At 38.4% G+C, this 144,179-nt stretch overlaps 2 protein-coding genes across 2 annotated transcripts; both read left to right on the forward strand.

The window, feature by feature from the left end:
- The first annotated feature begins 7,501 nt into the window (after nt 1-7,501).
- Nucleotides 7,502-98,358, forward strand: srrm4 (serine/arginine repetitive matrix 4). Its single transcript, XM_020919100.2, has 13 exons — nt 7,502-7,671; nt 71,937-72,062; nt 80,292-80,375; nt 81,119-81,199; nt 81,921-81,947; nt 82,158-82,208; nt 87,999-88,082; nt 89,665-89,791; nt 92,852-93,153; nt 94,396-94,567; nt 94,933-95,009; nt 95,094-95,240; nt 98,103-98,358. The coding sequence occupies exons 1-13, from the start codon at nt 7,502-7,504 to the stop codon at nt 98,356-98,358; spliced, it is 1,704 nt and encodes a 567-aa protein (XP_020774759.1).
- Nucleotides 98,359-104,661: 6,303 nt separating this feature from the next.
- hspb8 (heat shock protein b8) lies at nt 104,662-117,710 on the forward strand. Its single transcript, XM_020919089.2, has 3 exons — nt 104,662-105,376; nt 107,566-107,629; nt 116,681-117,710. Exons 1-3 carry the CDS (start codon nt 104,929-104,931, stop codon nt 116,853-116,855), a joined length of 687 nt encoding a protein of 228 aa, XP_020774748.1. The 5' UTR covers nt 104,662-104,928; the 3' UTR covers nt 116,856-117,710.
- Nucleotides 117,711-144,179: the final 26,469 nt, after the last annotated feature.

The raw sequence follows: 144,179 nt of genomic DNA on the forward strand, positions 1-144,179 counted from the left end.
CAGGCAGAGTAATCAAAACGCTATTTCCTCCAAATGCATGTAATTACACAAGACTGAAAGTGAAATGTTGTATCAGGTTTGCACAGTCTGAGCCAAAACACCTCTGAATTTGCCTTTGAACTGCTAATGACACTGCCTTGTTGTTTTTCATTTATTTATAGTGTGTTTTGTTTACAGTTTTTTCCAATCACTTTAACACTAAAGTCTTAATTTCTACACTAAAACTTCTCACTGAAGCATTAAATATTCCTGTCATGTTGGCAACCTGGTCTCCATTTTCAAGCATTGATTTTCAGATCAAAATTACAAAAGACTTTTTGCAGAACCTAAAAGACAAGTAACATTTTTGAACATGCTGAATCGTTTTGGGTCCCTGAAGTGTCAAAGTGACTGAAAAAACAAAAACAAAAAAATATATAAATTAGGAACAGTATCAGTAACCATACAACAACAATATAATTGCCAGGTTAACACCGAGGGCCATAGATAATTAGACATATCAAACTTGGACTCTAAAAGGCTTTTGCGAGATTGTGGTCAGTTTGAGAGAATTTGGATGAGAACATATTTTAAAAATGAGGTTGAATCATCAAAGGTAAAATTGACTCTACATTTTGAGTAAACGTGAGATTGCTATTGTTGTTTCTCTTTTGTGGTGCCGAATTTATCTGCAGTGTCACAATATAAAGCAATCATACACTGCACTGGAGAAAGAAAACTTTGGGTCTTAAACTTTTGTTGGTAAAAAAAACAAAAAAAAAACAACTTTTGGCCATATTGTGCTTTTCTTTTGATACTGAATAGGTTTGTCAATTGAAAAGCCAATAGAGATGAATCCATCTGCTCTAACAACTGCAATTACTGTCAGCTTGAAATCTTCTAGTGCCTTTGTATACTCCCCTGCTTTCAAAATGTGCTAATTTGTGTTTTACTATGATTAGAGGTGCCTCATTTGAGGGCACATTGCTTTAGCACAGAAGATTGCAGAGATGAGAAGCTTAAAGTTGTTGACAATCTACTTGTGCGTTATGGAGTAGTTTAGTGTGCAAACTATTATGGTAAGTGTTTCATGAATAACATTTCTGATGTTATTAACGTTAGGTTTTTATGCTTATTGCATCAAGCTGAGTATTACGGGACAATGTCAATGTACAATGTACTGTATTAGGGTTAGTAGTCCTGGCCAAGTTATCTCAAGATCTGAAGATGAGTCCCTACATTGCAGTGGTTACCCACATTTACAGACAGGTTTCCTGAATGGCATTGAAGGACAGGGCAAACGCCGTCGATGATGTCCATGAGACACAAAAACATACCTGAACCTTAATAAGTGGACTTTCACGTGGCTTTCTGCAGGGATTTCTGCTCCTTGCCTTGAGGAGTAATATCCAAAATGTCTAGACCTTGAGACAAAAAATGTAAAAATGGATTTGCTTGTGAAGTTGCAAATAATGGCCATAGTTAGCTTGTATTTTAATAAAACTTGTTGCAGTTAAGGCTTGTGTCTATGAAACCCGCGGAGGAACCATGGGGTGATTGTCTCCGTTTGATGACTTCACTCAAACAGCTCGGTGTCCTTCAAAGAAACTTTCCATACAAAAGCTTTGCTCTTGATAAAACCACTCAGCGGGAGGAAATGTACCCTGCAGCCCTCCAATCTCACCTCCGCCTTCATCTGAAGCCACAAGCACCTCTTTGATATTCTGCGCCTCAAATCTAATGTATTGGTGTTTTCTGGACCAGCTTCTCTGTCCTCAGTGCCGTCTTCATCCACAGCTCAAAGATGCAGCAGACACTTATCACAAAGCAATAATATTATTATGCATCAATCTGAGTTATTGCAGGGCTGCAAAAATTAAATGGAATAAAGGTGACTATAGCCAACATGTAAAATAATCAGATTTTAATAATTGCAACTGTTAACTGGTGATTCAATTATAATAGTTGAAATGAATTTCTACTTCTCATGTTATAGCATAATAATTCATCAAACTGCCAAAACTTTACCTGCAATAACTACATCTAAAATCCTTATCTCAAACCTGGTATTTAGTATTACACAAACATGACTCTTGTGAACTTCAAGCCATAGATTTGTTACCTCGAGTTGTGTTCTGTTTCATTCACATGACTAACCCTTTTTTATTATCTGTCTGTATCTACGAAGCTCAAAATGTTGTTTCACCTTGATGTCATGAAGTCATTGTAGTTTTCAAGTTAATAGCTACAGTTTACCTTTACTTTAGTAAAGACTGACAAGTCCAGGCTGAAATCATTCAAATGATTCTAGTGAAGCACAAGATGAAACAGAGAGCTTTTCAGTTTGAGAGTTTAACTCAGCCTAAATATGCAGGGTTTGTGTGTTAAACATGTGTGAGTGAAACAAAACACAACTCCAGGTACATTTTTGATGAGGAAACATTATAAAACAGATCTGAAAACAGCATAATATGGACCCTTTAAGATCCACTTAGCTCCTGATGTTTCAAGCTTCAATTCTTCCTGGGGACTAAAGGTTCATTAGGCGTAATGTTTCCAGGCTGCAAGCACACTGTGACATAACCCATATGTGACGCAGTTCACCATATCACAACAAAATATGATAAAAACCCAGTTAAATGTCACAATTTGAAGTAGATAATCTGTATCAGATATTCAGTCCACTGTGGGTATTGTGTGTCCTTGTGTCATGTTGGCCCACACCAGTGATACCTCCAGAACATGAAAGTCCAGGACACAGCCTCAGCACACACAACATTAAAGACAGAGGAAGAAGACAGAGAGGGAGGGAAGAAAGGAAGGAAGGAAGGAAGGAAGGAGAGAGAGAGAGACATAGAGAGACAAAGAGAGAGAGACAGAGAGAAAGAGAGGCAGAGAGACATAGAGAAAGAGAGAAAAAGAGACACACACACAGACAGAAAGAAAGAGAGAGAGAGACATAGAGAAAGAGAACGAGAGAGAACGAGAGAGAAAGAGAGAGAAAGAGAGACAAAGAGACACTCCAAACACAGAGAGAAAGAGAGAGAGGGAGAGAGAGAGACACACACACAGAGAAAGAGAGAGAGAGAGAAAGAGAGAGAAAGGCAGAGGGAGAGAGACAGAGACACAGAGACACACACAGAAAGAGAGAGAGAGAGAGAGAGTGAGAAAGAAAGACAAGGAGACACGCACATAGAGACAGAGAGAGAGAGAAGAGAGTGCAGAGGAGTGGAAGTGTGGAAGTGTGTGTGTGTGTGTGTGGTGGTGTGTGTGTGTGCGTGTGGAGAGAGAAAGAGAGAATTAGAGATAGAAAGAGAAGAAATTAGATAATGAGAGGAGAGATGCATTGAGAGAAAGAGAGAGAGAAAGAGAAAAAGAGAGAAAAGGAGAGTGGGAAGTAGAGAGAAAGACAAACAGAGAGAGAGAAAAATCAAGACAGAGAAGAAGGAGGGGGTAAGTTCCAGCCTGGGGGAGGCCTGTGTCGCCCACATACTCTGGCTGCTGCTCAGCGTTGGTGCTTTTGTTGTGCTGATGTGCCCAGTCTTTTGTCTGAAAGGCTCAAACTGGAGCGGAGTGTGTGAGAAACAAACTAAGGAGGCGTCAGTGAATCAGGAAACAACTTCCCTAACCTTAAACGACATACAGACACAGTGATTTCAGGTTAATGAAACATGAGTCTTACTAGATCTGTTTATATGCAATCTAAACTTTGAAAATATATTTAAACATCACATGATCGATGGAACATAATGAAGTACAAGTAAAAGTAGTAAAGTACTGTACTTAAGTAACTAACTAACTTAACTTAAGTCCCTTTTAAAGTGGATACATTTTACTTTAGACCAGGTATCTGTACTTTCTACTCCACTACATTATTTAACTGGATTGAAAATTTTATTTATTTTTTATTATTATTTTCTGAGACCTGCCAAAAAGTGGTTTACTTCTAACATGTTCATAGTTTCAGCAAACTAAAATAAACAAATAAAACAGTCAGGAAAAAAACTATTCGTTTATTAAACAAAATTCAGCACAAATCTTTATAAACATCTTTACATTTGAAAATCTGCATGAAATAAAAAAAAACATAAAAAAGAACATTTTAAACTTGAATAGTTTTACTTAAGTTGCTTTTTTTCATGTGATACTTTAATGTTTACTTGAGTTTTTTTTTTTTTTTTTGCTCCAGTATCTGTACTTTAATCAAGTATCAAAATCAAGTACTTCTTCCACCACTGCACAACATAGGTACATGCAGTATTTTTTTTTATTCTGTATTCTCCACCACTTCAGTAATAAGCAGCTATGACTTGAGAATATTTCTACATACAAAATGAAAATGTGCAATCAACAACATAAAAATATGCATGTTTTTTTTTTTTTTTTTTTTGCCAAAGCCTCTGAGCATCTAAAATACAGCATCCACTATAGGACTTTTCTTTCTGTTCTTCTCTTAGTTTCTCACACCTCAGCGAGATAATTACACTTCATATTTTATTATATACCACTAATCTTTGCTATTATCCAATTGAGTTAATTTTTCGTGGAGCCTAATGTTACAAGTGCTGTCACCTGCAGGGCTTTCTGTTGATTAAATTGTTGTTTCAACCAACAGAATGTTAGAAAATCAAACAATGAAATTATAAGGGGAGGCGGCAGTAGCTCAGTTGGTAGAGCATTCGCCCACTAATCTGAAGGTTGGTGGTTCGAATCCAGCTCTCGACATAAACAGATCCAGAGTCAGATCCACTGACTCACAGGTTGGCTGGTGTGATTCCAGCTCCCACAGATGAATGCTGCCGTTGTGTCCTTGGGCAAGACACAGTGTCTGCGTACACTGGTGTGTGTATGGGTGAGTGGTTCCTTGTTGTAAGTGCTTTGAGTGCCTTGAAGGTGGAAAAGTGCTATAGAAAAATGTGACCATTTTTCAATAAAAACAAGCAGATCATGCCACATTCATGGGGAGAATGAACAAACCAAATGAGTGTGCCTGTGTCTTTCTTTAATGCAATATTTGGTAACACTTAATTTAGCCTACAACATTTACTGTCTTAATAAAGCATGAAGAGAATCTTAATTCTGCAGTTTTCTGATCTAGTATGTTATAATGACTCCTCATCAAACATACATGGAGTTGTGTTTTGTTTTATTCATGTATTATTAACACAGTAACGGTGCATATTTAGTGATGTCGTGGAAATACAGGAAATGCTCCACTGTGTTTTTAAACCCCATAGACCTTCACTAGAATCATTTGGATAAGTTCAGCCCTGAAATTTCCAGTCTCTACTAAAGTAAACGTAAAAGATAGCTGCTAACTTGGATTACTCTAACATGTGCAAATGAAAACATAACTTTGGGTATGTTTTTGATGAGGAAACAACACTCCAACATGGCTTAATACTCACAAGAGTCAATTTTGCATAGTATAGTACCTTTAAGTTAAACTTGAATCTTCTTAATAATCTGTCTGTTCATTTTGTCTTTCTTCAGGCTTTCTTCAGTCTAGTTAAGTTGTATTATCTTGTTATAATGTATGGTGCACTGTGTAACTTGTGTAAGGTGGAGGGTCTGCTACTCGCTTGTCTCTGCTTGTCTTTTTCTGGTATTTTTCGCAATATGGTGTTAAATATATGTCTCACACATTTGTTAAACTTCAGGTGTTTTACAGCTCAACAATTGCAGGCCTGCTCAACCACATTCAAACTGCTTTGTTCAATATACAAGATGACCCTTAAGGTTCTTGACAAAAAGCCCAGACACTGGCACCACTGTGAAATTTTAAACATAACCTATTTAACTTTGAACATTTTTACCAGTTTTAATAATCTTCAGTTATGTTAAGTGTCTTGACTCTTGACTTGACTGATGTACCTCTGAATTCAGAATTTGCCAGGACCATAACATGTGCACACAGAGCAAATACAAGAGATGCTGCTAGTGGTAATCATGTTGTCCCACTGTCCCCAGTCCTCCTTCTCTGACAAAGGGAAATAAATTAAATTAATAAATTAAAATTGGAAACTAATAGTAACAAATTTAAACATAAATTAAAATTATTGTATATTTCCACCAAAATGCACTCACCAATCTACTGTATATATCTTATCTTTATGTAAATTATGTGTCTTGACTGTTTTTATGCATGCATTTTTTATATGGACAGGTGTTAAAAACTTAGCTTGATTCATCAGCCGGTTTCACTTCATGGAAACTGTCTGACCTCGCAGCATAAGGATTCGTTCGCTCGATAGTAGACGTACTTTTTTTTATTTAACCAGTCGCTGCTATTTGGTCGTGATGTGTGTAATGCGCCACTAACGGGGATAACATGTATATTAAGCTTTTCCCAAATCCCGTAGGAAGACAGACAATAATGCCTTTCCCCTTAATAAAACATTCTCTTTGTTCTGGCTTTAAATCCTTGATCTCTGGAATTGTTGCTAACACAGAATGTATGACTTCATCTACATCCATCTCAACCGCTTTGTTTACTGTTGTGCTGTACCACAAAAGGGATCCAGACAGGCGTTTGAGTTTGACGTCATGGCTTCACAGCTCTTCGCTGATTGGCTGTTGCACAGTCTAAACTTCCGACGTTCTTGCAAACCGTCTAGTGTATTCTGATTCCTGACCTAGTTGCTGGAGAGAAATGAAACTGAGTGGAGGCACTAGGTGAAAACTAGCTGGTTTGTATAATGATGCGATTGTGATGTCCTTAATAAACTGAAAAAAACAAACAAAAAAACATTCTAAATACTAATAACCTACTCCACTGTGATTACCAAATTGATTTTCATATTGTGGAATAATTTGAATAATCAAGGCAAAACAGTAATATCTCCATGGAAACAACCGGGTGGCGGACCCTCCACAAGAAAAGTTACACAGTGCACCTTTAAATGTCACTGCCCACATCCTTCCATGGGCGCTGCATGCCTTTACACTGTGTCAGCATCTCTTACACTTGTGGCGCATCACAGAGGACCAGGCGCGCACTGCTGATGACAGAAGTGTCCCTCTCGCGTGCGCCCAGCCCCTCCTCTCTTTACGTCACTAACGCAGACACAAAACAAGCGTCCCTCAGCGCGGCTCCTCACTCCGCTCGCTGCCACCCTCTCTCCCTCTCTCCGTACACGCGCGCTCTGCATCACGCATCTCCACGCCACGCCGATCCAATTCTCACAACTACAACATCCACTATCGATTTCACTTGCGCACATTTTCAACCAGATTTCAACTCGGTGAACCCTCTAAAAAGTAGCAGATGTCACCGAACAAAACATGCCGATGCCCCCCTCTTTTTCACCCCACGGGACAATGCTGAGACCCCATTGGAGAGGAAAGGGGGGTCGGCTTTTGTGCGTGGACTAACCGCTCTGACAACCTGCTGCTGCTGCCAATCGGAACAAGACTCTCTGCACTCTCTGAATTCAGTACTTGGATAGCTCCTGCCTCTCCAATGCGAGAGTGAGTGGACTGTAGACAGAAGAAAGCAGGTACAATAGCAGCTTTGGCACAGATGGAGCCCGCGTGTTCGCTTACGGTGCCTTCGCTTTTCGGATCGTCGGGTCTGGTGCGGGAGAAGCAGCTCTTTGAAAAGTTTTGGAAAGGGACGTTCAAGGCTGTGGCCACCCCGCGACTGGAGAGCGTGATCGTAGCCAGCATCACTGCGCGCACCAGGGTCGCCGAGTGAGTACTGTCCTTGTGTACTATGCGTGTCAGTAAGTGCCACGTTTATTTTTAAAGGTCCTATATTACACAAAATTGACTCCCGTGGGCTTTAAACCATGTGATAATGTTGTTACCTCATCAAAAAGATACCTGGATTTGTGTTTTGTTCCATTGCCACAGGTTTGACTAATCCTGTTTACCTCTCCAAATCTCAAAATGCTCTGTTCCACCTTGTGATGTCATGAAGCAGTAGTTTTCAAGTTAACAGCTTCCTTTTACCTTTAGTTTGAGAGAGATCAGCAATTCCAGGTCTGAAATGATCCAAATCATTCTAGTGAAGGTGTATGGAGTTTAAAAACACAGTGGAGCACTTCCTGGAGCAGAGTTTTTTTTCCAACTGAGAGAAAAACACAGCCTACATATGTGGATGTGTGTGTTAAACATGGTGAATGAAGCAAAACACAACTTCAGGTTTGTTTTTCGTGAGGAAACAACATTAAAACAGAAAACAGAGTAATATAGGCCCTTTAAATATACTCTACCTGTCAATATGATTGCTTTGGAAAATATTGTTAAGAGCTGTTTATCTTGATTTTGATTACATTCCTATTCTCTTGCTGTTCATGAACTTGCGTTGCAACCCTGAAATTTCCCAATTGTGGGACAAATGAACCTTCTCTTATTTTAACTGTGTGACCTTGCTTTGCTATGAGCCAGTCTCCATTCTGAACTATTTTTCATGATTTAATTGTATTACATTGTTGGTGATGGTGTAATGTTAAGCTTGTTTGTGTTAACTGTTTGCTGTAACACTGTTGAACACTAATAATAATAATAATAATAATAATAATAATAATAATAATAATAATAATAATAATAATAACACATCTCCATGACAACCAGGTGGTGGACCAGAAATGCACATATAAGATGAACTCATATGTAGCCTACATTTAACACAACTAATATGGGATGATATTGAGTCAAGAGTCAAAATGATTGTGCCAGTTCTAAGCCCAGAAAAACAGTTGTGTCAAATGGATAATTGAATTGTCAGAACACTGGAGATAAGCTGTGACAACTCTAGAAAGTCCAGTAGTTAACTATTATAATTCTTTTGCTTTTGGTACAGTATGTGTCAAAACTTGAAGCTATTTATGTAAAAAAAAAAAAACATCTGGATCTTAACATGTAATGAAATGATTGACACTTCTTAAAACAGCACACACCCATTGCTAAACATCCCTGGAGTAACTGTGTGTTGCAGCAGTTATACGTGAGGTTTACACCAACAAAAAGAAGATTGTAGTGTTCAGTTAATTGTCTCCTTTAAAGGTCATGACTGCTGCGATGTCCTTGTTATAACATCACACCAGTGCCTTCTTTCTTTGATGACAACATTTTTGTATTGAGGCGTCTCTTGTTGCTTCTTTAAATCGCCCATGTTATGCTATTTTCTAATCTATTATAATGTTGTTTTCTCATCAAAACCTACCTGGAGTTGTGTTTGTTTCATTCACACACATTTAACACACAAACCCTGCATATTTAGGCTGAGTTTTTCTCTCAAACTGAAAAAAAATTCTATGCTATGTGGTAAAACAGGAAGTGCTCCACTGTGTTTTTTAACTCCATACAGCTTCACTAAAACCTTTTGGATAATTCCAGCTCTGAAATTGCCATTCTCTACTGAAAAACAATGTTAAACCAGTACATGACATCGCAAGTTTGAACAGAGCATTTTGACCTTTGGAGATATAGACAGACTAGTGATAAAGAGTTACTCAAACATGTGTGAATGAAACAAAACACAACTCCAGGCATGTTTTTGATGAGATAACAACATTATAACACAGCCAAAAGCTCACAAGAGTCAACTTTGCATAATAGGATCTTTCAACAAAAAGACTGCAATGTATTATATGTCAAAAGTGTAGTAATTATTTTGTGATGAGTAAAAACAAAATATGCAATTTGCTTTATGCAGGTATTGTAATTAGCTTGATCAGATTCATTTTTGAGGGTAAATTGTGATTTGATTCTTGCTTTTTTACACATGAAAAAAACTGTTTACTAGTTCTTGTGTAGTTGTTAATGTGTCTACTATATGCAATTATGGGTCAGCTCATAGAGTTTGGAGAAATAATGTCTTTAGTCGACCAATAATTCCTTTAGCTAATACAGCCCTGTTCACAAACAAGCAATGACATTTCTTCATTGTAATTCAGCAGTTAATTAACACATTGCGCACTTGTGTGACCAGCATCCCAAGCACTTGTGGACTGAAGTAGGTGTAACAAAGAGATGCAGATTTGAGAGCATGTTTTGGTCAAATTGTTGTAATGGCATTTGCATACTGAAATAATGTTTTACTTCAGCTACTTGAATTACCTTTAAATGTACCGATGCAAACCATGGAGATGATGGATATGCTATTTTCTGATCTATGTGATAATTGTTTCCTCATCACAAACATACCTGGAACTGTGTTTTGTTTCATTCTCACATGTTTAACACACAAACCTTGCATTTTTAGGCATATCGAGTTCTTCTCTCAAACAGAAAACACTAATAATAGTGATAAATAATCTCTCCTGAACTAAACGTAAAAGGCAGTTGTTAATTTGAAAACTACCGCAGAGCAGAACAGAGCAGAGCATTTTAAGCTTTGAAGTTGTGGAGAGACTAGTCATAAATTATTACTCAAACACGTCTCAATAAAACAAAATACAACTCTGAGTATGTTTTTCAGGAGGTAACTACATTATAACATGGCTTAAAGCTCACAATAATCAATTTTGTGTGATATAAGACCTTTAACTTGCCCATGTAAACGCAAAAATACAGCCTCTTCTCTTGTAAAGTCTCTGTATATAATGGCGGCTCTTGGATGACTGAACCTTGACTGCTTCTGACATCCCTTATCAACTTTGTCTCGTGTGAAATTAGCTATGTTAATGAGGATCAGAATGGCCCATTTCACCATGCACGGCACCAGCAGCAGACGCACACTCAACCGGATAATGTGTCTATAATGACTCCTATTACAGCACAACTATAATGCTACACACACTTTTTTTTTTAGATCGTGGCATCTTTGGAAAAGGAACAGTTTTATTATCAGCATGTAGCGTATCCACTTATCTTAACCATCTGAAGGAAAAAAGTTTCATCTCAATTTCACTCTTAAACAGCTGTATCTTACAGTAGAGCGTGGACCTGAGTACCACACTGCAAAAATGAAATAATTACTTTACAATGATTTTACTTTGAGCAGTTTCACTAGTTTATATTATTTACCAACTAGATGTAGTCTTATTGTTTGACTTGTTCCATTATACACTGGTAGATTCAGTGAGACTAAACTAGGACCAAACCAGGACTAAACTAGGACTAAACAAGGACTAAACCAGAACTAGACTAGAACTAAACCAAAACTAACCCAGGACTGAACCAGAACTAAACCAAGACTAAACCAGGACTTAAGCAGGACCAAACCAGGACTAAACCAGGAGTAGACCAGAACTAAACCAGGACTAAACCACGATTAGACCAGAACTAAACCAAAACTAAACCAGGACTAAACCAAGTCTAACAAAAACTAAACCAGGACTAAACCAAGTCTAAGCAAAACTAAACCAGGACTAGACCAAGACCAAACCAGAACTAGACCAGAACTCAACCAAAACTAAACCAGACCTAGACCAGCACCAAACCAAGACTAAAGCGGGACTAGACCACAACTAAACCAACACTAAACCAGGACTAGCCCAGGACTAAACCAACACTAAACCAGGACTTAACCAAGTCTAACCAAAACTAAACCAGGACTAGACCAAGACCAAACCAGTACTAAACCAGGACTAAACCAGAACTAGACCAGAACTCAACCAAAACTAAACCATACCTAGACCAGCACCAAACCAAGACTAAAGCAGGACTAGACCACAACTAAACCAACACTAAACCAGGACTAGACCAGGACCAAATCAAGACTAAAACAGGACTAGCCCAGGACCAAACCAACACTAAACCAGGACTAAACCAAAACTAAACCAGGACTAAACCAAGTCTAACCAAAACTAAACCAGGACTAGACCAAGACCAAATCAGTACTAAACCTGGACTAAACCAACACTAAACCCTGACTAAACCAGGACTGAACCAAGACTAAATGGCTCAAACCAAGACTAAACCAAGTCCTAAATTCCAATGTGGCATGAAAATTTCAGACCTATGATTTTTTTTTTTTTTTTTAAATTAACTTGAATTAAGCAGAAATGCCAAACAGTCTTAATCACATCTACACAATGAACTCCATTATAAACACTTAAATACAGATTATCATTCTTCATTTTTTTATGGTGAAGAAACTGAAATGTAACATGTCTTGCTGTTAAGAGCACATCCTTTGTAAATAGGCTGGGTCTGGTCCGGAGTGGGGGCGAGCTGTCTGTTTGTCTTTAGTGTGGAGGGATGGGCGGTTTCTGTCCCATGTGGGCTTTGTGCGGGTGACAGTGACGATGATGGCCGCATGGCAGGGGCACGCCACAACAAACCTCCCCACAGAGCTGCAGACAGAGCTGGGGTCACTCTCTCTGTGTTTGGACAAGACTGGAGTCGTATCGTCTGTGTCTACTGTCTTCTAGGGTTCAAATTATCAACACGGGAGCTATGAGTGGCTTTTTAGTTATTTTTCTATGTCAAAGATTAAGGATTATTACCATTTAAATTAGCTTTTTTTTAAAATTTATTACACAAAATTGACTCTTGTGAGCTCTAAGCCATGTTATAATGCTGTTAACTCCTCATTAACATTGAGTTGTGTTTTGTTTCATTCACACATGTTGAGTAACCTTTTATTATTAGTCTATCTACATCTCCAGTGCTCAAAACACTCTGTTCCACCTCGTGATGTCATGCAGCTGTAGCTTTCAAGTTAGCAGCTCCTTTTACGTTGCTTTTGTTCAGTAGAGATCGGCAATTCTAGGGCTGAAATGATTTTAGTGATTGGTGTATGGAGTTTAAAAACACAGTGGAGCACTTCCTGTATTTACGGCATGACATCACAAGGTGGATCAGAGTGTTTTCTGTTTAAGAGAAGAACTAAATGTGCAAGATTTGTGTGTGAATGTTTGAAACAAAACAGAGCTCCAGGCACTGTATGCTTATGAGGAACTAACAACATTATAACATGGCTTAAAGCTCACAAGAGTCAGTTTTGTGTAATAAATCATAAATTAAATAAAACACAATAACAGAGATCAGAAAAATGTGTAATATGGATGCTTTAGGATCCTGTTCTTCAAGTGTTTTTAGTGTGATTGCGTGAATAAAACAAACACAACTGTGGTTAACAGCATTATGACATGGCTTAAAGGGACAGTCAGGAATTTCAAACATAGGACCTCATTTCCTAGTGAGCCAGAGTGTTGGAGACGAGTGGAGACACTTTTAAAAATATTCCATACAGTCCTTGTATTTGCAGAGGTCGCTGGTGCTAGGCTAGCGCATGTCAATGGCCATAGTTAGCCTGCCACTAAAAACAGTCTTTCCCACTCCATGAAGCACCCGAAGCAAATCTGTTATTACGCCAGACTGTCAGTGTAAATGTCTGTGTTGCTAGAATAATGTCTGAAATAAAACTAACCTTGCATTGCATGAATTGTCACATGTTGAGGGACTATTTTCTCATATATCAGTCCGCCCCTGCTAAGCTTTTTATCAGGAAGTACAACTCTCTGCTGCTGCTCAGACATAAATCCTTCAAATGCAAGGTTGGTTATACTTCTAAGATTATTCTATCAACATAGATGTTTACATTGACAGTCTGGCATTATAATTGTTTTGCCTTGGGTGTTTTGTGGAGTGGGTAAGATTGCTTTTAGTGGCTGGCTAACTATGGCCACTGACATGCACTAACCTAGCACCGGCGACCTCTGCAAATGCAAGGACTGGATGAAATATTTTAAAAAGTGTCTTCACACGCCTCCAACACTCTAGCTAACCAGAAAATGAGGTCCTATGTCCAAAATTCCAGACTAAAGCTCACAAGAATCCATAATAGAGAACAGGGATGTAATGTTGTGATATTGTATCGTCAAAGTTCTCACAATAATATCGTGGACCATCACAATATACCGAATTGCAAGTCTCTTTGCTTAAATTAAGAGTTATGGTGCAGCAATAGCTATAAAAAGACAGAGAGAACTACATAGACCATAATTCTTTGCATCATTGTAGTGCAGACTACATGAACAAATAACAGTTTGAAGCACTTTTAAGTCTTAGTTCTTTGGATTAAGTCTTGCCAAGGCATTTTAGCCTTCACAAAATATCACAATAAATGTACTATGAGATGTATATCGTGAAAATATCATGCCGAGAGATTTGGATATTGTTACATCCCTAATTGTGAGCCTCCCCACCATATCTTGAGCTTCCCCATGATATTGCAATAAATATCGCACCGTGAGGTTCATTCCGTGACAATATCGTATCGTGAGATTTGGATATCGTTACACCCCTAATATAGCATCTGTAACTGTCCACTGTGAAGGTCTTATGGCTTACCTGTGTGGCCATAACATACACACACAGGCACAATAAAGCTGATGCATATTGTAGATAATGAGCTCCAAATAAACACAGAAATACACTGTTGTTTTTGCTTGAGTGGAGTGCAGCACGGGGAATGCTTAGACCATCAGAACACATGGCCCGGGGCGTTCTCCTATTCCCATTCTTTTCCTGAGTCGAGGAAACATCATTATTCACCGCAGATAACTGAAGGCTGACGCATAATGAAAGTGAGGGGGGCCTTCTGTACCAACACGCAGGGAGGGAGACAAGAGAGGAGTCACCGCATGCCACAGGGACGCCTTTCATGTCCAATCTCTCCTCTCTCCCCGCCGATGTTTTTTTCCTGTTTCGGTTCGTGTTGGGATGCGCTGGAGGGCCAGACAACCACACAAGGAGTAATTACAGTTTGTTGTTCTCCTGGCTGGCTTCTTCTCAGAGCCAAGTGGAAATGAGGGAAAGGGGAGTGGGCTATTCTGACCCTGCAAGCTGTTTGGGTCTCAAAGGGGGGTCTCTTCATTAAATATGCATTCAGGTTAAGTTATATGAGCCGGTGGGTGTGTTGGTCTGAAGATATTGACAAAGATTAGCAGACTAACTGTTGTCATCGCTGTGAGCAACAATTTGCCACAGAAATACAAGTTTTTATTGTTTATTTTTGTCCACTCAGAAAATCAGTGCTTTCTTTTAAAGGGCCTGTATTTGACATTTATGTATTCGAGTTCAGGAAAACCCATTTGGCATCATGCAGTGTATTGTAAAAACAGCTATTTGAGGGGCAATAGACTAAATGGAATTGCCTTCATATGGAAAAGCTATTTTGTTGTTTTGTCCACTTTTATACAATCAGAGGCATTGTGAGATGAAAATCATATGGAAGCAATTGCATGTAACCATCCCAGACACATGTTTCTCTTTCATGGTTCAACATGGTTCACAGCAACAGAAGGCTTCATTCTGATAGCCTGATTCATCAGCCGGTTTCACTTCCTGGAAACTGTCTGACCTCACAGCATTAGAATTTGTTTGCTCAACAGTAGGCAGGTACTTTATTATTTAACCAATCGCTGCTATTTGGTCCTGACATTTGTAATTCACAGCTAACGGGGCTAACTGGTATATTAAGCTTTTCCCAACTCCTGTAGGAAGAAGGGCAATAACATCTTTCCCCTTGATAAAATTCATCAAACATTCTCTTTCTTCCAGCTTTAAATCCTCAATCTCGACAGCTTTGTTTGCTGTTTTGCTGTACCACACAGCTCTTCTCTGATTTACCAGTGCATGGTCTACAACTTCCGGGGTTTTTGCGAACCATCTAGTGTATTCCGATTCCTGAACTAGTCGCTGGAGAGAAATTAAATTGAGTGGAGCCACTAGGTGGCACCAGCCTGGCTAGATCAACACAGTCCAAAGCGACAAAAGGCTTCATTCTGAAACATGTTCTTGACATTGGGAGATACTGAACCATTCTCGATTTTATTTATTAATTTCAAAGACAAAATTTTTATGATTTTAATTCAGTGTAAAAAAAAAATAAAATAAAAAATCCTTGCATCTTGCTCCAGACCTCATGATTTTACTGACAGAAGATTGACTGTAGATCTCATTAGATGTGATTCACAATGTCTCCATCTTTTGATTAATTGTCCAGCCATAATTCAGCGATAGAGTAAACATGCATGGATTTCATTAATTATGAATTTATTATGAAGAACTTGACACTCCCAGTGATATATTTATTATACCAAATGTACCACAAACTTTTTTTTTCCCTGGGGACCCATATTTTAAAAGTCACAAACCTTCGCGACCCAAGTCAATAGACATTATTTGTAAATCACAAAGTAAAGGTGGATTTGACCATTATTGAACATTAATGAGGATATTTTATTGTTGACTTAGGGATCATGTCTCTGAACAATTAATATTACTCAAGTTTTAAACAATGACAAACAGTAATTGAACCAGCAATAAAAGATTTCCATAAGTCGCCTATTTGTATATAGCATATTGCAGACCTACATTCAGATTGTGATAAGGCCACCCAAAAAAATCTCTTGTGACCCACCTGAGGATCACGCCTCAGTCTTTGTGAAACGGTGCTCTAATGTACACATAAACACACAAATACAATTCATTGTTTATATCAGAAAAATTGTGTCTCTTGCATAAAAATGTGCCGAACATTTGGATAGAATTCTCCCTAGTGTGGTGTTATCAGTATGTTTTAGAACTCTACTCCTGTAATTTTCAACATATTTAAACATATTTTTCACCTTTTCTTCACAAATTGCTTCTTGATTGGCAGAAAACTATAATGGATAATTATTTACAATAGCTATACTCCCACTAAATTAAGTCAAAATGACAGAATCATAAAAATGCATGTCATACAGACGTTAAAAATATATTTATTGCACAATTTTGAATAACATTATCTGTTGGCTGCTGAACTACATGCAATCATGTTAATCTGCTCCAGTGCACCCATTGAGAGTTTTATGGTTGGAGACATGTTTTGTAGTAAAAGTGGGGTCTTGTCCATTCCAGTGGCAGATGGTGGACTACAGACAGTCTGGGGGAACCAGGGGGGGCCACATGACGATAGGGTTGGGAGTCTCTTACCTCAGCATACGGCGTTTTAACGAGGAAGAGGGGCGGCGGTTTTGGAGAGGCTTGTAAACTGACAGAGCCTGTGGGAATGTACGGAAGTGTGGCCAAAATAATGAGAATCCAGCACAAACACTACTGCTACAGGTTCAAAATGGCTTCACAGTCTAATGAACTCGTCTTTTCACCAAGCTATTTCATACAAGAGGAGGTGCCGCCTATAACATTGACTCATAATGAAACAGCTCCATGAAATTAAGAAATAATTCACTATAAATAAATCTATAACATGATCTGTTCGCTTCCATGGGTAAAATATTCCAGATATATCCTCCACTGGTGTTTACTAAAACTAGTGCTATATAGACAGAAAGATAATGGTTGTCTAGTGGCTACTTTGCAATGAAGAGTTTAAAATTATGGAGGCAGTTCTATCTTTTAATGATGTTTACCTCCTGAAACTCTGCTAAAATATAACCCCAGAATTTTCAGTTGGGCAGAAGAGATGTTCAATGTTTTTAAACTAGGTGTAGGGTCAGAAACAGCATTGGTAAAAATCTTTAAAGTGGACATATTAAGCAACATTTACATTTATAGAGCTTTTGACCATGCAATAATGGTTTTCCCTTCTTATGTACCATCTCAAAGTTGTATTTAGTGTGATTATGTTTGGAGAATTTTTATAATGTATTCAAGACATCATTGCTCCGATCCAACCCCATTTCCAGTGCCACCTGCATACACCTACTGCTCTGTACGTCTGAAAATAGTTAGACTTTAGGTTATCATGTGACTTACCCAAATCAACCAGACATTTTGGGGACCATGGCCTTCTCTGAGCCCTTTATTGTCACAAGGGTAATTTTGGAAATGTGGAAATAGAGAATGATGAACAAAGAAACTTAGTTGTTTATTAATCTATCGTTTAACAGCTTGAGGTTACAACTTTGGGTTGATTTGTGTACACATGTACTGTAGGATTAACATGCATGGAGGATATTAACCTCGGTAAAGTCCTATATTACACATAAATGATTCTTGTGAGCTTTTAGCCATGTTAAAATTCTGTTAAATCATCAAAAACATATGTGGAGATGTGTTTTGTTTCATCCATGATTCATTAATTGGTTGTATTATTAGTCTGTCCACATCTCCAAAGCTCAAAATGCTCTGTTGTATAGTGGTAGTTTTCAAGTTACCAGGTTTCTTTCACCTTTTGTTCAGTAGAGAATGATTATTCTAGGGCACTTCCTGTATTACATTACATCACAATGTGGAACAGATTGTTTTGAGAAGAACTCAGCCTAAATATGCAGGGTTTGTGTGTTAAACATGTGTGAATGAAACAGAACACAACTCCAGGTGTGTTTGTGATAAGGAAACCACATTTGAACAGAAAATAGCATAATATGGGGCCTTTAAATTAGCACAAATGGCACATTTTCTTTCAAAGTGTTTCAGTCAACTGCACAACTTTCTAAACTAAAATAAAATCTAAAAGAAAGTTCTCCTGTAATGGGGCTATTTCAATTTTGCCTTGCCAGTAGGTGATTGTCTCATCTCTGGTTTGGACTGAATAATTCTGCAGCCATCACTGCTCGAGAGAGTGACAACTGTATTTTTACAATGACATTTTTGCCTGTCTACTGTACCTGTCCTTCCTCTCTCGTCATTGGCTGTTGTCAGGGGCAGTGCACATGGCTTGCCTCTTAATATGAGCAGGATCTGAGCCCACTCCCCAGGCACGAGGCCACCAAAATGGATTCCCGTTTTGTATCGATTCCTGTGTAACTAATCCATTTGAGTCCAAGCAGCGTCTGTGGCTTTGGTTGGGGCCTCTGTGTTACAGTCTGGATGAATTCTATAAGCAGCAAAGTATACAACATATCTGTGCAATTCAGAGACTGGTTTTTATATTTGATTTGGTAACAGTTGATGTGCTTTAAAGATGCACTGTGTCATTTGTCCACTATAGTTATTTGCTTTAAAGATTTAAATTATGCCAAATCAACTTTTCAGAGGTTTAAACCATGTTATAGTTGTTTTCCTCACCATTTATTCATTGTATTTGGAGTAATTTGTGCATGTTTGAGTAGGCATTAAAGTATATTGAGCAGGTATTATAGTATATTCTCAAGACACCGTTTTGCTTACTTACTTACTTTTCTTAATCTGATCCGCGTAGGATTTAGCAGAATCACATTGTCACTTTGCAATGTGAGCTATCAGCTATCCACTGGAGGTGCTGACTCTTTGTTGTGATGATGTTTATAGTGACACTGTTTTCTAAGTCAGTGGATTTGTTTCTAGTCGTTTTAGATAATATAAAATGTCCAAATTATAACATATTCACGGGTGTCATAGATTAGCAGACACAAGCACATTCATTTACATCAAATACAAATACTTGCTTGCAATATTCTTTTTTTTTTTTTTATTTCCATTGTGGCGTATGACTGAAATAACAGAAATATTCTCGACATATATTTACCTATTGCACTCAATGGGCTTCCAGCGTAGTTAAAAAGTATTCTGGTACTGAATACTATCACTCAGGTTGTACTTTATATCTGATTATTGCTGATTCCTGCTCCTGGGGATGAAGCCTTTGTGAAAAGTCAGTCTAGTATAATTCAGCGTAGCGGCCAGGCCCATGTGATTTATTTTACAGTTCTGTGCAGTGAATGGACAGACTCTCCTCGGGGCTTACACTGTACTTGTAAAGGGGACGTATAGAGAGGAGCGTAAAGGGAGATGAATAGAATATATAACCGGAGGCAAACTCTGCTCTGGTTCACATCCTCTTTTTACTGACAAAAGTGGAGAAATAAAGATGAAAATGTAATAAAATTTTAGTGCCAGATATATATAAAGACGATTGTGTTTGTATTTATTAATAACCATGACACTGTCACTAAAAGCAATAGGAAATTTAACATTTAGAATTTGATTTGTTATTACCAAGGTTTGTTGCCAGTGTCCCGATTCTTTTGTTTAGTTTGTTGAAAGTGAAATGACAAAATCCACAAATTTCAGATTTGGTAAAGACGCACACAAGGACATTGTATTTAATTAAGTTGTTTTGTTATGATTAATCACTAAATATGCTTTGGATTTCTTCCTTTGGGTGTCAAACGTTGTAACTTATTTTAGGTTTAACAAAATTTACAACAAGTTTAACTAGTAAACTAAATGAAATGAAAGAAAACAACAGTTGATTGAGCAACATTAGAGCCAGGGAGCTCAACAGTGACCGCCGGCTCCAGTTACAGAAATACATTTTCCATTCATTTTTCATATTAATCATATTTCAAACATGGAGGTTAAGCAGCTAATATCCATTAAAAAATACCCACACACAAAAAACACCCACACATTAAAAAAACAAGAAATTTAGCAAAATGCTTTAATAACGTAGCAGTTTATTAAGTTTCTGAAAGAGGTTTTAAATAAAATTATAGATCTTGCTCATTAGTTACCGCGTAGCTGATTAGCCTTGAGCAAGCTTATGAACTTTTAATATTATTTTTTTCTCAAAGTCTAAGAGAAAAAATGGATGTAATGTACCTCACATACTGTAGCTGTGCGGAGGACACGTGGACTGGGCACTGACGAATCTTTTCTCTACTTTTAGCTCTAATCACTGACGGTAACCTACTTCTTAAAGCTGATCGATAAACTCTTCAGTCAGAATTTCACTCACACGCCTCCACTGTAGAACTGTTATCTTTGCGGTGTTTATATGAGTACCTATAGCAGAGTTCAACATATTTATGACGACGGCTTCTGAATGAAATGCTGTCTATTCATTTTGAGACCTTGGTTTTATATAAGTATAATGCTGGTAAGTTATATCACCAGGTTTCAATTACCATCTAATAATAATAATACTAATAATAATGCATGAATTTTATATAGCACTTTCCTGGACACTCAAAAATGTATTATTCATTCACTCCACACTCAGTGTTGGCTGACATATGACCACATGTTAATTCAATGCTATTTGTAAGTGACTTTTTTATATTCCACATCTTTTTCTCAGTACTTATTTAAAGATTTATATTTCAAAACATGCTTTATTTATTTGAAATGGGTCCATAGACTCTATATAAATGGACACAGCTAACCCACTGGCCGCCACGTTCTAAATAGGAAGTGAGGATGGGGGCGGGTCCAGTTCCTTCACCACTGCTTCCGATTGACTTTACGTTGGAAAATTCAACGTAAAGTCAACTGGAAGCAGAGTTGAAGGAGTAGGAAGTGCACCATGTTCCCAACTGACTTTACGTTGGAAAATTGTCGTCCCTTTCTCTGTAGCTTCTGCAGTGAGCCTTGTCATTTTGGTCTTAAAATATCCATATTAATCCACTCTACATGATCATGGAGTTTTTAATTCAGTTTTGTCTGTAAATAAATTCCTCTTCCTATGTGGAACTCAGCTCCAAATTGGCACCTATCTGCCAGCCCCATGAGCTTCATTTGACTGGAGCCGAACGTTATAGGTGACATCACACTCCCTTAGTCCACTTCTTTATACACTCTGTGAATGTACCAGAGAGATAAAAAACAAAACAAAAACTAACACTGTGTAAGCATAACTTGACAAATTTCAGGTTCTTAAATGATCAAATTCAAACAAATCTAACTATATAAAGTAATAATGAATATTTTCCTATAATTAAAGGACAGTCTGGAATTTTTGGACATAGGACCTCATTTCCTAGTTTGCCAGAGTGTTGGAGATGTGTGGAGACACATAAAAAAAAAAAAATTCCATCCAGTCCTTGTATTTGCAGAGGTCTCTGGTGCTAGGCTAGTGCATGTCAATGGCCATAGTTAGCCTGCCACTAAAAACAGTCTTACCCACTCCACAAAGCACCCAAGGCAAAACAATTATAACGCCAGACTGTCAACGTGAATGTCTGTGTCGATAGAATAATTTTAGAAGTAAAACCAACCTTGCATTTGAAGGATTTATGTCTGAGCAGCAGCAGCGAGTTGTACTTCCTGACAGAAAGCTTGGCAGCAGCGGACTGATATCACCTAGCACCTATCTTACCAGCAATGTAAAATTCTGCTGCTGCTGAGAAAATAATCCCTCAATATGTGACAATTCATGCGATGCAGTTTAGTTTTATTTCAAACATGAATTAGTGTCAGGCTAACTATGGCCATTGACATGCGCTAGCCTAGCACCAGCAACCTCTGCAAATACAAGGACTGGATGGAATATTTAAAAAAGTGTCTCCACTTGTCTCCAACACTCTGGCTCACTAGGAAATGATGTCCTATGTCCAAAATTCCAGACTGTCCCTTTAAGCCATGTCATAATGCTGTTAACCAGAGTTGTGTTTGTTTCATTCACGCTCAAAATACTTTTAAGTTGTTTTTGTTCAATATTGTGGTTTACAATACAATACAGAGCTCAATTTTGGACATTTTGCTATAACAGCTGTTCAGAGAATTGAACCCACAACCTCTATTCCCAACACCCCAGCCATTTGAACAGAGCCAAGCATCAGGATACAGACGTCGAAGGAGCATCACTAAAACATAATTCCACTGTGTACTATGTTGTTGTATAAGGGACACATTTTCTGCTCCACCGGCGGAGATAGGGGGGCTGATTTTGTCGAGTTGGTGTTTTTACGCTTGGATTCTTTTAATTCTGTGATAATGAAACCAAAGGATACAAGACTTCTTGCGGAGTAACTGTCATGTCTGCAATTTAAACTAGTTTGTGTATCCATCTGCACCTGCTCACTGGGAAAATAAGGTGCAGTGACATTTACAGGTTCTTGGCATTTAAAACAATTAACGCTGAAAATAGTGTTTACAAGTTGTGAACTGCAAAAGTGGCTGTAGAAGTTTGTAGAGAAACATGTTAAATGACAAACTGAGCAAAATGGGGGGGGTGTAGTAGGGCTGCAAGATTAATCACAATCGAATCAATATCACAATTAAAATGGACACAATTGGCAAAACGCAAAGGCAGCACTGTTTTTAAAGGTCCTATATTATGCAAAATTGTGAGCTTTAAACCATATTGTTACCTCCTCAAAAACATACATAGAAACACATAGAATTGTGTTTTGTTTCATTCACATTTGTTTGAGTAATCCTTTGTTATTAGTCCATCTTCATCTCCAAAGCTCAAAATGCTCTGGTCCAAACTGTGCTTGAACTGGGTCTAAATATGATATGATCTATGTGGTTTTATACTTGATATGTTGCTCAAGATCATCTTAAAGCTATTCAGGAAAAGTTATTTTCTGTCCTGTGAATGTGACTTTTTTTTGTATCAATACCTGCTCAGATGAATATGTAGATTTAATACTAGTTTAAGTATCAATTAGCATCAGATTTTTGCTACTTTTGACAATCCTATTTTGAAGTAAATGGTAAATGGTCACATTTTTTTATAGTGCTTTTCCATCTTCAAGGCATTCAAAGCACTTTACATCAAAGAACCACTCACATTCCCATTCACACACACATTTATACATCAGTGTCTGAGTTGGGTTAAGTGTCTTGCCAAAGGACACAACAACAGCATTCATCTGTGGGAGCTGAAATCACACCAGCCAACCTGTGGGTCGGTGGATCTGACTGATCTACCAATGATGTTTAAGTGAAGAGTGGGATTTGAACTGCCAACCTGTGAAAAACTCTACCAACTGAGCCACTGTCGCCCTAACCATAATGTCTTCCACAAACAGCAAGTCTGCAATAAAACTACTAACCCTGTGTATGTTCTGAAATGTGAAATAGATTCTTATTTAATATTTCAGTCTTTCTTTTTTATTAATTCCCCTGAATCCATTTAAATGGTCAACTTGAACAGAATCCCATTATTAAAACAAATTGCAAATCTAACCACAATTGCAATGCTTACTAGAAAAATTGCATATTAGATTTTAAAAATATATTATTTAGGCATATTTATGTATAGTCAGTGACAGAAAATATGCTTGAAATGTACTAATGTTTTTCAAGTGTTACAGAGACACGATGCCAAGACCAGTGTGCAAAATTATAATGTGTGTACTGCTTGAAAAGTGCCTTGAGTTGCAGCTGATTCTCTTAACCTTGAAACAGACAGTATTATGAAACATGGTTTGCTCAAAGTAGCAGCTGAATCATGTAGACCGAGTCTGTGTGTTGAACACTGACAGGCTGCACAATTAATTAAAATAGAATCAAACTCGCAATTTGAGCTGACATAATAATAAATCACAAAGGCTACAGCTATTAAAGGTCCTATATTACACTAAATCAACTGCTGTAAGATTTAAACCATAGTACAATATTGGTACCTCACAAAAAACATACCTGGAGTTGAAGATTACTCAAACACATGTTTGAGTAATCTTCTATTATTAGTCTGTCTACATCCCCAAAGATCAAAATGCTTTGTTCCACCTTGTGATGTCACAACTCAGTAGTCTTGAAGTTAGCCATTTTTTTCATTTTGTTTTGTAGAAATTGGCAATTTGAGGGCTAAAACCATTCAAGTGATTCTAGTGTAGTGAATGTGTACAAAGTTTAAAAACACAGTAGAGCACTTCCTGTATTACCACATGACATCACAAGGTAGAGCAGAGTGTTTTCTGTTTTCGAGAACTGAGCCTAAACATGTGACACAACTCTAGGTATGTTTGTGATGAGAAAAAAAAAACAAAAACATTATAACAGAGATCAGAAAATAGTAATATGGGACTCTAATGACAAAGGAGCATTCTCTGCAAAGAACAAAGTTCTTGTTCTTCAGAGGAAATATCTTATTGTTCCTGTAGTGAAAAGCATGGAATTCTTGTGTCAGTTTATCAGATTCAGTTTTGTCTGAAATGTTAATGTTGTTTATATTAACTCTGTGCACTCTGAACAGCATCCTACTTTTTAATGGACCCAGGATCTATGCTATAATGTTGTTTCCTCATCAAAAACATACCTGGAGTTGTGTTTCATTTCACACGTCTAACACACAAATCCTGCATATCAACGAGTTCTTCTCTCAAACAGAAAACACTCCTTGTGATGTCGTGTGGTAATACAGGAAGTTCTCCACAGTGTTTTTAATCACCCTTACTACAGTCATTTGGATGAAGACAGATGACAGACTAATGATGCAGAATTACTCAAACATGTGTGAATGAAACAAAACACAAATCTGGGTATGTTTTTTAGGAGGTAACAACATTCTAAAATGACTTAAAATTTAAAAGGGTCAATTTTGTGCAAGCCTGATTCATCACCCGGTTTCACTTCTTGGAAATCGTCTAATCTAAGTTTTTCCCAAATCCTGTAGGAAGAAGAGCAATAACGTCTTTCCCCTTGATAAAATCCACTGAACATTCTCTTTGTTCTGGCTTTAAATCCTCGATCACTGGAATCGTTGCCAAACGAATGTCTGGCTTCGTCTACATTCATCTCGACCGCTTTGTTTACTGTTGTGCTGTACCACAAAAAGGGACCCAGTCATGGCTTCACAGCTCTTCACTGATTGGCCGGTGTGCGGTCCGCAACTTCTGTGGTTCTTGTAAACCGTCTAGTGTATTCCTATTCCTGACTTAGATGCTGGAAAGAAATGAAATTGAGCTAAGGCACTAGGTGGCACCAGCCTGGCTAATTCTGTGCCATATAGGACCTTTAATCTAAACATGACTGCAATTAAAAAAATAAATAAATAAATGTACATTGACTATAATGTTATAAATAGTGTATCCATAGAGGTTCAAGCTGTGGAGCTCATTTGATGGTTGCATGCATGACACTGCTAAATGGCACAGTCAGAGAAGAGAGTGAGCTGGGCTATGTCAGTGTATGACGTTGAAGCTTTGCGTGGAAACGAAAGGCCTTTCTCGCTCATGGTGTCGCACAACAATCACAATGACCTTGATGCAGTATATTTTCAGATATGAGATTGTCTGGGTAATAATTTTCCCAGTGAAAAATATGGCGAAAAGAAGAAAATAAGGTAGATGGAAGGACAGTGAGTGACATTTTTAGATTGTCCATTTGAGGACACAGGAGCTGCCAAGGTTATTACCTGTGAATGAGTGTGATATTGAAATCCTTTCTGCAGACAGGGCCAAGGGAATGAAATTATGTGTAGGTGCATAATGTACAGCATTGAATAAACTTCTATTAGAGGCTGAGCGAAGGTGAGCGGCTCTTTGTCCTCCGCCCCAACACCACAGTTGTAAATCTTAAAAGACACTGAGATGACCTATTCCTCACAGCCATTCATTTTAATAAGAGACCGCCAGCTCCCTCATTACAGCCTATTAGATCTTTACCAATAATCCACTCACATAAAAATCCACTCTTATGAAACTATTACATGAAATCAAGAAAATGAAGCCACGGTAACAGACAAAAAGCAGAGGAGTGGAAATCATATTTTTCTAGACTTAGACTTAGACAAACTTTGAAATGATTTGGACACAGTAGCTCACACATCACAATATTTTATAATAAAGAAGAGAAAAAATATAAATGATGATAATAAATTCATAATAAGTAGCAAAAAAACAAGAGACTGGGGTCAAATATGGCATAATTATATTATGTATATGTAAAAGTAAAAATTTTAAATATAGAAATATATTAATACAAAATCTCAATCTATTACTTAAAATTAAGCTATACCTGTCTCACCTTTGCTTATCTTACAATGATGCTTAACTTCATACATTAAGTTGTCCATTTGTTATTTCAGTGACCCCTTGTGGCTGCATGGAGGTAGTGTTTTGACCCTATCTGTCAATATAATGCATAAATATTCATTTAGTTTTATTCTCTGACCAGTCACTGACTGGAATCATAATGGATCCTTTCCATATCTTTTCCAAGTTAAAAGTTAAAGTTGGACTATGTAATCTTTCTGGTAGAGGGTCACATTGCCTGGAGTGCACCACAGTATTATCTATCTCCATGGAGACAAGCAAATAACACTCCCAGACCTAGTCACGGGTCAGATCTTTAGAGAGGTGACCCCATCTACAGAATGCATATTTTTCAATATATTTTTAAGCAACGGACTGCAATTAAAGGTGCACTGCACAACTTTTCTGGTGGAGAATTTTGCTGCCTGCTTCTTGTTTCTATGGAGAGGTTATTGCTTTGTCTAGAATGTTCCACAGTATAGATTAAACCTATCTATGATGAAGACAAGTAGGTTACAGCACTACGCTACATTACGGTTCAGATCTGTGGACAGTCACCCCTGTTTACAGAAGGAATTATTGTATTTTTGAGCGATAGAAACACACGTAATGAATAAATGCTAAATGGATATGTTTAATGTCATACCATGAAACATTCCAGGCAAAGCAATGGAGACAAGCACCACCAGAAAGCTGCTCAATGCACCTTTAAATGAATTCCAAAAACAAGTTTAGTACCGTTTTGTGGAACATTTCAACCAGAGATAAAACATCATAGAGTCAAGCAAGTGGCAAACCCTCCACCCAAATGTTGCACAGTGCATCTTTAAAACACATAAGAGCTGCAGCTGTCCGTATGATCAAAAGTAGAACTTTGAGAGCACTGTGTGATGAACTCTGCTTTTGTGCATAAATTATTGAGTGCGACAGGTTGTGATTATACAGCCTCAGTGAAACTCATAATCATAATAAGATCAAGGGCCTGTGGAGATGGGGATTGTCATATGTGTGTGGAAGGTGGCACCAGGCAGCACAATCACTCATACAGACAGCCCATTCCCTTTCTAAATATGCACGCAGAGCTCGGGAGGAGTGGAGCATCGGAAAATACTTTATAATGGGTCGGAGATTTTTCCTCTGGCAGAAAATCTAACTCCAAAAGTCTCTCAACAGCATCATTAATGTACAGAGAGGTAACACGGGCAGGTATACAGGCAATATTCCTACTATCTTGCATATTGTAAATCTGTTTTTTTGAATAATATTTTCACAGTATGCTGTAATATTAAAACACAATTGCATTTTTTTTTATTTTTTTTTTTTTATTAGTGTCAAGATAAGAACTTAAAAGTGCACTACATAATTTTGTTGCTGGGGAATATGCCACCTGTTTGTTTCCATGGAGATGTTATGTATTATTTATTCAATTACAGTTCTTGGCAAAACCTTGAATTCACTCTTACTCTTCACTCTTTTGCCTCTCCAAAGATCTGACCTGTTACACGAGAGCTTTAATTCTGAATAAAAATAATTTAATTCTGAATAAAAACTAATTACGCTTTTTAAAAGACCTTGTAAACACTTAATTCCTAATGAAAATTATTATTCTAAATTAACTTGATTCCGTAGTAAGTGGGTCGTTTTTTCAAATTTTAAAGCAATTTTATTTATTTTTTTTAAATATTCCCCAATCATGTAAACATTTATTCTTCTTAAAAAAAAAAAATTCCAGTTGTTCAGTGCATGCTTGTTGGGTCGCCCTCCTGATGCTATAGAATGATCCGGCTCCACCAGTCCTCGCTTCGGACTTTCATCCACTGCTCTTTGGATCTGCGAGTAGGATGCAGGAGTGGGCTGAGGTAGAGCAGCCGTTGACAGAGTTTACCTTCTTCCTTCTCCAGTACTCTTCCCTTCTCCTCCTCAGCTCACAGACGTAAACCGTGATGAGAGAAATCTTGAGCTGCTGCTTAATTGCCACTGGAACAACTACGAAAAAAGTTAGTATCATGTTTATGTCCGTGGCGTAAAGACAAACTGCGATGACAAAAAGCTGGTAGCAGTTGAAGTGTGTTTTTTCTTCCAGTAGACATAAATACGGTCGTGTCTTCTTCCCTTCTCGATCCCCATACATTGCGTGGAATTAAATAAAGTCGATTTAAAGTGTTTTCCATGTAAACCTCAATTTGGAATTACTATTTCCATGTAAACTCAAAGGAGATTATTTCACTTCCGAACTATTTGATTCAGAACATTTAATTCAGAATTAAAACCCATCATGTAAACGTGACCATTGCGACCAAGAAGATTGACAGGTTTAATGCCATACTGTGAATTACATTTGTGTGACCAATAAAATTATTGTAACAGGGGAAAAAATCTCCTATATTGAAATTCAGTATCTTGTGACTTGTGACATGAATAGCCGTGCAACCCTGACAGACACGTCTATTTTAGTAACTGATCATCTGCCATGTTGATTTGCTTCTTGAAACTTTATGTCCAAATATGGCTTGGTAACTGGACCCCTGAAGCGGTCATTTAGTATTCATTACCGGAATGAAAACTTATCAAAGTCAACTCCTCTTGACTTAAATTAAATCATTTCAAGGCTGACTGGCGCCCACATCTCCTTCATTTTTCATTTGCGCTCTCTGCCCATCCTCATTCCAGGAAGACGAGCTGCCATTCACGTCAAATTGCCACCATTTGCATAAGCGTCGCCGGGGTGGTTGTTGGCGGGGCGGTGCTTGCCGGGGAGGTGGGGGCTGGCGGAGATGGAGCTGAGTGCTTAATTGGGGCTGTTACTTCCTGCGTCCTCTTCACCTCCGAGTGGCTCTTTCAGTGTGAGATGTGGAATAATGATAAGAGCTATGATACACGGGCAAGGATCCAACCAGGTGAATGGAAGGAGCACCAAGAGAGACCGGAACATACTGCTTTTTGTCTTCATATAATGTCATGCATGCTTTTAAATGATAAAGGCTGTAATAGGCGCTGAGCACAACTACTTAATACTACTACTACTACTACTACTACTACTACTACTACTACTACTACATTACTTCCTGTCCATTTGTGTATCAGTGGCAGAGGTGGGACCATGTCTTTGTTTTGTAAGTCTCAAGTAAGTCTCAGGTTTTTGACCTCAAGTCCGAGTCAAGTCCCCAGTCAAATACAATCAAGTCCAAGTCGAGTCCCAGGTCACTGGCTCATAAGTCCAAATCAAGTCCAAGACATCTGCTTTGAGTTTCAAGTCATTTCAAGTCTTTAAACCAAAGTAGCAAATATAGGTTAGATATTTGCAATTTACATGACTTTTAAGATAAATTGTACTTTAAAAATCATTGTATATTTATACAGTATATAAGAGTTGTAGAAATTAATTTAGTTAATTTTTCATTTTTAAATCGACATGACATTGAGAAGATCTTAGTGTGAATCATCAATCAAGTCTTCTCAAATCACAGGCCTCAAGTCCGAGTCAAGTTCTAAGTCTCTGACCTTCAAGTCCAAGTCGAGTCCCAAGCCTTAGTCCATTTTATCAAGTCAAGTCTCAAATCCTAAAAATAGTGACTCAAGTCTGACTCGAGTCACGGGTTAGGGTTAGTCACGACTTGCAAGTCCCCACCTCTGATCAATGGAGTTGTTGCTTAGTCGTGCTAAAATGAATAAATATTTCGAAATAAGGCAGTGAACAGAGAGCTGAGGGTAAATGCCTCTGAAAACATGTAAAAAGTATACAAATACATTTAAATACATTACATATGGAGCGCAGGTTGTTTAGAAAGCAACATGTTTGTGTCTCAGTGCTAAAGTAAAAGTGAAAAAAATACATAGCACACTCATATGGCCAGTGTCCAAAAGCTTTTATTTTTATTTTTAAATAACGTTTCGTCAAAAAAGCCTTCGTCAGATCATTTTTCTTGCTTTGGACCACAGTATACAAAATGGTTGCCGGCCCAGGTCATCCAATGAGTTCAGCCCACTCTACAACAAGAAAAGCACAATTAAATATTTACATTATGTTTACTTTCTCATAAAATACACAAATAATTTTACCATATCACAAAAAGCATCTTAGGTCAAAGTCTACATTAAGTCCGTGAGGAGCAAGAGGCTTAAGTTGGTGAATCCAGAAGTGCACTCTTTTTGACAGGAGTATTTCCAGATTCTCACCTCTAGAGAGCAGTTTTACTGCTTCAATGCCAGTATATCTAAAGGTAGAGATAGGATGATTGAAATCTACAAAATGAGTGTGTCTCAAGGCTAACGTTAAGGTTAATGTTGAGGGATGATAAATATTACAACCACACCACAAACTCAAGTATTCCACGTATAAAAATAACCGTGTCATCTTTATTTGTATTAATTTCAATGTTAATAGGTTGTTTATTTTACGTTTTATGATTTTAATAAATGTGACTGTCTGACCAAGGGATGGGCATGATTAGTCGATTAATCGATAATTGATCATTAAGAATTTCATCAATTACGTTCATTTTAATCTACAAACAGAATGTAGGTTGCTGTGCGTAGCGTGACCAAACAGGGGTCCGTACATGTAGCTCTCTGCACTCAGAAGGAGAGAGCAGACGCAAACAGACGGTCAGTCTGCAACGTGCCGAAGCACAAATGTGTATTTAATGATGACTTGTACACCTCCCGTACCGTGTCCTGGTTTTGACAAACGCAAATATGGTCACACTAACCTGTATTCCACTGAGTCGTGTTGCATCAGCGCACAAGAGCTGTTTTTTTTCTTCCCTTAGTTTATGCAAATTAGCCATGTGGTTTTAAGTTTCATTTCTGTGAGAGTTGCATAAAGCTGCATTAAACACATTATAATGTCAAAAGGGCTGATATGGCTCTAGAGTGGTTTATATGTGGTTTATATGTTGAAAAGTTGAATTTATTTATGCAGATTAGTAGTGAATATAGTAATAATGATGATAAATTTTAATATAAAAACATTAATGATTAATCGATAATCGATTGTTAATTCTCCCGATGATCGATTAAGAAAATTTTATCGAATGCCCATCCCTAGTCTGACCTGTAAATTATCAAGTGGCAACCTGCCTGCTTTATCCATTGAGATGCAGTTTAATGCCACACAGTGAAACATTCCAGGAGGAGACAAGCAGGTGGCACTCCTTCCACCACAAAAATTACGAAGGGCATCATAAAAAAAAAAAAAAAAAAAAGAAGGTGGCATAACGTCCATCACAGAAAAGAAAGAGAAATGTGTTATTATGTGTTATTAAAAAATATAGCTGCAGTGTTTAATGTAGTGGCAAATTGAGCGCACTCACCTTTTACCAACTGCACTAGCGTTTGCTCATTACTCAATAACTTAAATATTCACTGATCAATAATGAATCCACTTAGCAGCTTTGTTCTGTACTTGTGAACAGAAATGATTCCCAGAGGACAGCTTCCCTTATTACTCCACTTCTTTAAAAAGCAATAACGCATTTTTATAGCCTTTTAGCAGTGAACGCCCTATTTTATCTGAGACTTGTCAGGGGCTCTGATCAATACTCACTTTTAACACACTCTCAGCACATTACAGTGTCATTACTGTGGTTATCTCCACTCAGGGGACAAGGCACAGCCACATGCACACACTTTAGTCTGCTTTGTACAAGAGTGTAACTTCAAAAGCTCAGACTTGTTAACAGAGGTGGGTGGAGTAGACAAAATATGCCATTACTACAAAATGATATTACTGAAGATAAAGTACAAAACAGTGATAAAAGAAATCACTCAAGTAAGAGGAAACTACTACTCGAGTAAAAGTAACTATCTGGACGCAACATCTGAAGTAATGTTATTGTATGAAAGATAATATGTTTCGCTAGATTTTGAATTTTAAACCTGTTGAATTTCTCACTTTGAATTTTTTAACTCTGAAAAAAACATGTTTTTGTTTTTTGTTTTAATTATTTTTATTCTTAACGGCAGTTGATAAACTTTTCAGTATATGTTTTCACAGTGTTTAGAATAAAAAAAAATAAAAAAAATCACCTTGTAAATATTCAGCACAAATATATTCAAGACTTCAAATTCAAAATTCTGATTTGCAGTGAAAATTTTTTGAAAAGACGCCAAGGCAGAAGCGATCAATCCACAGTGATCCAGTCTAATTTTGTAACAAGCAGGAAATGGGACAGTGAAGCGATTTGATTGGTCAGAATTAGCCTCATCAAAACCTCATCTCTTTTATTTCTTTAAGTGTAAACCCCGCCCACAGATGAGAACGGCCAATAGGAAACATGTGATCTATTGCTTCTGCCTTGACATCTTGGACCTTTGCTGTGAACATTTCACTGTGAATTTTACACTCAGAATTTAAACTTTTGAATTTAAGCGCTTGAAAATATATGTGGTGATAATTTAAAAAGTGAATTTTGCATTTTGAATTTGAAACATATTGAAAATGTATACTTACAATGTCAGCAACTAAAATTTAAAATCTAATGGAACAAATTATCTTCCATATTATTGGAAAAAAAATATAAAAAATCCATCCATCCATTCATTGTCTTCTGCTTATCCGGGGCCGGGTCGTGGGGGCAGCAGTCTAAGCAGGGACTCCCAGACTTCCTTCACCCCAGAGTCGAAAGGAGAAGCTCTCAATTTACCGGTCAGTCTTTGTTCCTACCCTCACCTATGGTCATGAGCTCTGAGTAATGACTGAAAGGACAAGATCACGGATACAAGCAGTTGAAATGAGTTTCCTCCGCAGGGTGGCTGGGCACTCCCTTAGAGATAGAGGAGCTCAGTTACACGGGAGGAGCTCGGAGTAGAGCCGCACATCGAGAGGAGCCAGATGAGGTAGCTTGGGCATCTGTTCCGGATGCCTCCTGGGCGCCTCCCTCGGGAGGTGTTCCGGGCATGTTCAACCGGGAGGAGGCCCCGGGGAAGACCCAGTACATGCTGGATGGACTATGTCTCTCGGCTGGCCAGGGAAAACCTTGGGGTCCCCCTGGAGGAGCTGGAGGACGTGTCTGGGGTGAAAAAAATAAAAAATAAAAAAATCATGAATTAGTAATTTTCCAAGGATAGACCACAAATTTTAGAAAAAATCTCCATAATGTGTGGGATATAGATAGATAGAGTATATAGTGTTTGTCCACTTATCCAATTCTCAACATAAACAGTGTTTAACCCACCTTGTGTGTGAATGGGTGAGTGGTTCCTTTAAAGTTCTTTGAGTGTCTTGAAGGTGGAAAAGCACTATATAAAAACGTGAACACTTACCATCCACTTGTAAGTCACAATACAGCCTTTACTCAAGAGCACTGTTATAGGCCTACTGCATAATATATGACTGAAGTAGGAGTCTGAAAACCTACCACCCAACTTTGCTCATTTAGCACAAGATGATTATAGATAGTTGCTATTCCGTTGCATGGGTGGAGGTTGTTTTATTTAATTACTTGGATCTGAAATGATTGCAATGGAAATGAGTCTTGACAGGCTGATGAGGAAAAATGTGGCTCTGGAGTCACCTTCACAGGTTCAAAGACAGAACAGGAGGAAGTGAGCCGTAATGCTGTGAGTTAACTTTCAAACTTTTCAAAACCTTTTGCTAAATCATGCTACTTAATTGTCTTGGTATTTCAGTGGCAGTGAATAGAAAGTAAAGTTTGCAGAAATGGTTAAAACAAGCTGGTTTAAAAGGAACCAGCAGTGAAGACTATTTAGCAAATTGACTCTAGCAACTTGACTTGATACTGCTGAACAATTTGGGGAAAATATCAAACTTTCTGACAAGTATTGCTATAAGATTTGCATTATTTATGTTTTAGGTTTCTGTTCAAAGCTCACATTCTAAAACACATCCAGAAGTGACAGGAAGACTTAAATGAACTGACTGACTAACACAAGAATCACATTTCAGATTGCGATTTCAGTTCAATTGCGATCAATCTTGCAGCCTTTTTATGTGGCTTGTCATAATTACAAATACTTACAGCAATCAGTAATTCCACTCAGGATGAAGTGTCTTAATTGACTAAGAAGGCATACGAAGGCTGGTGACAAGATTGTGTCATGAAGGATTTATTCACTGACTCCAGAAATCATGTTTAAAGAATTAGCTCTTTCTTGCACAAATTATGATGCCCATTACAATCAGTTAAAGGTTGAGCCATTTCAGTTGCAAGTGGCATATATGATGAGATGATAGTCATTCCTTCCCTTTCACTAGCGAACTGAGTCTAAGAAGGACTGTCGTGTTAGTCTGTAAGTTGCTTTTATTATAGGCATTAGACTCCGTGCGCAACAGCAACCAGCAACTGACTGTTAGCGTCACTACTTCCTGTCCAACTGTGTAACGTTTTTTTTTTTTACTCAGTCATGCTAAAATAAATACATATTTAAAGAGAAGGCACTGGACAGCGAGTTTTTTTTTTTTTTCTTCTGAATTAACTGTTTTAAATTAAATAGTTCAAAATTTTTAATATTCTCCTTTGAATTTACATAGATAGATAATAATTCCAAATTGAGGTTTCACGGAAAACACGTTAAATTGCCTTTATTTAATTCTGCTCAACGTCTAGGGGTCGGGAAGGGTTCTGATTGGACAGGGACATGAACATAGTTACGTATACCACAAGAAAACACACGCACTTCTCTGACTACCGGCTTCTGTGTCATCTTGGTTTGTCGTTACGCCATCGACACAAACATTCCGATGATAATAAAGCAGCAGCTCGAGAATTTTGTCATCACGCTCTACATCTGTGGGCTGAGAAGGAGAAGGGAAGAGTGTCGGAGAAGGGAGGAAGAAGACAAACTGAGTCAACGGCTGCTCTACCTCAGCCCACTCCCGCATCCCGCTCACAAATCCAAAGAGCAGTGGATGAAAGTCCGAAGCGAGGACTGTTAGAGCTCAATCGCTTCAGAAGGGAGACCCAACAAGCATGCGCATGCGGAATTATTTTTAAGAAGAATAAACATTTGCATGATCAAGGAATAAATTAATTAAGCTTTAAAATCGGAATAAACCACCCACTTACTTCAGAATTAAGTTTAATTCCAAATAATAATTTTTATTAGGAATTAAGCATTTGCATGGTCTTTTCCAAGCAGAATTAGTTTTTATTCAGAATGAAATTATTTTTATTCTGAATTAAAGCTCTCATGTAAATGTCGCAACTACTGTGTTTAGAAAAGCAGATGTTTGTGTCTCTCTAATTTTAAGGCATAATAAACATTAAAACACAAACTGAAATGTCCTAAATAAAAAAAAAAAAAAGTAAGATAGCATTTACTTTAATTAATTAAAATTTTAATAGGGTGTTTACTTTATTATTGTGTTATTTTATGATTTTAGTGATAAAAGTGTTAGCTTTGAGCATGCAGCTGTTTATAGAGTCTATTTAAGTATGTTTCTTTTTAGAATTACTTTTTTTTTGTTTTGTTTAGTTTATTTGTCACATACACAAATGCTTGTAATACAGTGTGTAGTGAAATTCTTGTGTATCATCCAGCAGCACGTGTGCATTTAAATTAGTATACAAACATGCAACTGTATTTCTTTCTTTCTTCAGTGTTGAATTACTGTAATGCCACGCCCAAGAAGTTATTACCATTAACATGTGATTGCGAGTTGCCTAAAATGCATTCATATCGGTAAAAAACATGATGTCAGTGATTTTGAGGCAAGGTTTTTTTACCCATCATAACTTGAGTGTGGTTGGCTTTGAAAGCAAATACAATGTCTGGCATATATATTAGATAACTTGTGTTGCAGAGGTGATCATGGTGCTCATAGGGATGTGAGCATTTTGCCAGAGATGCCATCAAGCCAAGTTACAGGTCAGATCTCGTGCATATTTTTCAAGATATTTTGGAGCAATAAAAACAATGCTTGACATACTGTATGTGGTACCATTTGGTGGAACATGCCTTCATCTCCAAGAAGACATGCCCATCACCAGAAAAGTTACACAGCACACCTTTAAGCTATGGTGTATATATCACAGTTTTCCAAGCTCCTTCTACTCTTTCTCAGAGGACAACTACAAGGTGAGCGGTGTCAGTGCAGAGTCCAAAAGCTGCTCCCCTCTTGTATCTCTTCTGTCTTTTCTCTAACGTGAGGGCTATTCCCAGTGACGCTCCAGTATCTGCCACACCCCTCTGTCCGTGTGACGGGGAGCAGAGCTGACAAGAGGAGTCAGGGGCCTGTGTACTGTCTCTGCAGATGAGGAGACACTTCCCATGATGCTTTGGGAAAACTCTGGATATCAGTTGTTATAACATGGTCAGTGAGAGTTCTAGATTAGATTAGATTAGTACTATTATCATCATTAAATACTGCTTTATGGCTAATGGCTGAACAAGGGTTTCATATTGATGGAAATTAGGACTGTTGCCATAGCAATTAACAATTTCAAAACTAATATCCTATTTCCTTTTGAAATGTGAAAAGGGCTCAAATTGTCGCTAATAACAAGAAGCTAAAACCCATGCATAGGCCTAATCATAAACATCAGTGACAAATGACCAGCGCCTCAGCCTATATTACCCTACATTGTATCAGTGGCATAGTGGTTTTCAGTATTATACTTTATTACACTATATTTCCTGTTGATTGATTGATTGATATTTCACTTCAGAATCTGTTATCTTGACAAGTCTAGTAACTCTTGTATTCCTTGGAGAGTGGTTGTTTTGAGTTGCTCTGGGCTAACGGCTCATCACGTTCTTTAATTAAGTGAAGCTACAGTCCAATGAACAGCTCCGAATCAGACACACAGTATGCTGAATATGCCCAGTGTTAAATATGCCCAGTGACTGTGATCAAGTACTGACAGATGCTTCCCAAACCACACATCACAGAGCCACTAGACTGAGTATGAGGGGGACTATTTACTGAGGGAAAGAGTGTGTGTTTATTTTACTATTTTAGAATGAACTGGATAAACACATACTCATATACATATACCTATACCTATATATAATGCCAGGCAGTGCTGATGTTAAGCTGTAAGCAATGAAGGAATGGCTTTCTCATAAGTGGTTTCTATAATTACTTGTAAATCATGACTAATAAAAATAACATGGTGATTTTTTCTTTGTGTGTGTATGTGTAACTTAGTGATATCAAATTATGCTTTAGGTGTAGGTAAAGAGATATAATTGATTATTTTAGGTTGTACAGGGATTAAAGAAAAATAAAGTTAATGTAATAATTAGACTTTTTAAGATGGTCTGTTTATTATGCGTACATTTTAAAATATTTAGATGGAATAAATGTAACTATATTTGCTAACTATATTATTTCAATCTTAAATGTTTGTGCATGTTTTTCTTTTTTCTTTTTTTACAACTTTATTTATCAACAGAACAAGCAACTCCAAAACAACAACAACAACAACAACAACAACAACAACAACACAGACAAGCTCACTATTGGTGCCAGATAATCATTAAAATGCACTGTAAGCATAAAATACAATAAAATAAAAAAAGAAAAATATATATATTTAAATTAAATTCACATTCTATATGATTTATATAACAGAAATGTAAATAAAATATCCAAATAATAACAACTAAAATAATAATAAAATAAAATATAACATTAAAGATAAAATAGATACAAAAAAATTAATAAAAATAAACAAAAAATAAAATAAAAATAAATAAATACATATATAAATGAATGAATAAATCAATAAATAAATAAATAAAACACACAAACACAGAATGGGGCACACACATACAACAAAGCAGAGTACAAATGTCCACAACTATATCCTATAACAACATTGCCACCTTCTTCTTCAGGGGTCCTCGGCACATTCAAATGCTCCAGAAATTGATGAATATTTTGCCGTCTCAATCACTGTTTAGACTTGGTGAATGTGGAATAATAATACTTGTAGAATCTGCATTCAAGACTTCAAACTATACCACATTATAGCAGGGGAAGCTGTGTCTGATTTTGATTTAATTCCTTTGATATCTAGTTTAACCATTTTATTCCAGTATTGAATTGTTATCTTTAAAGCTTGATAGTTTGGTCTTAAGAAATCCTTTTGTGACACTTAAAAGACATCCAACAGCTTCTGGTGAAATACAGACAGAGGAAAAATTGTGTTCACTAATTAAATGTATCAGGGTGGGATCAGGGCTATCTGGGGATATTGAATGTAATTATAAAATGTGTAATTAATGTCTTTGGCACAGTGACTTTTTTTTTCCATAATTTTGTGATAGAAATGGGTAGAACTTTTGCATCAATAGGAGAGTTGGTTATCACATTTGCGCTGATTCATTTGAAAACATGAAAGCCTCACTCAGATAGCCTTGTAATTAAATGGTTATTTTGGGGCGTTCAATTTAAACTCAGCAGTGCCCTTGTTGCCGAATGAGAGAATGAGAACTGCTTTGTCTCAGCGTTCTCTTTGACTCTGAAGACGGCTAAAGAAATAATGACGACATGTAGGGCGCAAAATCTGCTTTGATCCAGCAGTTACATTACCAACCTTTTGTCTACATCTATATTGTACTTCTACAGAAATATGAAAATCTTATAATGAAGTGGATTCTAGATGCGCATTGTACAAGTTCATTCAGTGTTTAATTGGGAAACGGAGATATTTTGCTAATGGAATTCATAACTAAATGATAATTCTGTGCATATTTCAGTGTAATGTATCTGTGAAATAGATTGTGTTCAAGTATATCCAAGGTACAACATTAAAGTTCACTATTCATTGTAAAGAAGTGGTGTAGTGGGGATTTTTTTAAGTGGAGGTATGTGATTCATGACTAAGCCAGGGGGATTAAACCAAGACCAAACCAGGACCAAACCAGAACTACACCAGGACCACACTAAGTCCAAACCAGGACCAAACCTAGAGAGAGAGAACCCAGAGCCCTTGAAGCAGGGTGTCCGCAAAGCGCGATCGGGGACGGCTGCTCCTTTCACCTGCAGTCACCCAGCGGTCTATTTGGGCGCACTCCTGGGCCCATCCCGACACTCAGTCCTGACGTAGTTCTGGTCCAGTCCTGGCCCAGACCCGGTCCAAACCTATCCCAGTGCTGTCCCAGTCCCGGTCCAGTCCCAGCCCAGTCCCGACCCAGTCTCGGGCTCCACATGTTGCAGGTCACTGTAGGACAGTACTGGAGATAACATGAGCCTATGCAGGTTTTTTCACCATTGCCAATAGTTCCGGTTTGCCTTTTTTTTATTTTTTTTTTTATATCTCACATACAGCGTACCCCCGTGTACCACGCCCACTACACCCCTGGAGAGCTCATCCTAACATTTTGAATTTCAAATATTCATAATGTGAACATGTTTTTATTGTGCAGTAGTTAAAATTTCCATATATTTTCCCAGTAATTCATGGATGATAATTAATGGTGAACTGTGTAGCTTTTCTGGTGAGTGGTTCATGTTCTGCTTGTCTCCATGGAGATATCATTGCTTTGCCTTAGATGTTCAAAAGTATGACATAAACTGTATCTAGCATTTATATGCATGTATTTAAAATCCCATGAAAAACCTGCATTGTGTGAGGGGAGTTGCCCCTCACTTTGCCTGGTGGATGGATTTTAATGATTTAAAATATTAAGCCTATCCTCCAAACAATATTACGCAGTGCAGCTTAGATACATAATTACTCATGACTATTTCATCCTTGATTTTATTTTAAATCTTCATATGAAAAAGTGACTTTTTAAACGTTATCGCTTATTAAATGTCACTGGAGCTGGAGGAGTTTTCCAAAATAGAAGGTTAGCTTTGTTTGTGATGAATTGCCCAAACAAATATGTTCTGACCGTGGCCATAATCCCCATTTTTATGGCTGGAGGGCATTTATTTCTTACTTTCAGATATCTGCCTCAGAGTCCAGACGAGAAATAGCTTTTGTGTTTTAATCCACTTATCGGTGCAGGGTTTTGTGCACACTTTCCTTGTTATTTATCCTGATGAAAAACACTTTTGAAATGCTGCTCTCTACAGCAGCATGTGTCGTGTGTGTGCATGTTGATAAGCTTTATGTAAACCTGCATAATGACTGTCCCTGGTTTTGGTTATTGCTGCAGTGGCAGGTTTGGAGCTCTGGGGCGTGTTGACTTTTCACTCTTAAGAAAAGCTTTGAGTGACATATTTACTCCTCCAGTCTCATCCAAAGTCTGCATCTGTCCTCAACATCTCATCCTGTTCAGAAGGAGCCAGAGAGGCAGGAGTTTAGCAGCTAATATGAGTTTGAAAAGGACGTCTGTAAATTTGACAGTGATACTTTGTAATGATGAGTCTTTTCTAATATCTACAGGCATGAAGGTGATGCAATTATGTATTTAGTTAACCTTCCATACATGTTTATATCCATATGTGTCCAGTGAGTGTCTTAAAGGTCCTATAGGAGTGTTTGCAAAAAAAAAAACAAATATATTCAGTCCACCTTGAAGATTGTTTTTATTGCTAAGAGAAGATGGTAACAAGTAATTTTTATAGCTCAAAAATACCTTGAAAAACATGTATTCTGTCTCTGTATGGGGGTCGCCTTTCTTCAGATTTTACTTAAAACTTGGCTACCTGGTGCCACCTGCTTGTAAAAAAAGATAAGTTTAATGCCATATTGTGGAAAATGCCATGAAAAGCAATACAATCTCCAAGGTATTGAAGAGTATTATCACTCAGGCTTAAGAACTGTATAGATATTAGCTCGGATAGTTATATTCGCCTTGGAGTGCCAGTCAGGACACAGGAGACAGGCTGCAGTTGGTAAATTTAAGTTTATTTAAATTTAAATTTAATGAAGCTCAGGCATCATCACAGAACATTATTGTTGTATGGTCTATAAAGAAAAAGAATAAACAAATTAAGTTACTGTACTACAATGATAAAGTAAAAGGTGTACTGCTAAGCATATAACAAACATAAATAGTAAACATGGACAGACTAAATAAGAAGCACAAAATAAAGGTGTCTGCACGCCCGAGCCTTGTGAACTAATTAAGACAGCGGTGCCGCGTGCTCTGAACTAAAGCATGCATTAACTCACAGCACCTCTAGTGGGCGCTCCTTACAAATCTACTGTCTTTCTAACACCAAGGAGACAAGCAGGGTAGGGAGACAAAAGTTACATAGTGCACCTTTAACATAGTCAGTCCATCATATTAACAACCCTGCACCCCCACCATATTTCTCTGCTCACTCCTCAGAACAACTAGCGGTATCAGTCAGGTGACATGCCCTGCACCTGTCAGAACTTGACAGGGTACGTGCCTCACTCGCGTCACTGGAGATTTCTTATAATAAATATCTTATTTTCTTATTTTCCAATATTTCGTCTGCATTCACTGAGATATGAAAAATGCCATTTCAATCACAATGTCTGTTTACCTGTCTTATGAGCAGGTACGCCCTTGATGGAGCTCTGGAGTACATCTGAAAACAATATGAGGATCAGAGAGGGCTTGATTGAATCTGTGTTCACCTTGAGATTTAATACATCAGATATACTGTACCATATATATGCTGTGGTCTCATTGGAGGAAGCAGAGATTAAATTTAAAATATATAGACAAAAAATAACCTTGAAGCAGGTGGGAAGTCTCTGTATTTCTACTTAAAGGTGCATTGTGTCCTGTACTCAAAAACTTCTGGTCTGAGATTTTTCATTTATACAGTACCATATACAAGAAAATGATACTGCCTGATGTTCTGACTGTGGTGCTTGGGTATTTGGATCAAACATCGACACACTCCCAAGCAATTCAGCAAACCATTATGTTTGGCATGATTATTGCAAAGAGGACTATTCTGAGGGAATGGAAGACCACAACACGTCCCTGTTTTCATAAATGGTTAAATGATATGATATGATCTTGTTTGTATCTTGAAGAGATTCGGTACAATCTGTCAGACTAGTGAGATAAATTTAAGAACATTTGGGGACCTTTTATAGATCATATTAAACTCGACTCTCCACTTGTCAAATTTCAAAGGACTGATTTCTCTTTTTAATTCTCTAGACATTACAGTCTTTTTTTTTTTTTTTTTTAATGTGTACTTTTTGTTTGTTTGTTTTCTTTTTTACTTCAATTGAAAAAAAATGGAAACTAAAGAAACATTATATTGAAAAAATAAATAAACACATTAAAAAAGAAAAAAAACTTTTTGGTGGAGGGCCCGTCAAAAGTTTTTCTCCATCGAGATGTTATTGCTTTGTTTGGAATGTTTCACAATATGGTTTTAAATCTTTCTATCTTTACGGAGACCGAACCAGACCAAGTTGCAGGTCAAATCTGTGGAGAGGCGAACCCACTCACAATCAGAATGCATGTTTTTCTAGGTATGTTTGAGCTTTAAAACCACCTGTAATTGAGTAAATGTAAGGTAGAGTGGTTTAATGTCATACTGTGGAACATTCCAGAGCAATGACATATTAATTGAAACAAGCGGGTGAAGGACCCTCCACCAGAAAAGTTACACAATCCACCTTTAAGTTCATCCAGTAATAATTTTAAAACAAATTGTGCCCTCAAAAACACTGAATCCCACAATGACTCTGACCGTAATGAGGATTATGAATTATTAAGTATTTCAAAACATTCTTTAACCAAGCTTGTCTTTGATATACGGCTTTTTGTTGCTTTTTAATTAACTGCTACTATTTCGTTGTTTCTGTTCATCATAGCAGGGATTCAGCGCTCAAGTATTTTTCAATTAAAGCACAAAATAAAAGAAGTGATGTTTTCTAAAATCCTTCAAACACAGAAATTGTAATAATGTCAGTTTAGCTCTTAAAAGATGACACTTATGATCCAAAGATAGTCAAGGTCTGTTAATTAAACATTTATGGAACAAATATGTGTCTTGTAATATACTTGATTAATATTAAACCAAAGACTAAGCAAAGCATGCTCCAAGACTAAATTAAAGGTGTGCTAAGTAACTTTTTCTCACATCACATGTCATTGCTTTACCTGAAATGTTCCATAGTACAACATTAAACTTATCTATCTAGTATTTATTGAAATACAGGTGTTTTTATATTATGGAAAAAGGAATGCCTTGAAGAGCATACAGTCTTTCTTGGTGCCTCCTGAAAACCTGAAGATAATGGGCTTTCCAATACTGAGAAGAGACTTGCATCTCCACAGATCTAACCTGTAACTTGGCATGGTGGTTGTCTCCATGGAGATAGATGCCATACTGTGGAAAATTCCTGGCAAAGCAATAACATATTGGAGAAAAACAGGTGCACCTTCATTCATTCAGTCTTCAATAACAAACAATAACAATAGCTACTTCTGTATTGATGTGATGCTAACTTTAGGCACTGCTCTGTCTAAAGATCTGTGGCTCAAGACTTTAATCTGAACTTTGTTTTAACCCAATCAACACAAGCTGAATCAAACACCTAAACAGAACCACGAACACTTGCATTCATCACAGGCTCCTGAAAATGTGTTTAAATCTACTTTTGTTTGCTTCTTCTTGAGTTTTCAGACAATCTTAAAACAGTGTTTGCCAATGTGTGCTTTGTGTTACCATGGCAACTGCTAAACATTCCAACAATAGAGATACATGTAGAATATCCGCAGTCGTGGTGAGTCTTGGCTATCATTCTGCCCCAACAACCTCTGCGATGACCAATCTTTCACAGTAACGGATTATCCCAGGAAATGTCTTGCCCAAAGACACAATATCAGTATGCAAATGCAGGAAACGGAGGATAGAACTGCCAACTGTCAGCGATATGTCAACTGAACGACTTTCATCCCAGTATAGTTTAGAGCACTTGGCGACCTGCCCCCCCGACACATCATTGTAATAAGTGAGTTGCCCTTGAGCCCCGGCCATATAACCATACACAACTTCTCACCGGCAAATTGAAGGAAGCTCCTCTCCATAAAGCGCTAATGGAGTCAGTGTGAGGGGCTCTAAATAACATGGGCGTGAGGGGAGGGCAAGGGGAGGACCACTGGAACTCATTTATTATGTGACTTTGTCGAAGGTGTGCACAAGAGGCTAAGGTCAGCGCCGCATTGATCTAAGGTGCAGCCCGCAGGGAGATGCTAATTATGTGGGGCTGGCTACATGCACTCTGGTCACACACAGGAGCAAAATAAAAGTTATACAAAAGATTGGCCGTGACTTTTTTCGAGTCAGGTCAAAGCTAAAGAATTTTTTAAGTTGCACTACGTAATACGTAGTACGGCTGCAGCCCCCGCGACCCGGCCCCGGATAAGCGGACGAAAATGGTTGCATGGATGGACTACGTAACATTTCTGGAAAGGCATCACCACCTAGTCTCTGTGGATATATTATTGGTTTGCCTGAACTGTTTAACAATATGGCATTAACCCTTCCAGACCAGTGGTATTGTATACGATACTGGCAGACATGTTTTACATAACTGCGCATAACTTTTCAACCATAAAAGATAGAAACATACGCTTTTTCTTTGAAAAGCTGACAGTTTATGAGGATATACATCACACATACGCTGCATGATGACTTTAGGAAAATGAGTGTCCAGTAGGAACGTTGCACTCCCTCCATTTTAATTGGCTCACACTTTGCCAAAGAGTGTAGTGAGTCAAAATGATTTGGGCCTCTGAACGTCTGTGTTCATTACAATTGAAAAATCTGGTCTAAGTGCAGTTATTTCTGAAATAAATGGCAAATTATGCATCATGGTTTGTGTAATTGCGCATCCCTTGCTATTTTTATTTGAAAGGTTTATTTCACTCAAAATGTACAAATACAAATGTAATAAACACCATGGAAATGCAGGAAGTGATGAGGCTCTGTGCCCTGGACCTGACACGAGCTGTTGCCATGACTGGCATCAGGAGAGTAATTGGGAGATTGCACTTTTTTTTGTTGTTGTTGTTTTTGAGGGCAATAAGGATATTTGTAGTTTACTTGCAGACTTGATATTTTGCACTGTTGTAGCTAAGACGCACAATTAAGCATTTTTTATGTCCAAAAAGTTGTTTATACATGTTTGCTGTGTGTTTTGTATGAAAGAGTGTGAATTTTATTTTCATGTATTTCTGGTTATATTTATATTACAGCCATATGACACAACTACAGCGTGCAGATTGTGAAATAACAATTATATATAACACTTCATTAGGAGGTAAAAGGGGAAGTTTTAATAGCAAAATTAAGAATAAAAATCCAGGCGAGGACAAATATACTAAAATTGTCTTTAGGTCTAGATGGGTTAAACTTATCACAGTCAGTAAAACAGTCTAGGTAAAGTGACCTTGAAGGAGAAGCATTTGATGGACCCTCCTGAAGAAAAGTAACATAGTGTATGTTTCCTGACCATGGACTCTCTCCATTTATCCAGGCTTGGGACACAAAGAGTAAATAATATGCTTTTATTGATCTAATATCAAATAAATTAATAGCTATACAGAAAATACCCCCCTGATGCTTTTAACAGACAACTGAAATGGTAAATACTGATTGAAAAAAAAAAAAAAAAAATCAAATGTGGTTGATTTTTATTAATATTTATATTTGAATGAACTGGTGTTTTTTTTATTTCAATGCGATAGACTATAGATTTCTTTTTGTAACATGATTGCTATCAAAGGCCTCTACTTTAGCTTCAATAGTTTAATAGTCTCACTCCTTTTTACCTAAGTGAGAATGATTCAAGTTTAAATATAGTAAGCTTGGTGCTAATGACTAATACTAACATGCGTTTTAGGGACTTGACTCCAATTACTAGCTAAGATAATTTATGGGCTGTGTCGCAAACGTCCCAATTAACAAAAACAACAAACAGGTTGTAAAAGTTCCATCTGGTATCTGCTTCTGTCTGCACTGATTTGGAAAATAAATTAACCAAGCAATACTCATTTAGATTACAATGCGTCTGAAGGAATGTAGTTAAGCAGCAATATGCACTAAACTCAGTTCATCTTATTTTACAACTCAACAGAAATATAAAAACAAGGAACTTAAATATATTTATATAAGTCCTTGTATAAATAGTTTGAGAAGTTGTGACTAGTATTTCAGAGAGAGAGTGAGTGAGACAGAGAGAGAGAGAGACAGGGAGAGAGAGAGAGAGACAGAGACAATAAACAGTGAGAGAGACAGAGAGATAGACAGTAAGAGAAAGAGACACACACACACACAGAGGGAGAAAGAGAGAGAGACAGATAGAGATAGATAGAGACAGACAGCGAGACACAGAGAGAGGATAGACAGTGAGAAAGACAGATAGAGAGAGAGAGAGAGACAGACTGAGAGAGACACACACAGAAAGAGAGAAAGACAGATAGACAGTGAGAGAGAGAGATAAAGAGGGAGGCCGAGAGATAGAGATAGAGACAGAGACAGAGAGAGAGAGAGAGAGACAGACAGACAGACAGACAGACAGAGAGAGAGAGATAGCTAGATAGAGAGAGAGAGATAAAGAGGGAGAAAGAGAGAGAGACAGAGAGAGAGAGAGAGAGACAGAGAGAGATAGAGAGAGAGACAGATAGATAGAGAGAGAGATAAACAGGGAGAAAGAGAGAGAGATAGAGAGAGACAGACAGACAGACAGAGAGAGAGAGAGAGATAAAGAAGGAGAAGAGAGAGAGAGAGAGAGAGATAAAGAAGGGAGAAAAGAGAGAGAGAGAGAGTGAGAGAGCGGTGTAAAAATGAGGTGGGGGTCTATGGGGGCTCTGATTGCTAGTTGTCACGTTCAGGCTCAGTTCTGTTTTAAGATGATAATTTTCTATACGACGTCTGTGTAAGTAGCTAATGTGTGTTATTTCTGAATGAGCGTTGTTCACTGTTTAAAGTCTGCAGGATGAAAAAATGCACTATTGTAGTAAGGTGTTACACACAAAATACAGAAATGCGTCTACAGCGCAGAGTCAACACAGACGTAAATGTGACTTCTAGTACAATATAACAAGAAAAAATTAAGACAAGATCCACCAGATCATAAAGTTGATTATAAAGTGGAAAACAGCGATAGCGACGGAATTTCGGAGAGTGAAACTTACAAAGGTGAGAATGCCGCTGATGCGTCTGTATGGAGTCCTGCAATATCTGAACAAACTATCAGGGACTTTATATTCAATTATGAACCAAACTTGCCCCGAAATCTGGATGTTGCTCAGGCGAGTCCTTTGAAATATTTCAGTCTTTTTTTCCAAGATGCGATGTTTGACAGAATTGCTACAGAAACAAACGCTTATGTCGAGCTCTGCACAAGAGAAAGTAACCAAGATGACAAATACTGAACACCTACTAACAGGGAAGAGTTTTATTATTATATTATTATTATTATATTATAATAAGCTAAATTAGTTCAATAAGCTAAATGAGTTGAATCACATTTAAACATCCATAAATGAAGAGTTCAGAGTCTAAGGCTTCCAGAGACACCAAATATGTCTGTGTTTCAATTAAGTTCATGAGTGTGAAAATCATTTATAATCAGTTGTGGAAGTCAGTTTTCTTTTATGCAGTTATGCTCTATGGGCAGCCCTAGTCATATATGTGTGGGTTGTTCCTAGTCGGCGTCCAAGGGGGAAAGAGTTAAAGGTTGTTACTGTACACAATGAAATAAAAATAATAGGCTTCAAGTGAGGATACGTTGCAGTGCATTTGACCCATCCACTCATTTATTTCATCGGGACAGCCTGTAGGAGAAGTGGGCTGTCACAGTGCAGCACCTCCAAATCCTGAGCCAGGCTAAATATCTCGGCTGGACTATGGGAATTCTGCATGCTTTTGGTAGATTGGGAAAACAAAAGACACGTTAAGAACACTCAAACAATCATCAGCAATACAGTTATATGAATAATAGATAAATTACAAATGCTTTCACAGTTTCATGTTTCAGAGAATGAATAGTACATTTCATATCAAGTACAGCACTGTGAAAGTACATTTAGCAGTTATGTTTGACTGTAAAAGTCTGTATATGTCTGTATATGACACCCTAGGCTTCAGTAACAGCCTGACACCAGCTGTAGGCGTATAGGTCCCGTAACTGCTGCACATCCTGTGTTATGCTTTCACAAATACACCCTGCTCCCCTTGACTTCCATGAGGAGAGATGGGAATAGACAGAGACAGAAGGTTAAGGCTGTGCTCAACAAGCCCCCAGGTCTGATAGAAGGAAATCGAGGGACTGGTTGGCTGGAGACGGGCGGAGATAGCATCTACAAAGCCACATTTAAGGCATCAGTGGGTTTACAGAGAGCTGAGAGGATGCTGAGACTCCATCTGTCTGGGCGCAGTACCTGGTGGGTGCTTAGAGCTCAGTGCCAAAAGCAGCAGTGAGAGGCCCAATGCATGCTGGGTAAACTAATGAGCACAGGTGAGGGAGCAGGGGCAGGTGTGACGCAAGAGAGAGGAGATGTGACCGAACGCTGCGCTCAGTTTACAGGGCTATTTTTAGATGTTGTTTAGTTACTTTTATCCATGTGCATTGTCTTTGAAATTGTGGTAATTTTTCACACTGAGTTAGAGCATTTTTCTCCCTTGCATTCCTGGTTTAAAAATATACACTGGCAAATCCTTGTTTATTGTTTATTGTGGATACCCATTAGCATTGTGCAGCTGTCACTGGTCTTCCTGGGGCCTATTAAACATTTGACTATGAATTTTGTCTGGTGGTTATATAAAATATTTCTATTTCAATTTATTTACTTTGGAAGCAAAAACACCAACAAAAGCCCTTCATTTCTTATGTTATATACAGTAGATCATCCATATTGACAAAAGGCACTAAAGCCTATCGCCCCCTGCTGGAGATGATGGAAAACAGATCATGCTAAAACTGCAAAATAGCAACACAGCAATTTGCACAAAGATCCTGACATAAAACTCTTTATAAGAACTTTAGGTTAGGTTTAGGTTAACTTATTTGCCATTTGTTGTTTCAATCTGCTCAAAGTGCACCATGAGACAGTAAAACCAACTGCATGAACAAACAAGAGACAGTGACTACAGATGACATATGACACTGTGAAATAAACAAAGATTACAGAGCTAAACATATTAAGGTGCTACATCAAAGTTCAAAGTGCATTGTTCAAGATAATAACAGGTTGTGGGAAGAAGCTGTTTGCATTGTGAGAAGCGATATCTTCGTTTTATATGTTTATAGTGACCAGTCACTTGGTTGTTTTTTTATGATGCATAATTAGATGGACAGAATCTCATTTTATTTACCAAATATCTGGATGTCCATGTTTGCCTTCTGAATGTGTCCCCCTTATGGCCCCTACACAGCCACTCTCCTTGTCTGTATGAAATAAAGAGAGGGGGAAACATTCTCCACTCTGGTGTTGACATTGATTATCTAATCAGGGAAGGGGTACTGTGAAATAGTGTCATCAGCAGGATGTTCTGAATTATTCATACTAGTGTTTAGCATACATCAGTGCCACACTTCACAATGAAGTTGTAGGAAAAGTACAACACACTGAGGGCTGTTAGTCCATAGTGTCATAGCAGCTAATTAGGAACATGTCCAAAATATGAAAGGCTTCCTTTTTGGATGAGTCATATGTCCAGTGTTTAGATCAAGACTCACCCATTTCTCTGTCTCTGGGCCCCAGACTCTGAAACAAACTGGCCCTTGATATGCAAACCATTGCAGAGTTTACAGACTCATCTTTTCAGACTCGGGAATGCAAAGGCACTTTGAAGAATTTGTTTTATTTCATTGTTTAATCTTTTGCATGGTTTTATATTGTGTGTTATAAAGGGCTCTATAAATAAAAGACAGTCTGATTGGTAAGTAATGAAATAATGGAGACATATTTCTGTCCACTCTTAGCTTACTTTGTGTGTAGGTGTTGACTCGATTTTGTAGATCAAAAATGTCTAGCCTTCAGAATTACTTTATAGGAGACCTTGTATGCAAAATCGACTTTTTAAAGCTTTTAACAGTTGTTTTCCCTTTTCATCTGATGTTGTATTTTGAGTGATTCATCCATGTTTGAGTAATATTTTTTCTCCTGCATTCAAGGCATCATTGCTCTGATCTACCCCTGCTCTCTTTGCTCTCAGTACCGTTGTTTTAGATCAATACTATGATTTAAAACTTCAAAAATATAATATAACGATCCATGTGTGTCATAGATAAAGGTGTCTTCTTTAATATTCTGTCAGTGAATTAAAAAGACAGTTGCATGTCTGCCTTTTTGCCTTATTTGCTCAAATCATGGGAATCTTTAACTCATATTATAATGCTGTTGCCTCCTCAAAAACATACCTGGAGTTGTGTTTTGCTTCATTCACACATGCTTTGTGATATCAAGTGATGGTAATTTCCAAGTTAACAGCCACCTTTTACCTTTAGACCAGTAGATTGACAATTCCAGTGCTGAAATCATCCAAATGATTATATTGAGGGTGTATTGAGTTTACAAACACTTAAAAACACTTTGCATTTGAGAGAAAAACTATATAACATATGCAGGATTTGTGTGTTAAACATGTGATTGAAGCAAAACATAACTCCAGATATGTTTGTGATGAGAAAACAATTATAATTATAACACAGATCAGCCCTATTATAACAAACTTAGAATTTATATCATGCAGTATTTTTCTCTCTTTACATGTACATTTCCTAAGTGGAGTTGTGTGAAAATATAAAAACATCTACAGACTTGGTTTGGTTGGTGTGTAGTATGAGCAGCTAATTACAGCACGTCAAAGGTACCAGGATCCTCCCCTGACACTCTCCTTCACTGAGGTGTCTATCGGCCCATTGGATCTGCTTGGACCTGTCACGACTACAGCTACAGCCCTGATATGTTTACTGACACAAATTAGTGCACAGGGATCCCCGCTCATTACAGGAAAGGGTCATATACTGAAACATCGTAAGAGCAGACTCCCCCATTCTGACAAGTGCGAGGAAAAACACAGGAGTTAGATGGAAGAGGCTACAAGCTAACACAATATTCGATAATTGGAGGCAGGAGTGGGGAAAGCCAACACAGATGGACTTTAATGTGGGAAGCTATGGCTGATGGACTGTCAAAGCACTCTTCAAATTAGCTGTGGAGTCATGAAAAGAAGAGTTGTTTGTTCAGTAAATAGATTTGTTTTAATTGGCTGTTTTGAAGTTTTCACAAATAATTCTGAAGGAGTCATTTGAATCCAGTTGGGAGAAAGTTGTGACTGTAAATTGTAAATAAAGACACAATACTAGTATAATGATGCGTGACTAATTTTATCAACAGTTGAAGTAGCGGCCTAAAGTGTGGAGACAGGTTTTCAGTGACAGCAATCAACTGTAATGGTGTCCGCAAGTTGCCTCATCTCAAAAATTTTTGAAAGGAGCAAAAATGCAAGAAAATCTGTTAGCTAGACACTTAAAAATAAAAGAAATTGCATGTTTTAAGGTAATTAGTGATAAAAATAGCTGATCTTCAATGAATGCTAGATAGAAAAGCTTGAGACAGACTGTAGAACATTCCAGGCAAAGCAATGAGATTTCCATTGTGGAGGTCCATCTAACTTGCAACTTTAAAGCTCCACCATGTAACTTTTAGCCAAAAAATACACAAAAATAAAAGCATGTGTTTTTCATTTTGGATGTTTTTATTGCACTGAAAAACATTGTCCTTACCATGAGCACCTGTTTCTTGGAAATGTTGTTCTTGTTATTATCTTCCACATGTGGCATAAAACTTCTGTCTCCACGGAGAATGTTCTGAAGTGTGGTTTTAACTTTCTATTTCCATACAGCAGGTGACATGCCACTTCCAGAATGTTATCCTCTGTTACTTTAACACTTAAAGGATGAATGAGAACTTTGCTCATCACTTTCTTGAAACGGGTGCATTGAAGGAGAGGGAGCAGCCCAAGAACATTTTTCTCATCCTGTAAGACAGTGTGTCTTACTTGCAAATTGTGAATTTTATTAGAACATCAACAACGTTTTGGCAGTAGGCCTTCATGTGCAGGATTTTATTCAGTTAATGCTTTTATTTTTTTAAGTGTGTCGCAATGTATATTTCTTGAACTTACACTGCAAAAAAATTATATCTGAGGTCCAGTTATTCATATTAAGAAAATTAAATTTGATTTGAGTAGATCTGCCAATGGAATAAGTTTTTTTTCTTAATTCAAACAACATATGCTTTAGTTTCTTATTTTAAATACAAATACTTATTGCTTTACTTACCTTCAGTGTAATTAGGTGTATTTCCCTATTTCAAGTACAAAAAGACATGTTTCATTGGTAGATCATTTTACTTGTATTGTGAAATTTACTCAAATCAATATATTATAGTCATTATAATTTTATTTTATTTTTTGTAGAGTAAATAAAGATACACAATGTGTCCCTTGCATTTGACCCATTTTTCAGTGCTTGGCAGCCAGAAATGCCCAACCATAGTGTCCAAGAAATATTCAGATATTGAGTCTTGAATCTTTTGAATAGGGACAGTTCTACAGCTGCTATAGACGGATTATATGTTAATCAACACAGTGGAGCGACCGCAGCCTGAGTGCAGAAAGTTATGATGCTAAATTAAAATTGGTGACTGTGGTATGTCTTAATTACCTGTATACATTAAATCAGGTAAGTGTGTAAATGACGAGAAGAAATGTCTCAAACTTCAGTAGCCGGACATCCACTCATACCTGATAGATATAACTAGTCCCACCCCAGGGAGAGCCTGAAATCTGCTGAAATCCTACAAGACACTGACATGATACAAGACAGGACAGCGGCTCTTTCTGCAGGAGACATGCGCCGTAGAGCACAAAGTAACTTAGTCTGATAATCTCTCTATATCCAGCTACTTACTTACAATAGAAAGTGAATGAACACGAGACCCATTTGCCTAATGTACCTTGTGTTTTGTATGTTCTTGGTTCTTGGTGTCACAGTAATGCTAATTAAAGCCAGCTATGCAGTCATTATTACTCAATCCTCTCCACATACATTTGCATCTGGCTCTTCAGTAAGCTCCTTCATACAGGAAGAAGTGTGCCTCACAAGCTACTAATTAGCCACTAACTAAGGCTGCTTCCCCTTTCTCCGCCTTCACACAAAGAACCCTCTAATCACTTCTAACTCAATTTGGAGCCGAGCGAGCTTTATGGCCCGTGAAAGAGGCAACACGTCACTGCCTCAAAAGTTAACAGCGGGCTTTGACGGGGCGATAAGTGGACCAAGGGATTCGATGGACATTATTCACTGTAATGTTTATTAAAGGGCATTATTGACTCCTTGGTCATACAGCATAGTGTCATACAACTGCAATGATGGGGTGTACTGAAAGGGGCTGATGGCTAGTGAGCATTTCTCTAACAGCTGGTTGGTACAGCTTAATGCACATTCTGCAGTAATGGAATGATATTCTATTAGTTTCAACCATTGATTTTTTGCTATTGATACTTGTATGAAGCTCAATAGAGACAAAGTCGTTTGTTACAAATGAAGAGGTCAATAGCAAAAACAGATATTGCCATTCTGAAAAATTGCCAAAAAAAGATGTTTCTTTCGGTGTCCATCTTCTGAAGTTATTATTAATGAAGGGTTGTAAGAACATTGTGATAGCAGTGAAATACTTTTGGCTGCAGGCCTCCCATGACTTTTTCAAATGGCAAATGGTTTTTGCAGATGAACTCTTCATTTGTAACATACTTCTTTGTCTTCTATTGGGCTTCAGACAAGTATCAATAGCAAAAAGTCAATGAGGGAAACTAATAGAATGTCATTCCAGTATTGCACAATGCAATATTTCACAACTGGTACACCCTCCTCCAGAGACCAGTGGGTGATGTTAATGTACAAAAGAAGACTAAAGGAACATATATGGATTAGTAAATTGAAGTTGTCAGTTTCATGGAGGTAGATGGTGTTATAGTTAATCCAATTAGAGATTGACTTGAGCTACTGTATATCATTTCAAGAGAGTTTGATTACATAAAGTTACAACTTTATCAGTTATTTCTATAATATAAAATATATGACCTTTTTCATATCTATTATATACCAAGAAGTTAAATACATATTGAATTAACATATTTTTCAACTGACCAAATCACAAGAAACATTTGTTCGTACATGTATGTAGTTAAAAATAAAAATGCAGTACAGTTTTTCTTGGGGCAGTCATTTCTTTTGTTGGAGCTGAACTGTCAATGACTGCCCTGGCCTTGAGTCCATGTTTCAAACTTCCTCCTCTTCCTCCTCCTCCTCTTCTTCACTGGGGCCACCCAGAGCTTTGCACTGTACAGGACTTCAATGTAAATCAGACTCTGGAATGTATCTTTCCACCACAGTTTGTCCATTCAGAATACTGTGCCCGGCCTCAGCTCTGCTCCCTCTCTGCACTCTGCTGCATTTGAAATAGTCAAGGTCAGTGTTTAAGGGTTAGAAATTTGTGTTATTATTATATGAAGATATATTTATTATCATGGATCAAAGGTGGGTAAAACAGCCAGAAATTTTACTCAACATTACTCCAAAATAATATTACTCAAGTAAGAGTACAAAGTTCTAAATTAGTTTTACCCTCCTCTGTCCTGGATGTCAACTAGCAAACAAATGCATAGTCTGCATTTAAAAGAAATGTCTGATTTAGTCTCAAAAGAGCTGATTTTATAATTTAATTTACTCTCAAGATAATAGTTAAGTACTGAAGCTTAAAGCATTCAGCTTGGCAAGATCTATACACTAGAGACACCTGATTGTAGTGTATAGCTTTTACAACTTTTACTATATTATATTTATATTTGAAACTATATAGAATTTCTTTTACTATATATGCTAGCTTTTATTCTCTTGAACACTCAAAACAAACAATTCTTTTCATATATTTTTTATAAACTTTGAGTGAAAGTCCAGGGTGAGTAGCCCAAGTGTCAGCATGTAATATGAAGACATTATGGAGATGTTAGCAGAGTTCTCCACATGTTCTTGTCTCTCTAGTGGCTCATCTAATGAAGCACAGCTAGACTCTCATGGATGGCGGTGCTTGTACTGTGCTCAGCCCTGATTTGATCTGAGCTGCGGAGAGAAGGCAAACAGATCTGACTGCCAGAGGAACCAAGAAGGTTTACCCAAGTCAAATGAAGACAAAGACGAGCGGTCATTGGCTCCAAATGGATTTATAAAGCAATAGGCCTTCATCCTTGAGTTGATGATACACTGCTCATTTACAATCCAGAGGTCTAACATCATCACAGTTTAAACTTACTATCATGCATATGTCTCAGTAATGCATTTTGATAAACATGTTTTATTTCTAAACTAGTTCTAAACTAGAACTAGAACTCTGTGTTCTAGTTCTAGTTTCTAGCCTGGAAAATTTAACTAAAACACATGCCAAATAAATTACAAATGTGAAACTTCTAAAATAATCTAATGTGATGATAATACAAGAGGAAAGTTGAAAGACTAGGCAAAGTTAAGGGTGTGACACACCTTGACGATTTAGCCACTGTATTCCGACGTATGAAAAATTTGGCAAATAGTTATAGGTAAGTTTTGTACAAATTATGACCACGCTGAAGCACGCTGGCATACGTCGACATACGCCAAGGTCGTTGAAAAATTTTCTGCATGCTGAAAATTTCGGCAACGGCGATTTGGCATGTATGATCAGCTGATGGTGGAACTCCGTAACGCGAGTGTTGGCGATACACTGCTGTGTGCTATGCATAAGATAGACTGTGGTTTGGCATAAGTTGTGGACGCTGGCAACACACTAAGCCTTGGTTGGTATATGTAAAAATTATAAAAATGTTCTATATAAGTTACTTATACGTTATTTATATGTCCAACTTGTCACGAATATGCTATGTGTAAGCCGAAAAAACAAAACAAAACAAAACAAAAAACATCGATAGTTCAGTGTATGCCAGCATCTTGGGGAAATTCTGGTACGTCAGCATATGCTGGCTAAATCGTCAAGGTGCGACAGGGCCATTATCGGGATAATGCTTTATTACTGAATACACATTATATAACTTTGTGTTAGCCCTTGTTTAGTACTAGCATATCAGTTTTGTAATTCCATTTTAGACCTGATTTAGACCTTGTTTACACCAAGAATGGTCCAGTTATAGACCTTAAAACCCGGTTTATAGACCCCTGGGTGGTACTTGGAAGGCCAAATATTTTTCGGTGGAAGTTGTTGTGAAAGTTTGACAATCACTGAGAGTAGAAAAAGAAGAAGAAGGATTAGTGCACCCCTATTTCAATTTGCACTATGTTGTGTTTGCAGTAGACAATTTCTTTCTTGCAATAGAACAAAATGGCTCTAGATCCACATCAAACACTAACAATCTTTCCTATATCCCCTATTATCCTTTGGGACAGTTCCCTTTCATGGAAACGCACATACATAGCTCAAAGTGTCAGATCTCACTTTGCTTTAAGAAACTCACACCAACTTTGATAAGTGGTACTTTTCACAGTCTATTTACCACTCATCTCAGCTCTCTCCCTTTACGATGAGTTCCTTTGGCCTTTTTACCCGCTCTTTTACTGTGCCTGGCATTTCTACTGTACATGATGACTTTGTGATCCCATTCGAACAGTTTTCCGAGGCTTCAGTGAGCAGTCTGTGATTTAATGATTGCTTAAGGGAGAGAGCGTGACCTTAGTGTAGTATTACTTCACTTTTACATCAAGTGCATGTTGAGGTTTTCCATCAAGATTTCATGCTTTGCCTGGTCACCTATAATCAACATTAGTAACCTTTACTTGTAGTTTGGGTTCTTTGAGGTTCTTGGGTAAATGTCTTTTGTAGCCTGAGGTCTGAATGGCAGAGAATTGACTCATTTGTTCAGTTTGGAAAGTGATTGCCAAGTTCGCACTACTTTAATTTGATTGATGTGCAGTTGGCCAAGCTCTGGGTTCGGCAGTAATTACTCTTTGTGCTTGCCGTGATAAGGAAATTAATCAAGCCATTATGTTGCTCCCATTTTATCATCAGGAGACAATAATTAAATAAAGCAACCTCACTTATCTCCAATGTCAGTGGAGCAGGCGACGTGAAGGCCAAGGAGGTAGAAAGGGGTGCGATTCCTCTGATTGTGGGGTGTGAATGCGCAGGCTTATTGCATATTCAAACACAACATTGTCACTCTGATTGCAATAATCAAGGCCAGTTGTTCTTCAAATGTAATCAAAGAGCCAGGTTATCAACAGGGGATGCAGTCAAACCTGCTTTGTGTGAGGTGTAATAGGTCTTATTTGTCCTGCAGAAATGAATATTGGTATATGATCACAAACGACACGGCTTAAAGCAAACCTATTATGCAAAATTGTCTTTTCAGAGCTTTTAACCATGTTATAGTTGTTTCCCTTCACCGTTTACTCACCCGAAATTATATTTGGAGTGATTTGTGCATGTTTGAGCAATCTTTAATCATGTACTTTCAAGACGCCATATTGCCGTCAGTCAGCAGACGTTATTAGATAGATAGATACTTTATTTATCATGAAGGAAATTCATTTTTCGGCAGCATCAATGATACATAATAACAATAATATAGCAGTAATTCAATTTATAGAGATGCGTTTTATAGCCGTATATGGCGTGTGGAACAAATGACTATGGCATTTAAGTCATTTTAGATGAATATTGCGATTTAAAATGTGCAAAATATAACGGGTGTCAGAGATTATGACTATATAGAAGACACACGCACAAAAGGTCTTCTTTAAAGTTGTACTATGCAACTTTTAGGGTGTGGTTCCTCTTGTATAATGGTTATTTTTTTCCTGGAATGTTTCACAGTATGGCATTTCGTTTACTAAAGCGTATTAAACTAATCAATCTTGCATTCATTCAGTTACATCTGTTTTACTGTGTGGTGGCGCCTTTCCACAGATGTAACCCATAACTTTGCCCGGTGGCTCCACTTATTTGTACACATGTAGATTGATAAGTGTAATGCCAGCTGTTTTTACCTTTAATCTAAACTGTAAACTAACCTAAACTAACCTCATGACATACTAAAAATGTCATCAAATGTTGTCTCACTATGCAATTTAGATCTAATTTGGTGTAAAATTCAATATTTGTCTTAATAATTAACCAGAATATTAAAAAAAAAAAAAAAAAAGAAACAGAGCTTCAATCATAATAAAAACTTTGGACATACTCACATCCAAGTGCGTTGTCAGCTCTCCATGATAAAAGTTGGCTCTTAGAATTTATACAAAAACAAACTTCAAATTGCCTTGAGCTACTGATATTTCCTAACTGGAGTTTAACCACCATTAAAAACTTTTGTAGCTATCACACAGTTCTCCACCATCGTGCATTGTAGCAGAAAAAAAAGGAGCGGCCAATTTAAGGCTTGTTCCAGCAACCAGGCGAGATTTGCATTTGTGCTCACAATTTATCTGGTCTGTTGGGATGTCAGTGTAGTCTATTCCCATCTGAACGCCACTGGGCTGTTCAGGATAAATGACCTCTGCATGAAGGCGATGCATAAGGGGGATTCACAAGCTTAAGAAAAAACAAGAACATGGAAAGTGTATTATTAACAGGCTGAACTCAGAAGTGGGAGTCAAACTGTCGGCTTGATTTATTACAACAGTACTGCCTTACTACTTATTCTATTGCACATGATGACCTGTCCTATCTATATTCAATATGTTTTACACCTATATTTTATTCACTATGCCATAGGAGTATCTTTAGACTTCAGATATTGCAATTTCAAATACTGAGCTTGTTGGGCAGTGTGTGCTTTCTGACTTCCAGCAAAATATTATGACTACCACAGATTTATATTGGCATGATCCCAGTTGCTAGTGGGTGAACCGTAGGCTATAATTAAACCCTTGTTATGCATAAAGGTTAATTTAGTCTTTCAGAGAGTTACTTTTCAAACAGGTTTACTGCAGAGCCATCCATTTGTTCTCACATTTATATATTAAAATGTTGAATTTAAACTTTTAATATGGGTTTGAGTTGTCTATTGAAGGTCAGATTAAACAACAAAGCAAAATTTCTGTGTTCAGTCTTGGTAGATATGTGGCGAGCTAGCAAGAGACGGTGAACTAGCCAGAGTTGCTGCGTGTTTGCAGATTAAAGGTGCACTATGTAACCTTTCTGGTGGGGAGTCTTCTACCTGTTTGTTACATGGAGATGCTATTGCTTTGCCTGGGATGCTCCAAATATGGTACCAAATGGGGTAACTCCTCAGCTCTCTATTCCCTCATTTTTGTTATTTCTAAGGTTTTTTTTCTCAAAATGAAACCCGAAGTCAAGTTATTTTTATTTTTATACCGGATTCCTTTTCATCATGACCTCTATATTATATTTGTTGTCAACTGCTGCTGGATGGTTGGGTGCAATTGATGGCCAAACTGGGGAAAAGGGGGATAAAGTCTGATGCAAACTGATGATAAAGGAAATGTGGGAACAAAAAATATATATGTAGGCACACTCCCATACTAAACAAAAACAAAAATACATTGCATTCCTACTGTGAGTGGGGTCACCTCTCCACAGATCAGTAACTTGACCTTGTAGCATCTTCATGGCGATAGGTACAGTATGTTCAAGTCCATACTGTGTACCATTCAAAGCAACATACCTTCTATATTGAAACTAGCAGTAAGAAAAGTGTGGGTTTACAAATGGGACTGAAACTGCGGTTACAAAGATGTACTTACAGTGTTATCCTTGATCATTATGTTAAATCATTCCCGAATGCACTACCAGCTTTTAAAGTCATCCGCAGCTTTTCTAGTCGCCTTGAGCCCAGAAAGATCAGTTTCACTCAAGATTCTGCTCCTGCCCTCTGCTGACCGGGAGGCTGCTGCTCTGCCAATGCACACCACCAACTGAGTATCACAGCAAGTGGCCACTCTCTGCCCTGGATCCAAACCAATAGTCCTTATTGACGCTTATTAACAGATGGCCGAGGGAGTACACTGCAAAGACTAAAAGCATCATTACCCAGAATCTATGGTGTAAACAAGATTGGAACGCACACTAAAGATCTTTTTTTTTTTTTTTTTTCCTGATCTTTTAACCCCAGTAGAGTTGTTAAGAGATGATTTCACAGCTAGCTTTGTTTTTATTGTTTACTTTGCCGTAATTCTGCCTATCTTGGACCCAGAAGTGACATCACACTAACTCTATAGTAATGCCCCTATACTCAGATCCTCTTCGTGACATTTTTATCCCTCAGCTAGTATCTCTATCCCACAATAGTTTATAAAATATAGACAGGGCTATTTCAGATCCCTGTAATTTCAAAACGCCAACTGTCATTTTGTTAACCAATTCCAACCAAAGTGAAAAGAAATGAAGACACAGATTTGCTGATTTAGGGTAACAAGAAAACTGCTTACACTTCAATGTTTTGTTGTCCTCTATTGTATTTGATTTTTTTGGGGATCTACTGTATATTTTTGACTGGACTGTGATAATGATAAGTGTGTTCAATGCAATAGTGTATACAATAGCATTCTTCTCCCCATACTTTTGACAGCTTTTCTGCTAAGTAGACTTGTCATTGGCTTGTGCAACATAATTGATTAGCAGCACTTAATTGTATGTCAGTGTTACTATGGGACTGTGGCTGACTGATCGCTCCAGAGGCTCTTAACATTTAATCAATTGCTCTTTAACCCAGAATATCCACTTTGTATTAGAAGTTTCTGGAAGCACACGATTTTGTTATTTTAGAGACTGTCATTCTAATTTGCAGTACTGAGGTCATTGTTTTTACAACTATATTTACACTAGTCTTGTGTTTATAAATAGAGCACTAAATAGTTTAAGTTGGTATTTGAATACGCATTTTATAAGTGTTCAAAATAATATTGCCACCCTATAGCACCTCCTTATGGCCCCACAAAATACTGCATAATACATTTTATATGAGACTGGACCCCAGTTTATTTTGCGTTGAAAAGGTCTGGGCCTTGCAGTGTGCTCTGGTGTGAAAAGGTTGAGACCCTGAAGCTGTCTGATCAATTTATGTTATTAGGTTCTTTTTTCAGACCAAGAGTTTGTTTTTATACCTGACAGACAAAATAGAACCGGAGCATAAATGTAATGTCATGTACGAAATACCCTGCATGTCCTGCAATAAAACATACATTGGGGAAAAAGTTCTTTACGTGAAAAAAAGGAATATAGAACAGAATGTGAAAAGGAAACAGCGAAGGCGAAACATGAGTAACAAAACAAAAAGCAGAATAGGAAAAACTCAAATCGACCATTTGTGATCACTGTAAAAAAAGAGAACCACATTATGGACTGGGACAGAGCAAACATCACTGGGACAGAGGAAAACAAACACCGTCGCTGGAGTAAAGAGGCAATCAAAATACGGAAACATGCCCATGGGACTATAAACCGGAACAAGGGGGCTTTTTTACTTTCACACACCTGGGATACTGTCCTGAAGAAGTCGGACTGCCTCCACCGGTAAGAAGACAGCCCTAAAACCTGTATAAATCATCTGACCCAACACGTCACAGCAACATCACGTGACCACTCTGACGAAGACCGCTAGTGAGCAGTCGAAACTGTCAGGTATAAAAACAAACTCCTGGTCTGAAAAAAGAACCTAATAACATAAATTATCGGAAGACCAAATGCCAAATGAACCTCACTGGGCTGTCTCATCAAATCTTCAAATCTGGTTAGAATATATACTTTTGAAATTACGTTATTAGATGTTCGGTGCTTGCAAATCAACTTTTCAAAATGAAAAAACAAAACAAAAAACCCCCCAAAAAACAGACATATACCAGACAATTACAGTATTTCTTTCAACAAATAGGCTTTTTATTTTGATAGTCATTGGTGAAGCAGTGACATCTCCACGTCTCTGAACTGAACAGATTTGGTCGTGACTCCCAGAAGCACCAGGTCATGTGGGTTCTTCACGCTCTCCTCAAATCGACTCGACATGTTTACCAGCCTGCTTCCCAGAACAGAGCTTCTTATGTGCTAATTCGAACCATTTGGCTCATCCCCACTCAGCATAATCAGGTTGTTTGGATAGTCAGATGGAGGGCTGTTCATACACAAGTGCAACAAAAGTAAGATTGAGTTAACATCTGAAAACAATTAAGAGGGATGTAACAGATATCAGAATACCATCAGTGAATAAAGGTGCTCTGCAACTTTTCTGATCGAGGGCCAGTCACTGTGGGGATGTTATTGCTTTGTCAGGCATTAAACGCATCTCTTACACTGAATGAATTACAAGTTAGGTTATCGAAGATATCTAGTGTCATAAGTTTAATGCTATCCTTTGAAACTTTTCAGACAAAGCAATACCATCTCCGTGGAGACAAGAAAGTAGCACGTCGTTCATCAGAAAAGTGCACTTTAATATTTCATAGTATTGTTAGTACTTCTACGCTGAATTGATTACACATTTACTGGTACCGTTGTTTTCTTCTTGCTTCAAGGTTAAATATCGATCTTATTTGTGTCTCTCCACCTTGTTTAACACATTTATGCACAATGCTATATTATGAGTCCAGCATGAAAACACTTATGATGAAAGTATAGTTTTGAATAAGGTTTAGCTGGTGTATTTTTAATTAATTATACTGATCATTATATTAATTTTAATTAAGAAGCTATTAAAAAATCATTTAAGATAATGAATTAAAACATTCTACCTCCTCCCAGCACTTGTGTCTGAGTGGGTTGCCTTTTTTTTTTTTTTAATCTATTATAGAATATGAAGTTTACTCCCATGTTAGACCTAGTTCAGCCCAAACCACATTAGTCCTTGTTTTAGACCTGGTTTAGATCTTGCAGAACTTGGAAAACCAAATAATTTCTTAGTGTAAATCGTTTACAAACCACATATTGAAGACATTATAAATTAGACCTGTCATAACACATTTTAAATGTTATATACTGCTGAAGAATATATTGATAATAAATGATAATACTGAAACTTATTTATGTCACTGATACAATAACCTAAAGTAGAATTATCTCCAAAAAACTGTTCTAAATGTGTAATTAAAAAAACAAAAAAACCCAAAAACAAAACATGAAACACAATGAATATGAATCGCAAAATGAAAATTATTGTTCAATCTAATACTGTATATACTGAACGATAATTCCTGTGACAAGCCTATTCTAAATCATTATTTTTATGTGGATTTAAGGCACATTGTGTAACTTTTCTAGCCAGACTGGTGCCACCTAGTACCTCCGCTCAATTTCATTTCTCTCCAGCAACTAGGTCAGGAATCAAAATACAATAAATGGTTCATAAAAACCCCGGAAGTGCAAGTTCGGGCACCAGCCAATCAGTGAAGAGCCATATATTCAGTGTTGTCAACAATTCCCGAGATCGAGAATTTAAAGCCGGAACAAAGAGAATGTTTGGTGAATTTTATCAAGGGGAAGACGTTATTGCCCTTCTTCCTGCAGGATCTGGGAAAAGCTTAATATACCAGTTAGCCCCATTAGCGCTGCATTACATACATCACAACCAAATAGCAGCGAATGGTTAAATGATAAAAAGTACCCGCCTACCGTCAAGCGAACGAATTCCAACGTTGTGAGGTCAGATGGTTTGTGCAAAGTGAAACTAAATAAAACCAAGTAAAACCGGCTGATGAATCAGGCTATAACTTTTCTGGTGGAGGGTGAAATTATTTACTCCATGGAGACATATTGCTTTGTCTGGAATGTTTCACAGTATGGTATTAAACCTTTCCATCTACATAGAAACCAAACCAGACCAACTTACAAATCAGATCTGTGGAGAGACAAACCACTCACAGTCAGAATGCCTGTTTTTTGTTTTGTTTTTAGGTATATGTGAGCTGTAAAAAACAACCTGTAATTGAATAAATGTAAAGTAGAGCTGTTTAATGTCATACTGTGGAACATACCAGGTAGAGCAGTGGCATGTCCACAGAAACAAGAAAAAAAAATTACATAGTGCACCTTTAACCAAACAGAGACATTCTAACAGTGTTTGCATGGGGCTCAAACAACAAAGCAAGAAACAACCCTGTACTTCCGTCACGCCACTTGGTAATATCCGACAGCAAAAACGTAGGAATGAAACACATTTGAACAGAAGGGAGTGGAGATCAGAGAAGCATCGCCTTACAAATATGTTAAGATCTCATTCTGTCAGTAGCAAACAGACACTAGGGTTAGCATGAAAAACCGTGTTATGTATTTGCCGTATATACTCCCCGGAGATCTTTTGTACACACTCCACTGCACTAAAGCTACCCGCCGAACGCCTCCAGTAAACACTTGCTTTCAAATAGCAGAGTGCAGATGAAAACGCGCTTTTGCCGAACGTAATTGGAGCTTAGAATGGCAATCTGTAATAATTGCAGGTTAGATTCCAGTGCAAGCCAATGGCAAACATTTGATCTGTATAGTCCTATTTGTTTGGGACTTTTAATGGCTGGCCTGCCCGCACCTGTACAGTGTCGCCTGATGCCCTCCCGCTGTGAGAACGAGCCAGGTGTTTGGTATGGCAGCTGGTAGATTACTTATGCAGATATTGTAGCACTTTATCTCAATTTTACATCGCAAATGAGCTTTGGACAATGGAAGTGTACACAAGCTCTGATGAGGATCCTGTGGCGCTAGCAGTGGATAATATTTTATGAATTCTCGATGTGGAGCGGAGCAATCAGCAGACGCACAGATGGGTAGATTAGATGTTTCGGATTACAAATAGCTTTTGTCCTTAAGAACGTGCTGATGAAGTCGGGTAAAAATAGTTGGTGCATCATAAAAAGGACAAATGCAAAAGAGCTCAGCCAATCTGTCACTTTTCAAGGCAGTGAAATAATTATACGAGAATTCAACAGAAAGAAAACAACATTAAATACACATATTTATATTTAGTATTTCTGCACTAATTTAGAGTTGAAGCTAACTGTATATGGATGTCACGCAATGGTCCATGGTGCAAACAGAGAATAACAGTACCACTTTATATGTAAAATCCTTCAGTCATCCAGGTAGAATCCGTGGCAAAGGAGAAATTCAATTTGTCAACTGGACAAAGTTTATTTGGTTGAATACATTTCGCAGCTCATCCAAGCTGCTTCTTTGGTTCTGGTCAGAATGTGGTGTACCACTTTATAATAACTATACCTTCATTTTATTTAACCTTTATTTTACCAGGCAAAACATTAAACATACATTAAAAAGCCTTTATAAGAATGATTCAAGCTACATAACTACTTAATTAAGGGGTCAACGTTATAAGCCAGGGTTAGGGGATTAAATAGCTGTATTAATTATTCTGGCGACACGGTGGCTGAGTGGCTAGCACTCATGCCTCAAGCAAGTGCTACAACCTGGTACAATGCATCTCTCCGGTTAAGGTTAATGTATATTGTGCACTGTCCCTGTCTCATTAAAAAATAAATATGATACATGTATTAGTCAAGTTTTAAACAATGAAAAACAGTAATTGAATCAACAAGCAATAAAACTATCCATAAGTCGCCTATTTAGACAAATGTAGCCCATTTCTTTTTCTTTTCAACATTCAATTGAGCAATATTGGAAAACAGAAAATCCCAATTCAGACATGTATGTAATAGTGAAAGAATAACCATAGAAATACTAGCCTTACTAAGACCAACATGCAGATCGTGATAAGGCAGCCTAAAACCAACATGCAGATCGTGATAAGGCAGCCTAAAACCAACATGCGATCGTGATAAGGCAGCCTAAAACCAACATGCAGATCGTGATAAGGCAGCCTAAAAAAAAAAATCTCTTGCAACCCAGTCTTTGAGAAACAATGATCTAGAGCACACTTAACAGCTCAAATTTTCTTACCAACAACATTTACTACCTCTCTTCTGCAACTTCAGTATTTCTTCCACTTTACTTCACAACATTATCCAAAGCTGCTGTTTAATTTGGCATGATTAGTGGCGTAAATCTGTTCTTGACAAAGTGATTTATTTAACAGGACATAAAGTACATTCACCTGGGCCCCCTGTTGTAGGTAAATGACACAAAGTAAAAGTGCGTGTGTTGAAAACCCCTCCTCCCTCACATCCAAACACGACGGCTTCTGTGGCTGCTTCCTGTCCCAGCTGTCAGCATTTGTTGTTCAAGTCTCAGTACAAAACCTCACGGCACACGCTTCAAAGACTCTGACACTATAAACAAGGCGTTGCGCTGTTGTCGTCAACCATGAGTGAAGCAGACCCTTTGTGAAACAATAGCAACCTCTGAAAATGTAGTTTAAGATGCAGTTTTAGCTTTATCATTGTTGCTTGCAATTTAAAGGTCCTATATTGTGCAAAATTGTCTCTTGTGAGCTTTTAGCCATGTTGTTACTGCCTGAAAAACATACTTCTACTCAAAAATATTGTGAAAAACAGTCTTGCTGTTAACAAAGTTGCCTCTCCACAGACCTGACATGGAGATAGATAAGTTAATGCCAAAAAGCAGCAGCAGGAAAAGCAGAAACATCTTTACTAAAACAGGCAGGGAGCAGATACTCTACCACAAAAGTTACACAGTGCACCTTTACGATCTGACACCAGTGACAAGCTGTACATGCTGTAAAATTGGATATTTTACTCACACAAGTTACATAAATATCCACTCGAAAACACATCACAGTTTTTTTCACTTTGTTATATAATTAAATATGTGAACAAGAAACAGGAAATATATTTACTTTCCAACAAGAGAAAATATCCAGAAGTCTTGAGCGAACTGCATGTATTAAAGTGGGAGACAGGGGGTTCTTGGGTCAAAAAATCTCCAAAACTATCTCACCGATCTTAAAAACATCACATCCTAACAGAGCGCTCGGTGTACTTCTTGAGTTTCCCTTGTGGTATGGCAAACGAATCCCAACAGGATTTAGCTGGATTACCGTCCATGTACTTCTTAATCATCGACTTCTATGAGCACTTAATCCTCTCTGTATTTGCATACATTTCAATCATTTTACCAGTTCTCCAATAGTCCCTGTGCTGTGATTACCTTCTTATGGTCAGAGAGATTATGGGGATTGAGGCACATTTGGCAGTTATAAATGGTATTCCTTAGATCTGGGATTTTATAGCGTGAAAAGTTTATTTTTTAAACATTGTAAGTTTAGCGTTTAGTGTGAAAGGGCATAAGAATGTTCACATGAGAAAAGTTGATATAGTGTCAGATAGAAAGGAAATAAGGTTGCAAATGTGTTATTCTATTTTATATTATTATTATTTGGTTGAGTGATAATATAAGTTGACCCACAGGTTGGTGGTGCAATTTCAGCTCCCTCAGATGAATGCTATGCTACAAGACACTTAACCCGCCTCGTCCTCGGCGTCTGCATAGACTGGTGTGTGTGTGAATGGGTGTGCCTATAAGGTGGAAAAGTACTATAAAAATTTGGCCATTTACTATATATATACACTACCAGTCAAAAGTTTTAGAAAACCCACATTTTTCCAGTTATTTACTTCAATTCAATTTGTGCAAGTCCAATGAAGAGCTTGAAATGGTACAAAGGTAAGTACTGAACAGCCAGAGATTTAAAAAAAGATAAAAGAAACAAATCACAAGTCCAAGCTCTGCCAAAACTACCTCAGAAAAAAAGAACAAGATGAAGAAAGAAACCCCATCGAGCTGGTTTGGGATGAACTGAACAGAAGAGTGAAAGCCAAGCAACCTACAAGTGCCACACATTTATGGGAACTTCTGCAACAGCCCTGGGAAGAACTTTCTAAAGAATATTTAATTTCTATTGTAGAAAGAATGCCACGGGTGTGTTCAGCTGTTATATCTGCCAAAGGTGGACACTTTCATGAATCAGAAGTTTAGAATATGTTTTCGTCAACAGTAAACAGTAAAAAAAAAACAAAAAAAAAAAAAACATTCCCCGTTATACATTCACCTTTATTAAAAGCTTTGGATGATTTCAGGTCTGTAATAGCCAATCTCTAATGAACTATGAACTACTGTTTGCACAAAAACGCTTGTGGGTAAAAGCGAAAAAAAAAGGGAAAAGTGTGGTGTTCTAAAACTTTTGACCGATGTCTTTTTTAACAATTGTTGTCACAAACGAGCCATGTGACTGTGGCTGGAATGGGCAATTGAAATGTGCTGAATGCTTGCCCGTACTGTTACCCCAGTGGTTCATATTTAGAAAAACATCCCACAAATTTCTTGGTCTTTTACAAACCAAAACTTTTTTCCTATCTTTTTTTTTTTTTTTTTTACAAACCCATACCGGTGTAACATTATGACTCTACCCCTGGATATTCATGTGAAGATGTTTGTTTCTTCTCTCAAAGCAGAAAACAGATGGCTACCTTTGGCTGTGTTTGGAAAGGCTCCAATCGAAGCAGACTTTGGCCAGGCCTATTTTCACAAGTACACTTGCACCTGTAGCTACAACAAATTGTTACATTTTGTTGGAGCTGGAGCTGGACCAGTCTGAGGCAGATTGATTCAGACCTGTGATTTCTTTGTGGAGTTTGTAGAACAATTGCCTCTCTTGGTTCTGAGCCTAAAATGGCCAATACAAAGGTTTGGTGTTTTGTGCCAGGTCAGGTCTGGTCCGCTCTTGTGAAAATTACCTGAATTGTTATTATTTGACTAGATTGTAGTAGTTAGAGTGAATATAGCACGTTTTCATGTTTTTGTAATTATGAGTTGGTTTGGAAGGGTAGTACTGATGGTAAATAGTTCTCATAGTTCTCATAGAAAAGTACTAAAACAAGAAGTAGTGGTGAGTTCTAAAACAGAATAACTCTACTTATGTCATCAACACAGAAGATAGTCAAAGATTTTCTTGATGTTAACCAGCAGTTACCATCTGAATATGTACTTCAAGAAATGCATTTATGGGGTTACTGTATTTGGGAAAATGAGTATCAATAAAGTATCATCTTGTAACTAAAGGTGACTCCATTTGCTATTGTATGTTTGGGCAAGATACTTACCTACCTTGAATCAAATGAATTACAAAAAAGCTATTTTACAAAGACTGCAGGCGGCCTACAGAGCCACTTTGAGGATGCTTTAGAGGAGGCCACGATGGACGAGTGTGACAGAGATGTTTGTTTCTGCACGAGTAAACACTTTGCAAGCTGCACTATTCATTTTAATGTACAGTTTTATTTGCAGGCTGAACAAATTGGACAATGAAATAATAATGTCACTCACAAATATGAGATTCAGTGCAATAAGATATCAGTCCAATATGTGGAGACACTGGCATGGTTGTCTTTTAAAAACATACAGTACATGTTTGTTGTTTTGTAATGTCATTTTCTTTGTCTGTTTAAAAAATGGATCATGAGTCAGGAATAAAGAGGATGATAAAGGTCCACTGAGGGATTAAACAAACATAACATTGGTCCTTTAAATACTTCTGCTTCATAGATTTACTGTTAACTAGTGTTTTTCCTTGTAGAAAAAAATCAAGCAGACAGGTTGTAATGTCCTCCCATCAAATAAGCCCAATAACACATGAAACCACCACTGGCCCACCATGCAGCCTTCCTGATCATCTAATTATCTTCACAGTGGCTGTCTTTATCTCACCTTCCACCTAACTAACGCTTTTACATGATTGCCCGTGTGCGTGGCGTGCCCTGGTTCTGACAAAATAAAAGACTTAAAGGTGAGGCTGGATGGGTGGATGGGTGGGTATTCGCTGCCTCTTGCAGTGACGGCCTAATCTCGTTTTGTGATTATCTTCTCATTACAATCAAACAGGAGCCACTCTCCGAAGAGCAGAATGTGTAATTATGCTCAAATCTCCCATGACTAAAACAGGAGGCAATACACAGAGCAGAGGCTGTGTGCACGTTCACTCACTTTATTTAGACACTCGTTTGCCCACCTCATTTGTCAAGCTGTTGTATTTGAATTGTAACATTGTAGTATAGCACTGTATATTAGTAGCAGTAATAGAAGGAGTAGTAGTAGTACTATCAGTAGTATCAGCAACCGTGGTAGTAGTTAGTAGTTGTGGTGGTAGGAGCAGTAGCAGTAGCAGCAGCACTAGTAGTAGTAGTAGTAGTAGTAGTAGTAGTAGTAGTAGTAGTAGTAGTAGTAGTAAGCAAGTTAGTTAGTCAGTTAGTTATAGAGTGGGAATAGGAACATTCAAAAATGACTATTGCTCATTTATTTGTAGTAGCAGTATTAGAAGGAACAACAGTAGGAGTAGCAACAGCAGCAGCAGCCATAGTATTAGTAGTACTAGTAGTAGCTATAGTAGTAACAGTAGTAATAGTATTAGTAGTAGCAGTAGCAGTATTAGTAGTAAAACCAGCAGCAGTAAAGGTAGTAGTAAAAGTAGTAGTAGTACTAGTAGTACTAGTAGTACCAGTAGTACTAGAAGTACTAGCAACATTCATATAGTTAAATGAGATTAAATTTACATATTTACGATGTCAATTAATATATATACATTCCCTGAAGTAATAGTAGCAGCAGCAGTAGGAGCAGCAGTAGTAGTAGTAGTAGTAGTAGTAGTAGTAGTAGTAGTAGTAGTAGTAGTAGTAGCAGTAGAAGCAGTACTAGTAGTAGTAGCAGTAGTAGTAGTAGGAGGAGGAGTAGGAGTAATAATAGTAGTAGAAGTGGTAGTGCTAGTAGTAGTAGTAGCAGCTGTAGCAGTAGTAGGAGGAGTAGTACTGGTAGTAATAGTAGTAGTAGTAGTAGTAGTAGTAGCGGTAGTAGTAGTAGTAGCAGTAGTGGTGTAGTAGCAATAGTAGCAGTAGTAACAGTAGGAGTAGTAATAGTAGTAGTAGTAGTAGTAGTAGTAGTAGTAGCAGTAGTAGTAGTAAGAGCAGATGAACATATACCCTATAGTTCAAGAATGTGTAATGTGTATTTTATAGTTTTCAGTGTCCGTACTTTCAGATGAATTTCATATTTGCACCTATACAGTCATCAGCTCCCATTAAAATAATCAATGGGAGCTTCAGTGTAGATCGCTCCTGGCTGCGTCTGGAACAAGACACTAGGAAAAAACACAATTCCTGCAAATGTCAGAGCAGTGAAGCATGTAAATAACTACATTTCAATTGACACCTCCATTTGAATGGTAAATGGCCCAACTCCAATTTCCCAGAAGATGCCGGGGGGTAGAAATGAAAGGGAATTAAATATGCGGAGAGTCGACCGATAAAGCTTAAAGGTCCTATATTACGCAAAATTGACTGTAGTGAGCTTTCTCCTAAATCATAATGCTGTTATCTTGTCAAAAACATACCTAGAGTCGTGTTTTGTTTCATTCACACGTTTGAGTAATCCCTTATTATTAGTCTGTCTACATCTCTCAAGTTAACAGCTACCTTTTACTTTTAGTTGAGCAGAGATTGGCAGTTTCAGCTCTGAAATCATCCCGACGATTCTAATGAAGGTTCTGGAGTTTAAAAACACAATCGAGCTTTTCCTGTATTGCCACATGAAAAAAAAAGAAAACTAATTTGAGTCAATATTTATGTTTTGTTGCAGCTCGAAGACTGCAGCATGTCCGTCGTTGAAGATTGAAGAGAGAAAAACTGTCAAGTTGGACGTGACGAAAACCAGGAATGGACATGTGAAGAGAAGAGGACACAAACGCCATCGCCGGAACAGGAGGTGAGTGGAGAATTACTGTGAATTTGCACAGCTACTTAGTTAGTCTGTCTTGTATCTTCTCGATCTTTGTGATTTATTTAGATTTATTGCCACTGTATATGAAGAGAGAAACACCTTGGTCACTCTGTATGCATGCACAATTAAAAATCCTGTTAATTTATCAAAACAACGAAGCTAAATGGCGTTGCATTCTGAATTTATAGAATACATCAGGGGCTACAGGCCACAGCAATATCACAATGAGAAGGTGTATCAGTGGTGAAGAGGAGGACATGTGCAAAAATGGTGGACACGGTCTGTTTGTAGCATTTTCTTATCAGTTTCTACCCAAAAAACTTTTATATTTTCTCACAGTTTTTGGGCTCCTTCATTGTAATTTAGTGGCTGTTGGTCGCCTCTAAACTGGTTGTGATCCAAATAAAACTCGGTCACTAACTACAATGAGTCTGGATGTGGTGGTGAAAGTTAAGCAGCTGTGATTAGGAGGGCAGAGAAGTACCTCCTCTGACCACAGGGCTGCCCAGAGGAAGTCACCTGGACCCTACCGCCTGCTCTAATCGACTCACTAATACAGAGGAATGGCAAATCTTTTAGCTAGCTCGCCTCCTGTACACTAGGTGCAGGATGTGCTGAAGATAAAAATACTTCTAATAGCGACCTGAAAATATGAAGTGTATCAGGCTCACATTACACAATCGTGGCAACATACCTTTTCATAAAGACTTGACAGTGACTGCTGCTTTGCTCTTATCTTGGAGAGTGGGCGCAAAAATATAAGTGACAAAAATGCAAGTGATATGAGAGATCTGAAAGTGCTCATCTCAAATCTATCACATATGGAAACAGCAGGGATAGACTTACCCATCGAGTTTACTGCTATTGGTGAACACTACATCGATTTAAAGTCATAACCTTAAATATACTTACTATTTGCTTTGGATTTATATGGAAGCACAGCAGATAGATTAGATTAGATTAGATTTAACTGTATTGTCATTACACATGTATAAATACAAGGTGACGAAATGTGGTTTAACATCTAATCAGAAGTGTAAAGAGCAGTAAGTGCGGCCTATACAAAATGTGGAGTTTATACAGTATAGACAATATACATTATTACAGTGTAGATTGTAGTGAATATATACAAATAAATATGGCAGTATGGACAGGCGAAATTTAGGTATAATATACATGGATATATAAGCAGATGTATTGTAAACAATAATAAAATTTACATGAAAAACTTTAACTAGAATATACTTATGAACAAATATACCATATTTTCCGCACTCTAGGGCTCTCTGGATTATAAGGCGCACTGTTATTGAATGGTATATTTTTTAACTTTTTTCACATTTAAACTGCACTGGACTATAAGCACTACAGTTAGATGGTTCAGTCGGACTTTGTTTGGCGCGTTCACGGTGACTCTCGGCTTTTTTCAATTGTGGAGCGTAGGGAGGGTGCTGTCTGGGACCGCTGGATTGTTGGCGTGTTCGCAGTGGCTCAATTGTTCACATTGCACTCGCTTTTTCAGTTCGTTCCTCCGTTCTAGTCCTCATCTGCGTGGAGTGATGAGTGTGGCTGCGGGTGTTTTTCGCTGCGCGGTCGCTGTCTACTCCGTGCGTGTTTGCATGTGTTGCGGGTGGTGCGGCTTTGTAGTTTATTGAAGTCGAGCTGGGACACCCGAGTGGATTCGTGTATAGGGCGCTCTGGATTGTGGGGCGTGCAGTCATTTTTTTTATGGGGTTGGAGGCTTAAGAGTGCGCCCTATAATGTGGAAAATATGGTACAGGGTGCTATAGAAAATATAAACATGTATAAAATATATAAATGAGCAAAATATATATATATATGAACAGGTGTGCTGTAAATAAATGAATATAAAGTTATGTATAAGATGTAATATGAACATGTAAGCATGATATGCAGAGATAAACAGCATTGGTGATATATACATGTAGTTTGGATGGATGGATTGGACAGGGTACATTCAATGTCCGTGGAGGAGATGAAGAGGAAGGGGGTGAGTGAGTGACCTGAAAGGGGACATGGTGTTTGGTGGGGGAGAGTTCAGTTAGGAAACAGCTATGGGGGAGAAACTGTTCCTGAACCTGCTGGTTTTAGTCCGAAGGTTTCTGAAGCGCCTTCTGGAGGGGAGGAGTTGGAAAAATCTATGGTTGGGATGTGTGAAAGGAGAATGAATGGTGGCTTAGCTGATGCTTTGGGAGCTAATCTGCATTTTTACATATAAAAACATCGTTGTTATGAAAACACGTTGTACATGTGTGTTTTAAATAGTTGTTGTTGCATTAACTCCCATGCAGAGAGAGAGCTGATCCTTTATTGATCCTGAGAGAAATTCAAGTTTTGCAGCACCATTTTCCTGTGCGTTTTTCAGTCACCTTTGTGTCTCAGTGAAAGGTTTCAGTGCAATTTAAAAGAAGGATCGGTCAGATAGGGTCAGCAGATCTAGTGGAAGAGCTGAAAGTATTCCTCCTCTGTGTCCTGCAGCATCACACCAGTGTCCAGGGAGAAGCAGGTGAACACAACAGGACTGGCTCTTGTAAACCTCACTCTTACTCTTCTCTGGTGGTTTGATTGGTAATGAAATGGTCCATCCCCACAAAGTATTTTCTCTGGAAGATTATTTCTATACCACATATAGTGTAAAAAGTTTAGAGCATCTCAGATTTCTGTAGCTAAATTTAAATAGCTTTGATAGTTTTTCCCATGCCCTCTTGTACTGGATTAATCAGTCAGCAGGACACGTCAACCAAGATTTCTTAGGCTGACTAAAGCCCAATTGTGTGCATAGAGATTTTAGTCCGCACAATGTGATAAATCACACACACCACATTCATGTAGACAAGAGATTTTCCCATAGACACAACAGCAGCATGAAATTGAACAGCTGGGATTGAATGGAGAATGTTGCAACCACCAATCAGCTTTCCTGGTTGATAAGCTGTAATGTCTGATCATTACTGCATGTACTGTATATGAGAGAGGAAAATCACAGAGCCATTTTAGAGGAAGGAGCCTGCTCTCTCCACTGAGCACGCTCACATCAAACATCTCCCATTGCCTCTTCATACACAATTGTTTCACACAATCACTATTCCCCCTGCTGCAGCCAATTGACTGCACTCACATCTCCCTTTCATTCTCCACCTCATCAAAAGAAACCTTTTTTTTTTCTTTTTCTGGCACAAATTGTAGAAAGAAATAAAACTAATTCCTACCTCCTCTGCATAGGACCGGAGTAGTGGAGGTGTTAATGAGTGACAAAGTGTTCTCATTACCAGGAGAGGCTACTTGGGTTCGGTCAGTCCAATCAAGCCTAATGCAGCTAGCTTCTTAATGCTCACAAACTGCCGACCACACACGGCGTGCTCATTTGTTATGTAGAGACAGTCCTCTGCATTTGCTAAACAGGAGCAGTCTCTGGAGCTTTGTGGGCGCATACATCAAGTCCTGGTCCACTCTGTCACTGTCCGGGTCAGCTCTGATCAGCTCCCCTCACGCCTGCTGCTGTCTGTGCATTATTTACTGTTCATTATAATGGAGGAAAAATGGATGAAGGACAGAAAACGAGTTGGCAGGTTTAGTTGTAAACAGATAGGATGATGGAAATGACTGGAGCGTGGTTAGGAAATGAGAGTTTGTTCAAAAAGAGCAATAGGTTAAGTTGAAAGTAATTCAATTTCAGTATGTAAGTAGGACAAAAAAGGGACCATATTACACCACTTTATCCTTAAAATCAATGGAGTTGTGTTTTATTTCATTCAAACATTTTTGACCCAGAAACTCTGAATATGTAGGCCAGGGGGGTCAAACTCAAATTCACAAAGGGCCAAAATTGAAAACTGGGACTAAGTCGTGGGCCAAATATTTATTGGAAAATTTCAACAACATCTGCATGTTTTCTCTTCTTTCGAAGTATGTAATGTTAAACCTTTTCTTATTAAAATAAATGTTTAATAACAGTTTTGCTTAAACATTGAATCCAGAACAAGCAAGATATAAAATAATAACACATTTTTAAATAAATTATGTCTCTATAGCCTATGTGTACCCGGTGGGCCAGCTCTAATACATATTTGATATGATCTCGCTGGCTGAATATAATTATATCGCAGGCTAAATTTGGCCCCCGGGCCTGAGTCTGACATGTCTGATTTAGGCTGAGTTCTTCTCTCAAACAGAAAACACTATGCTCCACCTGTGATGTCATGGGGTAAAACAGGAAGTGTTCCACTGAGTTTTTTTTTAACTTCATACACCTTCACTAGAATAATTTGGATAATTTCAGACTTGGAATTGCCAATCTCTACTGAACTTAAGGTAAAAGATAGCTGTGAACTTGGAAACCACATCTTCATCAAGGTGGGATAGATCATTTTGAGCTCTGGTGAAGTAGACAGACTAATAGTAATGTGTTGCTCAGACATGTGTGAAAGAAACAAAACACAACTCCAGGTACGTTTTGAGGAGGTAACAACATAAGATCTCTTGAAGCTCCCAAGACTATTTATTTATGTCTTTATTTAGTAATATAAAACCTTTAAAAGAACCAAGTTTTAAAGACCAACCATTTTAAAATTAGCATGTCTCTATGGTAATCTAAATGTCTTGCCTGGAATATTCCACAACTTGTCTATTTTGCATGTATTCAATTACAGCCATTTTACTACTAAGAAATACACTGAAAAACATACAATCTCACTCTGAGTGGGGTCTCCTCTCCACAGTTTTAACCAGTAACTTGAGTTAATGATGTCCCCTGCTTGTCTCCATAGAGATAGAAAAGGTTAATGCCCTACTATGGAACAGTAGTAACTGTGTAGTAAAGTTACACAGTGCACCTTTAAACAACAGACTGAACCACAAAACCTGTGTATTCTTAATCTCTTATTCTTATTTATGAATTTGTCAGCATGAAACCCGTTTGAGAAGAAAATTTGTTCCGCTGCTTTATTTAAAAAAATATTGAGCAAAGTGTATCGACTTGTGTTAATAAAATATGCGCTGCAGTGTAGTCCTCACATCAGCCGACGCTTTGCCTGCAGTTACAGGATAAGTCTTATCATAATATTTGTCCTTCTCAGGCCCCCGTTGGTTTAATAGACAGATCAGCTTTTCCCTGCTGATTGTGTTGTCAGCAGACAGACTTCACACTAGTGGTCATTAGAGTAGAATAGCATTGGCCCAGTGTGTACAGATGTAAAGTGTCAGGCTCTCCTCTCCTTTATTTACACTGAACACTGCATGTACATACAATTATGCTCTTATCTTTTTTCTCTGCCAACATTCTCAAGGAACATGCGTTTTCTAGCATCATTCTGCAGATAAAATGAAACACTCTGGGGCCAGTGTAAAGCAGCCATGTTAACAATGTTAAACATCTGGAAATTGTCATTTTTGGATTTCAAATAAGATAAAATGAATCCCAACAGTATTAGCAAAATATGCTTGAAATTCATTATAAGCAAAAAATACATGTTTTATTATAGTTTTTATCATGTTTTTTAATGTAATATGGTAATAATAATGGTTCTTATCTTGACATTCTGAACAGTAGGAATGCTACATCTTGAAGTTTAAAGGGCCCGTATTGCACTAGTAAAATTATGTTATAATGCTGTTTCCTAGGGAGCCTGCCTGATGATGCAAGTGAAAAAAGATACTAAACCGTGGCCTCAAATTACTATTTCGTTCCCATAACATGTAATTTGTTTCCACTTTTTAGCTAAATCATTCCCACGTTTTAGCCAATTAGTACACATCACTACGGGGTCATCTCTTTGGTCTGACAGCCCATTGGTCTGACCATACACAGTAGAGAAGCATGGATGACTTGCTGAAGAAAACCATTTGTGAATTCAGAGTGTGGGTGGAAGCCATCTATGCTGTGTCATTTACGGAGTACTCCTCTTTCAGTCCTGGTTTATAGTCCTGGTCCAGTCCTGGTATAGACCTGGTCCAGACCTGACGTAGTCCTGGTGTAGTCCTGGCAATCGGCTCGGCGGTTGCAACTTGTATATATTTATAATCCGCTAATAACATGGCATAGGTTCAGTCCTGGTGTAGTCCTGGTGTAGTCCTGGTGTAGTCCTGGTGTAGTCCTGGTGTAGTCCTGGTGTAGTCCTGGTGTAGTCAAGGCGATCGGCTCTGCGGTTGTGGTGTATATATATTTACAACCTGCTAATAACACAGTTTAAATTTTCTTCTTCTGGTGTTTGTGACTCCCCGCCCTGGTGTGGCTTCCACCCACACTCCGAATTTACAAACTATTTATCCTCAGCACGTTACAAGTCACCCATGCATCTCTACTGTGTGTGGCCAGACTAAGGGCCTGTCGGACTATTGGGCTCTCGAACCCATGGGCTCTGGGAATGTGTACGAATTGGCTAAAATGTGGGTACGATTTACTTATTGTGGGAACAATATAGTAATTTGAGGCCACGATTTAGTATCTCTTTTGTGCGCGTCATCAGGCGGGCTCCGTGGTTTCCCCATAAACATACAGTACCTGGAGTTGTGTTTTGTTTCATTCACACATGGTTAACACACAAACCCTGCATATTTAGGCTTTGGAGATGTAGACAGACCAATAATCCAGGATTACTCAAACATGTGAATGAAAAAAACTAAACTTGGATATGCTTTTGAGGAGGTAACAGCACTATGACATGTCTTAAAGATTACAAGAGTCCAATTTGTATAATACAGGACATTTAAATCTTCAGAAAAATAACATTTCATCTGCTGTTTTGATTTAGCCATGTTTAAAAATGTTGGAGACCTGCATTTTACAATTATCAAAAACATCTCCTACCTAATGTGCTCTCAAATGTTACGCCCCTCATGCAGCCTTTTTCTAAGCATCATTTTATGCCGTGACATTTATATTAGTTTTAAAAAGCTCAGATCCCTGTTTCAGCTCTGCACCTGTCTCCCTCTCTGTCTCCTCTCTTGTACTATCAGCAGAGCACACTGACTGATCTGTGATAGGATCATCTCCACTGGGACATTTGGCTCCATAATCTCTGGATTGTTGAGTGAGAGAATTAGGATGCGTCTGTGCTGCCGCTGCTGCTGATGACTCATATTTTACCCCAATCATTTTACTGCAGGGGTTATCTATGAGCTCTGCATTTTAGGAAGAGGGACATGGAAGATCTGATGCTAAATTTAGAACTTTTGCACAATCTCCATACCATTTAGATTAGATATTGGTTCAAAATATTTAAAGTTAAAACAGTTAGACATGCACTGTGTAACCTTTCTGGTGGGGCGTTCGCTTGTCTTCATGGAGATTTGCTTTGTTGTTCCATAGCATGACATTATGGGCCTAATTTATCAAGCATTTACTCATGAGCTCATTTTCATATCAGTGTTGCTGCAGAAATAAAAATGAGAACTTCCCGCTGGTAAATCATACACAACACAGCCACAAATTGCACTTTCTTCAATTCATACTCACAGTTTAGCACATAGATTCATAACTGACGCCCTAAATATGTATTTTTTTATTCAATCTCATATGTTCTTAGCTGAAAAAAACTGTGAAATGTGCATTTTTTTTATTTTTATTTTTTAAATCTGGCTCATCTCGCCACAGATCTGACCTGCAACTTGGCCTGGTGGAGTTACCCGCTTTTGTCCATAGAGATGGAAAAGTTTAATACCATACAGAGAAACATTGCATTAAAATTAATAGTCTCCATCTCTTACTGCTCAAGAGTTACTGAAAAAACTGTAGAAATCAGAGCATGTGTTCTTTTTGTTTAAGAAAGCTCTTCACAGTGTATTGATTCTTTTCGGGTACAGGCACATACTCAATACACAAATATTGATAGTGGATCTGTCAAAAGTTTTATACATCTCTCCTAATTGAAAAGAAGTGTATTTTTAGTTTTTAAAATGAATCAATGCAGGGCCCTGACAGTTTTAAGGTGTGCGTGTGTGAGTTTGTCTCCCTCTGCATCATAAATAATCCTCTAACTGGCTGTCAGAGGAGTTATCTCTGATCTGTTTGTGCTGCAAAGTTTTGGGTGATAAAAAGAACAACAAATTAAACTCACTTCATGGCGCTTTGGGAAAATACATCTCTCAGATGAATCGAAACAATTTCCATGCTGTTTAAAATGATCACAGACTTGTTAAATGCATGTAAAATATGCAGTTAATATGTGTTGTTTATTGTTTTTTTTTTCTCTGCAGTCCTTCCTTTGATGAAGACCTCTCTCCTCTGCCCAAGGCGAAGAAGAAGAAAAGGAAGTCTCAGCGCAAGAGGAAGAGGAAAAGGTGTGTAAAACCATGTAATACTAGGAGTGAGAATAGAGAAGACAAGATTTTGACATAATTTTTCATAAATAAATTGTTCACTACAGTTCATTTACTTTATAAAAGGTTCTCTATTACACAAAATTTAGTCTTGTGAGCTTTAAGCAATGTTACAATGCTGTTACCTCATCAAAAACATACCAGAAGTTGTGTTTTGTGTCATTCACATATGTTTGAGTGATCCTTTATTGTGTTAGGTAGTTTTTGTAATGGTAGTTTTAAAGTTAACAGCTACATTTTATCTTTAGTTCAGTAGAGATGTGTAATTCCAGGGCTGATATTATCCAAATGATTCTATTGAAGGTCTATGAAGTTCAAAACACAGTAGAGCACTTCCTGTATAACCGCATGACATAACAAGGTGGGACCAAGTGTTTTCAATTTAAGAGTAAAGTAAGTAAATAAGTCTTTATTTATATAGCGCTTTTCACAGACAGAAGAGAGAACTATGCAGGATTTATGTGTTAAACATGTGTAAATGAAACAAAACTCCATGTATGTTTTTGATGAGGATATAACACAACATGGGCCCTTTAAATATTTTTGCTGTCAATGAAATTCTACCTTTTGGAATTACAGCTTCTTAAGAAATGTAACATTCCAGCACTAACCTTTTTTCTGTCCAATCCAAATCTAAACACACATACGAAAAAAAAAATAAAAATAAAAAATCATGTTCCTTTTGCTGTTTGTTTTTCCTGCAGGTCTCCTTCTTACAGCCTGTCCCCAGTGCGGAAGAAGAAAAAGAAGAAGAAGAAGAGCTCCAAGAAAAGCAAGCGCCACAGGTGTGCACTCATTCACAGTCAACAGAACAGCGCTCTGCTCCTGTTTGCTCCAGTTTGGACCAGGATCTTGTCAAATCTGACATTTTTTTAAGATAAAACACGTATTGTGTTGTAACCAAAGCAAGAATATATCTATAGAGACCAAAAATGTTACATTGCACAGCTTAAAGGAACTGTACATAAGATCCTGACTGGAAATTCCACAAACATGAGATATCTGTGTCCTCATAAAAATAACATGTATACATCAGCCAAAGTAAACCAAATGTTCCTTTAGCTGATAACAATTGTAATGCTATTCATAATTACAAAAACAGTGGACATGATGGCCGATTGTTTATGTTATAATTTAGTGTTTAGGTTTGACAATCCAATCAGAAAGCAGAACGAGCTTTAAAAGAGTCTCTCATTTGGGTTGCCAGTTTCAATGCTGAAGGTTTAAACTCTTTTTGATCTGAATCCTCACTACCTAAACCCCAATCCTTCAATAAAGGTACTGAATTAAACTTATTCACAGGCATTTTACAAGAGAGGTTGAGAGAGAGAGATCACAATGGTATTCATGTGTTGGTGCAGTGGTGAACTTCTCCATCATAAGATTTGTGATCTAAACTAAGCTGGACCAAACTGAGCAGTACCACTTCTTGCTAAAAAAATTCATGAATTCATTTACAGGCAGATATAGAGACCTAACACAACCTTTTACTTTTTCTCATTCTAGGTACACATCCAAAAAGTCCAAACACAGGTACGTCTATCATTTTAATCTCTTTTCACATTTGAATATTATTGTTAGTGCGAAACCTTTTAATCCGGGCTTATGTCTGCGCCGCATTCACGCTTGCTGCTATTGCAAACTCTACATTAGTATTGTCAAAGCCTGTTTTAACAGTCTCCTGCCTTAGCTTTGTCGGTCTAATACTCCCTCTCTCATGGCTGTCTCCTCTGTGATCTTCAGCTCCTCCAGTCTCAAACATAAGAGGAAGAACGAGCAGCGACGCAAGAAAAGGTCAGTGTGTGTGTGGGCAGATATCACATTGTGGGGATGAAAAACTCCGTGGGGACCTGTCTACTGTATGGGGATGAAAATTAACCATTGTGTATTTTTTTTAGCATTAGATCAACAGCATGGTTTAAATATCCTATATTCTGGAAAATTTACTCTTCTGCTTTAAGTCATGTTAGATTTTTGCTACCTCATAGAAATTATAACTGGAGTTGTGTTTTGTTTCATTCACACATGTTTGAGGAAGCCTTTAATAAGCTACGTTCAGACTGCAGCCTGAAGTGACACAAATCAGATTTTTTCACCCCATGCGACCTGTATCTGATCTTTTAATAACAGTCTGAATGACACAGATCCGATTTTTTCAAATGTGACCCAGGCCAATTGGATATGTGGTCCTAAAACTGATACATATCCAATATTTTGACATGCAACTTCTGTCTAAACGGTCAGGTCGCATTCATCCCACCTACACATCATCCAGTAGGTGCTCACAAATGTACACAGATGTTCTTCTCATCATGCCCAAAATTGTGTATGAACTCCATGTCAGTGAAGCAAGCGAAGCACATAACAATTCCACCACTCTTGGCTGCGACTCCGCACCCACATGTTCCTTTCTGCGGACGTTGCTGCCATTGCCCCACAAAACACCACTGCCAAAAACCTTGTCCTTCTCGTTCTCAATCTCCCCCTTAAAACAAATAAGTCGTACATGTTCTGGCTCCAATATGACATCAACTCTCGCCAGGTGCTCAATGCTAGTGTCCATGTTAAGGCTACTTCTGTAAACACTGATTCGTCATGTCCTCCAATGCGCATGCGGGACACTTTTGGCGCATGTAAAGTTCACACTAGAGATCACATACAAGTCACATTTAACTGAAAATGTGAACAACCTTGCAAAAAAAAAAAAAAATTGGATTTCATAATAAAAAAAAATCTGAATGGAGCATTAAGCCCTGCAGTCTGAACGGAGCCTTTGTCTACATACAAAGCTCAAAATGCTCTGTTCCACCTCGTGATGTCATGAAGTGGTAGTTTTCTGGTTAAGAGCACTTTTTACCTTTTGTTCAGTACAGTTTGACAAGTCCAGAGCTGAAATTATCCAAATGTTCTAGTAAAGGTGTATAGTTTAAAAACATTGTGTTTTCCATTTCACAGAAGATCTCAGCCTAAATATGCATTACTAGTTTGTTAAAAATGCATGAATTAAACAAAACACAACTGCAGATAGGTTTTTGATGAGGAAACAACATTATAACATTGATCAGAAAATAACATAATATAGAAGATTTTGTGCATTTTCTAGGATTTTGTAGTAATTCATAATGTAGATCAATATTTTGCATTTTGTTCATTGTAAACTGCAAAACTGTATCCAAAACAGTAACAGAAATGGAAGCACTGACTACCACTGAAAATACAGAACTGATAAGTTCATTTATTTGCCATAGTAGTAGTAGTTAAAAACCCCATTGGAAACATGTGCACAAAGCTCAGAGTGCACCATGAGACAGTAAAAAAAAACAAAAAATCATGTAGACAACCAATTACAGGTGAAATATGACACTTGAGAAACATAGACAGTATAAAGAAGTGGACTAAAGGAGTGTGACGTCGCCCATAGCATTCGGCTCCAGTCAAATGAAGCTCACAAGACTTGGAATGCAACGGCCAGCTGGTTACTTATGGCCATTTATATACTATATTCTAGTCTGTAAAATAAACAAACTAACTAAGATTAGGTCAGAAATGAAGGTGAGACATCAAAGTGCATTGTTCAAGCTTATAACACAGGGGTGGGCAAACTTTTTGGTTCAGGGGCCATATAGGGCTCTAAAAATTGATTGAAGGGCCGGACAGGAGACAGAACGTGTTAAGATCCCGGCTCCATTGCACTCGTATTTACGCTCATGTAGAACGTATTCGACACTACGCGCTGCAACTTCTGGAAACGCAGAAGTTTCAGAACACATGAGGAGTGAGTGAGGTCTGCTCCACCGCACACCACAGGCGTATCAACCCTTCGCGTTTATATCACATTGTTAAATAATGTACTGTTTACTCCACGATGTCACGTGTTTTACATTTGCGCGTTCACCAAACACTAACCACTTCTATTGTGTATGTGTGATACTAATTTTAACATTGTATCTGTATCTTTACATATTTAGCTTTATCAATATTAAAAACGGAGACAGTGCCCCTTTATATCTTGAACACTTTTACCTCTCTCATGGTGCAAATACGCCGCCCGAAAGAATACATTCCCATAAAGCATTGCGGCCAACATAATGCACGTCCCCTCAATGTAAATTTAGTGCGCCATCTACTGGGAAACGCGGGAAATGCAGGAAAAATAAAACATTAACAAGGTTTATTATTGTAATTTATTCCAGTTCGCCGAACCTGAATAAATGACTGTAATTATACTATAAGTTCGGCGAACTTAAATAAATTATTGTAATTTTTTCAAGTTCGCCGAACTTGAAAAAATTACAATAATAAACCTTGTTAATGTTTTATTTTTCCTGCATTTCCGGCGTTTCCCAGTAGATGACGCACTATATATACATTGAGGAGAGATGCATTATGTTGGCTGCAATGCTTTATGGGAATGTATTCTTTCGGGCGGCGTATTTGGACCATAAGTCAGGTAGAAGTGTTCAAGACATAAAGCTGCACTGGTTCCACTAATACTTCCCATGAGGAAAGTCAGAAAACAGTGAGATTCAGAATTCAGATTCTTGGTATAAACACGTTACCGAGAGCTCGGAAACAGAGGTGTTTTTATACCTTTAAATTGTGTCAGTGTTTGAACGGTTTTATTTTCAGGTGTGGGTCTGTAGGAACCGCAATTAACTTTTAGAACTGGAACGAAGCATCATCTAATCCTCGGACACAACCATTTAAACGCAACAAAATACATTTTCAGCATTTTAGTAAATTGTAAACATCTCAAAAAAAAAAAAGTAACATTTGTGGTGTTACGGGTCAAAAAATAACCCGGCTGAGAATAAGTGGCTGTTTTTATGCCCCCCCCCCCAAACTTTCTCGTAGATTCTACACATAAAAGCGAATGGACCTGATTCACTGCACACCACAAGAGAACGAATATCATGAGCTTAAACAGCTCGAGAATTAAGCTCACGCCGATCAGGCTCAATCATACAGAAACATACACCTGCGAGTGCAGTAAAACTGGAATCCACCAAGTTATTTGCACCGGCAATTACAACTCAGAATCTAAAGGTTTTGTATGTTTGACTATAAACGAGTTTAAATGGAAGCAGTGCATCCTTATATCTTGAACACCAACTACTTCACTCATGGTCCGAATAACTCCTGTAAGAACACTTTCCCATAAAGCATTGCGGCCAACATAATACGCCACACCTCAATGTATATATAGTACGCCATCTACTGGGAAACGCCGGAAATGCATGACAAATAAAACATCAAGGTTTATTATTGTAATTTATTCCAATTTGTCGGGCCGGATTAAAAGGTTTAAAGGGCCGCATACGGCCCCCGGGCCGTAGTTTGCCCACCCCTGTTATAACAGTACAGTGGGAAAAAGCTGTTAGCATGGCCAGAAGCTGTAAGTCAAATGTGTGTGCGTGAGGGTGTGTGTGTGTGTGTGTGTGTGTGTGTGTGTGTGTGCGTGTGTGTGTGTGCAGTGCTTGCATCAGAATCCTGTCCTTTTCAAATCCTCCGACTCTTCCCCTGACCCCTCTGATCCAGCGAGGCTCGTGGCAAGTGCAGCCTCCCCAGTGCGCGACTACATGAGGCTTTTATGTCTTTTACACACTGTGTAAAAATGACTAACAGGGAGGGAGGGAAGGAGAGAGAGAAGGAAAGAGAGAGAGAAAAATGGAGAGGGAGGAGAAAGAAAGACAGAGACAGAGAGTGGGAGCGAGAGAGAGAGAAGGACAGGGAGAGGGGGAGACAGAAAGAGAGAGGGGGAGAGGGAGACAGAGCATGAGAGGAAGAGGGAGAAGGAGAGAGAGGTTGAGACAGAGAGTGGGAGAGAGAGACAGAGAGAGTCGGGGAGAGGGAGAGAGTTGGAGAGAGAGGGAGAGGGAGACAGACAGAGTGAGAGAGAGAAAAAGGGAGGACAGAGAGACTGAGAGAGAGAGAAAGACAGAGTAAGAGGGAGGAGAGAGCGAGAAGGACAGAGAGAGAGAGAAAATGAGGGAGGAAACAGAGAGAGAAGGAGAGAGATAGAGAGACAGATATAGAGACATAGAGGAAAGAAAGAGGAGGAGGGAAGAGAAAGACTGAAGTGAGAGAGAAAGAGAGAGAGGGTTAGAAACACAGAGACAGCAAAATCGAGACAGACAGAAAAAGAAACAGTGAGAGAGAGAGACATGGGCAGGGGACAGAGAGGAAAAAGAGAGAGGCACAGAGAGAGGGTGACAGAGGCTAAGAGAAACCAATTTCATGCTGTGATCTTGCATCATTTCATAATTGGACTGTGGATGAGCGGCGTGTTGTTTGTAAGCACGGAGCAGCTCTGTTAGTACAAAGCCACAGCTACAGCCGGGCTCTGTACAAGTCTGTCCTCCTCTGTTCTCTTTATCACCACTCCGCTTCACGCGTAAGATGTACGCTCGCATTTCAAACACCACGCGGATCCCTCAAGTGAACCATATCATGTAACAGGGCCATGCAGATGTTTTTTAGTCTGGCACAAAGTGAGGAAAGAAAACTGTCTGTTAGCAGTGGGATTTTGAGATTTATAGCCTTAGCTGGGAGTTGTCCGTATAATGTAATTAATATTTACAGAGGAATTTCAGCCAGCAGAGACTTAAACAGACTATTGAATCATGTGCATTGAGGACATTATTGAACAGATAAACTTTGGTGCCATCAATGTGGTAACAAAAAGGTATAATTTGTGCGTGAAAATAGTGAGTAGGAGGAGATGGAGAGACTGGGTTGGCTAACAGTTGTGCTGCTGGGATAATGGAGGGAGAGACATATCTCTGCGACAGTCATTGGCGTGATATCTGTTTGGAATTTTACATTTAACCAACCATAACCAGCCCCATGGCAGCTGTGGCTATAGCTTGGTATAGATAGTATAGATGTGTGCCTAGAAAAATGTAACAGTAATTACTGTAAGAGAATTTAAGTAATTTATCCTCGACGTACGTCTCAGTTTAACATTGACTCACAAAAGCTATATTTACACCATGATCTTGCCTTGGCATACCATTGGCAAACCGCTATCTAAATTGTGGCATATTGTTGTCTAACTGGTGCCTTGTGGCCTTCAGAGTCTCACCACATTTGCTTTATAAACCGCCTCCTTTGGAAGCAGAGTCAAGGGGCTTGAACACTCAAAGATCATACTATGTTCACTTTTGGAAAACATACTATGTTTTCAAGTCCCCCTGGGCTTGTATTATTGATGGTAAATAAACTTCTCCTGCTTAAGTCATCCATCTCCAGCCTCTTACTTCTACCCTTTCTTGGACAAGCTGAAAACTTCTACAACAATTACCATTTCCAAATTCTAAGAACTAGACACCGTGCCATGGGCATAGTCTTTGTTTGTTTTGTTTTGTTCTAATTTGTGTAAGTGGGTAATATTTTATTGGATGGTCTTCCTTGGCATCTCTTCAAACAAAAATGTATACTGCAGCTAAAACAAGACTAAAAAACACAGACTTGCCACCAGGATGAAAGTTGAATGAATAAATGAATGTTTACTGTTTAGTTAATGTTTTATCAACAATAGTGTGGACATCATCCAGTGTTTCTTTACTGTTGTGTGCTCCTCAGCTCCAGGAGCCATGGTCGGAGGAGACATCGCTATCACAGGTCTCCATCAGAGGCATCCTCCTGTCAGTCGTCCCCAGAGGACAGGTGAGAACCATGCCCCCCCCTCTTTACCCCCCCTGCTCTCTCCCTCTGAACCCCCTGTGCCCCCCACTGTACCTCCTCTCTCCCCCTCTCTCCCTGTCTCTCTCTTCTTAAACCTCTTCATCTTATCAGCCCATTGCCGCTGCTCGTGGTCACTCCGCATAGATGACTGATAAGACAGAGGCAGGACTCCCACTGCTGCCTCTTATCACAGAGGCACAGGGAACTGCCCCAACTCAGATCAATGTGCAATATGAAAATGCCTGAATACTATATATTTACCATGGCATATTATCAAGGACTGACAATCTATAGCCTTTAATGACGTTCTGGTTCCAGTCTCTGAAATTCTCAAGCTCTATTTTTAAGGTCCTATATAATACAGACTTGACTCTTGTGAGCATTAAGTTATAATGTGGTTATCTCGTCAAATAAATACTCAGAGTTTAGAGAGAGTTTAAAGAGAGAGTCCTACTGAATCTACACTCTCAAGGCTACCCAGTTTCCAGGTCTCAATGGAGAGTTAGATTTCTCCCCCTTCCTTTAAAACCACAAGCTTTGAATGTGCAATCTGTTTCTAATTTTAACATCTTTGTCTGCATGAAACTCTTTAAGACTAGCACTCTAATATATTATACAAATTATACATGTTATATCTTTAGCACTTTTGTATTTTTTGTTTTTTTTTTATTTTTTTTTTGCACTATATTTATTTTTATACTTTATATTATTCTATGTATTGGTTCTTGGGAATTGTATTATTTATATCCTGTATCTTGTATTATATCTTATCTTAAACAGCTTGTAACTAAAATCTGTTTAGCCTATATATCCCATCATGCACCAGGGGACTGTGGCCCGCCCACTGTAAACATGTGACCTATACCTATTACTTTAAATCTGCACTGTGATAGCCATCTTGAGTTTACGCTGATGAAGGTGGAAGGACCGAAATACATTGGTGGGATTTTAACTTTATCTGCCATGTGGAATTAAAGACTTTTAATTATATTGTATTTTTTAAGTGCCTCAGCTTTTTCAACTTTGTATTTGAGAGTGGTCCCTACACTGAAGAGCAACAAGAGGACAATTCTGCACAATCTCTGTACATTCAAGTAGCACTCCTGACCCCTAAAGTTTTATTCTCAACGTTAAGTCCTTTTATTATTAGTTCAATCCTTTATTCTTAGTCTGTTTATCTCTCCAGAGCTCGAAATGCTCTGTTCCACCTTGTGATGTCATGTAGTAATAATTCCAAGTCAACAGCACCCTTTACCTTTTGTTCAGTAGAGATTGTCAATTCCAGGGCGGAAATGATCCAAATGAGTGAGTGTGTGGAGTTAAAAAACACAGTGGAGCACTTTCTGTATTACCACATAACATCACAAGTGTGTTTTCCGTTTGAGAGAACAGAGCCTAAAAATGCAGGATTTGTGTGTTAAATCTGTGAATGAAACAAAACACCTCTAGGTATGTTTTGACATTATAGCATAGATCAGAAAATAGAGTAACATGGCCCCTTTAAGCTATTTTCCATCAATTCTAAATGTCTCTGAGACTGTTTCTTTGCCGACTGTTTCTGTAGACACCATCTGCAGAAGTCCGTGGTGCAGCAGGTGTTTGGGGATCTGGACAAAACTCAGCTCAAGTGGAGATCTCCTCCCAGCTCAGAGAGTGCTCCAAAGTACCACTCCATCCTCTCGGCTCACAGCGTAAGTACTTCTTAATGTTTGTCAATTACACCTGAATCACCTGAATGACGTAGACTGGAACATGTTTTGTTTAAAGAGAGCTTTAAATGACTAGATGTTTTACACTTGGAGCTTATGAGTTCCAAATTCAACTAACTCAACTGATATTCAATATAAAAATGACACAACAAGCAAAAAAACAAAAAATGTGGAACCCATTAACAATATCCCAATAGCTGTTGGCGATGTGCTTTCTAGAGGAAGGTCTGATACCTGCTTTTTGTCATGAAGATGTTCCACAGTTTGGCAATTATTTATTTAGTTGTATCAGTTAATTAAAAAATATCTTCAGAAATATGCATTCTTACTGCAGAGGGTTTTCTATGCACAAATTTGACCTGTACATTGGTCTGTTGGCGGACCATCCACCAGTAAAGTTACATAATTTACCTTTAATGCCATTGCAATGTGACGTTTCATAACTTGTCTCTGAACTCTGGATACATCAGTCATGGTTGGACTTTTGAGGTCAAATGAAAACCAAAACTAAACTTAAAACGAAAGGATCTGAATATTAATTATATCTAAGGACATGTGTTCAATAAAAACTCCCAACTACAGAAGTATTTCTTATGAGAAAACTTCTGCAGTGACTTTGAGCATGAGCTTCCAAGTCCTGAGGATAAAGGAAATAGGTATTTTATAAAGGCACTGTCCTTAAACCCTGTGTCTCAAGCTTAGTGGGCTATAAAATGTATGAAGTTTCTCTGGGGCGATCATTAAATTATGCTAATTGTGCAGATGAATGTTTTAATTACACACCACAGGCTTTTCATTCTGATTCAATAAATGAACCCATATATTGGATTATGTCAGGCGTCACAACTAGCGTCAGAGCTAAAGGCCTGTACTGTATCACTGCTATTTAAACACTGAGGCCTCATATAAAGACTGTATGTGGAATTTGTCTAATATGTTTTGAGAAAAGGTGGGCATGAGAGATAACGTTTGTTTTGATTTGCTGCTTTATTTGATGGGAACATAAGTGATAAAAATAAGAGAAAGGTTAAGGGAATAACTGAATAAACTATATTAAAAAGTCAAGGTGATATATACTTTATTGCCCTTCTGGGAGCTGCTCTATATTTTATGAACTTTAGATGTGCAAACACAAGGACAGTGACGATTTACTATCAGCACATTGATTTGAGAGATCACAGCTTTATCAACTCGGGCTGTGTTCATTGCCACTGTCTTTTACCTGACATTTAAAGCAATAAACCTTTCAAAACAATGATTAAATCCACAGAAACAATGTAAAAAGCAGTCTGTGTAATCCCTCAGTCGTCCCGGTTGGCTCCATCGCAAAAGAACATTGACTTCTGTTAACTGGACTTTTTTTTTAGACTGAATACATTTCGCCACACATCCAAGCAGCTTATTCATTTGTGACAAGGTTCTGGTAAGTGATTGCCATCCTAAGGGATATTTTTGCATAATTGTTCAAAAATGTATCACATGGCTCATGAGACAGTTCACACCTTAGGGTTTTTAAATAAACGAATAACAGATACTCCTTACTGTTGACAACTAGGGTGTGTTTCAATGTAATTAGTTCCTTGGAGCGTACTGTTTAACTGTTCATGGAGGGTCCATCACCAGCTTCTCTCCATGGAGTTGTCTGGAATGTTCCACAGTATGTCATTACTCTTATTTATTGCTACATAGACAGCAGGTAATGCTACAGAGCCAAGGTAGATGTCAAATCTGTGGAGAGGCGAGCCCACTCAGCGTAAGAATGCAGGTTTTGAAGTCAATAAAAACCCATGTTATTGGGTAAATATAAGATAATGCCATATTGCAGACATGTCAAACTCAGGCTCAGGGGCCAAATTTGACCCGTGATATAATTATATTTGGCCCACAAAATCATATCAAATATCTATTAGAGCTGTCCACCGGCTACAGATAGACTATAGAGACATTTATTAAAAATTTTGTTATTATTGTGTTTGTTCTGGATTCAGTATTTAAGCAAAACTATTATTAAACATTTATTTTAATACGAAAGAAGGTTTAAGATTACATATCTCGAAAGAAGAAAAAGTACATGCAGATGTTGTTGAAATTTTTAGTTTGGCCACAACTTAGTCCCAGTTTTTACTTCCGGCTCTCTGTGAATTTGAGTTTGATACCCCTGCCATATTGGGACATTCCAGACAAAGCAACAACATCTCCATGGACCTCCACCAGAAAAGTTACACAGTGAATCTTTAAGGCAGTGACTTAGCAGAACCCTGTCATAAGAAGCTACTTGGATGAGCGGAGATAATCTTTGTACAGTTGACAGATTCACATTTTCTTTTGCAATGTAGAAAGTGGCAGAAGACGCCTCACACCATTCCAGGTTTAAAAAGAGGGATACTGTATTTTTCTTGCAATTCACAACTCTAATGATGCACTTATGTTGCCCGCTCTTCCTTTTTTCTTACACCTTACCTACTTAAGGAGGAAATCTTGATTGGTAAGTGGATGCTGTCCGCAGATTGAGGGCTTTACTGTAGGCTCGGTGCAGGCTGTTTTAGCTGCAGAGGAGACAGAGCACTGGTGCCTGTCTGATCTGATCTGAGGCCTTGTAGTTAGACTGACGGCTGCAGTCCTTTTCTTTTCACATACAACCCATTCTGTGATGTCCGTTCAATGTTCTTTAACAAAGGCTTTTCTATGGGGCTCTTGTTTCTCTCCTCTCTTAACGTGACTTATAGAGCTGTAGATCTCACCACGCTTTCTTTTTCTGTCCTTTATTTCTTGACAAATAATTATTTTAGTATAAACTTTCTCTGTTAGTTTTTGATAATTTATATTAATTTAGTTTAGTCCTCTCTTTAAATAAGGGTGATCGCATGCTTTAAATTTGCATGATGTTTATCTTTCAAAGTTTTTATACTGAATAAAAAGGGAAGCAGAAGGATTATGTGATTTTTATATTGACAGAGACAATGAAATCAAAATGAGCTGTAGTGACATGTATGAAACTGCACTCCTGACTTTAAGCTTGAACATGTGTGTGCCTATTTGCAGATGTTATCTTCAAAATCCGGGAGTCAGGTCTTGGAGGCAAAAGACACTGAGTTGATTTTGAAGCCGAGGCATGATTACGACTCGGGGAATGACACTTCATCGCCGCCATCTTGTAAAACGGCCGTGTGCGAGCGGAAGAGGAGCCACAGTGCGCAGCGCCTGGCCTCTCCGGACAAGCACAAGTTTACCGACAGGGACAACGGCTCAGATTCAGGGAATTCTGTCACGAGCTACGACTCCCTGTGCAAAACATACAGAGAAGACAGCCTGTCTACCAGCGTCTTCAGCCCCAACAGCAAGAGGTAAGGCAGCAGTGAGGGCACATACAAAAAAATAAAAAATAAATGGAGCAATATCAGACTGTAAACAATTTATTAATACAATCATGATAATAATGGTGAGCTTGAATGGGCACAGTGCCGGAGTTAGTAATTTGGGGGCCCTAGGCGAACTTGAGTTTGGGGCCCTCATTATAATGCATTGTTTTTTCTGTTTTTTTTGGGTTTTTTTTTAATTGTCTATTTTTTCCCATTGTTCTTGAGACATGCATATCTCCATTTATTTGAATTGCGATGGATTGGAAACTTGTATTATTACTTAGGAAGTTTTATTTTTTGCTAGTACAATTACATTTTTGTTTACATCCATTACATATGATTATTATTATTATTATTGTTTAAAAGTTAAATACTCTTATTTAATCTCATATTAAAGAAAGAAAAATCTAATTGCTCTGAAGCCTCGGCCATTAATGGCACTGAGGGCAATTGTTTAGGGGCCCTAGGCAGTCAACCACATTTGTCTAATGGTGATGCAGAAATTAGCACTTCAAAAAAAAAAAAAGGCCTAATATGGATGTTGATATATAGGTTTGTAATGTAATTATATAAAGTAAGGTAAATGCTGTACCCGCCACCTCACCTTCTTGTGTCTGATAACAAGATGGTCCTGGGTTTGACTCCAAGGTGCTGTTGAAATTTGCATGCTCTCTCCGTGTGTGTAGTTTTCCTCTGTGCACCCCAGTTACCTGTACCACGAAAAATACACAATAGCCTCTAAAGGCCTTTTCAGTGCTGATTAAGAAAAGGTCTATAATCATCCATAATCATAACTGACCTTAAGAAACCCGTCCTATTGCAGTACATTCTTACAGTGGTCAGAACACTATTTTAAATGTGCTGTCAAGTATTAGACTGAAACCAGCACTCTAAACACTTTAAACTCTCTTAGAAATAAATTAGGAGAGCATTCATCTGTAGACAGCCAAACACTAACTTCTGAAGTGAGCCTGTATGTTTATCTGGTCTCTGGGTGTTCCTTTTTATTCTAGGTGGCTCATAAACTCTAGCTTAAGCAAGCTACCCTGTTTTCAGCTGGGCTTGTGCTTTTAACTTGGATATTTACTTTTTAGATATTGATTAGATCTGGATTAATACACTGGCTTCAAGCATAAAAGGTTGAGGGAATGCTGTTTGTCTTCCATTAGTTCACGCTTATGTAAACTCTCGGGTTAAATGTATTTTTCTGTGTTTTGTGTTGAAGAGAGCAGATGACTGTGGGCTGTGGTCAAGAGGAGGAGTCAGTGAAGTCCTGTTGTTCTCACAGAAGCAGGAGGAAGCCCAGGACACACAGGAGCCGCTCTCCCAGCAGCAGCAGCAGCAGATCCTCCATGAGCTCCAGACACTACTCACGGAGCGTCTCTCTCTCATCGTGCAGGTGGGACCAGCTTACATTACACTTGAAGCCAACCGTTGCATTTTCTCAACTCCACTTTGGTCTCAGTGTTGTAAAAAACTGTAAAAAGCATGTATAAACTCACTATCACAGGGAATTTTTAGGATACTCAGGAGGCATGAGTTAACTTAACTTTTGACTACTGCAAACCATTTCAGATGAACTATTTCTGATTTTCACTTTTTTAAAACAATAAAAATCAGGCACAGCACCATTTGTAATTAGATTGGCAGACCCAGCCCTGAGGTATTCTCACATAACACCTCACATGTTATCTGTGTTACCTACAAGTCTAGACTTATTCTTTAGGTACAACTAAACTCAGTATTATTGTATCTCTCGTCCAGCTCATATTCCCGTTCACCAAGCTCCTCCTCGAGTTTGTGGCACAGAGGCAGCTCCCGGGGAAGTTCCTGCAGACACAGCATGGACAGGTGAACCACATTTCCATATCTCATGTTCTCTTCTCTGGAATATCAAATGTTTTACACTGTTCAATGCTTCATAGATTACGAGAAAGAAGGAGAACATCTAGCTCCAGAGAGTCCAAAGTGACACATTCAAATAAGAAGAGAAGGAGACGCAAATCCTACTCCCCCATGAGGAAGAGAAGAAGAGACTCGCCAAGCCACCTGGAAGCACGCCGCATTACCAGGTACGTGTTTTTCACCCATACAGTAGACTGTGCATTTTAAACCTTGTGCTAGAACAAACCACCTGCTGTCTTTATTGTACTCCCCCTCAGTTCTTCATAACCAAGAGTCATTTGCTTTGATTTTTATGAGCCATGCTTCGCAAATGGCTTTTAGCCCAGGCAGAGATACAGCCAAAAGAGACACAAACAAGCACAGACAAACAGAAAGAAAGTGGGAGTCTAAAACAGGCTGGCATATGATGGTAGCCCAATTAATTTGTGTTGAAGGATATGCACAAAATAGCAGCAGCTGTCTTCATTGAATGTGTGCTTCCTCCATGTTTATGTCCTTCTGACAACCATTACTTTTACTGGCAGCTCCACATTGCTCTGGAATATGGGGCTGATGACTTAAGTGCACAACATGTTTGTATTTGATTTGGTAATGGTTATTCAGATAAATAAAAGTTTCTTTTCCAGTTACCTGCTATGACCTTAACTGACCAGTCCTCCTGTTAAACTGTACTAAGACCTTTGACTGAAACACAAAGGCGACTGAGAAGTGCGGCAAAACTTGAATTTCTCTCTTTCTCTCTCTTTACTACTACTACTACTACTATTAGTCATTATTGAGCAACAGGATCAGGGATCAGGGGGAACACTGAACATCTTTAAATTAGTCGCTTATAGTTCAAATCCATCTCTAGCCAGTTCATATTGTTATTGTGTCCATGGGCAAGACACTTATACCCATATATTGGCCTACATTCCATGTGTGAATATGTTGGCTAGTACTTGATTTTTAGAGAGCTCATAAGCAGCCGTAATTCTTTCTATTGGTTTACCAGCCTACTGACAATTGCCTACTATAACACTACACTATACTTTACTTTATAACGTACGGAGAAACACAAGCAATCAACTGTATGTATACAGTTACAACTCATTATATATGATTTCAAAGGTTCTTCTTTTAACCATGTTTTGGACTTGTAAATGTTTTGACTTTGATCCAGAAGCCATTAACATTCTGCAGCTAGAAGTTATACTGTATGTTATTTGCCTCACCTGCTAGTCCCTTCTACAGTCTGATTGAATCTAGAAGGGTCAAAGGGCGAAATCCTCCCTCCTAACTTGAAACGATTCAGCCACAGCTGCTAATTCGTATCATGTGTATGTTATTCCCAGTGTTAAATGAGACAAACTCAACAGAAATGGCAGCGACAAGCCGGGGACATTCAAAGGTAGCCTTTTCAAACTGGAAATACCAACACTATTTCTCCTTCATTGAAATAAAGGGCAAGAATGTGTATGTTAAGTATAACTGTGCCCCGGGAAGAAAATTCTGTCCACGTTTACCCCAAGTAACTCGAATTTAATGAAGCGCCTCACATTGCCACATACACCTCTCGTTGCTCTTCACCCATCCCCGAGTCCCGGTGCAGTTAGCGTGAGCTCTAGTGAAGATGGAGAAGGAGCCACTGCATGAAAGTAAGCCAAACTTGATTTTTTGGGGAGTAGTACATAACATGAAAAATATTTGAAAAACATAGCATACAGATGACTACCACTGAAACTTTTCCTAGGATAGACAGAGTAGGACTGGTTATGGTGAATACATGCATCATGAATTTTGGACTTCCAGTCATTGCGCAATGCATACTGGGAAGGATTTCCTGAGAAAGTGAGCATCGAACCGCCATGTTTGTTTTCCCAGTGGGATGCGTCTATTGACAAAGCCAGTCTTTTCAAGTCTTTAAACCATATCGATTTTTTTCTGGTTCTGATATTGTCAAATTTTAGTTATGGGATTCGGACATGGTAATTGTGTGGTTGTTGGATGTCCTAACAGCTGAAGAAGGCTCAAGAAAGAAAGAAGTTTGCGAATTCCATTACTGCAAAAGGGAATCAGATCTGTGTGACTGCAAACCTCCATTCAAACTGTTTCCCTTTCCAGTGGGATTGAAACATAGTGAAAGGTGATGGACAGTATTGATACACAGGAAGGATGAAAAAGGTAACCTCTGACTGAGTAAATCATCCAGAGTTTGAAGCCAACATTTTGTATGTGGAGCGCCATCAAAGCAAAATCCCGATCCCTCGCTCCACCTCGATTATGAATTTAAAAAGTCAACGCCAATGCGAAAGGCACCAGCTGTTCGTCAAGAAACACCTTCCACTGCAAAGCGACCAAGACGTGATTTTGCTGGAAAGTCAGTCGGACAATAAAGTGCCAGCTCAGCCTGCTTGTCTTCTGTACCTCTCACTTAACAAACAGGATCCCACTTTGACGGCACTCCACATACAAAATGTTCGTTGTAAACTCAGGATGATTTCTTAGGCAGCCAAAGGTTACCTTTTTCATCCTTCCTGTGTATCAATGCTGCCCATCACCTTCGCCTTTCACTATTTTTCAATTCCACTGGGAAAGGAAACAGTTTGAAAGGAGGTTTGTAATCACATAGATCTGATTCCCTTTTGCATTGATGAAGTTCACAAACTTCCAAAGCCTGTTTCTTGAGCCGTTTTCAGCTGTTCGGACATCCAACAACCACACAATTATGATTCGAATCCCAAAACTAAAATATGAAAATATCAGAACCAGAAACAAAAGCGATATGGTTCAAAAGACTTGAAAAGTCTGGCTTTGTAAATACACGCATTCCACTGGGAAAACAAACATGGCAGTTTGATGCTCACCCTTTCGGAAAATACTTAACAGTATGCACTGCATGATGACCGGAAGTCCAAAATTTGTGATGCATGTATTCATAACTTATTTTGAGTATCCAAAAGAAGGAGACAGAGGAGATGAACATGTAACGTCTCACATTTCTTTTTGCCATATTTCTTAAACACATTTGACCCTCTTCTCTCTTCCAGTGCCAGGAAACGCCCGGTCCCATACTTCAGACGGAGCCCTTCATCCAGCACCAGCGTGTCATCCTGGAGCAGCCTGTTCACACGCAGTCGCTCCCGCAGCGCCCCCTACAGGCCCAGTCGCAGCCGCAGTCGCTCCTACTCCTCCTACAGGAGCTACAGCCGCTCCTCCTCCTGGAACTCCATATTCGGCATACGCAGTCGGAGCCGGAGCAGTGGACACGTGCACAAATGCCACAGGAAAAGAAAAAGGCGTTAGGTTGGTGCTCCATGGAATATTAAGGGACTGAGCCCGGACCAGCAGAGGGCAGCACTGAGCACATAGGAGCAGTGGGCTGTGGAAATATCGCATCTGAGGCCCAACACGGCTGTTATGGAAGTACTTGTTGTTCTCCCTGCCCACGGAGAGGACCACAGAGACGAATGTTTATGTTTGTTTGCTTTGTTCATCGTCTTGCATCAGCACACGCCGCAAAAATTATGAGAAAAGTTGGTGCAAAAAGGAGATTTAAAATGTACCTGGGGATCTGAATGGTTTGCTTCCTTTTTACCAGTATGGGAAGTGCATTGTGGGAAATACATTGTTTTTCCACCAAGTTTATAGTTTTACCAATATTGGTGAGGTACCATGGTGTGATGGAAGAGCAAGCTAAACACAGATATTTTTGGATCTTTTATTCTTTTGAGAAATTTAGTTTGAGAAAAATTGCTGCATTTTGTCAAACAGGAGAACAGATAGTCTTCTGTATAAGGTTTGCAAGAAAATATGAATTGGGTAATGGCAGTTTGCCTAAAGTGATGTTGTAAAGAAACTAATTATACCACAATAAAGGTGCACTATATACATTTGGACATTTTATTGCTTTCCCTGGGATGTTCCACCGTATGGCTTTAAGTTATCTATCTCCATAAAGACAAGCAGGAGATAGCACCAGGCCTAGTTACTTACTGTAAGACTTTATGTTTTTAAACACAATTTTGAGCAATAAAAATTCCAATAAATGAATAAATGCATGTAAGATAGGTTTAATGGCATAATGTGGAACATTTCAAGCAAGTCAATAAGAAAAAGTTACGTAAAGCACCTTTAAATACATAAAAAATTATATTAAAAGTCACATACTTTTACACATACAAAAATGTAATCCTATGAGCTTTAAGCTGTGTTATAATGCAGTTACTTCATCAAAAAACATAATCAGAGTTGTGTTTTGTTTCATTCACACATGTTTGAGTAATGCTGGTTTATTAGGCTACATTTACACACAGCTGGGTATGTTGAGAAACAAATATTTCCCTCCCTCCATTTTCCAAAATAACATTGTGCACATAGCATCGTTTTCAAAAAAGTTTTAGTTTACATCAACCTGCATAAATACACCATTGAGCACCATCATAACTACACCAAGCCTATGGGCAGCACCTGGATAAGATTCAAAACTGTAGCATTTATTTAATTACAGCTGTAAGTATTACTCAAAAATACCTTGAAAAACGTGCATTACTGAGTGGGGTCACCTCTCCACAGATATGTTAAAGAAGTTGCAAAATTGCTGACCTCCAAGCCGTCATTTGTCTCTGGCGACTGCTACTCTGAATGTTTCCATGATCATCATCAGAGCAAATGGTAAACACTGGTCACCCTTTTGGAGTGTCAGCTGCCTAAAACTCAGTTTATCTCACTTTACAAAACACAAAACTGTAGTTTTCCAGAATCTCCACTCCAGCCGGAGATTTTAGAAAGATTCATTTTCAGAGGCAAATTCCCCCTTTGCGTGAACAAGATGGGTACAAAGAAAAAGACATCTCTCAATTTTTTAAAATACCCTTGTACCTGGGCCTTAGTCTGTCTACATCTTCAAAGTTCAAAAGGCTCTGTTCCACCTTGTGATGTCATGCAGTGATAGTTTTCAAGTTAACAGTTACCTTTTACATTTAGTTCAGTATAGATTGGCAGTTCCAGGCCTGAAATCATCCAAATGATTCTAGTGAAATTGTATAGACCTAAAAACACAGTGGAACACTTCCTGTATTACCACGTGACATCACATTGTTTTCAGTTTGCAGCGTGTTTGTGTTAAACATGTGTGAATGAAACAAAACAAAACTCCAGACACGCTGTTAAGGAGGAAACAACATTATAACATAGAAAACAACGTAATATAGGCAGTTTAACTAAGATTTTTACCACGTTTAATTTTGTCATTTTGTGGATGGTGTTTTGCAGGAGAAATTGCACGGCTTGATGGGTGCCTTTTAGAAATGGCTCCCAGAGAAAAACCTTATCAGAACGAGGCAGGCTTTATAGCTGTGATCTGGCCACTTCACACGCAGCAGAACAAACACGGCGCTCTGTCTGAAAAATGAAACGGGGAGGGAAGGCCGACGGCGAGCAGAGCACCTGTCAGACCAAATGTCAAATTAATTTATCCTCTGATCAAGTGGAAAACTATTGAAATGTCAGCTCGTGTAATACAGCTCCCAACCTCTGCAAACATGGCGTCGTCTCGGGGAATTTCTCTCCCCTTCACCAATGTCAGAGCAGTTTTTCAGCGCTGTATTAGGTCAGATGTAATGAACTAGCGTGTTATCATTATGGTTATACAAGCGAGGGTGGGCGCTATCGACAAGAAATGGATATCTCAATTTATTTTTCATTATCCTGGTGACAATATTCAGACAATGTTACAGCAATTTGTCTCACATGTGCTAAAATGTGTTGGTAAATGTCCGGGTTGAGAATGGTACAGTATGTGAATGGAGGATTGTTTTAAAATTACAGATGGTTTCAGTACTGATAGTTTCCAGCGAATATTAACATTTTCTGGGGGTGTGATGATAACTGTAGGCTCTGCTCTGTCTGAGGCTTTATTAGACCAATCTGAGCTTTATTTTAACACAATTTGACCAGAAAGATCTGACATAGCTGGAACAACAGGTAAGCTGATTTGTGTCACATTACTGTCACAACTGTGTTTTTCAGTTACACACACTCACTTTTTTTTGCTGAAATCTCCTGAACAGAACCACAAACGCTTGTATTGATCACACGCTCCTAATCTTAAAACTTTTTGATTTGACAGTGTTTACTAACGTGCACATTGTGTCACCATGGTAACTCCTAAACGTTCCACCATTAGAGATAAATGCAGATCACCCCTGGAGTGATGTGGCTGCAAAATGCCAATATCTCACACCTTTACTGTATTTTTTATTATCCTGGCGACTATAGTCACACTTTGTTAAAGCCTGTAAATTGTTGAGGTTAAAGAATTGCACAAAATATTATATACGTGTTTTGGAGTCAAGCAAATATAAAGTTGTCAAATGATTTTTTTTTTTTTCAAGATATCTCCCACCACTGGATACACAAGCACTCTCACCAACAGTAGTTTGCATGTTCTACCCATGTCCAGGTGCTCTATCATTACAGTATAGTCAACACAGCCTTATCCTCCAGCGAAGTACTCCTGTCCAGACCAAGATCCTGATCCACTGCTATACATGCATCACGTATTTCAGACTTTCGGAAATACTGGGAAGGATTTTCTGAAAAAATGAGCATCAAACCGATATGTACTGCACATACAAAATGCAAACTCGGGATGATTTCTTAGGCGGTGAAAGGTTACCTTTTTCGTCCTTTCTGTGTATTAATACTGCCCATCACCTTTTGCCTTTCAATACTTTTCTATTTCATTGGGCAGGGAAATAGTTTGAACGGAGGTTTGCAGTCACATAGATCTGATTCCCTTTTGCATTTATGAAGTTCGCAAATTTCCGAAGCCCATTTCTCGAGCCATTTTCCGCTGTTAGGACATACAACAACCATACAATTACGATGTCCAAATCCCAAAGCTAAAATATGACAATATCAGAACCAGAAATAAAAACAATATGGTTCAAAAGACTAGAAAAGACTGGCTTTGTCAATAGACCATCTCACTGGGAAAACAAACATGGCGGTTCACTTTTTTTTCGGAAAATCCTTCCCAGTATGCATTGCGCGATGACCTGAAGTCCGAAATTTGTGATGCATGTATTCATAATGGCATAAAGGAAATGAAAGAGAGATTGTTTAAAAGTAGAAATCTGTAATGTAAATCTTGTCACGCTTTGAAGACGGACTGTGTCAATACAAAATACATCCAGATATATACATAATAATTAACAGAACAGAAACGTTTTCGAGTTTTAATTCAGCATTTTCTTATGTTTGGCATTTTACATTGTGATTACATTGGCATTTCACCAAACCTGCAATGTTGTCCTTTATGTACAAGCCATAACTTTATAAAGATATTTTTGCATTGTAGTGTTGCATATATATTTACTGCTTATTTATTATTTATTGGTTTTATACCCTCTCAATTGTGGTCACTCTTTCTATGCAACACTGTCAACTTATATTTCAATGTAATTTATTTTTATATGCTGTTATTTTTTTTTCTTATTTCACTGCTATCCACTTGGACATTTGAAAAAGAAGGAACTGTACTTCTTTATCATTATTATTATTTTTATTAGACAGTGTGGACTCCTGGATTGGTTGGACTTCTCTGGGCTTGGCATAACTGTTCTATGCACTTACAGACTTCACCCACAAAGCATGAGGTGATAATATGTTTCTCAAACTCTGTGGGAGCGAATGCAAAGCCAGTGACCCCTCCTCATTTCACTGTGTAAAGTTTACATTGTGCAGAAATCTACTTGGGAACATGTACAGAGTAATGTAAAGTAATGTTATGTAAATATGCATACTGATTGATCTATAGTGATTTGCTTTGCAGAATGTGAAATGTTATAGTCAAAAGGTTATGTTCACATTGGAATAAAAAGTGCTCAGATCACATTTTGGTTGCATCAAAATCCATCCCCATTTTATGTACTACATTATGGTCTCTATCAAACTACAGCAACTTCTGGGGGTCAAAATTCAGTGTAGTTGTCTGTGTCATAGTTAACTCAACTACAGCAGCCTGAGATTCTTATGCATCAAAGTCAGTGTTTTATAACTTTCATGGTTCTGAGTAAACTCGTTAAAAGTAAAGAAAATATAGCTTCTCATTCCAAAAAAATAAAAACTGGCCGTATGTGTAATGTTAAATGAGCATATATTTATATTGACTATCTTAAAATCTAATTACTTGCTTTGAATCAACATAAAACTATTGAAAATTGTTTGCTTTTTGATCACAGTGTGTTGCTTTAATTAAAACAAAGCTTTCCCCTCGCAGTTTTGTAAGGATTGGTCACAATGATGTAAACAGCAACCAACTTCTATCTAGAGCAGGGGTGTCCAAACTTTGTGTTTCAAGGGCCACATCTTGAAACATATTTGAAGTCAAGGGCCAAAAATTCGTAGTCAATGTAACGGATCATTCAGATGGGTGGATTTTACATAGCATCTGCATCATCATGCTGCATCATCATAGCATCATCATGCAGTGTAATGTTGCTGAAGTTATAATTTCATCTATTTGCAGTAAACAGTACTGCCTATGATTAATTAGGCATTTTAAGCAGAAAGCTTTTCAGCCAATAAAAGCTGGTCTGAGGGTTGCTATTGGCCCCTGGGCCACAGTTTGGACACCCCTAATCTAAAGGGATACGTAGAAAACTACATCACCATATTTTTTATTCAATTTTTTTCATAGTAACAAGCTCTTATAGCAATAGTGAATCATTTCTTGGGTGTATAACAAAACAAACCCCCTATATTCTGAATCAAGAGGTGCATTTTTGAGATCGGTGTTGCTTCTGCTGCCACTTTTGATCTGTGTCAGCGGGGCGATGGTAAACAGTGTCAGTTGGAACTATCCCTGACCCCTCTGTCTCTGCCTGTTGAGAATAACAAGAGATATAAAATCATCTTCTATCTTCAACTGCCTGCCGTCTTCTTCTTATAACAGTGTATAGCATCATGCACCTGGAGTAATATTAGTCTCTGAATGACGTGAAAGAGTTTTCTCCAAGGCACCATGACCTAAGAGTTAATAAAAAGCCATTGAGTCACACATAGGAGGGGGCATAGCAGCTGACTGACAGGAGCACACAACTTTATTTGGGCAATAGAAAGGCCCGCCCTGCATCAGCTGTTACATGTACACTGTAAAAATATACAAACTCACCCCCCCCCCCAAAAAAAAAAAAATTAAGAAAATGAGGACAGTTGCCATAGCGATTAAAAATTTCAAACAAAATGTTGACTCTTCTGAATGGGACAAAGTCCTCATATACAGGACTTCTATGACCTTTGTTGTCATTAACAATTTGTATCAATATTGATTTAGAAAGTTTATATAACCTGACTTAGATACTATATGTGTCCTATTTTATTCATAGTAACTACCACATTGTTGACATGTGTCACTGTATGCTACTAGAAGTTGCCAGATTTCCACGTTTTAATCGATTAAAACATTAATAATAGGCTATTGTTTCTTTCATCTAGTTTGCCAAGAAAAGTGAGTGATTTATTGGGGGCAGAACTCAGAGAGGAGTTTAGTTTAGAGTGAGTGGGAGGAGTCAGAGGGTCATCGTGTCATTAGTTATGTAGTCAACTCTTTTTGCAGTGCGCCTGTACTCCCAGATCCCCCTAGCACTTTCCCGACACTTGCCCGCGTGGACACATCGTCTGGGACATCTGCGCGCAGTATAAAACCCGCAGCCAGAGCAGAGGCCACAGGCTTGGAATAAACCGCTGTGGGATCAGCAGGGGACGACGTGCGTAAAGGTGATGCGCAACTTACCTCCGAGGACGTAAAAGTTTTGAACGTTCTACTACGAGCTATTTGTTTCACTTTGTTCCATTTGAAACTTTCGACTCATGGCTGAGGGAGAGTATTATACTATGGGGAGCCCTCGGCGCTTCCCCCGGGACCCTTTCGTCGATTCTCCGTTCAGAGATCAGTCCCCGTTCAGAGACCAGTCTCCATTCCGGGACCAGTCTCTCGCGTCCCGCTTCATGAATGAGGACTTTGGGATGTCTCCCTTCCCTGATGACCTCGCTATGGACTGGCCAGGCTGGGCACGGCCTGGTCGCCTCAGCACGCGGATAGGACCGATGCCTTTCAGCGGCGGTTTACGCACAGGTTTCCCCGCGCGTACGTCCACGGGAGGACCCACGATGTACACGAGCAGATACGGGGAGCCCTCGTCACACAACGCCCCTACCACAACCAACGGAGAGCCGTGGAAAGTGTGTGTCAATGTACACAGCTTCAAGCCAGAGGAGCTGCACGTGAAAACCCGAGACGGTTTTGTGGAAGTGTCAGGTGAGTGCGCGCTTTTCAGGCGTTTATAACTTTTGTTAACGATGAACTTGGTGCACCTGTTGGCCTTAAACGGGACCACCTTCTGAGATCAGACCAAGGTGGATCTAACGGTACCCTACAGACATGTTATAATCTATTAATATATAAGCTTCAGCCCGAAATACTGGTCATAACTCAAACGAAAGTTTCCACTCTTATAATAGCCTAATGACGTTTTAACTCCAGGGATGACTCTTAGTAATCTTTAAGACTTGCTTTAGCTGTATTTTTAGATTTGTGAGTAGTAAAAAAGCTTTTTAAAGCCTGTTGGTGAATCACAGACCACATAAGCAAGAGCTAATGAAATGAAAGATGGGCTGCCTGGAGAGTATTGGCTCTAATCTGGCCCTTGTCTCAGCCTGGCCCAGAGCAGAGCAGTGCAGTCCTGACTGTGGCCATGGGGGCGCCCTGGCAGACCCTGAGCTCTCACACCTGTCTCAGATTCCTGCAGACTCACTCCTCACTTGTTCCTGTGCTGCTTTTAGACTGTGGCCTGTGACAACAGCTCAGCCCTTGGAGCAGAGAAGCTTCTAGAAACAATTGTACACGTGGTGCTGCTCCTGCCCCTCACAGATCACATCTAAAGAATCAGGTCTGATTCTTTAGGCCGATATGCTGTAGCCATCTGTGCGTCCGGTGTGGCTAATAGATTCCAGGGATACCCACCCTAAAAAGACCTCTCAGAGCTTTTTATAGCCACATTGTTGGTATGCCAGTTGCCGGTGCATCAGCTGCACCGGCAGCAGGCAGAGTTTTCTAAAAGTGGGCCTGCCGCTGTGGTCACAAGCCTCAGGGCTCAAAACACTTACTGACCAAACAACATTTCTATAGCTCAATTTTATGTTCATCAGATTGACAGGGCATAGATAATGTTCTACTGGCGACTTTGGGCAGGACTGCTTCGTGTCATTGTTTCTGCTAAACAAAAACAAACAAACCAATGATTCTGTGCTTCCTCCAGTGCCATCTGCTGTTGTGTCCATTGGCAAGACACATAATCTTAACTGTTCTTCAGATTATTCATCTCCTTTTTAAAATGATTTTAGATTTAGCATCAGTTTTCTTATTTATTAAGATCAACTTTTGCACGAAGCAGAAAACTGCTGTTAGAGGGAGGGAGAAACAAGCTGTACAAAGTTGCATAACAGCCCTTGAGAATGAGATTGCATTCATCTCAGCGCTCTCCTTGTATAATGGATATATTACATCCAGTCCCAGGAATCTGGCACAACTGTCCTAAGAAACAACCACACCTCTGTTATTCTAAATATCAGTGGACAAAATGTAATCAGGGAAAGTTCTCACAGTGATGAGACACTAATGACCTGTGTTCATAGAGCTCTGAATGAGGGTGTAGAATAGCACAGAGAGGTGGAGGGCTGTGACATTTAGGAGGCCTGGAGCAGCTGCAGTAAAAAGGAGACACAGGACCAGTCAAACTAAAGTTACTCCCCCGAAAGTTACACTAAGATGTCTGAGTCATTCCTGGAAACACAAAACAAATAAAAACTGTCTCAATATTTAAACATTGTGATGGAAATTTTTACGCAACAAATGATGAAATGCTTTGGTATCACCCGCCCTCTCCCTTGTTGCCGTGGAAAAAGTTGAGTTTTCCATTTGTTTGAGCTGTCGTCTGTGGATGTTGACAGAAAGTTTATCAATGTGGTTTGGACACACCTGTTTCTGTTAGATAATACCCCAAATAAATAACCCTGGATTTTGGATTTCCCTATACACATAGCTTACAAATAAATAGTGTTTTAGTAGTTTGCTAGCATTTGTAGTATTTGTTGGAGGATATTGACTTATCATTCAGTAAATGACTAATGAAACAATCATTTTGGGGGGTTCAGTATTTACTTAATATGATAACATTTTAGCTGTTGATGGTTGAATTATAGATACAAACTAATTACTTTTGTACTAATATTGTACATACTACATTTTTGGGTGACCATTCAATAAAAATCTAATATATCAAGTTCAAATTCAAACAGACCAGTCTATGGAAGTTATTACGATGATCTGACACTCCAAAATTCCAACCACAAGCTCCGAAAACTTGTGAACATATAAAAAGGGTGTTAACAGTTTATTACACAAAATTTTGAAATTATGAATTATTCACTGTGCTTTTTTCTCAACAGGAAAACATGAAGAAAAACAGGAAGAAGGAGGCATAGTGACAAAGAATTTTACAAAGAAAATACAGTAAGTAAATAGAGTTACGTCATTTAAAACTGTAAGTGTGACTTGAATCTTAACAGATTTTTATTATTAGGGATAGGGTTACATTTTTACAGTTCCTGTATTATGCAAAATTGACTCTTGTGAGCTTTAGCCTTTTTAAAATATTGTTACTTCCTCAAAATATCTGGAGCGTTTTGATTAATTCACATGTTTGACCCTTCTTTATCATCTCCAAAGTTCAAAATGCTCTGTTCCTTTTTATGAATGTCATGAAACTGTAGTTTTCAAGTTAGTAGCTTCGTTTATCTTTTGTTCAGTAGAGATTAGCAATTCCAGACCTGAAATCATCCAAATGATCCCAGTGAAGGTCTTTGGAGTTGAAAAACACAGTGAAGTTCCTCCTGTATCACCACATGACATCACAAGGTGGAACAGAGTATTCACCGTTTCAGAGAAGGACTTGGCATGAATATTTGGGATTGTGTGTTGACTCCTGGTATGTTTGCGATGAGAAAACAACATTATAACCTAGATGAGAACATAGTGTAATGGGCCTATTAAAAGTTTAACAGTAAAGTAGTTTGATGATTTTAATATCAGTATTTTAAGTTTAAAGTTGTGGTTTAAGCTTTGGGCCCATACAGCCTTTGCTTCCCCACATAGGAGTCTTTTAATTGGGCGATGAAGGCTTCAAACAGTTGAGTTAATCGCTGGTGCGAGTCTGGAGCCTGCGCCGCGTCACTCGGTCTGTGCTCGTCTTCTCGTGCTAATAGTGAGCTGTTGTGCACGTTGGACACAGTTCAGATCACAATCCTTTTAATTGGAAAACCCTCGGATGGTCTGTGCTTCCGATCGGAGCTCAACCTGACGCAGATGACAGGCACAGTGTGCGGAGGGGGAGGGGGAGAAGAGGGGATCATATATAAATAACTGGCCTCAATACACAAATCCGTCGCTACAGGAGAGATAGGACCACTGTCATTATTCATGTTTGTCTGAGAGGGAAGTATCATTTAAATGAGACTCTCGCTGCCGCTCAAGTCAACAAGCTGTTTATGTTTCTGTTTATTTATGTTCATGGTATCCAGAGTCACAGTCAATATAAGGCAAAGGCTCAGATGGTAGAGCAGCCATTTTAAATGTGGACTGGCAGAGTTCCAGCTTCGACCTCCACATACTACTAGGCAACGATAAATACTATAGCTTATTCAATATATCACAGATGGTATTGGATTTTTAGGGACTCAATATTTATGTGTACAGTTTCTTGGCAAAAGTGGGGATTGTTGTAATACAATAACATTTGAGCTGTGAAAGGTTGACTTCTGTGGCAAAGTATTGGTTAATTCTGCTATTTAAGAATACTCTCTATATAAAAATGGTTTACTGGGAATATTTTGCATTATTGTTTTTGTGTCAGAGGCATAAAATATTTTAAATATTATCATTTATCACAGTATATCTCTATACCAAAATATCGGGCTTCAAAATGTGTTATGGCAACAGGCTACATGCTACTGTTGTGTCCTTGGGCAAGACACTTCACTCACCTTGCTTGTGAATGTAGTTTGGGAGAGTGATTAATGCTCTAAGTCTGCTCTTGGGGAACTGTTTAAAGGAGTGCCAAGCGAGGGGAGAAGCATATTATGCACAATAAATGATAATGCATGAATGAATGTACCAGTAATAAATTGTACATTTTGTTACCCAAAAACCGAAATATATTTAGCACATAAGTTAAAAATGCAGTGGTAATTATATGTGCACTGTAAAAAATGAAATCAATCCGTGTATCATTCATTTGTTCGTTTTTCAAAATAAAACCAAAAATTTTGTGTTTAAATGAATAAAGGAAAAAACGGATGACGTCTGTTTCTTGTTTCCGTGACTTAAACTGCAATGCTGGACTTTTGCACTGCATATGGATTGAACCAGGACTAAACCATGTCTAAACAGGACTAACCCAAGACTAAACCGGTCTCAGTCCTGGTCTCTGTCCCGGTCTCAGTTCTGGTCCTGGTCCCACTCTGGTACCGTTCTCAGTCCTGATCACCTGACAGTCTATGCGGGCGCTAGAGATGCGCGGATGGGCTACTTTTTCATCCGCAACCGCATCGTAAAACTCATCATTCCGCCCGCTATCCATTTGCAACCACAGATTTTCAAAACAGCACCCGCCCGCCATCCACTCGGTCTCCTCCCATTTGCTCCGAGTTCAGAGGTTTTTATTTGAGTAGTGAATCCGCCACCCGCCCGAATTTAATTAAAATATTATTTTTCGTCACGTCATCCGCCTGACCCGCGGTTTAGCCGCGGAGTCCGCGGTTGTAACCGCAATCCGCGCATCTCTAGCGGGCGCACCTCCAGGCCCGTCCCAAAACTCAGTCCTGGTTTAGTCCTGGTTCAGTCCGTATGCGGTGCTAAAGTCCAGCATTGCAGTTTAAGTCTCCGAAACAGGAAACCGTTACCCGTTTTTTCCATTATTCATTTGAACACAAAATCGAAAATTGAAAAAAACGAATCGTTATCTGTTTTTTTCATTTTAGTTTTGGTGACAAATAATGAAGAAAATAGTTGTTTTTTTCATTTTCTTATTTTTGGTTTTATTTTGAAACACAAATGAATGAATGATACACGGATTGAAAACACTTGCTCATCCAAGAATTGAATTTAAAATTTTAATTAATTTGCAATTAATTTCCTTTTAATTAAACACATTATCTAAATATGCTCCTCACATATCTTCATTATGGTATAGCTGCAATATTGCAGCTATGATGTATTCATGCAAACCCAACTCATATAACAAGGAAACCAACCAGTATAGTTTAGCAATATAGTCTTGTTACTATTCAAACATTAACACACAAACATGTTCACCTCATCCATCTCCATGAGTAGATGTTCTGCTTCATGTACTTGGGTTAAATATGTAAATTATTATCTCAGTGTGATGTTGTTGAGGAGCAAAGGTAGTTTTCAAACCTGGGGTCATGTATCTCCACAACAGCACACACCAGAACGTGAATGCCATCTGAAGTAGAACACAACGTGAGTGGCCTACCTCCTCCGTTGCCCTGTTTGTAAATGCACTGTGCGTTTGGGTGTGTGTTTCACAGGTTATAAGTTACACAGACTTTGTCCAGCCCATGTCTTGTGTGTTTCTGCTCCAGGGAAAAGCATATTGGACAGTTTGTTGGCAGTTGTACAAAATCAATGGGTGAGATAGAATGTGCCGGTGGTAAATAAACCGCGAGCTGGACAGATAAGCCTGAGACCCTGGTCCCACGAAACACAGCAGCTGGGATTTGACTTTGTCAGAAAGAACAACTCCGCTACATGCCAATTGGCTCCTTGAACGATGGAGGAGGAAGTGAACTTTATGGAGAAGTGGGAATGATCGGAAAGTCAATGCATGTTAGATTTGTAGCTGTAGGCTGGTGGTTTTCAACTGAATTTTGATACTAAAAAATACTGATAATCACTTTGATTTAAACACGACATTAAACACACTCTCTTTAGACAATATACAACATCTTGTAGTCAGTAAACAAGTAGTTAATTCGATACCATTACCATTTACCATTGGTCTTAGTTCTGATATAGATTCATTTTGTTTTTGTTTTTGTTTGTTATTTTCTTCAATATAGATAGCTAGATATGTATTTGTGTTTAATAACATGCAGTGAAATGTCAAGGGATTTCTCATTCTGTCATTAATAGAAAAAACTATAACTCCATGACAAAAAGCTACAGTCCAAGACATTGATACTATATAGTTTTAATACCAGTTTAAATATTGTTAAGTATCTAGGTTTTGAGTCAATGTTATTTCAGACAACCTTTTTCACTCAGTAAAGAAATCATAGGGCTACTTATTAAGACCCCTGCCCGTCACTAAATAGCATATTAAGCATATTAAATACATTGGCAAAATGATCAGTGTAATTTTGTAGTGTAGAATTTTGTTTATGTAATTAACTAACAGAACACATTTTTATTTATTCTTTTCTGTTGTTGTGGCTATTAGACAAAAATCATGGTTAGTGGTGGTCTTATAGTAACCAGGCTGGTGCCACCTAGTGCCTCCACTCAATTTCATTTCTCTCCAGCAAATAGGTCAGGAATGTAACTACACTAGACGGTTAGCAAGAACCCCAGAAGTTGTAGACCATGCACCGGCCAATCACCAAAGAACTGTGAAGCCATGACTGGGTCCCTTTTGTGGAACAGCACAACAGTAAAAAAAGCGGCTGAGATTAATGTAGACGAAGCCATAGATTTTGTGTTTGCAACGATTCCCAAGATCAAGGACTTAAAGCCGGGACAAAGAGAATGTTTGGTGAATTTTTTGGGTGAAAGACGTTACTGCCCTTCTTCCTACGTAATTTGGTGCATTACGTACGTCACAACCAAATAGCAGCAATTGGTTAAATAAAAAAAGTACCCGTCTACCTTGGAGCGAATGAATTCTAATGCTGTGAGGTCAGACAGTTTCCACAAAGTGAAACCGGCTGATGAATCAAACTAGTCTTCTAGCTCACACAATTTAAAATTGCTGGCTAAATCACAAACTGAAATTGTATCTCAGTGTGTAATAAATTAAAGGGTGAAATATAGTCTCTACCATTTTAGCACAGAGCTTATACAACTCTGCATTCACTTGGTAGTGTTTATAGCTTCTAGATCGTTCCATTGATGTTAGCCCATGCACTTACCCTCCTCACACCACTTCCAGAACATGCTACCACTGTCTCCACAATCGTACATAATCTATATTGAATTCAGTGCAATGTCTTCTTTTGGATTGTGTTTCTATTACTGCTGCACCTGTATTTGTCTACACACAAATAGACTTGACCTGACCTTGTTCTCTTGGGGACAGCCTCCATGTTCTAGCTCAATAAACTCAATAGTGTTTGTGTGAGAGTGAAAGCGAGGATTTCTCACAGCTCGGGGATAGAAACCTGTGCACATACTCACACTCATGATGTGGGGCTGCCGACCTTATGGGGACAAAATCAGGTCCCCTTGTAAACCCTTTATTATTAGATCATCAACATGGTTTAAAGCTACCATCTGTAATTAGACTGGCTGGAGAGGGGAGGGGGGAGGGGGACACGTTTCACAACATCAACTGGTAAAAAAAAAAATCATTGCAGCTTCAGATAGAGGTTAAAATAGGTCAAGGTTTAGATGACAGTTAAGCAAGAAGTGACTAGTGTTAAAGTATTTGGGGAAAATATCTGATTGCAATGTTTCTGACAAGCTTTGTGATTTATGTTTGGATAATAGGAATCTGTTCAAAGTTCACGTTTTACAAAAAAAAAAGAAAAGAAATGTTTACAAGAATCACATTTCATAACATGTTTACTAGGGTTAGCTGTTTTCTGCCCAGAATAAGACAGAATATTTTGCCGTCTGTGGAGAAAATTACTTCAAAATACTTCAAATTGCAGTTTTTCGACTTCCATCCATTCAAATTTCAATTGGCTTGTGATTAATCTTACAATTCCTAGAGCTGTAACTATAGTTAAGGTTGGCATCAGTCTCCACAAGCATGGAAACCCAGCATGTGTCTGTGTGAGGCTCTACAGCACAGGGCTTTCTCTAATTAAACCAGCGTGTGCCTGAAGAAACAAGGCCGGGTCAAACTGATGTTTATATTAACTCACAAAGACACACGGCTGCTTGCACTAAGACCGCTGCACGCCCATATATGGTCGTGCTGTCGGAGAAGGAAGTGTCTCTGTGGTTGATAAAGACATGGTCTAAATGTGGCGCAAATTTTCTCTTAACATTGAACGTAGATTTAATTTGACATGTGAGTTACAGTTTGTACATGATGTAATCTGCTTGGAATTTAAAGCTACTCTTCAAGAAATGATGAATGGACGCCTTCTATGGAGCACCACTCACCTCTCACCTCAAATGTCTACCTAAACTTTTATCTACAAAGTTTTGCTCACACAATAAAATGTACGTGTTAGATATTAGCATATTTGTGGAGTGCACAAATATTGAAACATGATTACTTTTCATTGTTAAGTGAGCATAAGTTAAAGTCATAAAAAGTCATACTGTACATTCCACGTCAGTACTTGTGTGACTGAGACAACAACAACAACACTTTTCCTCAATGGATGCTTGGATTATGTGTTTGGTGCCCTCTAATGGCAAAAAATGGGAGTGAAGAATGTCTAAAAGAAACATTTGGGGCATATCATTGGTCTATGAATGGATTTAAAGAGATACAGTGTAATTTTCTGGTCATAAAAAGTCACCTGCATTGTTTCATGGAAATAAAAAGTGAAGCGCATCATTCTCCATGGTGATAGATAGAAAGATATATTTAAAAAAAACGATTACAAGTTTTATGCCATACTGTGGAATATTATTAGCCTGATTCATCAGCCAGTTTTACTTTATTTCACTTCGTACAAACTGTCTGACCTTGCTGCTTTAGAATTCGTTCGCTCGATGGTAGGCAGGCACTTTTTATTTTTAACGGGGATAACTGGTATGTTAAGCTTTTCCCAAATCCCATAGGAAAAAGGGCAATAATGTCTTTCCCCTTGATAAAATTCACCAAACATTTTCTTTATTTCCGCTTTAAATCCTCGATCTCAGGAATCGTTGACAACACTCAATATATCACTCTTCGCTGATTGGCTGGTGTTTTTTGCGAACCGTCTATTGTATTCTGATTCCTGACCTAGTCGCTGGAGAGAAATGAAATTGAGCGGAGGCACTAGGTGACGCCAGCCTGGCTAGAATATTATACGCACAGAAACAATATTTGCATGGAAATCAGCAGGAGAAGTTAGGTTTGTGGAGTCGGAAGCCTGTTCAATGTAAGGACACATGTATTCATTTATTTTTCAGTGCAATAAACACACCCATAATGGAAAAAAAAAAAAAAAGCTTTTATTTTAGTCTATTTTTTGGCAAAATGTTCCAAAACTGAGGCTTTAAGCAAGAGCACTGGGACTAAAAGCTGCACATTGTTCCATATATAGTACAAACTGAAACAAGTTGAAGCCAATAAATGTTCCTGGACAAATTTGGTCAAAACCTGCTTCAACAGAGACGCTTCAAATCTCTTCTCCACTGAACACACACAGCAGCCATCTTTTAAAGTTAAACAAATGTGGCCACTCTGCGATAATTAAGCTCCAATGTTCCCCACATTACGCGCTCTCATTCACAACAATAGTGTCTGGTAAAGCGGATCAACATTTTCCTCGTATACACCGTCATTCTGGCTGGTGTCCATCAAAACCGCAAATCCTGCGAGCCGCAAGTTTGGGAAGCCAATTATCACAAAATGGCTGTGGAAAATGGGACAGTTTCTATCCAAAAAAAGTGACAGAAAAGAGAAAGAAAATGCGTAATGTTGAATAATCGTTTGTGTGTGTGACTGGAGGTGCGGGCACAGATGGAGATACAGGTGCGATGTGTGAGTGGCAGACTGTCTTTAATTGGATGCACAGCCCACACCTACATGGAAACTGCAAGCTTTTCCTTTTTTTTTTTTTTTTTTTTTTTTTAGTAGAAGTACCATCTCCTGAGTGTGAGAGGAGCTGTGATATTTGAAAAGTGAGGAGAAGACTTTCAGTAACTGTCAAAATTAAATAAAATACAGTCACTCACACTTGATTCTTGCTCTGGGTATCGATAAAATGTCGATAAAAATGCTTGCTGTGCTTAGAAAAGTTAGGTTGAAGACTTTTGGAGGAATGTCACAGTGTACTTTGACCTGTGAGTGGAAATATGCTGCGGTATCTTCAGGCTCTCTGCGCTCCTCTCACTCTGTTCCTCCCACTTGTGCTTTTAACATACTCTGAGCACACACAAGCACGTACTGCCAGCTCAACTTTTAGTTTTTAGAGTCAGATCTTAAACTCTCACTTTTAGCCATGCAATATAAGAAAATACTGTTAAGATTTCAACACTGTGTAAAGGTGATCTGGGTGCATCCATTTCTATTTTTTATCGCCGTTTATTGCTGAGATACTGTGACTGAAATAGTGCTTTTAATTTCTCTTTCTGTTTCATTTGCAACTTCTTCTCTTTTTGGTCCTGTATCACAACTCTTTTAAGTCTTGCGTAACTATAATGATTTCAGGGTAGATTGTATTGCATCAGTTAACTAGCTGTAAAGTTCGTATTTGAGTAGCAAAGAATGATAAGTTCTAAAAAGAAATGTCCATGTTTGATTTTTAAGAACAAGACTGGAGAAGCAAAAGAGTTTAGACCATTGTTTGACTGTGTCGCAACCCTCAGGTGGGTCACAAGAGATTTTTTGGGGGTCACCTTGTCATGATCTGCATGTAGGTCTGCAATATACAGTTCTGACACATTGACTATTTTATTCCAATATTGCTGGTTCAGTTGAATGTTGAAAAAGGAAAAAAAAAAATGTTCACCTTTAATATCCAAATAGGCAACTTATAGATGAATTTTATTGCTTGTTCAATTGCTGTTTTTCATTGTAACTTGAGTAATACTAATTGTTGAGAGAGAAACGATCACTCAGTCAACAATAAAATATCATCATTAATGCTCAATAATGGTCAAATCCACCTTTATTTTATGATTCACGGATAATGTCTATTGATTCAGGTCGTGAAGGTTTGTGACTTTTAAAATATTGGTCCCCAGAAAAAAAGTTTGGGAAACACTTGTTTAGACTGAAAAGGGGAGAAAAGGGAATCATTGTTTTTATTTGACAGTTAATGACAAGCAAAAAAATTCTGTATTATTCTGTCTATATGAAGTTCAGTACTGCGTATAAATATACATCAGCAGTAGCCTGAAGAAGTGATTTAAGAATCGGTTGGCGCAACATTTCTTAAAGGGATTTGTGAATGAAACAAAACGCAACTCCAGCAATGTTTTTGATGATCTAACAGTGTTCTAACATGGTTTAAAGCTCACAAGAGTCAGTTTTACGTAGGAATTATAAACCAGTGTTGAGTATAAACAGTCTGATGGCAAAATTAGTTAAGTTGTTGATAATAAAGAGGAAGTTGATAACAGTGCATCTATTGTTTTCCTTTCTCTTTGCAGAATCCCAATTGACGTGGACCCAGTTACAGTTTTCGCCTCCTTGTCACCAGAGGGCGTACTCATCATCGAAGCACGACAGACTCCTCCCTATCACCTCTTCAGCAACGAGGACCTGTTGCCCGGGGACACAGAGCACCTCGAGGCCCCCCCACCCCCAGAGGCTCCCATGGTTTAACAGATAGCATAGCACCACACATTTTCAGACATGCAACTATTAGAACTATAGAGGCAGTTTTGCTAAGTGCAGTTAAAACTATGCTGGTCTGTTTACATGGACTGTAAAAATCTGATCGTTATCTGATTTCTGGCGCGGTATCTGGCTGCAGACCTCCAAAGGACCTTCACGTGACTTACCTCCATCCACAGGTAAATGAAAGTAAATAAACAGCATAATCTGATTTCTTTCTGGTTGATAAAAAGATAAAAATGAAAGAGAAAATGGCTGAAAGAGTCATTTAAAAATCCATTATACTATTTTAATTAAAACCCATTACATCTAATCTGGTATTTTTGATGATCAGATTTCTTATGTGCATGTACACCTAAAATCAGATCTAATAATTAGGTAATCTTATTATTCTATTTATTTGATTTTTACTGCCCATGTACACTGTAGTCAGTGCCAAAAGGGGAAATACTCTGATACTGTCTGATTGTCTTGTTACAGTTGTGTTATAGAGAGATGTATGATGTCAAGGTTAGATCACCAGTTTGCCTTGTCACTGTAAGTTTTATGTCTACAAATATGCAAGTTTTGTCTTACTTGTTATAAAAAATTGAATGCCAATGTATTTTTCCTTTTGGTGTAGTTTTGTTAACATGAAGTTAAATAAAACTAGAAGAATATATATACCAGGTAATGCACCATTATAAAAATGATTTTGATTTCCTCTAGTGTTGCATTATTTAATGAAACCACTGATTTAATTTCTTTCTTGTTACAAGTTTTTGCTTTGTGTATTTATATTAAAAATATATTTCCAGCTAAAGTTCCCGACAGCAACAACAATAAATGACTTTTTCAAACGGCGTTATCAGCGTAATCAAGATTTCATATAACAATCTCCTCCACTTATGTCCTTTCAATCACTTTGAGTTTAATATTTATCATGAATGTCTCTGAGAATGAAGTGATCCAAGTGAGTCACTGTCTGGCTCCCATATATAAATGTACTGTCTGCATTGTTAATAGATATTACACCGATGCACTTCATTAGAGTTCTGCAGATAGACCCTCACATAAATGACATTCTTAAAGCATCCACAGATTGGTGACAGGTTAGTATAGTTTTCCATTTTATATATATACAAAAAAAAATCTCTTCCTCACCCTCCACAGGTGGTCTCTCTCTCCCTCTCTCTCTCTCTCTCTCTCTCTCTCTCTCTCTCTCTCTCTCTCTCTCTCTCTCTCTCTCTCTCTCTCTCTCTCTCTCTCTCTCTCTCTCTCTCTCTCTCTCTCTCTCTCTCTCTCTCTCTCTCTCTCTCTCTCTCTCTCTCTCTCTCTCTCTCTCTCTCTCTCTCTCTCTCTCTCTCTCTCTCTCTCTCTCTCTCTCTCTCTCTCTCTCTCTCTCTCTCTCTCTCTCTCTCTCTCTCTCTCTCTCTCTCTCTCTCTCTCTCTCTCCCTCTCTCTCTCTCTCTCTCAGGACCTGTGAGCTTGAAGTTTCTGCGCAGTATCTTTGCTGTTCCTAGAACTGCACTTTTTTGGGCTGAGATGTCTGTTGTTTTTCCTGGTATCTGCTGTAGCCACTCCTCCAGTTTGGGGGTTACAGCCCCGAGTGCTCTGATCACCTCAGGAACCACTGGTGCCTTCATCTACTAGGCCTTCTCCTGCTCTTCTTTGGGCCCCTGGTATTTCTCTAGTTTCTTTTGTTACTTCTTCCTGATGTTCCCATTGCTTGGTATTGCAATGTCCACCACCACTACACTGTGTGCATAATTATTAGGCAAGCTGTAATTATGAGGATTAATGTTATAATTGAACAACTACAGTGCTCTCGGTCAATCCAAAATGTTAATAAACCCCAAACTCGAATATTTAAGAACGTAAAAGTGAAGTTTTGACTTTCAACGTGTGCATAATTATTGGTCAACTATTAATGTGCAGAATTATTATGCAACTAAATGAAAAATTTACATTTTCCATTCTCACTTGTTTATTTTCATCAGAATACTAAATCAAAATTTACAAATAAACATTTCTGGCAAAACATAAAATAAAAATAAATATGACAAATATAGCCACCCTTCTTCTCAATAATAGTCATAAGCCTTCAATTCATGGAGTCTGTCAGTTTCTTGATCTGTTAATGATCAACTTTTTGTGCAGCAGCAACCACAGCCTCCCAGACGCTGTTCAGAGAGGTGTACTGTTTTCTTTCACTGTAAATCTCCCTTTTAAGAAGGGCCCACATGTTCTCAATAGTGTTTAGATCAGGTGAGGAACGGGGCCATGACATTATTTTTTCATCTTTGAGGCCTTTACTGGCTAGCCACAGTGGAGTACTTCAGAGCTTGCGATGGAGCATTGTCCTGCATAAAAATCACTTTTTCCTGCACTGCTTAAAGAAAGTGTCTTCTAAAAACTGACAGTAAATTTTGGAGTTCCTTTTGAGTCCATCTTCAACCCAAAAAGGTCCAACAAGCTCATATTGAATAATACCAGCCCATACCAGTACCCCACACTGGAGTTCTGTGCCCATTACTGATCCAGCCATGGGTCCATCCATCTGGTCCTTCAAGAGTCACTCTCATCTCATCAATCCAAACCTATATACCGGTATAATCTTGATGTTTCATCTTATGTTTCTTGTTCAGTGGTGGTCAGGTTTCAGCCTTCTTTACCTTGGCCATGTCTCTGAGTACAGAACATGGTTCTGTGATTACACCCCAATTTCTTGGCAATTTCAAGAGTGCTGTATCCTTCTGAAAGACAATTTTTGACTTTTCAGTGTCAGTTAAATCTCTTTCATGGCCCAATTTGCCTGAGGAAAAGTAACTGTGTAATAATTCTGCACACCTTGATATTGGGTGTTGATCTAATTAGACCCCCCCCCCTCCAAATCCAATAAGAATTCAAGCTTATACAGCTTGGAGTTGGAGAATATGCATAAAAAAACAAAAGATACCCCTTTGCCTAATATTTGTGCTTTGCCATGATGCTTTGCCATGAAATATCCAAAAGGTAGATTCACAAATGTTTAACCAAATCATTACTTTTTGTTGACCCATTAACGTCTTGTATTATAACAATAAACTGCATTTCACCCATATTCATTATCTGTGTTTGAATCACACATGTTTGAGTAACCATTTATTATTATTCTCTCTACCTCTCTAAAGCCCAAAATGCTCTGTTCCACCTTGTGGCATAATGCAGTGGTAGTTTTCAAGTTAACAGTGACCTTTCACCTTTAGTTCAGTAGAGATTGGCAATTCCAGAGCTGAAATCATCCAACTGTTTCTAGTGAAGGTGGAGTTTAAAAACACAGTGGAGCTCTTCCTGTATTACCACATGGCATCACAAGGTGCAACATAGTGTTTTCTGTTTTCTCAGCCTAAATATGTAGGGTATGTGTGTTAAACATGCGTGAATAAACCAAAAACACACCACCAGAGTATGCTTTTGAGGAGGAAGCAACATTATAACATAAATCAGAAAACAGAGTAATAAGGGCCCTTTAAAACTGGCCTGTCATGTCATCTAAAAAGCACCAATAGTCTCTGTGCTTATCTCGCAGAGTCATTCAAACACATATTACTGAAAACCAATACATGGCTTCATACTTTGATCTGTCTTTTATATTCAAACCTACAGGAGAAAGCTGCGTGACCGAGGGGACCGTAGCCTGATTTGCCAACCACATTTGATGCCGAGCTTTCTTTCATGGTGATGTCTTTGTTTGGGTGGTGGTACAAACATCCAGCCAGCATTTCCCTGTGTGTCACTCGGGCCCCATGCCAGGCTAGTGGTTGGTCTGTGCGCTTATTGTTGGCTAACAGCAGCAACTGGGCAGCAGATTAGCACAGGGCTTAGCGGGCGTGCTGAATGGACCAAACCCATGGAAGCCTGCACTGCCAATATGCTCTGAAAGATTGAAAATAAATTGGTCCCTTTCCCTCGCATGTCGTGTGATGCGAAATAATATCATCTTTTCCGGGTTGTGGGAGCAGAAGGAGAAATTTAAATGTCCAAGCTGGATCCACAACAATAAAAACCCTCCATATTTTTGGTAGAATGGGTTCCTTTGATGTTTTTTTTCCACGTAAATAGCTGCATTTATTACTATCGGGTGATATGCGCGAGGAAACGGGAGTTGCCATGGAAACAGAAATGTTGGAGTAATGCCAGTCTATCCTAAGGCGAGTTATATTCATTTACACGTTACTAATGCACAGATGCACAAATGTTTATTAAGTTAATCATGTCTAGAAAAATAAAATGAAATACAATGATGTGTGTAGTTATATATCATTTCAAATTTAAAAATAGACTGTGGTGAGTTTTGTAAAATTTTAGGCTTCTCCACAGTATCCTAGAGCACGTTCAGATTTGACATTTACTCAGATTGACACTGTTTACAAATGTGGTATGCAAACTTTGCTACTATCCTATTAAAAGTTTGTAATGCGCTGTTGCCAATAAACTTTGAATATCTTGCCCTTAAGAGTGGAATAATATTGGCTACTATTCAGATTTATGCAAATCAGTGACCACATTTGACCAACCACTCACCCTAAACTCACCCACTCACCTTATAAAACATGTTCATATTTGGTATTATGTTGTATTTATGCAGTATATAAGTACAAAACTGCAAAAAGTTGTTCTCATTGCTAAACAAATGCCTTGAAAAACATGTATTCTGTTCTGAGTGGGCTTACCTCTCCACAGATGACATGACTGAACTGAATCATGACCTGCTTGTCTATATGGAGAAAGATATGTTTAATGCAATATTGTGGAAAATTTAAGACACGATAATATCTCAATAAAGACAAGCATGTGACAGACCCTTCATTTGAATACTTACATCCTATAATACACAAAATTGAGTTTTGTAAGTTATGAGCCATATTAGAATGTAGTTTCTTAGCCCAAATATACTAATCTGATTCATCAGCCGGTTTCACTTCGTGGAAACCGTCTGACCTCGCAGCATTAGAATTTGTTTGCTCGACGGTAGGCAGGGACTTTTTTAATTAAACCAGTCGTTGCTATTTGGTTGTGACGTAATGCACCAGAACGCTCAGTGGTGTAATTGCCAGCACAACAGTAGACAAAGCAGGGAGTGAAAATCCTCAATCTCGGGAATCGTTGCAGAATGTATGACTTCTTCTACATCCATCTCGACTGCTTTGTTTACTGTTGTGCTGTACCACAAACGGGACCCAGACAGGTGCATTGAGTTTGACGTCATGGCTTCACAGCTCTTTGCTGATTGGCCGGTGTGCAATCTACAGCTTCCGGGGTTCTTGCAAACCATCTAGTGTATTCTGATTCCTGACCTAGTCACTGGAGAGAAATGAAATTGAGCAGAGGCACTAGGAGGCACCAGCCTGGCTACAAATATGCAAGATTTGAGTGTTAAACATGTGTGAATGAAACAAAAGACAGCTCCAGGTATTTCTGCGATGAGGAAACTACATTATAACATAGATCCAAACATAGTGTACGATGGGGTCTTTAAAAAACTCTCCTAAAGCAATCACCTTAAACAAATCTGAAATACAAGTCAACATTTGCGAATGCCATGTTTTATTTTGAAGCTTACAACACTAAATTGCATGTGAGACTACACTTTTTTTTTTTTTTTGAGTTTTTTACTAAGCAAGCCAGTGCAAGTATGTTGAGTGTCTATAAGATTTCTTGGCTAATTACACAACCCTTGCATGGAGCGAACTCCTCTTGTGATTGGCTGATCTCCTCCTCAACCTCCTTCTCATGCACATCTTCCTGGCTGTCCAAACCCTGGTCTGTGGGCTCAGGCTTAGGTTCTTCTGTGATGTTTTCAGAGCTCTCTTCCTCTCTCTTCTCGTCAGTCTGCTCCTCTTCTCTTTCTATACTCTCCTTCTCTTTCTTCTCTTGAGTGTGCTCTTCTCCACTCATGGGGCTCTCCTCCTCTCTCAGCTCTTCAGGCTGCTCCTCTCCTCTTTCTATACTCTCCTCCTCTTTCGTCTCTTGTGTCTGCTCTTCTCCACTCACAGTGCTCTCCTCCTCTCTCAGCTCTTCAGGCTGCTCCTCTCCTCTTTCTATGCTCTCCTCCTCTTTCGCCCCTTCAGTCTGCTCCTCTGCTCTTTCTATGCTCTCCTCCTCTTTCGCCCCTTCAGTCTGCTCCTCTGCTCTTTCTATGCGCTCCTCTTTCATCTCTTCAGTCCGCTCTTCTCCACTCATAGGGCTCTCTTCCTCTCTCTTCTCTTCAGTCTGCTCCTCTCCTCTTTCTATGCTCTCCTCTTCTTTCTTCTCTTCAGTCTCCTCCTCTCTTTTTTCTTCAGTTTGCTTCTCTTCTCTCTCAGAGCTCTCCGCCTCTCTCTTCTCTTCATACAGCTCCTCTCCTCTTACAGGGATCTCCTCCTCTATTTTTTCTTCACTCTGTTCCTCTCCTCTTTTAGTGCTCTCCTCCTCTCTCTTCTCTTCAGTCTGTTCCTCTCCTCTTACAGAGATCCCCTCTACTTTTTCTTCAGTCTGCTCCTCTTCTCTTACAGGGATCTCCTCCTCTATTTTTTCTTCAGTCTGCTCCTCTTCTCTTACAGGGATCTCCTCATGGACTTCTACTTCTACTTCTACTGCTTTGGTCTCTTTAGGATCAGACAGTGTTTCTGTTTCAGGTTGATCCTCTGTCAACTCCACTTCCACCTACAATTAAATATAATAATGAAATATTAAAGTAAAATGCATCATCATTGTTTCTCTCTTAGGTAGCAGATAAATCCTGTTGAGGTGCACTATGTAACTTTTCTGGTACAAGATTAGCCATCTGCCTGTTTCCAAGGAGATGATGATGCCTTTTCTGGAAAGTTCCTCAGTATGACATTAAATGTACCTATCAATTATCTGCATTATTTACATTGTAGTGCATCTTTAAACTCTATAATCTAGGTTTAAATGTTCAGAAACAAATTTTAAACAAAGTTATAGGTCTTGGGCGTTGTCATTGGATTACCATGTACCTGATTAGCCCAGAGCAACCTTTAAAACTTTTAATTCTATGTATCTATACCATTAAAGGTGAACTGCACAACTTTTTTTGATGGAGCGTCCGCTGCCTTCTTGTCTCCAAGGAGAAGTTATTGCTTTGCTTGGAATGTTCCATGGTATGACACTAATATACACATCAGCATTTATTCATTAGGTGTGTTTCTGTTGCACAAAAATACAATAATGCCTTCTGTGGATGGGGGCAACTCTCCACAGATCTGAATTGTAATGTAGCCTAGTGCTGAAACCTGCTTGTCTCCCTTGTGATAGATAAGTATAATCCATACTGTAGAACATTCTAGACAAAGCAATAACATTTCCATGAAGACAAGCAGGTGGCAGACCCTCCATTTCAAATGTTACACAGTGCACCTTTAATGGACAAACGTGTATGGTTTTACCACAGCCACATGGGCAGTCACTGCTGTGCTCCATTAATCTCCTCTAATGAACTGCTATAATAAAGCTTTATAATTCTACTGTACGCTCACCTTTACAGGTATGATAACAGTGACAGGATCAGAGGGAGCAGGCACAGGAGCCTCCACTGTCAGGAGCCCATCCACTGAAAGCCATGACACTATTTTGGTGACATCGATCTCTGCTGGAAGCCTGTAATTGAAAGAGGTGTCATCCCACTCACTAAATATAAAGTGGAACCCTTACAAACCCAAAACGTGCGACATCTCATTATCTTACCCAGTGAGCATGCTACAGACAAGCGTTTACTCTGCTTTAATATTCATCATTCATTTTCATCCTGTATAAATTAAATGTACCCTGCTATTTACACTGTTGTTTTTTATTGTTAAATTGTGTTGAAACAAATTAACGGTAATGTATGTTTTACACATACTTAACGAGTTTACATACACAGAAGAATATGATCATTGTGTGATTTCTGGAGATTGATGTGAGATTAAAAAATGGTGTTAAAGATTTACTTTGGAAATGAGTCTGATTAAATTCTGATACATACAATAGGCTATAAACTTCATCATTTCTAATGTTCATAATCAGATCAGCAATTCTGTGCATGAATCACTTAATGGAATAAAATGGTCTACTTCCTATACCTTACCTGATGATATTTTACTTATCAGATTCCTATTAAAAACACAATAGATACTTTGCAGTGACATCATGCTGGGGGTGTTCTACAGCTGTATTAGCAGAATGTTCAGCAGTTACCATGGTGACACAATGCACACATTAGCAAATACAACACATTTTCAGGAACCTGTGATGAATAAGTGTCCATGATCCTGTTTAGGTGATTTTCAACAAAAAGATGAGAGTGAGAAACTGAAAATTGTTGGATGCTAGATGCTAGATCACTTGTGACTGTAATTTTGCATGCGAGAGACTTCAAATCACATCACCTCACCTGTTGTAGTTGTCAGATATTTTTGGTCAAATTGTGTTCAAATAAAGCTCAGATTCGGCCTAACTTGAGTAACAAAGCTTCTAAGCCTTTTTAAAATACGATCAGTCTCAATATATGCATTTAAAGTTTTATAGTTTATCCCCAAAAAGCTGCAAGCACTTTTGCACCATTATGAAGTAACAGATATCTTATTTTCATATATGTTTAATGATATTCTGACTTCTCCCACCACCTCAGGCTCTGGTTGGCTGTGTGCTCTCCTTACCTGTATTTCCTTGTAAAACATCTGGCTACAAATCCGTGCTGGTCTGGCCTCTCCTCGTGTCTCCCTGGGGACGGATTACGGTTTATGTGAGAAGCAACAAAACCAAAGCACTCAATGCAATAATGAAGTTCTACCACAGAGCTGTGATTTTTCATTTCCCTCAGCACATTATTTAAGCAGCTTTCTAATGTGGTTACAATAACTTTTTATTCTTTGCTGTTTTAGGACATCGTTTTGTGAATTGAGAGAAAAACTATTTGCGTAACTGTTTTATTAGCAGAGTATATTAGTCTGAACGCAGTCATAGAAAACAACGTGTGAAGACTTTAATTCATTTATTCACTAGCAAATCGTTTCCTCTGCATTTGACCCATCCTTCCATACCACTGGGCCAGTTGGTCCGGAACATGCCTAGGGACCCAACCCCAGATCTTGAGCTAGACCTGGTCCTCACTACCTTAGATGAAGAATTAGGCTATATTCTAAACAATCATAGGTTAATAGTAAAGATGTAATAATAACATAAATATCGTGATATCATATCAGCAGATAACATGAAGAAATATGTTTTTTACTTTAATTCTTGAGATTATGACAGTAGTAATTCATGCCAAATTCTTGTCAGGGTATTTTAAAAGCAAAATCTATCTATCTACAGTTACATCAGCCTTTCCAAAATATCACAATAAAGATGCATATCGTGATAATATCATATCGAGAGATTTGGATATCCTTACATCTCTAGTTAATAGAGAATGCAACCAGAGAAAACCCAACCAAGAGGAACATACAAACTCCACCCACAAGTCAAATCAGGTCCCTTCTTGACGTGAGGCGTAAGTCTTAACCATCTGGCCACTTGTGCACCAGCCTCTTAGCTAGATATGATCTACTGTTTTGTTTTGTTTTTTGTTTTTTTGATATCTCTTGTTCAAACCACTGACCCTCTGGTTGATTTGTAAGCTCTTAACCCACTGCACCACTATTTTCAGAGATGTAAATATAAAGTATCTAAAATAAGACCATAAATGATTTTTTTGTGATTAAAGCTGTCTTTTTTGTTACATTGTTTGTTAAAACAACTAACCCCAATGAAAAAAGTCAGATATTAACATCTATTATTTCATACAGGCCAAGATATTTGCATGATTAAAACACTGTATTGTTGTCCTTCTATGGCTATGTACCTTTTTTATATATTACTAACTTATAATCATGAAGAAAATACCTCCCACTTGTAGAAACCCATCTTTGACACTCAGCGATATCTCTGAAGGCGAGAAGTGCCCTACATCCAGGCTGACCCTCCACTTGTACAGCTCCGGACCACCACTAGGAGCAGTGTGGAGCGTAGACCCGGAGATGTGGGGCACGAAGAGGGGCACAGGACTGTACCACGGCCAGTACCGGGACCACAGGCTCCTCTCCAGCCAGTCCATCCCTCGAGGGACCCCCAAATCCAACGGCGGCAGAAGTCCAGAATCCGGACTGAAACTTGGGCTCGTCTCCCAACATTTTCTCAGAGGATACCAGGGACCAGATGTGCCATGCTCACCAGATAGTGAGCTCTTGACCTGGCTGCTCATGTCGAAAACAGAAATAAGATTAAAACTTGAGAGATATTACTTACTTTTTGATTAAACCCCAACGCTAACTTTTAGATCTTGTTTAAATTAGCAATTAAAATCCACTTGATAGAAGAGATAGTGGTAGTGTGCATAGACAGAACACTCTCCAGGGCTCCTTTATATAGAGTTCAGTTCTTTTTAGCACTTATTAAGCACTCATACCAGTCCCATGAGGTCTGCAGTAGACATGGGGTGATGGGTGTAGGGCCGTTACCTCTCGCTGCCCTGTAAAGCCAAGCGCAGTACTAATTAGTGGTATTTTTAACTCTTCAGGCTTCAATGGCAAATAGCAAAAGTTTAGCTAGGGTTAGTTTCTGTTTGAACGGGTGGACTTATTACCAGCAGAGCACTTTTCACATGTCTGAGAGAAGTCTATTCTCTCCTCAGTGACCGGACGCTCATCGCTGTCATGAGTCCGGGTCAAAACTCATCCAAGCACGTAGTGGCAGCATGTGAGATGGTACACTGCAAAATAGATTATCTGTCCAATTTAAACTGACTTAAAAGTATTATATTATTTCTATGTATGTATGTATAAACAAATATTTGAGTGACAAATAATCCATCCATTTTCTTTCGTTTAATCCGGGGCCAGGTCGCAAAGGCAACAGTCTACAAAGGGACTCCCTGACTTCCCTTTCCATGCACACTTCCTCCAGCTCCTCCGGGGGACCCCGAGGCATTCCCAGGCCAGCCGAGAGACATAATCCCTCCAGTGTGTCCTGGGTCTTCCCTGAGACCTCCTCCCAATGGGACATGCCCAGAGTAACTTCTGAGGGAGGCACCCAGGAGGCATCTGAAGCAGATGCTCGAGCCACCTCAACTGGCTCCTCTCGAACGTGGAGGAGCAGCGGCTCTACTCCAAGCTCCTCCCATGTAACTGAGCTCCTCACCCTGTCTCTAAGGGAGCACCCAGCCACCCTGCCGAGGAAACTCATTTCGGCCACTTGTATCTGCGATCTTGTCCTTTCGGACATTATCCAAAGCTCATGACCATAGATGAGGGTAGGAACATAGATTGATCGGTAAATCGAGAGCTTTGTGTTTTGGTTCAGCTCCCTCTTCACCACAACAGAACAATACAGCGGAGTGACCGCATCACTGCAGAAGTTGCACACATAATCTCTTAATTGGACAATATATTTATTAAAATATTAAAATATTTTGAAAGCAGTCAAATTATATATGTATAATATATATATATATATATATATATATATATATATATATATATATATATATATATATATATATATATATATAATATTATATTATGTGATTGTGTCATTTTGTCATGATATGCTTTTCTTTTCTATTCTTTTCAGTTGAATTTATAATTAATAATTATTAATATGCAGTACAGAGAGTAAAGGCCTGGACTGAAGCACATGTTTACACAAAGGAGTAGGGGAAAGCCACAAAAAACTATGGTTTGATTTGGGGTGGTCTGTTCAGATGACAGTGCTTAAAATTGATCTTTGAAACTCACTCTCATGGCCATTTTGTTTTTAATGTCACAGGAAGTTCCTGAGTCACATGACTCCTGTACAGAGTCGCATTTCTGTGACAGTTACACAGTTTGAGAGTTTTAACTGTGATTATTTTTTTGCATGTGGTCCAATGTTTCTATTTCACAGTTTTCTGTGAGGGTGGGTTGGATTTGTGGAAGAATTAATTAGCCAGTAAATCAGTCTGAGCACATGCCAAGTTTTACAATTAGTTTCAAAAATGAATTGTCCTTAAAAACAAAAGACATGGCATTATGAGACTGTTATTGTTCTCAAACTGCCTGAAGTGGTCATCGAGATGCAAAACATGTTCTTTATGTGTTCTTTGCTTCTTACATTTAAATTCACTAAACAGTGCAAAGGCTAATTGGAGCATCAGGCAGGTGGATTAATGTACAAGCCCACTGTAGGAAATTCTGCCAGCTTTGTTTATGTGAGTGTGTGGGAGAAAAAGAGATGGGAAAATTCCTTCAGAAGAGCCTCTCCACCCCCTGTAAACACATCATTACCAAATCATTTTGATGTGATGAATTAGGATTAACTTCAAAGATGGCTGACAGTTTATTTATCTCTTACTAAATAAAAATTTTACAAGCCTAGATTCTGAGTCATGGCACTCTTTCTTTTTCTGGCAGATTTCTGATTTATTCCTTTCCAATCTGGCAACTGCAGATCAAGTCTTCATAGTTCACGGTGGTACTTCTTTGAACTGCTAATGGCCCTCTGAAGTTTGATTTTGTATGTGTCACTTAACTGCCACCTCAGCTGCCCTCTGGTGGTGCCAGGCAAAACTCGTCCTTTCATCTAGTTTAATGGACACTGTTCGGTCTGACAGTGAAATGGGATAAGACTGAACACATGAAGACACCATTGGAACAAACATTTGACTGTGCACACACGTCTCAGCAGGGGAGTTTTTCCAGAGAAGAACTCACATTTGTGTCTTAAATAAAAGTACAGATACTGAAGCAGAAAAACACTATAAAGGTAAAAGTATCATATGAAAAATTCTATCCAAGCAAAAGTATTAAAGTAGCCATTTAAGAATGCACTTTGACAGTAAAAAGTAAAAGTAGGTTCAGGTAAGACTTCAAATGCATTGATTTTGATACAGATTTGTGCTGAATTTTCAACAAAAACAATTGAATCAATATTTTTTTCTATCTGTTTTATTGGTATGTTTCTGTACCTGCACTTAGAGAGCCCAGAGGAGGGCACAGCTGTTGCTTCTCTCTTCAGCTGTACCCATGCTACATAGGATCTACCATGAAGCATTGCACTGGGTATATTATTTTATACATTTCCTCTAAGGCCAGATTTTCAGTGTCAATTTCAGTGTCAATGAAAAATGAGTTAGCTCCATATTGTACAATGTGTCTGTATATAAACTGCATTAAATGACATGAACACAAGTTAAATTTTTTCATTTTGCCCAAAATCAAAAATCCAAAGCAGCAAAGTCTTTGACCAAGTCTTTGTTTTGCAAGTCTCAAGTAAGTCTTAAGTCTTTGAACTCAAGTCCGAGTCAAGTCCCAAGTCACTGATCTTCAACTCCAAGTCGAGTCCCAAGTCTTAGTCCATTTTATCAAGCCAAGTCTCAAGTCCTAAAAATAGTGACTCAAGTCTGACTCGAGTCCAGGTCATGACTTGCAAGTCCCCACCTCTGGTCCAAAGTAACAAAAGGTTTACTTAAAAGGCCTGTTTTATGCTATTTAAAAAAATAAATAAATAAAAATAGTTATAATGTTGTTTAATGAGTCAGTTCTACTATATAATCACCAGTATGTTTTAAAGGTTTTACAGTCGCTGCTCACAAATCCAGAAATACAAAGTAATACCAAAGTCCTTCTTTGATCCCACCCTTCAGTTCTGGAAATATCCATATATGGGCCCTTTAATTGTGCCCAGTGATCACTGCGGCACATCTGCTCTAATGGTTATTTTGAAAAATAACAATCCTGCATAAAAATGACCACAACCACCAATGTCAAGCGCGGCCGCAGCAGTGGTCAGTCATAGAGAATCCACGCCACCCGCTGAGCACCCATGGGAGATTAGCAGCTCATGCATCAGGGGGGATGGGGTGTCAAATGGCTGGTTTGCTCCTGTGGACACTGCATTCATCATAGTTATTGTGATTCAGGCTGTCACCGAGCGCCTGGCAGAGAGAGAGAGAGGGAAAGAGGCATTTTCTATCAAAACCGACATGTCAGGATGAAGTGGTTTGAAAATATACTTTTGGAATAAGCCTTCACAACTTATTTCATCCTCACTCAGTCTGAAATAGTGCTGTTGCATGCACAAGTCTGTCCACTGGACTGGGTGAGCTGTGCCTATTGCCAATCCATTGTTTTGTATGAGTACAGTACAGAAATAGACTGTTATGGGCTGTAAATCACCAAAGAGGGAAAACAATTTCATCTGCTGCAGTTTGCTACGTTTATTACATTTACACAGTTTGAATCGGGTCTCTGTGGAGCACTTTCAGACAACTGCCACAGCATTTGATGTCATAATTTTAGATGGATAACTCTATCAGCTATTCACGGCTTTGAAAGAAATAGTCAAAGCAAAAACCCACAAATGTCGAAATGATGTCGAATCTTCTTTTCAGCTGACAATCACGCTTATTGAATCATGCTTTTTAAAGCTCTTTACAAGCAAGAAAATATTTTAACTTTGTGCTGACAGTGAAGACCTGGGACTTTTTGACATTTTTTTATGTAGATCAGCCTGGTAATTAAGGAGTTATTAACTACCAACCAGGCCAGTATGACATGTAAATGACATATTCAGACCTGCTTTCCAGATTTGGTTTCAGCTAACTGTCAGAGTGAGAAAAATGAGTGCTGTTGCCATAGCAATTAACCAATCAAAACCAAATGCTAAACCTGTTGAATAGTTCTCCAAATGACGCCTATAACAAGAAGCGGGTATGCATGTACGGACTCTTTAGAAAGTTTTGATGTTATATATGCAACCTATCCATGGGTTACAGAGTGATGGAAAATTTGAGTTGGTTGCCATAGCAATTGACAATTTTAATTAAAATAATCTTCTGAAAAGTCATCAAAATGGCATCCACAACCATGAAATAGTTTGGGTTTTCTGTGATGTTCTGTAAACACGCACTCCGCCTCTCTCCTGTTTCTCTAATGCATGTTTAGTGCATGGATGTGAGCGCGGCCGAGTACAGTATTCAAAGGCTGAGCTCTCCATTCTCCGTGTCCACTGAAGTAGCAAAGAGGTACCAGCAGAGCGGCGCCGTGACGTGAGAGAGAATTCAGAGCAAATGAGCCCATCCATCAGAGCGGCTCAGGGGACCAAAGGCACGGGCCACAACAAGAGGAGAGATGCTTCAGTCTGAGATATGACAGCGCTGACATTTCTATGATTATTGCTTTAGCACAAAACCTCTTTGTTGATCCACTGTATTTGTTTCAATGTTTATAGTCCAAGGTCAAATGTGTTCAGTCTTGTACCAGTGTAATCCTTGTATTATGCTCTGATCTTAGACTGTGTGTAAAGAAGTGGACTAAGGGAATGATCACAAGGCAGGCAGTTATAAGAGCGAATTTGGAGCCGAGTTCCATGTTAGGAATTCATTTATGGGCAAAATCGCAAAATAAAAACACCAGGAGCATGTAGAGCGGGTTACTCTGAACATTTTAAGACCAAAATGAAGAGGCTCACTGCAGCAGTTACAGAGAGAAGAGTGAAGGCAATTGGAGCCAGAATCAGTTTAGCCAGAAGCGTCCCCATGAACACTTCCTATTGGGAACGCGGCGTCTAGTGTGTTAGCTGTGCACATTTGCAATCTGTGGCTCAGACAGTGAATGAGTGGTGTTTCAAGAATTTGCAAATACAGTTTTTCTAAATAAACAAAATATTCTGTCTGTTTTCAAGATCGTGTATAATTTTGAGTTTCTGGACTTCTGGAAACATACTAAATTCAGTTGCAGAAATCTTTTGGGTGGTCAAAGACAAAGAGCATTCATAGTAATAATAAGTCATTCATTCATTCATTCATAAATCTTAGCCATTTGTTTTAGAGTTAAACCCCATGCGGTTGGAGTAAAGCTATTAAAGGGAATACAAGGCTATATAACTGACATATCCACAGTGTCTGTAGTGGATCAAACAAAAAGGCAAAGACAGATTATGAAAATAAGTTTAAATTTAAAAAAATCTAAAAAAAAAAATAATTTAACAAAGGCTCAAATTTGGTAAATCATTAACAAAAAGCCTGGGCCAACTGATGTAACTTAAATCAAATTGAAGAGAAAAAACTAACTCAACCAGACAAAGAACAGGTGTATTTAAATACAAGAGGACCAACTAAAACTGACCACAAGAGAGAAAAAATATATAAAATAATTAACTAAACTTGGAATGCTACTTGGACATACAAAAATTGTGCAGAATTGTCCTTTTGGTGCTCTTCAGTATTAGCTTGATTCATCAGACGGTTTTACTTCATTTCACTTTCGTACAAACCGTCTGACCTCGCAGCCTTAAATTTCGTTCGCTCGACGGTAGGCGGGTATTTTTTACCATTAAACCAATCACTGTTATTTGGTCGTGTCGTATGTAATGTGCCGCTAACGGGGCTAACTGGAATATCAAGCTTTTCCCAAATCCTGTAGGGAAATAACATCTTTCCCTTTGATAAAATTCACCAAACATTCTCTTTATTCGGGCTTTAAATTTTCGATCTTGGGAATCTCTTCGCTGATTGGCTGGTGCCCGAACTTGCACTTACGGGGTTTTTATGAACCGTCTATTGTATTTTGATTCCTGACCTAGTCGCTAGAGAGAAATGAAATTGAGCGGAGGCACTAGGTGGCGCCAGCCTGGTTACTTCAGTATAGGGACCAGTCTCAAATACAACTTTGTAATTAAATAACTACTAACTTAATCAAAGTAACAAAAAGATAAATAAGTATAATACAGAAAATAATGAGTGATAATCAAGTGACCTTAAACAAACTAGACAAATTAACTTAGTAAACTAACTAAATGCTCTCCCCCTTTGTTCGGCGTGGATGTTCTCTGCCAAAGGTCCTCCGTCTGGCCACTCAAACAAAAAAAAGAATTGTAAGTAAATAATTCAGACTTATATTAAGTAAAATGTGTCCACCCAAATTAGAATACAAGTCTAAATAAACAAATTAATTTATGTGTGCTGTAATTAACTTCATGTAAAAGAAATGAAATAATACTAACACTGTGGAGTGGTGGCAGAGGTATCCACCACAGTTTCCAAGATCAACAATAAAGAATAAAATGTCTTTCTAGCCTCCACTGACTTTCTTAAAACTATCTCTAAAACCATCTTCTAGTCGTATTTTCATTTTGTTTTCTCAATATAGGACTCCAAGGTCATTCTTTACTCTCCCTTTTCCTTTGCCATCACTGATCCTACTTTTCAGCACAAAATCCGCTTTTCCTGACAGTGCAGTCTCCCAATCCAGGATGACCTTCAAATGTCTAAACCTGACAGGGACTGCATTTGGCAACTTACAATTTTAACAATATATGGTATATTTATCTTATTCTTATCAGCATTCTCCTAAAACTGGCAATGTTTAAATGCCCTGTACTTTTAAGTATTTGAGCGAAAAGTGTCTTGCCCAGTACATAGTATAGTATATTCTATAAGCAGCTCATGCATCTAATTAAAAAGCGGGTTTTTTTTTTTTTTTTTTCTGGGAATCAGGTAGTGTATGGTTAGCATACTAGTTGGTGTCTTTCCCAGACAGCGAAACTGTTTTTTTAAAAAGTTCTGAAAGGTGTTTATAAATGCACTGCGGTGAATAAAGGATGCTTTGAATGCATAAGGTAAGTGAGGAATAACGTTAAGCCACTCCAAACTAACTAGTTCGATTTTCACATTTAAGATGATAAAAATCTGGTGCAGCGCCCTTTATGTATGATTTGTAATATTGTCACATACACTTTTAATTTATTCTGTAGTGCACTTCGCATTTATCTCACACTACTTTTCTACTCTATTGCAGTTCATTATGTAAAGATTAATTGGCTGATTACGCGTCCCTTCCCCAAATATTAACCGCATAGTTGAGCCTTGGCCCGCTGCCCGCCTCTGTCCACGTGGAGGAGGACGCAGGAGGACTGAGCTTTGAGAGGTGATAAAGGGTCCCCAATCTGAAAACAAAATGAGCAAAACATATTGTCTATTTTTTTTTATTTTATTTAGCCATGTTTAAGGTGGGGGGAGTGGGAATAGAACCCGCAACCTTATAGTGGTCAATCAGTTATGCATGTGTGTGAAAATGGAAGAATGTTTCCTTGATGTAAAGCAATGTGAAAGCCTTGAAAGTGGAAAAGCACTATGTAAATATTTAACTATTTACCACTACATAAACCTGAGAGTGATTGGAATATTGTGAATATATGATTTTTTTTATTTTTATTTATTTATTTTTTTATATATAATTCATTGTAATTTCAAAATTCAGAACACAGCCTAACATGATAAAAAAATAATAATGATGACACATTAAAAGTACTTTGAAAAAAATAAAAAATAAATAAATAAAAAAGATTGTTTACACGTACACTATGTAACATTTTGGTTGGGGGTTTGTCACCTGCTTGTTTCTCTGATATTGTATGACATTAAAGGGACAGTTCAGAATTTTGGATATGGAGTGTTGGAGACATGTGAAGACACTTTAAAAAAAAAAAAAATCTCATCCAGTCCTTCTATTTGCAGAGGTCTCTGGTGCTAGGCTAGCACATCGTAGCACGCCACTGGCCATCGTATGGCCAGTGACTATCCTGCCACTAAAACCAGTCTTACCCACTCCACAAAACACCCGAAGCAAAACAATTATAAGGCCAGACTGTCAATGTAAATGTCTGTGTCAATAGAATAATTTTAGAAGTAAAACCAACCTTGCATTTGAAGGATTTATGTCTGAGTAGCAACAATGAGTCGTCCTTCCTGATAGAAAGCTTGGCAGCGGCGAATTGATATATGAGAAAATAGTCCCCCCATGTGACAATTCATGCAATGCAAGGTTACTTTTATTTGAAACATTATTCTATCAACACAGACATTTACATTGACAGTCTAGCGTAATAACAGATTTGCTTCAGGTGTTTTGTGGAGTGGGTAAGACTGTTTTTAATGACAGACTAACTATGGCCATTGACATGCACTAGCCTAGCACCAGCGACCTCTGCAAATACAAGGACTGGATGGAATATTTTAAAAAAGTGTCTCCACACGTCTCCAACACTCTGACTCACTAGGAAATGAGGCCCTATGTCCAAAATTCTGAACTGTCCCTTTAAACAGACCTTGGGCGTCAGTAGCTTTTTTGGTAAGAGCATTTTGATCTGATCTGAAGGTTGACGGTTGAAATCCCGCTCGTGATATAAAACATCATCGATTGAGCGCTCAGATCCACAGGTTGGCTATGCGATTCCAGCTCCCACAGATGAATGCTGTTGTTGTGTCTTTGGGCAAGACACTTAACCCACCTTGCCCCCAGTGTCTGTGTGTAAATGGGTGAGTGGTTCCTTGGAGTGCCTTGGAGGTGGAAAAGTGCTGCATAAAATGTGACCATTTACTTTACATTTATTCAATTAGAGGTGGTTTTACTGCTCAAAAATACCGGAAAAATAGAAGCATTCTGTCTGTGTGCCTCTCGACAGATCTGATCCGTAATTTGGTCTGGTTTAGTCTTCACGATGATAGAAAGGTTTAATACCATTAAAACATTTCAGACACAGCAATAACATCTCTCTGGAGAAAAGCATTTGATGGATCTCCCACCAGAAAAGTTACACAATGCACCTTTAAATTCATGCAGTTTCAGCCCAAACAAACACGAACACCAAACTGTCCTCTTAACTCTTCTATGACTTGTATTTCGCTTTTAGAACTGTTTAAATGAGCTAATTCAAAAGCACTAAAACAATTTGACACACTGCAGGTTTGTTTAGCTTTTACCACCTCAGTTTCCTGCTCCTAAACTCTCTGGCATTTCCAATCGGCGTGTGTGTTCACCCTCGTGACCTCCCCACAGGGTGTAGAGACAACCTCCCCTCCACGGGAACTTCCAACAGTCTGACATTTGTGCCTGTACCTGATAGAGCCCGTGCTGAATAATTCATATTGAGGTGTTATGGCGAAGGGTCCCATTTTCACTAGAGAAATGCAGTCCTAAATGAATGGTGCCTGTTTATTCCTGAGAGTGAATAAAACCATAATGACTCTGGCTGTGCTGGCTTTTAGGCCAAATAGCAGCTCATTCTCTGTCAGTTCACATGTCCACAGCTCATACGTCTCAGCACCAGCACTCAGGATACCTCTTCACTTTAATCGTACTGGAGTATGACAGAAATACAGATTGGCAGATTGTGATACGTATGGTGAAGTAACATTGTGAGTATTTTGCAAGCAGCTGCAACATTAAAAGCCCTGAACCATGTATTTGAGCTCAATAGGTTGTTTCGCACATCGTATTTCTTTACCTGACCAGCCAGAACCCCACACTTTGACAAAACTTTACAAAGACGAGTGGACCTGGAGTCATATCCTCTTTCCCTGATTCCAGAAAGCAAGATTGACAGGCGGATTAACCAATCAGAGCGGCTCATGCTCAGTTCAAGTCAATAAGTGGAGCAGGTGAAAGGTCATGTATATGCGAAAAATGTGTTTTGCCACATACAGTATATCGTATAAGCAGCTCTTGAGGTTAAAATAACAACAACAACAACAATAAAAACAAAAAAAAACATCACTTTATAGACAACAAACTCCACTCCAGCCGTTGAAAGCTATGAAAAGAGCTTATAAATTCACTAAGGTGGGGACTTGCAAGTGGTGACATGGACTTGAGTGAGAATTGAGTCTCTATTTTTAGGACTTGAGACTTGACTTGATAAAATGGACTGAGACTTGGGACTCGACTAGGACTTGAAGGTCAATGACTTGGAACTTGATTCGGACTTGAGCCCTGTGACTTGAGAAGACTTGATACTTCTCATAAAAAATATATGCATGTTTTTAGGCAATGTTTTTCTCTTCACAGTTGTTATTTCCACTTCTCTATTTATTACTTTGGATGTAACTGAAGTACTGTGATACTCTATCCTCAAATGTACTACAGTAATATGCAGTACAATATAGTACAATATACAGTACAATACAGTAAAACAGAGGGAACTAGATAGAACATGACCCTTCCAATTCAGTGCAGTACGTGACAAAATAACTGTTATTAAGCACTCTTAAATCTTAATTATTTCTGTTCTGACCATAATGATTCACCCTAAGATCTTGTCAAGACATTTAAAAAAGGAAAAATGTGCTTTGGAAATACAATTTAACTTAAAATTAATATAAATTGTAAAAATCTAAGCTATATTTGATACTTTGGTTTAAAGACTTGAAATGACTTGAAGCTCAAAGCAGACGACTTAGACTTGACTTGGATTTATGGGCCAGTGACTCGAGATTCGACTTGGACTTGTCTGTATTTGACTTGGGTCTTGACTCGGACTTGAGGTCAAAGACTTGAGACTTACTTGAGACTTGCAAAACAACGACCTGGTTCCACCTCTGCTCAGAAAGCATAAAGTGCTAAACAACTTTGGACCACTGCAAACCATTAAAAATAAACTAGTTCTGTTTTTCACATTTTAAAAAATTATGTACAAGGCCTTAACAGAAGTCAGTTTAACCCATACTTTTAAATTCAGCAGCTATGCAATGTTAAGGACATGTGAAAAAACCTCAGTAAGTAAGACAGAGTTTAAAAACAGGAGGTTAGTCAGCCTGTCTGGAGTTTTAGTAGGAGTACATTCCATTGAAAAGAAAAAAAATTAAAATAATAAACTCTGTTCAAGTTGTCTTTGGGTCAACAAGGAGAGGCTGATCTGTGGACATCCAGCACCTATCTGACAGTTTTGACTGCTCACTAATAGTCTTCCTCAGAGTGGTTGTGTGGTGTTGCTCTGACAAGTCTGGTCAGTTGATTTAAACAGACATTTTTGATTAGAGGAGTTAAGGGAGTAGCCAGGCTGGCACCACCTAGTGTCTCTGCTCAAATCATTTCAGGAATCGGAATACACTAGAGGGTTTGCAAGAACCCTGCAAGCTGTAAATGGCACACTGGCCAATCAGAAAAGAGCTGTGAAGCTGGGTCCCTTTTTGTGGTACAGTACAACAGTAAACAAAGCGGTCGAGATGGATGTAGATGAAGTCATGCATTCTGTGCTGGCAACGATTCCCAAGATCGAGGATTTAAAGCTGGAACAAAGAAAATGTTTGGTTAATTTTATCAAGGGGAAAGACATTATTGTCCTTCTTCCTACGGGATTTGGGAAAAGCTTAATATACCAGTTAGCCCTGTTAGCGGCAATTGGTTAAATAAAAAAGTACCTGCCTATGGTCGAGCAAAGGAATCCTAATGCTGAGAGGTCAGATGGTTTCCACAAAGTGAAACCAGCTGATGAATCAGGCTGCAAAGGGGTTGCTAAAGTCTTCAATGTGTGTGCTCATCTATCATGTTAATTTAGAGCCTTTTAACAATGGAGTGTCCTCCACACCCCCTAACACGTTTGCTTTGCTGTTTTAAATCAGTTTAAGTGTAGTTAGTTCCTGTAGTGATTTATGAAACCTAATATGGAATTCATTTTTATTGTAACCTCATTTTGAACATTCTGTGGTTGCCATTTAATTTTTATTTAATTTTTTTTTTTTGTAGAGACTGGATGCGCTATGAATTTGTGGCAAAAATCTTGTGGGTGCCTTAGCCATTTTAGGTGAGGCTAGTGCCCATCCAAGCCTCCCCGGCACTGCCCTTGATTTTAATTTTTTTCAGGACAATATCCCAGGTTTGTGAGAATTAAAAAGTGAACCAAAATGAGGGGGCTTTTTCACTCTCACACACCTGGCATACTGTGTTGAAGAAGTCACACTGAAGATGGTGCTGTTGTCCTGAAAACAGCAAACCGAGTTTAAATCAGCTGACCGGACACATCACAACAACATCCTGTGACAACTCTGAGGAAAACAATACTGTCAGGTATGAAAGCAAACTCAACCAAAAAGAATCTATGAAATAAAATATATATAATAATATAAAATAATATAACACAATATATATATAAAATAATAATAATAATATAATATAATAAGATAGATACATACATCCTTTACCAATCCCACAGGAAATTCAATGTTTTACAACAGCGACGTAGAAATCAAACAAAGATATTTAAAATTAGCAATCCAAAATGTTCAGTAATGTTCAGACAAAGCAATGTTTTTAGAATTTCTATGAGAAATGAACCACAATATAGCTCGACTAGTTTTGCCATTGTCTATGATGTGTCTTGGGTATAGTCATGAAGAGTTTATTTTTATGTACTTGTAATTGTCTTTTCAATTAGAATGTCATTATGCAGTGAGTTTTCAAACTGTTCAATCTGTTTATCGCCTTCAATTGAATGTAATTATAATGTGGCAGGTGTTATCCCTCTCAAATAAACAAACTATGCAGAAAATAAACTGTAACGGGGAAGAGATCTAAAATGAGCTACAGTGAATTAAGATAATGTATAGTTATCATAAGTTCAGCCACGCCTCACTACACACATCTATTTGTCCCCACCTTATTTATAGCACCCACTCACTTCCTCTCCGTCCTCTTGTTTACATGCCTTGCCCTCCCGCATTCTACTTCCTATTTCTCATTCAATAAGTATAAAACCAAATTGTCCAGTAAACAGCAGATGATAATACTACACTTACATGGAAGGTTGAATAATGTAGTAAATTATAATAAAGAGCCTGTGATTATTCTTTTTATTCATCTACAGAAATGGAAGCTACAGATTGCTATTGCCTATGAGGCAATCTTCAAAAGTTGTCATGGCCAATTAAAAATAATTTTTAAAAAATCAGCATTGTGCTTTTTTTTTTTGATGTTTTAAATTAAAAAATATATAATTATTTGAAGTATTTATATTAAAATAATTATATGACATATTTACATTCGCCACCATATTTGCTGCCAAATTTTTGTCACCTGACAAGCTCGAGATCAAACAGTGACAGTCAACGCTCACTGTACTGTTATCACTACGTGTTGGATACACCGTGTATGTAAACGCAGATTAACAGCAAGCCAAACTCGGTTTTCACGAGCCAGGAAACTGAGCGTCTTGCTCCTTTAATGCAGTCTTCTAGACAGCTTACAATTGGTTACAATTGTGGCGTGAAAAGCCCAAGTGAAACTGAAAAACAAACAAATAAAATTTACATTAGCTTGCAATATAAGAACAGAAATCCATCAGAGAAATAGCTAGCACCACAAACTGCTTCTTTAACAAGTCTTTAGATTTTCGCGATCTTTTCATATGTTAATTAGGCCGCTAATACGTGTGAATAGAGGTAGTACTATGCTAATACACAGTGCTCCTGAGCTAGCAATATCATGGGCTAGGTCTAATTCCTGGAAATAACCTGCAAAAAACGATCTCTACAACATCTTACAGAACAAGTTTAAGTCACCAAACACATAGTAAACTTACAGCCATTGCTTTCGAAGGTGTAAATAAGATTTAACACACAGGATATCAACTAGTTTTTTTCTTTAACACGTTTCTTTTCCTCTGACTGATTTTTTCTGCCTCTGTTACCCGTAATGCATCGCGACCACTTCCTGAGGCCTTCAAAATAAGATACACGTAAACCAAACCAAGAGTGCATAGCGATTATTTTTTTAACAAATGGCACTTTTTTTTTAACATGAAATTATAACAGATGAATTAGAACATATTTATTACTAAATTATTATAAACCCCTTTAACTCTTCGTAGAAACACACTTTTACTGTGGCAGAACACTCACACTGAGTTCTGTAGTGCAGTTAAGGACAGCAAAATGGTGAGTGTTAAAGTATGAAAAGTTGACAGAATGCAGAATTTTCAGAGAACAGTGGACGACCGATTATTTTTTGTCCAGTGTAAGGACCGTGCAGTTTGTCTGACATGTAAAGAAAGTGTGATGGTTTCATCAGGGTCATACAATTTTGTTATATGGCCAACCCGAATCCGGCCCCCATCATAGTCAGGAACAATAATGTGGCCCCCAGAGAAAAAAGTTTGGTGACTCCTGCTTTACAGTGACTCACTCGTGGGGTGTTATATATGTATCTCTATGACTTAATACACACCTGTTACCATGGTGACACAATGCACACATTAGGAAACACTGCTAAAAAAAAAAGTTTTATGATTGTCTGAAAAAATATAAAATGGATTCAAACCACACATTTTCAGCCTGTGATCAATATGAGCGTTCATGGTCCAATTTAGGAGTTTGATTTTCAACAAAAACGTGGGAGTGACTCACTGAAAAACTGTTGGTTAATGCTAGATAGTTTGTGACTAGGGTGACCAGATTTTTAACATCAAAAACATGGACACCCCTGGTTTGGAGTTGTTGGTAATAATAAAATTGTGAAACAAGTGTGTAATTAAGGAAAACTGTTACTGACTTATTCACGACTAACATGAGTCAGTATAGTCACATTTTGTGTTTTGGTCATTTTTAAGCAGCTTTTTTGTATTTTTCCTAAACAAATGACAATTTATGCCTCTCTTTACTTAATCTGCTGGGACAGGGGACACAGGTCTCAAAACTGGGACTGTCCCGGGCAAATAGGGACATCTGTTCACCCTACTTGTGACTGTAATGTAATTAAAAGAGACTTATTTAACACCACAAAACATCTTATCTGTTACCTTACCTTTCCTGTTCCAGCTAAGTCAGTTCTTTATGGTGAGACTGTGTAAAAAATAAAGCTCACATCAAAGTCTTAACAAGCCTCAGATAGAGCAGTGCTTACGGTTAGCATCACACCAGCAGGGAATGTTGATGACAGCTGTTAAGTATCAACAGAAGTTAAGGACTGCAGTGCTAGTTCTCATTGTTTCTATTGTACAGTAAGGGGGGATATAAGCACCAGGATACCAAGAGCCACCTCCGCAGATGCCCCAAAAGTTTTTAAATATAACATTGTTGCCTACATGTATAAAAAACTCATTATCACTCTATTCCGAGGTTATAGTCCTTGCTTGTGAAATTGCTGTAATCAAAGACACTTCACCCTTTTCTTTTTTGTCACCCGTGGCAACAAGCTGCCTCCCCAATCTGACATCTTATTCTCTCACTGCGATACTTACACGATTAGCATTGTCGTCACCGTTCACGGCCTCCATCTTCTATTGTTGTCAGTAATGAATTATCAAGTCGCTTTTGCCGATGAGTCACTGTAAACATGTTATTGACTTGAAGGATTTGGTCATGTATAAGAACTGCTTCTCAGACACAAAAGTTTCATAGTGTTCACAACGTCGCGTCTCTTCAGAGACTTTATTTTGTTGTCACTGTGCATACAGCAGACTGGCATTGATCAGCTTTCTTCTTCTGTCTTTCTTTGTCCCGTTCTTTATTTCTGCACATTATTGTTCTGCTCTCTCGCTCAGCAATCGCTTTTGTCACAAACATTTGAGCAAGTGGCACTTCAAACAGGCAGAAACACCCCCAGCTCAAAGTTCTGAGGTTTTAAGATGCAGAAGAAAGTAAAAAGGCTAATATTAAAGTGTAAGTTTAGCACAAAGACTGAACCAAATGAATCATGTTTGAAGCAAGGTCAGAGACACCTCCCACACTGCAGGCAGCCAGCCGCAGCTCCAGGGACACACTTTTACATTACCATACGTATTTGCAGCAGCATTAGTCGTGCAGATACATACAGGCTTTAATTGGTAGTTTTCAGATTCTAAAATATGTCGTCAGTTTCCCAAATTCATCCAAAACTGTAGACCAGTGTTTTTCAACCTTTTTTGAGCCACGACATGTTTTTTACATCGGAAAAATCTTGCGGCACACCACTAACCAAAATGTTACAAAATGACACTATTCAGTATATTTAATTACAATATAATTTCTATATTAATTTCTACTTACTCAGTGTGAGACCTGTGCCTGTTTAGATGAACACAAAGCTGATATCCTGGCAGGAATAGAAGAAAGACACACACGAAGCTCTTCATCAACAGCTCTCAGTCTCTCTGTTTTTAGTTTTTATAGCAGTTAAGCTTGAAAAGCTCTTCTTCTGGGTCAGAATCTTGTCCAGGGCCCAGTTCGGAGTTTGCATTCGTCCGTTTTAAAAACTTCTCCATGACTGTCACCATGCACATGCGTTACTAATTATTTTAAAGCAGGGGTGCTCACACTTTTTCAGCATGCGAGCTACTTACAAAATGACCAAGTCATAAAGATCTACCTAATACAAAAGCCAACAAACTGCACTGAAACACTCTGTGCCCCTTTTTTGGACCCTCACCCACAGTTGAGAAGCCCTTCTTTAAGAGAACTTCCTCTGGCACTTCACAAAACTGTGAAAAAAGTGAAGGAAGATTTTTAAAACCTGTTTTTTAAAGTTCCAAACTGGAGTTACATTC

This window comes from Boleophthalmus pectinirostris, unplaced genomic scaffold, assembly GCF_026225935.1.
Source record: "Boleophthalmus pectinirostris isolate CB_2022bp ecotype Guang Dong unplaced genomic scaffold, ASM2622593v1 HiC_scaffold_4, whole genome shotgun sequence".
Lineage (NCBI taxonomy): Eukaryota > Metazoa > Chordata > Actinopteri > Gobiiformes > Gobiidae > Boleophthalmus > Boleophthalmus pectinirostris.

Coding starts and splice junctions, on each gene's coding strand:
- srrm4 (XM_020919100.2), top strand. CDS start 7,502: ATGGAGCCCGCGTGTTCGCTTACGGTGCCTTCGCTTTTCGGATCGTCG. Junction 88,083..89,664: donor CAGTCGTCCCCAGAGGACAG/GTGAGAACCATG, acceptor CTGTTTCTGTAG/ACACCATCTGCAGAAGTCCG. Junction 89,792..92,851: donor CCATCCTCTCGGCTCACAGC/GTAAGTACTTCT, acceptor GCCTATTTGCAG/ATGTTATCTTCAAAATCCGG.
- hspb8 (XM_020919089.2), top strand. CDS start 104,929: ATGGCTGAGGGAGAGTATTATACTATGGGGAGCCCTCGGCGCTTCCCC. Junction 105,377..107,565: donor CGGTTTTGTGGAAGTGTCAG/GTGAGTGCGCGC, acceptor TTTTCTCAACAG/GAAAACATGAAGAAAAACAG. Junction 107,630..116,680: donor AATTTTACAAAGAAAATACA/GTAAGTAAATAG, acceptor TTCTCTTTGCAG/AATCCCAATTGACGTGGACC.